This window comes from Rattus rattus, chromosome 16 (assembly GCF_011064425.1).
Source record: "Rattus rattus isolate New Zealand chromosome 16, Rrattus_CSIRO_v1, whole genome shotgun sequence".
NCBI lineage: Eukaryota > Metazoa > Chordata > Mammalia > Rodentia > Muridae > Rattus > Rattus rattus.
Genome location: NC_046169.1, coordinates 32,812,256 through 32,918,082, shown reverse-complemented (window position 1 = coordinate 32,918,082; position 105,827 = coordinate 32,812,256). Strand labels below are relative to the sequence as shown.

The 105,827-nt window shown below is 50.0% G+C and overlaps 2 protein-coding genes across 2 annotated transcripts; both read right to left on the bottom strand.

The window, feature by feature from the left end:
• Positions 1–10,308: 10,308 nt before the first annotated feature.
• Positions 10,309–22,949, bottom strand: LOC116885290 (2'-5'-oligoadenylate synthase 1A-like). The gene is made up of 6 exons (XM_032886539.1): positions 22,712–22,949; positions 20,884–21,172; positions 16,426–16,610; positions 13,156–13,388; positions 12,366–12,519; positions 10,309–10,888 (listed from the first exon to the last, which is right to left on the bottom strand). The coding sequence occupies exons 1-6, from the start codon at positions 22,892–22,894 to the stop codon at positions 10,784–10,786; spliced, it is 1,149 nt and encodes a 382-aa protein (XP_032742430.1). The 5' UTR covers positions 22,895–22,949; the 3' UTR covers positions 10,309–10,783.
• A 6,932-nt stretch (positions 22,950–29,881) lies between these two features.
• On the bottom strand, positions 29,882–104,195 carry Rph3a (rabphilin 3A). The gene is made up of 22 exons (XM_032886897.1): positions 103,873–104,195; positions 103,652–103,761; positions 78,515–78,591; positions 72,353–72,364; positions 63,922–64,068; positions 53,504–53,633; positions 51,935–52,021; positions 49,617–49,782; positions 47,937–47,975; positions 47,701–47,853; positions 44,088–44,174; positions 43,586–43,645; positions 42,605–42,796; positions 40,195–40,274; positions 38,549–38,623; positions 37,084–37,193; positions 36,211–36,337; positions 35,222–35,278; positions 34,558–34,712; positions 33,639–33,720; positions 30,985–31,081; positions 29,882–30,529 (listed from the first exon to the last, which is right to left on the bottom strand). Exons 3-22 carry the CDS (start codon positions 78,571–78,573, stop codon positions 30,399–30,401), a joined length of 2,046 nt encoding a protein of 681 aa, XP_032742788.1. The 5' UTR covers positions 78,574–78,591; positions 103,652–103,761; positions 103,873–104,195; the 3' UTR covers positions 29,882–30,398.
• Between the last annotated feature and the right edge of the window lie 1,632 nt (positions 104,196–105,827).

The following is a 105,827-nucleotide window of genomic DNA, read 5'->3' as shown; positions in this document are numbered from 1 at the left end:
TAAGCGTGGTACAACCAGCGGACTCCACAGTCGTGGGCCGGCTGTCACTCTTCTTTGCCATGAAGTGAATCCTTTGGTTAGAAGCAAAACTGTGTGGGGATCCCATGTCAGTGGAGAAGGCATTCTGTAAGTCCACAGACCTCCTGCCTGGGTACGCATGAGGACATAACTGAAGTGTTTTTTAAACAAAAGGGTGTAACAATCCACATCTGGTCTGTGAGATGTGAGGATCCTCTAGGGACGTGACTTGAGGGGGGAATGGGCTTGTTTTACTATTAAGATATGGGGGGTTGGGGATTTAGCTCAGTGGTAGAGCGCTTGCCTAGCAAGCGCAAGGCCCTGGGTTTGGTCCCCAGCTCTGAAAAAAAAGAAAAGAAAAAAGATATGGGCTGGAGAGATGGTTCCGTGGTTAAGAACACTGACTGCTCTTCCAGAGGTTCTGAGTTCAAATCTCAGCAATCACCTGGTGACTCAAAGCCATCCATAATGAGATCTGATGCCCTCTTCTGGTTTGTCTGAAGTCAGCTACAATGTGCTTATATATAATAAATCTTTAAAAAAAAGAATTAATATGTTTTCAGGAGACAAACTACTCCAGACAATGGTGTTGTCTGTTACAGTTACATGCATGGTTATATGACACAAGCTAAAGTCATCAGAGAAGACAGGAAGCTCACTTTTAAACACGGGGCTGTAGGGCATTTTCTTAATTAGTGATTGATGGGAGAGTGCCCAGCCCACTGTGGGTAGAGCCATCTCTGGGCTGATGGTCCTAGGTTCTATAAGAAAGCAGGTTGAATAAGCCAGGGGGAGCAAGCCAGTAAGCAGCATCCCTCCATGGCCTCTGCATCAGCTCCTGCCTTCAGGTTCCTGCCCTGCTTGAGTTCATGTCCTGACTTCCTTTAATGACGAACAGTGACACGGAAGTGTAAGCCAAATAGAACCTTTCCTCCACAACTTGCTTTGGTCCTGGTGTTTATCACAGCAATAGTAACCCTGACCAAGACTAATATACAGGAGGGGTGGCTGTTAATAATAGCCATGCCCTATCCTGGCTCACGCTTAAAGGTCCTTCAGATGTCAGCCCCAGATTACACTTTGAACAATTAAAACAAAGGCAAAAGACTGCAAACCTGGTCACTTTGGCAGATGGGAGAATCCCACAGCAAAAATATTGCCAGAATAAATTTTATGTATGCCAGTGTTGTTGTTTTAAAATAGTTGTTGTCCCAGGTCTCTTACCCTGCTGGTGGAACCTTGCTTCTCCTGTTAAGAGCACAACGGACGGGGTTGGGGATTTAGCTCAGTGGTAGAGCGCTTGCCTAGTAAGTGCAAGGCCCTGGGTTTGGTTCTCAGCTCCGGAAAAAAAAAAGCACAAGGGACTTAATGCCAGACCAGCGGCTGTGACCCTGCCCCTGAGGCATGATCTGTCCTTAGAGGCATGCTCTCTGATGTGGAGATGGACCTTGTGGCCAGTTGCAAGTCGGGCTTGTCTCCCTTAGTGATGGGAATGGCGCCTAATTGGGGGCCAATCTTCATGAATAAACTTTAGCAGAAATTTTCTTAGTCACCATAAATGGTATAAATTTTCTTTCTCACAATTTCTTTTTTGTTTGTTTGTTTGGGTTTTTTTGTTTTGTTTTGTTTTGTTTTGTTTTGTTTGGAGCTGAGGACCGAACACAGGGCTTGTGCTTAGCTCTACCACTGAGCTAAATCCCCAACCCCTCTTTCTCACAATTTCTAACGAGCCTGGTTATGTGAGGTCCGAATTGGACCTCTACTGGGACCCCTTGAATGAGACTCACGGAAGCAGTGATCATTGCAAAAACAAGAGAAGTTTTATTGTTCCAGCGCGTTAGGGCTGCCCTGCTTCAAGAAAGAGACTGCCCTGAGCAGACTCTAACAGGGAATTATATACATTTGATATTGGCAGAATTCAAACAATAGTAACTGGGCAGGGTGCTAATGGTGGAGTGAAGCGACCTTCAAACTGACTCGTGGTCAGTGGATGGGTCGGGACTTTGCAAGGAGTGTCGGTTGGGAGTCACAGGTGGTTTCGTCTGACAGTTGGCTTGTAGCTGTTCTGGGAACTAAATAAACTACCTCTATCCTTCCTGGAAGGGAGGGCTCTTTGTGCTCGGATATTTGTGGTGGAATTTTCCTACTGGCCTTAGACTGACCCCAACTCTGGATCTTTCAGTTAGTGTGCCACTTATTTCTGCCAAAGTGCAGGTGGGGCTCCCTAGCCAAATTCTGTTTTCTCTAACTTATTTCCTAAGCAAGTTTATCAGCAAAGCCTTTAATAGTATCCAACTTACCACTTCAAGCCTCTCTTCCATCGTTACTGGGAAACTGTGCTCAACCAAAATGGGAACACCCAAGACACCTCCCAGCTCCACTGAGCCCTCGGGGGAGGGGGGCTCACTGCACCCTTTTATATCAGACTAAGGGGATAACATCAGAACAGCAAGGAACTTATTTGGACGTTTTAATATAATGCTGACACGGTTTTACATGAGACAGCTACTGGCTTCCATGGAGGATCTAAAAGTTTCCAGGCCACCTGCCTCCAACCCAGGCGAGCTAACCAGGAGAGCCTCAGAAAGATCCAGGACCATTAACCACCTCTATTTATTGTCATTATCGCCTGTTAATTTTAGCTTTAGTGTGAGCAAAATGAAGCTGAACCAAGTTATCAATTGAGTTTACACGGACGTTTGCTAAGAAGCCAATTTGGTACCGATTACACAATGTAAGAAAACCAAAAATCACAAAATGCCAAGCCATAGTTGCCTAACAGCCCTCACGCACATAATCATACGTAAGATATATTGAATAAACTCAGATTTTTGAGCATTCCTGTTTTCTCAGATTATGTTTTTGATAACCCTCATTGTGAAGGAGGCTCTTAAAAGAAAACGTATTGACAAGTGGGTCGGAAGCAGAAAACTTCTCTCAACAGAGAGTAAACTCATTTGTAAATGCTCTTGTGTCTCATGGTATTCAAGTTTCTTTTTTCTTTTCTCTCTCTTTTTTTTAAAGAATTATTTATTTTAGGTATATAAGTACACCGTGGCTGTCTTCAGACACACCAGAAGAGGGCATCGGATCTCATTACAGATGGTTGTGAGCCACCATGTGGTTGCTGGGAATTGAACTCAGGACCTTTGGAAGAGCAGTCAGCGCTCTTAACCGCTGAGCCATCTCTCCAGCTCAGTATTCAAGTTTCTTAATGCTGAAAGGATGTAGTGATTAAAATGGTCTAGTATAGGAGGGTGTGGTCGTTTGAATATGCTTAGCTAATAAGGAGCAGCACTGTTAGGAGGTGTGGCCTTGTTGAAGGAAGTGTGTCGATATGGGCATGGCCCTGGAGGTCTCCTCCTACACTCAGGTTCCACCCATTGCAGAAGAGTTAGTCTCCTGGTGGATGCAAGATGCAGAACTTGCAGCTTCTTCTCCAGCACCGTGCCTGCTGGGATACTGTCATGCTTCTCACCATGATGACAATGGACTGAACCTCTGCAACTGTAAGTCAGCCCCAGTTAAGTTTTTTTTTTTTCTTTATAATAGTTGCCTTAGTCATGGTGTCTCTTCACAGCAATAAAACCCAAACTAAGACAGAGGATGTCTGTGTGAAGATTAAGGTAGATGGAAGCTTCCAGGATGGAAAAGAAATCTAGAAAGTGTATGGACATGATGAATGTCCGGGTTGGTTATTTAAGGAGATAAAGAAGAAACTTCGAGATCATACAAATGGTATCGGGCTTCTATGGTCCAATATCAACAATCACAAGAACTCAATAAAACACATGCCTAACCAACTTTGTTTAGAATTGCCTGGTTTTTGGGATATTATACAGTAGTTAAAAGTACCACACTGGGGGTTAGGGATTTAGCTCAGTGGTAGAGCGCTTGCCTAGCAAGCGCAAGGCCCTGGGTTTGGTCCTCAGCTCCGAAAAAAAGAAAAAAGAAAAAAAAAGTACCACACTGGTGTAACGGTGTTCTGGGGGGTTGAATTGTTATATTTGCATGCTGTCCTTCTAATGTGGTCAGAGGGACTAAAGAATGATGTCCCCTCCTCACTCTCCAAGGTCAATGGGTCCCAGAGTGCTTGAATCTTCTAGAGGAATGCCCTGCAGTCATGAAAACAGCCTCCTGTTCTTTTTCTCAGGGAGGCTAGCCAGGGAGACCATACCCCATGGATTCCAGCCAGCACCCAGTCTACAAAGAGGAGGTCAGCACACTGGAAGTATTTCCTCAGAGTTCATAGGAGACGCAGTACCCAGGCCAAGCAGGCTTGACTTATCCTCACCGACCGATGACTGGTAGAGGCTCCAGGAGCCTGAGATTCTCACAAGACTAGTGACCCCCTGAGGACTGGATGGCTCCTCAGTCAGGAACCAAACAAGTATTAATGGTGGCTACTCAGATGATCTTAAACACAGAGCAGGAAAGTCTGACCCACATAGAAATGGCCAGCATGTGTCCTTGACGGGTCAAGGCCCCGAAGTCCTCAAATATTGTGATTAACCCTATGAAAGCCATTTGGACAGAATTTCTCACTAATGGTTCTCATGTATGTTTGTGTATGTCTGTGTATGTGTCTGTGGTCTGTGTGTCTGTGCGTCTAACTGTTCTCAGAGGTTTTGGCAGGAGCTCAGGATAGCAATCACAGGACCTACCACAGCTCAAGTTAAAACTCCTCCCCTGATACGTGAAGTCAACCTGACTTATGCTCCCTTTGACAGTAAGCACAGAACCCAGCCACATCCCTGTCGCAGGCTGTTTGATCACCCCATGAGCCCTGAGATTGTGTATTCACTGGAAAAAAAAAAAACAAAAAACAAAAAACAAAAAAACCTTTCCAGTTGTAGTGTGGCTCAGCTCTTAGCAAACATTTTTAATCCCAAGCCATTAATGCACAACTTTAATCTCAAACAATGGAGGTTAGGTTAGTTTGTAGAAGGAAGCACCCATGTTGAAAAGGGAAGTCTAGTTGAGTGGCATTCAGTGACAAATCAGAGAATGGTTTGACAGAATAGGATACGCCCAATTCTGATGAGAAGAGAGAGAGGAAAGGGAAGCTACTTGAGGGGCAGTGCAGAGAGAGAAGAAGAAGGCAGTTTTACCAGGACAGTTGAACAGAGGCAGGTTTCAGAGAGAGAGAGAGAACAAGCTAGACAGAGCCAGAGAATGAGAAGGACCCAGAAGATTAGCGCTGATTGCCAAAGTTAGTATGAGGCCAAGCAGAGCAATTCGGTAAGAAACTAAGAGACACAAATTTGAATCAGTCAGCTTGGAGGGGAGTTTTGAGCTGAGAACAGCTGAGTTGAGTCAGCCAGCCAGAGTTCAGAGAGAACTAGGAAGAGGTGAATTTATTCAGCAGTAAGTCTCAGTGGCTGAAAACATTCTAGGCCTAGAAAAGATTATACAGACATTAGACACTTCCAGGACTAAGCCTAGGTTAGCAGACCGACGCTGTAAGCCTTCTCAGAAATAACAATTACATCATGAGAATAAAAGCTACTTTTACACCCACCCCTCATTATCCCTCTCCTGCAAGAAGTAAGCAATGAGAGAATATGCTGACCTCCTTCACTTCATCTGTTGTTCCGATGGCCTGGAATTCAGGGAACTAATTAATTAATTAGTTAATAACCTGAAGTTTCAGGTGGCCTTGAGACTCCTTGCAGAAAGAGTTAACATATATCAGTGGACAGTTAGGAACAAGAAGGTGCTGGACAAGGGGTCATCATGTGAGGAAGACTCATGGCCAAGACGCTAACATAAAGACCTTCACCAAAATTTACCAGTGGGAGAGCCTACAATAAGTCTGCAGATGAAAATCTTCCCACTCAAAAGTCCCATTTCTGTCCCATAAAAGCCCAATCTCCCTGTGCCTCTGTGCATGGTCTCCACTCCCTAGAGAGACTATTTCCTTCACTGTTCTGATTTAAGGACAATTCTGCTCTTGCAAGAAGCCACTCTCTCATTTCCACATCAACTCAGTTGATCTGGTTAATGTGTGTGTGTGTGTGTGTGTGTGTGTGTGTGTGCGCGCGCGCGCGCACATGCGCGCGCGTGCATTTGCACATACATGCATGTGTGTGATTTTGCCCTTTGGTTGATTTGTTGGAGTTTGTCTTTTAGATTTATTCTTATGTTATGTATTGGAGAGTTTTGTTTGCATGAATGTATGTACGAAGCGTTTGACTTGCCCTCCTGGTACTGGAGTTAGAAGTGGCTGGGAGCTGCCCTGTGGGTGCTGGGAGTTGAACCATTAAACCCTGAGCCATCTCTCCATACCTCCCTTGCTGAGATAGTCTCACTGTGAAACACTGGCTGTTCTGGAAGGCAGTGAATAGACCGGGCCCTACAACCATGAAGATCCACCCATTTCTGCCTCTTGACTGCTGGGATTAAAGGCGTGCACCAGAACACTCCGTGTTAACTCTTATTTTACATGGATGTGTGTTCCTGAGCATTAATCTGTAGGGCCCATCTGTGCAGCGTCCCAGTGCTCTCGGTGCTGAGCCCTCTCTCCAGGCCCCTGACACTGATTTGCTGAGGGACACTTTCTTCATCCTTCATGGATCTAAATTTTTTTTTTTTTTTGGTTTTTTTTTTTTTTTTTGGAGCTGGGGACCGAACCAGGGCCTTGCTCTTGCTAGGCAAGTGCTCTACCACTGAGCTAAATCCCCAACCCCTACGGGTCTAAATTTGTATATGTATAGAAACATACACATGATAAACGTACTGTCTTAATGAATAGTGAGAGTTTTGTTTGGTGAAAGGCTCAGCCCATGTGATAGCATTTTGCCCTAGGTATATGTTAATACATTTGGCAGAGGACATTAATAAGTCAATGAAGCAATAAAAACATGTTCGCTAACAACTCCACCTTGGGCTAAAACAAGTCACGCTGACCTTCGGGCATGTACGGTGCTTGCAAGAACTCTGACTAACTTGAATTGTTCTCCTGCAGCTGCAAGACTTTCTCTTCCCCAATCCAACAGAAATACTATAGAAAGACAACTGTGCCTTACTCTAAAAACACAATTCTTTCATGCTTCCGACAGCTATACCAATGGGCAGTATCCTACTTAAAGATTTTTGCCTTTATAAACTCCCTTCTCACACAGGTCAGGGTTGTCTCTCCAGATTTGTAGTCACAACAGGGTATGCCCGTCTGGGTCTGTGTGGCTCAATAAAAACGTCAGATTCATGAAGAATTGGTCCATGTCTTCTCATGGGTGAGAGCAGGCCAACTACAACCTGTGAGGGCTCACACGGGATCTATCCTGTCCATGAGAAAGAGGCTCTCACTCAACCCTGCAAGCCTTCTGTGGTGTTTTCAATAGGTTTTGGCCCCCATAGACTCGTGTGTTTGATTGCTTGACCCACAGGGAGTGACACTATTAGGAGGTGAGTCCTTGTTAGAATGGGTGTGGCCTTGTGTGTGTCACTGTGCAGGTGGGCTTTGAAGGCTCCTAGTGCTCAAGGTCTTCCCAGTGCACAAGAGACAGTCTCCTGGCTGCCTTCAGAATAAGATATAGAGCTCTCACCTTCTTCTCCAACACCATTTCTGCCTGGATGCTGCCATGCCTCCCGCCATGATGACAATGGACTGAAGCCCTGAAACTGTAAGCCAGCCCCAATTAAATGTCATGGTGTCTCTTCACGGCAATGGAAACCCTTCTATACTGTCTGGTCTTCTGACTGCATTCTTTTGAGTAACTCAACACAGTCCCAAGCCCAGGGTATCAGGGGACGCCCTGTTGACATTTGGGTAAGGTGACTCCTGACCCCAGAATACCCTTGGTTGTCAGTCTGCTGTGTGGGGTGAGTGAGAGCCTGGTGGCTGGCCATTGCTTGTCTGTCTCCCAGCTACCTCCTCATTAACTAGTCCTATCTCCTGGCTACCTTCTAACTAACTAGTCTTGTCTCCCATCTATCGTCTAACTAGTCCTATCTCCCAACTACCTCCTAACTAGTCCTGTCTCCCAGTTACCTCCTCACTAACTAGTCCTGTCTCCCAGCTACCTCCTCATTAACTAGTCCTATCTCCCGGCTACCTTCTAACTAACTAGTCCTGTCTCCCATCTATCTTCTAACTAACTAGTCCTATCTCCCAACTACCTCCTAACTAGTTCTGTCTCCCAGTTACCTCCTCACTAACTAGTCCGAAGTGGAAACTTAAGGGTTCTCTGAAAAGTCGGTTGGATGATGTTTTGCTGGGGCAAACACGTGAAGGAACATTTAGCTGGTGTGGACACAGGTTAAAGACTAAGGCAGACTTGTGAAGGAACGTTTTGCTGAAGCAGACATAGGAGAGAGGATGTTCTGCTCAAGCAAGCGTGCGAAAGGACAGATGGTGAAGGATTCTTTGCTAACAACACACATGTATTGGTCCACCTTGCTTTGCGTAGTTGAGCAGAATTTGTCAGGATTCCATAGAGAGAAACACACCAAAAGGCTCCTGGTGGTGTGCTGCAGTGTCTGGTCACTTCTTCTGACTGGTCTGATTAACAGAGTGATGTCAGCTGAGACAGATGCACTGCTGAGGTAAGACCCGTGGAGGACACGTGATGTGTGGAGAGTATAAAAAGGAATCCGTGGACACTGACAGAGGCTGAGCTGGGCTTGGTTAGAGAGCTAGCTGTTCGAAGCTTGTGGGTCTCAAGTCTTTGCTGAGCCTTGCGTCCCTGAGAGAGGCACAGCTGAGAACTTCTCCTGGTGTCCCTCCTGGTCCCTCCTGCTAACTCCAATCGAGGCTGAGGTCTGGTTGTCTCTGTTAGGTCATGCCACCAATGCTGACTCCTGTTTGCTATCCAGACTTTACCGAAATGGACTGCTGGTGTATCCGTGAAGTGTTTGTGAGTGGATCAATCTGCGTGCTAACCTGTGAACTGAACTGCTGATTCCAGGCAACACAGATGGGAATGGCTCCAAAGAATCTTTCCAAACAGGTCCATTTCCCCATATCCTTTCTTTTCCACTACCTCTCAAGGGTGGTGGGCTACAAGGGAGGTTAAAGTATTCAGTAAAACATCAAAAATCTGTTTTGAAAAAATTAAACTAGTCTTGTCCCCCAGCTACCTCCTAACTAGTCCTATCTCATGCTACCTCCCCACTAACTAGTTCTGTCTCTCAGCTACCTCTCACTATTCCTGACTCCCAGCTACCTCCCCACTAATTTTCTCTCCCAACTAGTCCCACCTGCTAACTAACTAGTCCTTCTCCCAGCTACCTACTGACTAGTTTTTGCTCCCAGCTACCTCCTCATAACTAGTCCTGTCTCCCAGCTAACTAGTCCCACCTCCTTGCTAACTAGTCCTATCTCCAAGCTTACTTGGGGCTTTGCTCAGTCTCTGTCCCTCTCATTGGTTCCACATAACCTGATGTTTAAATCTCTCTTTGAATTTCCTTTGTTCTCTGTTTGCTCTGGTCACTCCCTGCAATCCCTTGATTCCATTTTGCAGGGACTCAGATGTGAGATTATCTGGGTATGAATAATTTCGAAGCCTCATTTTATGCTGTTCAACATTATTATGAAATGGCTCTGGGGCTGGGTTATAGCCCTCCTCTCCCATGCCTGTTTAGTTTCCTCAAATCTCTGTCCTAGGTCAAATGGCCATCTGACTCTAGGCCAGAAAGAGAGAGCAAAACAGAACAGCCCAGAAAAAAACACTATGTGCTTTAAGATGGCCCAAAAGAGGACTATTCCCAGTACTAGAAAGTGCTGTTGCTTGGGAATACAGAAGGAACTAAGAATCCCTGCCTCAGGTTTATATGTAAGAAGAGACCTGGAAGGATCCCGAGCTCCCTGGCATCAAAAGCTCTGTCAGTTTGGTTCTGTTCTATCCACCACTGAGGACTTGGTACCTGAATCTACATGGAGAATATAGTAAGTGCAGCTCTTTGACCATGAACACACACACACACACACACACACACACATACATATACAGATGCACACACATGCACCCTCATACACACACATGAACAGACAGAGACACACACATACATATTTAGACACACAGAGAGATCCTCATATACACATATGCACATACAGAGAGATACACATGTGCACACACACACACACACACACAAACACAGAGAAAGAGAGACAGAGACAGAGAGACAGAGACACACACATAAATATATAGACACACACAGAGATCTACATATACACATATGCACATACAAAGAGATGCACAGAAATGCAGACACATAGAGATACACATGCACATACCTGTACTTGAATGGCCCCGCAACTCAGAGTTCACATACACACACACACACACGCACGGCTTGCTATGGTTTATTGTCGTTGGTCACACATTGGACAGAACTCCCAACAGGTGGACAGGTGGAAGTCAAGCTCGAGTTCCTGCCTCCACTTCTCAATCTCTTGTCTCCCAAGAGAGCACTGTTGGAGGACAAGGCAGATGAAGCAGGCTGTGAGGAGGGCTGTCTGTGATGGGACAGGACGCAGGAGTAGGAAGGCAGGGGTCAGAAGACCGGAGTCTGATCACAGGTTGGACCCTCCCTCACTGGGATTTTGGGGAGATTCCTGCCCTGTCTGGGTCAAGGGCCTGCAGCACAGAAAGCCATGACTCTGACTCTGGAACCTCCTGGGCAGGTCCTGCTGGGCTCACAGGACGACAGATGCACAGTTCTTGTCCACTTGAGGATGGAGGGAATCCAGGGCACATCAGGCCGACTCTGCAGTCATGCCAGCACTGAGGCAGGAGGATGACGATATACACGAGAGCCTGCACTATACACAAGAAACCCTCCAAAATATGAAAAGGAACAAAAACAAAAAAAATAGACAAAAATTACGAAAAAAGTGATCCTCCTGGTATGGCACGTCAACCTCCGTCTGTAAGAGACAACACAAACATGTAAGGAGCCTACGTTCTCACTGGGAAGGGGACACAAATGGGGCCTGAAGGTTGAGTGCTCTGGAAAGCTACCCAGGCCCCTTGGTCAGGCTGCTGAGAAAGTGCACAGTAGGCCGCAGGCCCTTGAGGACACACAGAGCTCTTCCCTGGAAGCCATGCCTCCCACCTGATGCCTCTCAGTCAGTGACAGATCCATCCAATAAGAGAGTGGGCATAGCCAGAGGGACAGTCCTAAAGGCCACTGCAGCCTGACCTGCCTCTCTCCTCTTCAATCACCACCCCCCTATCCCATCAAACTTCCTTCCTGACCCAAGTTATGGCTCCAACATCCTGGCAGCCAGGCTAAACTCCATCTGGAGGGCGCACAAGGCATCACTGGTTCCCTAGCGTCAAGCAGACCCTGCCCCAGGAGGGGACAGGTCCAAATGCAGGTCCTGTTGTGCCTCTGTGGCTGTGACACAGCCCCACTGAGTCCCATTGGCCATGAGACAATGACACAGGGAAGACAGGCTACTATATAGACACGACAGTGGCTTCAGAATCCACGGATCCCCAGCCCCACTACAGTCTATCTGAGTGTCCCTGAACCAGTGGCTCCAAGTCTATGTACGTGTGCATGTGTATGTGTGGGTGATTGTGTGTGTATGTGTCTGTGTGTATGTATGTCTGCGTGTGTGTCTGTGTTGGCAACCTGTGTGTGTATGTGTATGTGTGTATATGTGTCTGTGTGTATGTATGTCTGTATGTGTGTCTCTGTGTTGGCAACCTGTGTGTGTATGTGTATGTGTGTGTTACTGTGTTTCTGTGTGTCTGTGTCTGGGAGGGAGCAACTTGTGTGTGTGGGGAGGGTGACCTGTGTGTCTCTGTGTGTGTGTGTGTGTGTGTCTGTTTGTGTGTATGTATGTCTGTATGTGTGTCTCTGTGTTGGCAACCTCTGTGTGTGTGTGTGTGTGTGTGTGTATGTTACTGTGTTTCTGTGTGTCTGTGTCTGGCGGGGGAGCAACATGTATGTGTGGGGAGGGTGACCTGTGTGTCTCTCTGTGTGTGTATGAGGATGACCTGTTTGTTTCTGTGTGTGGGGGGGCAACCTATGTGTGGGGGTAGTTGGGTGACGAGAGAGAGAGAGAGAGAGAGAGAGAGAGAGAGCACCCATGTACATGTGCCTAACAGCAGAGATGAAGGTCATAGGATAACTTTGGGGATTTGGTTCTCTTCTTCTCCCACAGGTGTTCCTGGGATCAAACCCAGGTCATCTGTGTTGGCAGCAAGTGCCTTTACCCACTGAGCCATCTTGTGAGCCCATGGAATCTATGAATGGCGCTAAAATGGCTGTAAAATGAGGAGAGCCGCTGGCCTGCACAGGAGTGCGGAGACCACGTCTTTGTGAGAATATTCTCCACGTAGATGAAGAGAACGAGGGTGTGTGGAAAGGATAGGATGGTGACATGATCTCACCGGCACATCCCAGGAGCACACTGGGGAACCGTTCTTGTACTTGAAGCATGGATACCGCAGCCAGGCAGCAGCCTCTCCTGCTAGTCGCCTCCAGCCCTGTGGGTTCGAACCAGCAATGTTTCCTGTTGGGTCAGCCGGGTCCAGGATCACAGGCCTGCAGAGCGACATTAAGGGAAGGAACTGAGCAGCTCTCCAGTGACCCAGGTACCACTGCACAGGGGCAGGGGAGGACCCAGCAGAGAACTCCTATTTAAAGGTTGTCCTTTGTCCCTGCCCCATAGCATGCAGCAGACCTGGATGGCCTGGGTTCAAATCCTCTAACTTTAGTAGCTGTGTGTCCTGGGGCAGGACCTTCAACCTCTCTGATCTGTGAGCTGAGAAGTGTTGGACCAGCCAGTCTCGTGGGAAAAATGAACACAACATAACATATGTCACTCCCTAAGGTGACATAGTACTCTATTATTTACAGATAATTGGTCCACTGCTGGTCATTAGTGCCTCATGGCCCTTACGATGCTGTTCCTTTTGGAAAATCTCAGTTCCTATTCCATGTTCTCCCCTTCTTTTGCTGTTTGGACTGGACAATGTCAGAGCCTTGTTCTCATTTGCAGAGAGCAGAACTCTCCCCACCCCGCAGGTCCCAAGGCATTAGGGTCCCATGTCAATCCGGTGACAGCAGGACAGTATATTACAGAGGATCCTTTATTGACACAGAGCTCCCACCTCCCCCTTTCCACACAAGTGCAGCCTGACAGTCCGTGAGGAGCGGATCCACACAGGGACAGACTACCTGATTCTTGTGAGCTGTGTGTGCAGGTAGTTGGAGACCTCTTGGTGCTGAAAGTTATAATAGGTTGTCCAGTAGATTCTAAGCTTCTGGTACTTTATGATCAGTTCCAAGACTGTCCGGAAGCCCTGGGCTGTCTCAAAATCGACAGATCCATTTCCACGCTCCCAGGCATAGACCGTGAGCAGCTCCAGGGCATACTGTGGGGGCAGTGGCTTCCCCAGCTTCTCCTTACACTGAGAAGAGAAAAGCAATGAGAAAAACGGGGATCTCAGCTGTTGTGTGGGGGCCACTTCTCTCAGGCTCAATTCAGCTGCCACCTGATGATGTCCTTACAGGTTTATTGTCACACAGCCTCGCCCAGTCATTTACATTCAGTCTATGGCCCCTCCTGTGCTATAACCAATAGCTGAGTAGTGAAGGTGGACACCTTGTGCCCAACAGACTGAGCACTTACTAACAGGCACAGGTGGAATCATGACATCATGACAGGAGTGAGGGTGGGGGCAGGACATAAGGAGTCCTCACTATGGAAGTTTTCCTCATGGTCTCTGAAGTAATTGGGATGGGGCTAGGGGTCAAGTGCCTCCCTCCCCATGCACGGGTGAGAAGTAGAGGTCAGATCCCCAGCATCTACATGAGTATGAGGCTCTTGAGGAAGCTGACTCCTAATCCCAGTTCCATGGGGTAGAGATGGGGCTCCCCCGGACTGTGTGACTGACTGTCCAGAACTGCTGATCCAGCACACTGAGTGTCATGTGTGAAACCCTGACTGATTATATAAGGTGAGGAGGCATTACTGAGGACCTGCCCTCAAACACTAATGGTCACACATGCACACACATACACAACGTGTGCTTCTATGAATGGGTATAAACACACACACGCGCGCACGCGCGCGCACGCGCGCGCGCAGGAAAACACTCAGACTATAACTAGAAATCACACATTTAAAGACACAGTATGACAAGTCAGGAAAATTAAAGTATAAAAAGTGACATGAAGGGTTGGGGATTTAGCTCAGTGGTAGAGCGCTTGCCTAGCAAGCGCAAGGCCCTGGGTTCGGGTCCCCAGCTCCGAAAAAAAAAAAAAAAAAAAAAAAAAAAAAAAAGTGACATGAAGGGTTTGCCAGGGATGGAAGGACAATCCAAAGACACAAATGAAGCAGCAGCCACGGAAGAGTGAATTAGATGCAGCTGAAGAGAGAGTTAGCTGATTGGAAAGTGGACTAGAAGAAATCACCTAGAACAACCATGGAGAGTCCTCCCTCTTCTCAGATCCTCCTCCCCACTCCTTTTCCCTCCTACAGCATCGCCTCCCCCCCCCATACCCACTCACCCCTGCTTCTCTCTCATCCCCTCTGCTCTGATTCCCTTCCTCCGACCTTTTCATTAACATTGTTTTTTTTTTCCCTCACCTCTTTTGCCAATTTTTATTCTCTTTGTCAACCTGAGACAATCGAATCATCTGGAGAAGGTGGACCCACAAATGAGGAAATGCCTCCATCAGACTGGCCTGGAGTCAAGCCTGTGGAACATTTTCTTGATCAGTGATCGATGTGGGAGGGCCCGGCCCCTTGTGGGCACTGTCTGTCCTGAGCAGGTGGCCCTGAGGTGTTTTTAAAGCACAGACTGATTCCCAAGGGCATCAGGCAGTTAGCAGTGCTCCTCCATGGCCTGCCTCTGCTTCAGTTCCTGCCTCTGCTTCCCTCAGTGATGGAGTGTGGTGCAGGAATGTGAACCAGACAATCCCTTTCCTCCCCAGTTTACCTTCCAGCATCATCTTTACCACAGCAGTGAGCACAGACTAGGACAGAAACTGGTCCTAGGGAGGGGGCACTGCTGTGACTGACCTGCCATGTTGTTGTTGAGAAAGGACCTTGGAACTATGGGTAGAAAAGCTGTGGAGAGCTGAGAGCCTAAGGGGCCGTTTGTGGGAACATGGAAGACAGGAGGGCTGAGAGGCAGGCAGGGGGCAGAGGCTGGAGTGTGAAGTCTCAGAGAAAAGCGAAGAATCATCTGGGCTGTCTGTGTGCTGTGTTTGGATTAAGAAACAGTGGTTTCTCATCAGCTGGGGCTGAGATTTAGCTCTGATTAAGAAAAGACATGCACCATAGGGGCCAAGTCTTTAGGAAAGAGTTTCCTCTTGGTCGGCAAACAGTAGCCATGATCCAGGGGTCCCAAAATTGCTTCTCCAGCTTGCAGGTAACACCTGAAACTATAGAGAGGTCTCCCAGGTGGTAAGGCTTTGGTCTCATGAAACCTGCAGGTCTGGAGCCGTCATGGGGAGCAGCTGAGCCCTGGCACTGAGAGAGGCCAGGAGGAGCCATTGGTGAAAGTGCAGCCTCAATGGCAGTGGAGACCCAGAGACACTGGACTTGCCCTGAGCAGGAGACGACTGTCGGGAACAGCGCAATATGAGAGCAGAGCTGGCCTGAGCCTGAGACCTGCTGTGTGAGCTGTGGATGGCAGAGCCCGAGAAGCTCAGGGAACTGTGAGTCTCAGATATCAGACACGGAGCTTTTCGCTCTGTTGGGGCTTGGTTGTGTTTTAATCTGATTGTGACAGTGACTGGTTTTTCCCTCTTCCAGTGAGAAAATATTTGTGTTTTGAATATCATATGAAGCCACCGTTGAGAGACTAGTCTTTTGTGTTGGAGTTTCTTTAGGTTTGGTTTTTAATTTGGGGACTTTAAAGCTGTATTGTTTGTTTGTTTGTTTTTATGATGTCATACTGACATGGGATCTTAGGGATAAGCAAGAAAGGAAAGGTTATGGTTCAATCGTGGTTTGTTTGTGTGCCGGTTGAAAAGGGGTCAATTGTGCTGGTTAGTTTTTCTCAACTAAGCACCAGCTAGCCTCATCTGGTAGAAGTCGATTTTAATCAAGAAAGTGCCTCCATCTGACTAGCTTTGGGTAGTTTGTGGGGGCATGTTACTGTTTACTGATTGATGTGGGTGGGACCAGACCACTGTGGTGAGTCCATGAACGGAATGTGGCCTTGGGCTGTATGCACTGAGAGAGCCACGGGCAGCCAAGGGTGAGCAGATTCTTCCAAGATTCAGTTATTCCTCTGACTTCCCTCAGTGATTCAGTGTGGCTGGGATGTGTAACCAAGTCAGACCTTTCCTTCCCAAGTAACTTGGGAAAGAACTTAAGTCATGTGATGAAGCTACTCACCTCAACAGATAGAGAACTAGAATATATATTTTTCCCTGGCCTGTGTCTACACTCTGTACAGATGAAGCCCACAGTGGCCAGGCCAGATGCCTTACCAGATGGTACCAGTACTTGACCAGGCGGATGAGACTCTTCAGCTTGGTTGGGCGTCGCTTCAGGAAGTTCCTCTGGAGCTCCGTGAAGCAGGTAGAGAACTCGCCCTCCTTCCCCAGGTACATGCACTTCCTGATGAGATTGGCATAGATTTGGGGGTCAGGCATGCTGTAGATGCTTACATGACCTGTTAAGATTTCATTCAGATGAACACCTCAGCCCCTTTCTGAGGTCCTTCAGTCTCACTGAGGTGACAAGGGCAGTTGGCTAAGGGGTTCAGCTAACAGGGCAGAGTATTTCTGTAGCAGGCATCTGTCCACATATACCCATCTGTCCCACCACTCCTCAGGACAGCACCATGGTGTGCACTACAAAGTCTGTGCCACCAACAGGTCCTAGTGCAGTGCCTTACAGGCCTGCAGACAGTGGTAGCAGAACCCACTATGATGGTCACTCACAAGGGAGCTACACGGTCATCGGATAATGGCCAACCACGCCTGGTTCCAGCATCTTCTGCATGGTGTTTACTGTGGAGCAGTCTGGTGCATTTGTATATCATGTTTCAAGTTTACAGAGTCTCAGCCTGATTTTGTGTATGGATTTGGAGTGTTCCTGAGGAGGCATTTATTCGGAGACAGGAGAGGATCTAGGGTGTCTTCTTTTATAATTTGTCAGCTTGTTTCTTGGTGGCAGGGTTTGTCTGTAAACATGGAGCTTGGCTGGAGTCCAGCAGGTCTTACAGATTCTCCTCCTCTCTCCCATCATAGTGCCAGGGACACAGGCCCATGTGTGGCACTTCCTAAGCTTGGGTGAGTGTTGGGGATTTGAACTCGTGTCCTCACGCTTGTGCAGCAATCACCCTCATCCACTGAGCTGTCTCCCCAGCCACTGTGTGTTTTTGGTGGATGATTTTCTGTAGTGTGCTGTCAGGAGCCATAATAGGACAAGCTAATCATTAGCATTCCTGAGATGGCCTGCTTCGGATTATAATATAATCCGTGACAGGTCTGCTCTTACTTTGCAAGGTCGTGAGAGAATTCATGTTAGGAAAGATTCGTGCTATTAATTCCTGCGTTTCCTGCTATTATTAAACATGTATAACAATCGATAGGTATTAGCCCACCCCTTTTGACCAGATCTCTGCAAATCTTCGAAAAGGTACTGTCTTTGGGGTGATACTACATAGACTAATAGATGACTTCTAAAGTCTTAATGATGATTCTATAAAAATTCCTAAAACTGTATCAGTGCTTATTAAGATCTTTTACAGTGGGGCTGCTATTAGGCCCTTTTCTGATAGTCAAAACTGCAGCGAGAACTCTGCCCGTCTCCCAAGTGTCACCAGTTAATTGCTCTTAAGACACTTTCTACTACTCAGAGCCCATTCCAAGTCATCGTAAAACAATTAACCAAAGGTCATAAAAAGGGAACTCACGATTTATTATAGGTGCTAGGATAGAAGAGAAAAATATGGGTTTATCTATGCAAAACTTCACTAATAACTCAGTTATGGTTTTAAGCCTTCAATGAACCCATGGAGCTGAGACAGGTGATGGATGCTGAGACAGATGATTACTCCTCACGGATATGGAGGCAAACATTCTCGGTTGTAAACTTCTATTTCATTTTATGATTTGATGTGTGTGTGTGTGTGTGTGTGTGTGTGTGTGAACTTGTGATGGACTTTTTAACATGTGATCATGTGTTCTGAAAGATGTTTAAGTGCTGAGGACAAAGAGAAGAGTCAGGACTGAGCTGAGAAGAACTGAGCTGTGAGAGGGAACTGAGCAGAGGAGAAGTTTTTAGACGGAACACTTTTTAGACAGAACTGAGCTCAAGAAGAACTTAGAAGTATGGGCATAGCGTTGGGTGAAAAAGCAGTGAGTAAGAGCATTACTGGGACATCCTAGCAGGAAGAGAGGGCAGGATTAGAAGGAGAATGCAGAGTGGAATAACCTAGAGACCATAGGTAGCATCAAATACTAAGAGAGCAATGTGCAGAATGCAGAGAGCAGAAGGAGCAGGCAGGCTTCTCCTTACCACGGGACAGAACTGGTTCTTTCTTAATAAAAAGGCAGACTTAGGGGTTGGGGATTTGGCTCAGTGGTAGAGCGCTTGCCTAAGAAGCGCAAGGTCCTGGGTTCGATCCCCAGCCCCGAAAAAAAGAAAAAAAAAAAAGGCAGACTTAGTCTTATTAAAAGGGAGAAAGCTTTCTTCTTACAAATCTGGGTTTAATTCATTTAGCATTAAAAGGGTAGAAGCTTTTCCTTTCTCTGTGCAATAAAGATCAGAGCTCATTTTTTCCATCCAGAATGAGTGAGTTCTTCCTGCACTGGTGCTTGGTCTTTTGCTCCATATGCATATGTAATTATGGATGTGTGTGTGTGTGTGTGTGTGTGTGTGTGTGTGTGTGTGTGTGTGTAAGAATGTAATTGTGAGAATGCATGCCCAACTGGTTTAGTGGAATTGCATAAATACGCATGCGTGAATCTATACATGCACTTATGGGAGTTTATGCATATTTGCCCATGTAAAAATAGTCCTTCAGCAAGCACCATTCTTGTCTTGGTTCAATAGAGGTTTACTGCTCCAAAATTCCCCCAGCCGGACAAGCAAGGGGCATCTGGACAAAAGAGAAAAGGCTCTAGCAATTAATCCTGCTGTTTTAGGATGAGGTGCTGAGTGCCAGGGACTGCAGTTTCTGGCTTCAGAGGAACACAGAAGGCAGGTCTGCTACAGTAGCATAGTAACTTAGACTTAGATAAGTAAACTTTTTATTATGCAGCAACCCTAAACATCTCATAAGGAAAAGCCTTATTCTCCACTGTCAACGTCTTAACGCTCCACTGTTGCTCTTCCCACGCCGCTGTCCCAAGAAGAACCTACAGGAGAGAACACGCCCACTGGGCCTGCACCACCCTCCACCCCCGGGAGTGTGTAACTTAATATCATGTGGCTTTGTTTGTCCAGGTTCTGCCAGGAACAAGATGTGGCTGTGTTCGTGTGTGTATGTGTGTGTGTGTGTGTGTGTGTGTGTGTGTGTGTGTAGATGTGTGTGTGTGCATGTGTATGTGTGTGTGTGCATGTGTATGTGTATGTGTGTGTGTATGTGTGTGTGTAGGTGTGTGCATGTGCGTGTGCGTGTGTAGGTGTGTGTGCACATTTGAGTGGGCAGACTGTGCCTTAAGTGTGTGCAGGTGGGTGCCATGCAACAGGCTACACCATCAGGCTTTGATGCTGGCACAGGGCAAAGTCACTCACCGATGAAGCTTGAGCCATACCCAGTCATTCAGTGACCATGGAGGTCTCTCCCCCATGGGCTCATTTCCAGTTTCAGGGTCTACAGTACAATACAGCTCATCGGCTATGTCATCTTGCATAGGGTTGTGGCTATGGCGTCTACACTACCATTCCCAGGGCAGTCGTTCTGGGGTGGAGCCCCTCCCCACTGGAAAGCTGCTGAGGTTGGGGAAGTCCATGACCCAGACAGGCTTCTGTGGGACCCCCTGTCACAGGTCATTTCTGAGTCACTCCCTCTGAGCCCCCTCTACTGAGCAGGGTTCTAAGCCTCCTGCAGCTTCGCACAACATGCTGGCCTGGTCCTATTCAGGCTGGCCCTCTCAGTCCCTGCTGCCCCAGACTCTGGACAGTTTCCATAGCTCTCCTAAGCCAAGGGCTAGTGGTCTGCCTTGTCTCTACGTTAATAGCAGCAGTTCATACAGTGGCCAAGAGGGGGTGCTGTGTCCCCCAAATGTAAAACCTCAAGTATTCTCCAAACCTTCCTAAGCCCACACTGGGCTTTCAGGGTGTTGGTGGTTGTCTTGGGTAGAGCTGGGCAATTTGTAATTTTGGAGAGAAACTGTGTGTCAGGCCTGGTATAAGATTTGTGGTAGGATATTGGATCAAACTGTGAAACTCAGAGGTTGAGTTTTTTACTGGAAAAACCTGGTTTTAGTTGTGTGGCTCAATCTTAGCACACACCTTTAATCAAGGAACTTTCTGCTTGAATATTGTAATCAAGATTAAATAAAGTCAACCATATGTCAAAAGGCAGAGCAAGCAACCAGTTGATCGGAAGTGAACATGGGATTTTTAAGAAAAAAAAAAAAACAAACACCACAGAGAGGAAGAGGAGAGATAGGCAAACCCATAGGAAGTAGAAGGGAGGGACATTCAGTTTGAAAGAGGTTTTTTGAGATGGCATGAGAGAGGGGATACAGTCAGGCTCACCTGTGCATTCTGAACCAGAGAGAGACAAGGTCTCAAAAAAGATGGATGACTCCTGACCTGTGTTAGCCATGGTTCAGGATCAGACCCACACACAAGTAAACACCTATTCAACATACACTCAATTACACACACACACACACACACACACACACACACACAGAGGTGGAACTAGAAGTGAGGAAGGAGGCATGCACAAGGGTGAGCTGAGGCTCTCGGGCAGGCTGGCTTACCTAGGACATCATAGGCTGGAAGCACATCAAACTCCACCTCCTGTTGGAGGTGTGGTGCACTCAGCTTAAAGCTCAGAGCCCGGGGGTTGGGCCACCATGAACTCTGGACCTCGAACGTCACTCCAAAATGTCTTTCACGCTGAACCTCATATAGCTGTTTCTTAATTTCCTTGATGAACTCTCCCCGTCTGTTTAACTGATCCTCAAAGCTGGTGAGATTGTTAAGGAACACCACCAGGTCAGCGTCTGACTTGCCCTTGAGTGTGGTGCCTTTGCCTGAGGAGCCACCCTGAAAGACAAGGATGAGAATGACAAGGGGCAGGGAGAGCCATGCTGGGCAATCCAGATGCTGAACAGAGTAGGAATCCAACACTGAGGGTAATGGATGGATGGATAGAGCAAGCTGGCACATGTGCAGTGGAATACTAGTCAGCCCTGAAGAGTGTCATCAGGATCGATGTAGGAAAATAGAGGGTTCTGGATCTCCTCCTGGTATAGAAGATAAACCAGAGTGTGAAGGGAAAACATCCATGTTTATCTGTGGAATCTGTGTGTGTGTGTGTGTGTGTGTGTGTGTGTGTGTGTGTGTGTGTGTGTGTGTCTGTGAGAGAGGAGGGACTGTGTATGAGAGTGGAGAAAGGTAGGGATTCAAAGGAAACAAGCAAGAAAGAGTATTAGGGGTACACTATAGCACATTTTCTCTGATGTGGATCTATGTTAGCTACACACATGTGACATGTGATCAGAGAGGGTCTCTTGGGGTAAGGGTCTGGTGTGAGGTAAAGGGTAGCAATGGTTGGAAGGAGACTGACTAAATTAATACAGCTATATGAAAATTTAGTCTTGATCCCATTGTTGGCATTGTTAGTTGGGGGGAAATATGTGCAAACGACATCATTTTCCTATAAGAAAATAGCGTTATGGAATAGAGGATAGCCTATAAAATCATAGAGAAACTGAAAGACTAATGAAGGTGTTCCAAAACTGTAAAACGAATATTTTAAAAAAGAGTTTGTACTGAGAAGAGCCTCCCTAAATAAAATGCTGAGAATCATCACTAACACACATGAGCACCAGCCACTGTTGAGAGAGGGCATTACAAATTGTCACATCTGCGGACGGAGAGGTGGATCGGTTTTTAAAGGTGCCTGCTGTTCTTGCAGATGACCTCAGTTTAGTTCCCAGCACCCAAGTAGGCCAGCTGACAGCCAGTTATGTAACTGCAGCTCTTGGGGATCTGACACCCCCTCTTCAGTCCTGAGGGAACCTGCAGTAACTTGTACACAGCCCCCAACCAAAATAAAAATATAAAAGTAAAATGAACTGAAAACAACTTCGTTTCAGAATCCTTCACAGGGCCTGAGAGTTAGGTATTGTTGTCATGAAATAGGATTTGACAGACCCAGAACTGAGCCCAGAGAGGGTCCATCAATCCAGTCACGCATCAGGCAGGGTCCTGTTCTGTCCTCAGTGTCACGTTTCACTTAGTCTATGTGACCCTGCCATCCCGGGGTATAGACTGAGAACTCTGGGCATAAGTTACCCTATGCCACACAGCAGTGCAAAGGTTGTATTCTCCCTGCCCCCAACCCACCAATGCTTTGCCAATCTGGGCCTCAGTTTCCCTGACTCTGAAATGGATGTGATCTGGGAGTGGGGAACATAAACTGTAGCTGAGTCTCCTTCTCCACTACAGATGTGGGGGCTGGGGTAAGAACCCAGGGTCCCGCTGTGATCAGAGTTGAGGAGGAGGAATCAGGGCCTTAGCCTCCCTTCTGAGAGTCCTTTCCCACCCCATCTCAGTCAGCTCAAGTTGAGGAGTGCTCACCTTCACCACCTTGGAGACCCTCACTGGGTGGGCAGCACCTCGGAAGCATCTCTCCTTCAGGAAATCACACACGACATTGATCGCTAATTTGACGTCAGCACCAAAGCTGGTGTTTGGAAGGAGGTAATCCTCTATGAACTTGTCCAGCTCCGAGGCTGAGATACTGCTGAGTCCATGCCCCATGATTGGTCCGGAGCATTTGCTTCTGCAGCCTGCCTAAAGCTGGAACCAGATTTTCAGTTTCGATTTCCCGGGAGGGGCGGGGCTATGCAAATCAGCAGGCCCGGGCAGCCAATGACATCAGAGCTTCTGACCAGGTACCACAAAGCCACAGCTTTCTTAGGATCCCATCCAAGGAAGAATGCATAAGGAAACTGATCTGGCTTTCTCAGAGATTCTCCTGGAAACAGCTGTTACAAAGCATGTTTTAAAAGCAATCTGTACACTCAGGAGAAGAGGGGAACTGAGTCAGGAAACCGCCAGAAGGAGGTTGGTGACTCCTGAGCTCGGCTTCCAGCTCCTGCAAACGTTTTAGACGGACAACATGTTTTTTGCTTGCTTGCTTGCTTTCTTGCTTTCTTTCTTTCTTTCTTTCTTTCTTTTTTTTTCTTTTAAGAACAGCACCTGAACAGGTTTTTGTTTTTCCTTTATCTCTGGACTTGCGGTTCTAGGATAACAGAAAATTCTAACAGAATGCTCAGACTTCCCAGAAGCCTCCTCTCCTACTCACATCCTACCTTTTCCCCTGTGGTGCTGTGAGGCTGGCTGTGGACATGAGGGCAAGCGGAGGGCATTCCCAAGAGCTAAGTAACAGTAAAGGCTGTACTACCGGCCTGCGACAGGACAGGTCAGCATTGGATATTACAGTGAGCTATCTGTCAAGGCCACGGTAAGGTTGACAGTCAGCATTTGGGTGGTGCATGTCCCAGATGCACACTCACGGGTCCACCACCCAAGGCCACATCAAAACAGTTTGTCACCCTCAAACCCTTTGCCTCTGTCTCCTCATCTCTTGTTTAGAGTTTTCACTTCGTCGTTGTCGTGGTCTTAGAGGCTGGACTTGAACTCACGATTCCTCCAGGCTGGTCCCCTCAGTGCTGGTGTTACACAGTGGCCACTGTGCCTAGCTATGCGTCCTTCTTCTAACTGGCTTAAGAGTGTATTCTACAATATGTGTTTACTTATACCTAAGGCAAAATGTCATCACCAGGGCTCAGACAGCTGAGACAGACCGTGCTATGCTAAACTGTCATCATTCAGCAAGACTATAGGTTTATTGTGTATGTGCTTCTGTAAGTATACACATAAAGACCCTTAAGAGGGTGAAGCATTTGTTCCTTAGAAAACCAACACCATGAGGCTGGAGAGTCGTCCCTAAGAGCACTGGAGACACTGCATACATACGGTACACAGATGTATGCTGAGGAACACACACATAGGTTAGCAAAACACTAAAAGCAACACAAGGTTTGCTGGTGCACACCTTTAATCCCAGCACTCAAAGAGGCTGGGGCTGGTGGATCTTTGTGACTGGAGGCCAGCCACAACTTTGAGGCCAGCCAGGACTGCATGGTCAGACGGTGTCTCAAGTGGAGAGGACTGGAAAGATGGCTCAGGGTTTAAGATGTCTGGCTGTGGGGTTGGGGATTTGGCTCAGTGGTAGGCGCTTGCCTAGGGGCAAGGCCCTGGGTTCGGTCCCCAGCTCGAAAAAAAAGAATTAAAAAAAAAAAAAAAAAAAAAAAAGATGTCTGGCTGTGCTTCCAGAGAAACCCTGTTCAATTCCCAAACTGACATGGCAGCTCCCAAACACTCATGCACATGCATATGTGCACATATATCACACACACGTGCACACACATGTACATGCACACACATACACATGTGAGCTGGCCTATGCCCATACACACACGCACACACATGTACACACACACACACACACCAGACACATGCACATACACACATGCATACACATGTACATACACATACACATGAGAGCCGGCCTAAGCACATACACACACACACAAATACACAAACAGGTGTGTACTCATTCACACATGTGCAATGCACACATGTACATTAACCAGGATTTTCTGGGATGTGAAATAAGAGACTGGCCTTTTGCAGGAGCAGAATTGTCCTTTATGCAGATCCATGAGGGAAGCGATTGCTGGTGGAGAAAATTCTCCCGAAATAAGGAGCTGCAGGTTATACAGGGTAGGAATGGGGCCTTTGGGGTCTGCAGACCTATTTCTGCTTTCCCAGGCTGGTGAATTTTGGTGGGGTGCTCACCCCGTTGGTCTCCCTGATTCTAAGTGCACACTGAGATCAGCACCCTGTGTCCTCCTGCAGGGAGTCACTCAGACTGCCTGGGGCTTCTCAGTCATTAACCCTTCACATACAGGAAAACAAGAAAGAACAGGAGCATTGTGGGTGGCCCTGACAGTCCAGCAGGCAGAGGCTGATGCAGGAGGGGAGATAATGGAGGCTGGTCCATCCTGGGCTAGACCACAGCTGGATTCACTCCAGAACGTGAGAAAAGAAACCTACAACAGACGAGGAAATAAATGGAAAAAAAATAACCCTGCCCAAGGCTATGGCTGAGAACACATTCTGGACAGTAAAATGGCTTTGTCCTTAAAGGAACAGGAGCAGGAAGCTCTGCTGACTAAGGTGGTGTTATTCCAGGTCAGAGGTCAGCCCTCCGCACTAAGTGTCAGCTTCTTTAAATTTCTTTTGGTCAGCCAGGTGTGGCACAGGGCTTTGATCTCAGCACTCGGGAGCCAGAGGAAGTTGTACCTCTGTGGAGTTTTTTGGGCTAGCCTGGACTACAAAGTGAGTTCCATGATAGTGAGAGCTCAGTGGTGAGACTCTGCCTTGAAAAATGAACAACCACAAATTGTTGTTGGTTTCTGTGAGTCACCAAATAGTTTCAGGGAACTGAGCCAAGATCCTCTGCCAGAGCATGCGGTGCCTTAACCTCCTCCGTGCCATCTCCCCGCCCACAGGTACAACTTTCTTCCTCACTGGGAGGCCTGGGGGATCCTGAGGGACCTGGGATGCTGAAGGCCCCTCCCACAAGTGCAGGGGATGGAAGGACAAGAGGCCAGCTGAGGGTCCTGCGCAGATCTGGGTGAGGACCATACTAACTCTGCTCTAAGATATTCTAGTCCACTTATTTCATGTGCGTGAGCGTGTGAAGTCAGAGGACGACTCATAGGACTCGGCTGTCTCTCCTGCCACCACGTGGGCACCAGAAACCAAACTCAGGCCATCAGGCTTGGGGACAAACACCTGCACCCTCTGAGCTATTTCAATGACACTCTTTGTCCTTGGTTCGGGAGACAGGCTCAGAGTCTCATAGGCTAGGCTAGCCTTCAATTTACAGCAATCCTCCTGCCTCCGTGCCCTCAGTGCTGGGATTGTAGTGTGTCCCTATGCCACACTCATCTATACTTTTTCATGCCATCCTGCCCGTCTTAACAAATGTCACTGAGTACAGTGAAGTCAATGCCTCTGGCAAACCTGAATGTTTCCGGGAGTGCCCAAATTACAAGGTTTAAGACTGAGTCACCACCCTCTTGGCCACACGGCCAGATGCTGCTGGAGAGACACTGCAGCCCGCAGGAGCCCCGTGGCCCAGCCCCCTCTCAGTCCTGCCTGTCCTGATTGGGCCCAGACTCAGCTCTGCCTGTCCTGATTGGGCCCAGACTCAGCTCTGCCTGTCCTGATTGGGCCCAGACTCAGCTCTGCCTGCCCTGATTGGGCCCAGACTCAGCTCTGCCTGTCCTGATTGGGCCTAGACTCAGCTCTGCCTGCCCTGATTGGGCCCAGACTCAGCTGTGCCTCCTCCTCCTCTTAGGGTAAAGTAAGCATGGCTTGCTGGAGATTGGCAGTTCTTGGACACTAGCTCAAGATTCTCACCCCTTCCTCCTGGGTTGTGCCTGCCTCTCCTGCTTTCTCCCAGCCTTCTGTGAGGGGAGGTACCCTCCCCAGCTCTGGAACTCCATCTTCCATGGGCGCTGTACACCAGAGCCCAAGTATAGGGCAGGCATGTGGGACGACGTTTCTGAAGCCCATGCCATGTGTTGGGCGTCTTCGCAATGCCCTGGTGTGTTCCAAAATGTTAATGTCAGAGGAGGAGGACCTGGCCAAAGTGAGGGAAAGACACAAGTCTGTGTGTGTTGGGGGTGGGGTGGGGACAGCGTTTCCTACCCCATCTCCCCATGCCGTCTCTGTCATAACCAGAACAGGTAGCCTGTTCAGGAGTTCCAGTGTTCTTGAAAATGCTCAGCCTGGTAAGCATGTCCTATGCCGGGATCAGGGGTCAGCCTTTTTCAGGATGGGCCTCCCTTGGCTGTGTGGCAGTAGCTGCGTGGAGCACTGTACACAGAAGGGTTCTGAAGCCTTTGGCAGACTTCTCGGTGGCTGCTGTATTGATTAGTGATGTCTGCTGCAATACCGGGAAGGGGGTGCCTCAGAGGGCTTGCTTTTCCTCACATTTACCCCGTAGTCACCTGATGGCAAGTGGTTTACTTCAGTCAGTAAATGGGTTGACCTGAAGGCAGCTGACCTCTGTCACTGTGGAGGTGGGCCTTGGCCAGCATTGGGGAAATAGTTTCAACTCCCCACAGGCAGGTAGCAAGTCTTTAGGAAGGCGAGGAGAGGACAGGCAATTTGAAAGAAACTCTCAGGGTTCCCAGGTGATTCCAGGAACCAGAGACATTGTCCTGGATAACTTGGCCTTGAGAGGAATTGACCAGCTCGGCAGGAAGGGGCTCGCCTTTCCAACAAATTGCTCATGTCTTCCAGGGACTCGGTTCAGTGGGGTTAGAAATCCTGTAGTGGAGCCAAGCAGGGTCGTGCACATCTGCAACCAATCCTAGCCTCCTAGGGGTGGAGGTGGGGGATCAGGGGATCAGGAGTTCAAAGTTAGTCTAGGCTACATATGCAGTTCAAGGCATCCTGGGTTATATGAGACCTGTGGAGAGGAGCTGAATGGGGGTCGGTTTCTAGATGTATTAATCTGGCTTTCAGGTTGTTGAGAATGTGGGATATGGATCTGTCAGTGGAGGCTCCTTCTGAGCTGGGAGGTTCTGAAACCCAGGTGTGGTGTCGGATGCTCCGTGCGATTCTTTGTTGCCATGACTGTGGTAAGCACTGGACTAGAGTCTAAGGCCCAGCTCCCCCCCATTCCTAGACTCCTTGGGTCTTTATTTCCTCATCTGTTTGATAAATGATCAACTGGTCAGGTCCCCACTCAAGTCTAGGTTTGTGTGTGTGTGTGTGTGTGTGTGTGTGTGTGTGTGTGTGTGTGTGTGTGTGTGCGCGTACATGCTCATAAGTGTGTACATGTGTGTAAATGATGGTCAAAGGTCAACAATGATGTCTTTCTCTATTGCACTCTGCTTGTTTTTTGAGGCAGGTCTCTCAGTGAACCTATAGCCCACAAATGGGGTACAACCCTCTGGTCAGTGAGCACCAGGGCTCCTCCTCCTCCTGCCTCTGCCTCCTGGTACTAGGGTTATAGTCCCATACCTCCACACACAGCTTTATTGTGTGTGTTCATGATATAGGTGGAGCATTGTGCTGTGACTTGCATGTGGAGGTCATGGAACTCTATGCATATTTATGTGTGTGCCAAGGATTGAAATCTCGTCTCTGAGCTTGTGTGGCAAGAGCTGTTACTCACAGCTGTCTTGCTTGCCCACAACTGGGTCTTCAATAGGTTCTGGGGAACTCAGGTCCTCATGTTACCAGGCTCCCTACTGACTGAGATGCCTCCTCAGGTCCCAGGATCTCATATCCCTTGGTCCCACAGTTATTGATATGTCTCCAAAGATGGGGGGGAGGAGGAGATAAACACATGCCTCCTGTTTGTGGGCTCCTACAACATGGCTTCTCAGAAGATGAGGGGTTTACTGGGTTTCTTTAGCACATCTGTCTCTGCTCAGGATGAAATCAGCCAGACAGCGCCTCTGTTCAGTTACTACACTGCTTCCCAATAAATTGCTTGTGTGGTCCCCAAGCCTCTACAAGCCCTGTTTGGAAGGCAAAAGAAACTTCTAGAAACCAGCAAGGAAGAGAAGCCAGCAGCGTTCTTGGATGTTCCTACTTTATTTCTGGCTACATCAGTGCAAAGAAAGGCAGTGGGCATCGTGCATGCACCCGGGACTTGTGTTCTATGTAGAAGGGTGGGTGCGTGTGTGAGGGAGGGCATCCGGCACTGCGAGCAGGCTGCATTCCGAGTCCAGAGCCAAAACCAGCATCAGGCTTGGGTGACTCAGCCAGCATGCTTTCTCCTAAAGGTGACCATGACAGGGAAGTGGGCAGAGCATCGGATCTATGGGGACTAAACAGAGAGCCATGGGCAAGGGGGAAGACGGAAGTGGGAAGGTCAGCCACCTTGGGGCAGGCAGAACCTGATTCTAGAAGAGAGTCATTTCAGGGGAACACAGAGTCCCTCAGGAACAGCACGAGTTCCTGGGAGTGTGTGGTGGGGAATCCCAACTGACATTGGAAGGAACAAGCAAGACTATGCGACTTGGGAATGGAGGTTATATAGTCTGGGTCTTTCTGACTCTATAGGGAATGGTGGGGCTTGGGTTGCTGATGGGGAAAGACTATCAAGATGGGAAAAGCCAGACTTGCCTCTCATGCGAGGAAGATGGCCTGACTCCAGGCTCAGAGGTACAGTCCTCTTGATTTGTGGTGGATCAAGAGAGTTCTGACCCGATTAAAGCTCTAAATATTGTTATTTGATCACCATCAGGAACCAGAGGGAAGAGAGTGGGGAGAGAGAAAGAACAGAGGTGGCTTTGAGTAAGAGTTCGCAGGGGTGTGGGGTAGGGGGAAGGACCCTTGTTCTTTGCGAAGAGTAGAGGAAGGATAGAAGATGGGGTCCGGGAGCTAGCCCTGTGCCACCTGTGCCCATGTGGGGACCATGGATGAGAAAGAGAGATCCTGGACCTCAGAATGTCTATAGTGCTGCCATGCACCCAGGCTCAGAGATAGCCAGCCATGCCAACGGGAGATGCGGCGATGTCAGAGGTGTGGGGCCCAGCTTCATCCAGCTTGTGAGGTTGCTGGCCAGGCTGGCAAGGGGCACAGGGGTGAGGCTCTGCCTTGCATCCCTAATGTGGAGGTGGGAGTAGAAGAGAGGCCGGAGGGGAGGGGTGGGGTAGGAGGGTGGCTGAGGAGGTATTGACAGAAGGTGAGCAAGGAGAAGGGAAGTGCAGAGAGAGAGAGGTTACTTTTACTAGGAAACAGATGGGCAGCTTCCTGGAAAGGGAGGTGCAGGCCCTTAGTGTATTCTGTGTCTAGTTCCTGGTGTGTCTAGAGTGTGTCTGTTTTCTTTTGATTTGCTTTTTCTCGAGTGATTTGGAGGGACAGAGGCAGCCTCAATGTATAACTTCTGCCCCCTGCTGGTCCTCACAGCCTGAGGGTCCACCAATGCCCAAGGAGACACAAATATGTTTAAGGTCAGAGTAAATCTTTGTAAATGTCTCCCCACACCCACCACCCAATCTCTGAGGACCAGAGAGGGCTCCCATCCGGACCCTGAAGCTCAGAGAGTTCGTTTGTTGCAGAACCTGAAGTGGGGTAGACATCGAAGGTTCACGGTTGGCAAGGGAAACTTTGAGAGGGGAGAGCAGCTGGGGCAGAGACAGCGACACCAGGGCGCCAGGTCCTAGTCGCTCGACACATGGTTCTCGTTCTGCAGTTGGTGCCAACGTTCAATCTTCTTGTCTTTGTTCTTCAGACACTCATACCAATGTTTCAAGCGCTCGCCCTTGGCCGAGATCCCCAGTTGGCAGCCTCCTGGGGACAAGCAGAGAAGAGAGGGAGGGGCAGGTCAGTGGAGAGGGACACCATGGCCAGTCATGTCTCTAGACCCAAGAGTAGAACTGAGAGAAAGACTGCCACCAAGCAGTGACACCCACAGCCCTGCCCATTCTCTGATGCTGTGTGACTGTCAATATTATTGTCCCCGTCTGAGCCTCTAGAACAGGCCATGGCTTCCACCTGCAGCACCAAGCCAGGACTTCATGATTTCAAATCCTCACCCGGCTTAAACTCTTCTGTGTTTATCTCCACATCCTGGGCATTCACTGTCCCTTCCCAAAGGGTCCATTTCTTCCTCACCCCTGCCTGGAGTCTCTCTCCCCAGGTTAGACCTGAGCCTGAAAAGCTTCTGGAAGAATGTGGCCTTCCCTGGGGGCCCCACAAGGTATCCCCTCTTCTGGAGAGGCCAGATGAGGAGCTGGTGTACTCACCGATGTAATCATTCGATTTGCCAATGTCGTAGTCCCACACTGAGATATCCAGGGACTTTTTGGCCAGGTCGCTGTGTTTGATGTCATAAAAGAACTCCTGTGAACAGCAGAGGGAGAGGTGAGCCATAGCTTCCTCAGTTCTAGGGCCTAGGGATGCAACCCAAGGAGTCCCTGGAACAGGGCATTCTGGGAGCAAAGACCTTGCCTATGCCAGGCCTGTCTTCCCTTTTCATCAGAGCTCCTTAGGACACAGAACCCTGATGACCCATTGGCAGTGGGCTCTGTTTGATACTGGGGCGGTCGCTGGGTCAGAGACGGTAAACTTAGCCTTCCTGGGAGCTTCCTGAGAGGGTGTCCCTTGGGGTTAGGGTTAGGGATTTACTGTGACCCAGACAAGAGAGTTTTTGTCTGGTTGTGCTTTTGACACAGGGTCTCACTTAGCCCTGGCTGGCCTGGAGCTCAACTGTGTAGCCCAGGCTAGGTTCAAACTCTGGGATGAGCCTCCTGTTTCTGCCTCAGCCACCACTGGGCTTAACAGTCTGATTTTTTTTTTAAATAGTTTTCCAGAGTGCTTGTCAACCTAGGTCATGCTCACTATTCAGAAAAACAAGGGGATGCCATGACACATTATCTATAGCCAGACTGAGAATGGTCATGGTCAGGATTTGCCCATGTGCAATTTATACTAATGTGTGATTTAAAAAAAACTAAATTAATCCTAAATTTATATCTTTGAAGTGTCTCCTTTATACTCTGTAACTTATGGGTGTTTTTTTTTCTTTCTCTTTTTCTTATTTCCCAGAGCTGGGGACCGAACCCAGGGCCTAGCAAGCGCTCTACCAATGCGCTAAATCCCCAACTCCATGGGTTTTTTTTTAAATCAACTCAGCTCATTTTCCAAAACTATTTCTTGTCAATGCAATGTTTCACATCTCTAGTTCCAGTACTTGGGAAGCTGAGGCAGGAGGACCACCACAAGTTCAAGGCTGCTTTCGGTTACAGAGTGAGTTCCAGGCCAACCAGGGCTACAGATGGACAGAAGTATTTTAGTGTCACCATCTTAAAAGGCACACTATTTCTGTGCACTCGCATATGGATCATATATAGGGTTAAGAGGACAACTGGTGGTGAAACCAAGTAGGTCTCAGAGAGCAAACTCAGGCCATCACACTTGGCCACAAGCACCAGGGCTGACTGAACCCTCTCGCCTCGCCTACAGCATCATCGTCACGGTGATGTTTAACGGTTGTTGGGCTCGCAGTGAGGTGTGTAGGCTGCCTCTAACTTTCAGTCTTTGACTGATCCAGCGACGTCTAAAGGGCAAGATCACTCTGTCCACCCTTGATCATTATTAGGACAATTTCCAAGACACGCGTTTCTGACTGTGGTATACACGATGATGTCAGGGGGACTGAGAGCAAGCTGGCCTGCAGGTTTCTAAAACTCAGAAGTGCATACTATTGTCGATTCAGAAAAAAAAATCACTTCTGAGACTGGGGGAGGAGGGGATTTGATTAGATGCTTCTGATTGTAGTTGTTTGGTTTTGAGACAGTGTCTTAGGGTATCCCTAGGTAGCCCGGCATGGCCTTGAACTTCTGAACCTCCTGCCTCTGTCTCCCTGGTCTGCTCTACCATGTCATTTGGATTTCTTATTTGCAATTTGTCTGGATTCTGAGAGAAGGCAGGGCAGTCTACAGTGTGGGTCTCCTGAGTGAGTGCTTGGATGCTGCTGGCTCTCAAAAGCCCTCATAAATGGACCACATCACGTATCCCTCCTCACTTACAAAGTGTATTAGAATCCAGGAATTACCAGCTCTGACCGACTCAGCACTCAGAGGCAAGGCCAGAGGGCGAGCCCAGGGATGGGACTCCAGGCTGTGGGTCCAGCTCAGCCCTGGTGTGTTTGTTTTGGGTTTGAGACGGAGGCTGTCCTGATGGCTTAGCACAAAACTCAGCACCTTCAGACTCCTTCCTTAGTCCCTTGCAGATAGGGCACCTGTACCCCTCCTGCCTGGCTGGCTTATTAACAGTTAATGGAGAAGCAGGCCTTTAGCATGGGATGGGGGAGGAGGGGACAGACACAAAAGATTCTGGAAGCATAGGACAACCTTGCCTGTTAGAAGTCAAAACCCACGTATTTGGAGGCACGAATAGGAGTTTGTCAGGGAGAAAGAGAGGCACAGGTGGGCAAGGCCTCTTAGACAAGGACACATTCAGATTTGAGGTTTCTGTACTTATATGGAGGGAGCAGAAAGTCTACTGCAGTGGTCCACCTGTGATGTCCCAGGGTCTGAGCCACAGTGGGGGGCCTTGAGAGCACAGGGGAGGGAGTATATGTGAGGCCCCACTGCTCAGTGGGACTTGATGGGAGGGTGTGGAGGCAGCTGAGGGTTGAGCCCACAACTCAGCATCAGTGTGCCAGGAAAGATACTGGGGGTGACTTAGCTCAGCCTCTGAAAACAGCTTCCTCAACATCCTGCAACCGCGGGCTTTGTGACAGGGAGCCCGTCCCCTTCCCTCTGATATAACTCAAGCCCACCAATAACGGAAACGCTCTTTTGAGGGGATTAGGAATATTCCGGAAGGAATTCGACCCCTCCCTCTCACACACAGTCAGTCTCCACGGGTATGGCGGAGAACAGGCTAGCCTTACCTCATTAAACTCGGGATTCAGGGTCTTCTTTTTAATCTGAGTCTTGTGCTTGGCTTTCTTCCCCATGTCCGGTTTCAGCCAGCTGGGAGGAGACACCCGTAAATCAGAAAGTGACCCAACACTGGTGCCGCTTTTGAATGGTGGAGGCCCTGCTCTGAGCGTCTTGTGTCTTTCTGATGCTCAAAGCTATCCGTCGGCTTCCTGTGACCTCAGGGGAGAGTTTAGAATGCTCACATGGCCCCAGTGTCCATGCGGTTGGGTCCCGGCTCCAACCTAGCTCTCCCATCATGCTCTTCTCCACCTTCCCCTCCACCCCAGGGCCTTTGGACACACCACAGTTTCCCCTAAACACCAAGCTCTTTCTCAGAGTGCCTGGCACACAGTGGGTGCTCAATCAGTATCTTCTGAGTGGAACAGGTTTTGGTGCATACATAGTAATGATCAGAACGGCCCAGGAACATTCCGCTTATGTTCTTATATTTTCTAGACAAGTGGGCAAAGAGTTAGACCCTCTCGGGGCAGGCACACGTGACTCCAGTTGTCACCAGCAGAGCAGCTTTGAGATTGCTGGAATCACCCCGAGTTTGGGGTCTTGAGCATTTCTATAATGATTTTGGATGAAGCCCAATTGCTTCTTGGACAGTGGAGATCTGAGCTACTGGGGATGGGTGTGGCTGACACCTGGGCTGTAAGTGGGGTCACCGTGCCAACCACTCTAGGAGGGGCGGTTCCAGGGGCTCCCGAGGAGCAGGGATTGGCTGGCTTTCTGACACTCCAGCCTCACTATACTCTGTTCTGGGCATAGTTTAGCTGTGTGATCTTGGCCGGATCCCTTCCCTCTCTAGGTCTCAATGAATAATGATTGGGGGGGGTGTCTGGTCCTCATTGCCCCCCCCCACCTCCCAGGACACGAACTCACAGCTTGACGAAGGGGTCTGAGTAGCCGTTGGCGTCCATGGCAGCCAGGTGCACACAGCGGATAATTCCCACGATGAGGCCGCCCTGCTGCGTGCTGTACATGAGGGACACCAGGATCTTGCCCCGTTCCTCTATGTCTCCGATCCGCTCCACCTGCTGCATGTGGCAAAGGGGAGTGTGGGGCTCAGAGAGGCGGGGGATGTGGGTGGACACTATGGGAGATGGCTGTGAAGGGCAGGAGAGTTAGGGCCAGCAAGGGGGCGGGGGCTGCACCATGGACGGCAGGTGCCTCTGCTTAGCTGGCAAGGTAGAACCTCCTGGGTTAGGCTCAGACATGTTGGGCCCAAACTCAGCTTGAGTCAAGCAGGAGGACTCCATCCTGGTCCCTGACCTGACTGGCCTCAGATCCCCATAAAGAGATGCACATGCCATTACTCTCTTCTGTATAGCCAGCAACAGAAGCCATGTGTAGAGGGTCCAGGAGCATGGGTGTGTAACAGTAGGACAGGCTCCTCATCCTATGGTCTAACCCTGGGGATGAAGGATACCCTCCACCCCCATGAACCAGCAGGTCACTGACTGGGATAATGAGGAGGACTCGGGAGGAAGAGAAGAGAAGTGGCCTCTGGTAGTCTCAGCAGGCTTCCCCCCCACAGCCAGCTCACCTCCTCCTCATAGAGAGCCATGCCACGTGCTGACCCAGTGGTCCCTGCGCGCTTCATCTGTGGGAGGGGACAGGATGGGAAGGTAACCTTGGGTACTCACCCCCCTGCCCATGGAGGGCCAGGAGCCTAGAAGGCAGGCTCTCAGAGCCAGGTACCTCACATTTCCCTTTCACTAAATACAGCATTAACTGTCAAGACAGGGGTAGCAGCCGCTGGTGTGAGCTCTCCTGCCTTTCCCAATGTACAGAAGAAGCCACCAAGGGTCAGAGAGGACCAGCAGACTGTCCAAGTGTCAGAGAATCCACACATAAACCACAAGTATATCCATTTGCTCAGGATGAGTGGATCAGGGTTCTTAGGGTCTAATCTACCAGGTGTTTCTCTTGTGTGGCTCTGAGGTCCTTCTGATGAATCCCAGAGCTCCAGAAAGCATAGCTGTAGGTTAAGCTCAACCCTCACCATTTACAGGTGAGGAAGGGGCGGCCTGAGCACTCCACATTGAGGTTTGAAGGAGGAGCTCCCCAGACACCTGCCTACCTGGCCTCCTCGGCATCTTGGGACAGCTATGCCCATTTTATCAAGACAGACCTACCCAGGTGATGATAGTGGTGTTGAAAACATGAACTTAGTCACTGTCCTGACCAGCTGAACTCACCGAGTGAAAAGCCAGCCACCGCCAGACAGGGACACCTTGTGCTCAGGGCAGACTTTCGTGACTTACTCTGTGTGACCCACACTCCCAGTTGGCTGCAGAAGTGTAGCCCAGTGCCTCACAGTGCACCTCTTCCTGGCCGTCTGACACAAAGAGGCTGCAGTTGCACCAGGCTGGAGGCTTCCCTGTGGGGAGCTGGCTCCCTGCTTCTTGGGGGATGACCCTGGCCATTTGCTCCCCCTAAGTCACCCCACCTCCACCTGGTGCTCTACACTGCCTCGGCCCCCTGCCTGATGCCCACACAACTCGGCAGAAAGGTGGTGACCCCCTGGCTCACCGGGATCACCCGCTCCAGGCAGATGTTGAAGTTTTTCCTCTGGTTCGCCTTCAGTTTCTTGAGCGAGAACCTGGTCTCACCAATGAACTCATTGTGGCCAAACTTGTCCTCGTCACATACGGAGATCCTGCCATGGGCCAGAGAGAGAGAGAAGAGAGAGAGAGAGAGAGAGAGAGAGAGAGAGAGAGAGAGAGAGAGCGAGAGAGAGCAACAGACACTGAGCCCCACTATGTGCCTGGGTGAGGGGCACTGGGTGTGGCCAGGGATGAGGCCTCAGCCTCCATTTACCTCCAGTCAGGTGAGTGACTCAGTTCACAATCTGAGGGGTCTGAACTTAGAGGCCCTCAGGGTCCTTCCCTAAACCCTCTCCTTACCTTAAGAGACTCACTCTTGCCTACAAGGGGCCACGTGCCTGCACTTAATCCTGTGTATACAAGATCACACAGTGCACACCACCTTTTCTTCAGACAAGACTTGCAATGTAGCCCAGGCTAGATTAAAACTCACTATGTAGTCCAGGCTGGCCCAGGATGCCTGATCCTCCTGCCTCAGCCTTCCGAGTACTGGGATGACAAGCACAAACAACTGCACCAGGCGCATGAGTCTTAGCTGTGCCTCTGTTAACTATGGGTTCTATAATCCAAACACATTCAGCCAACTAGGGGCAAAAAACCCTCAGAGTCTGTACTGAGCATGTGCGGATGTCTGTCGTGGCTGCCTGGACAACACAGACTGGCAGCCAAGTGCACCTAGATATGGAAGGCCCCCTGCATTTACAGTTTCTTCTGGAGCCCATGCTGTTTGTAAGGGCCGGCCCCGCCCTCCATGGCCCCGCCCTCCATGGCCCCGCCCTCCATGGCCGCCTGCAGTCACCTGAGTGTCTTCCTCTGCATGTCCTCCTCTGTAATGCCATGATACTGCAGCGTCTCGTTCCACACAGGGTTCCGGGTGTTGCGCAGGGTCTTCGTACGAAGCTTGTTGGACTAGAGCCCCAGGAGAGAGACAGACAGACAGGCACCTGTCAGCAGAGCCGACCTGGAGTCCCTCCTTTAACGCCCCCTTAAGTGAGAAAGCTTGGGTGCATCTCTTGGAGACCGACATGACTTATAGCAGAAACGATGCTGTGCACTGAGGCAGGGGGATGGGGATATTTCCTGACACCTCAGGCAGTGTCCTCTACACCTGAAAGTCCTGCGGGGGGGGGGCAGCCTCCCTTCCTCCCTCCCACAGCAGTGAGGATGGGACCCAGAGCCCTGCACATAGTAGGGAGGTGCTCCAGCATCCCCACACTAAACATATAACAAATCTCTGGATGGAGCTCACTAAGATGCTCGGGCAAGCCTCGAGCTTGTGATCCTCCTGCCTCACTCAGCCTGCCCAGCGCCTGGGGTTATAAGTCTGGGCCATCAGGCTTAGCCTTTTCAAAAACAGTACAAAACTTTTCATTCCACTCCTGGAGAAAAGACTAGAAATAAACCTACAACACAAGAGGAGGCTGGATGGCCCTGATTCACGCTAATGTGTAAATGAATGATCGGAATTAAATGGATCTTGATAGGCAGCAAAAGTCATCAGTGAATTGGGGCAGGAGAAGGGACCATAGTCAGTCACAGACAGGAGTGGGCACATCCTTGACTCAAAGACAATGATGAGACAAAGTATGTATGTACTTTGTGTGTGTATGTGTGTGTGTGCTCGTGTGTGCACATGCATGAATGTATGTATATGTACATATGCACATATACATGTGTGTGGTTTAACATGTATATGTGCATGTATGTGCCCCTCTTACCTTATTAGATATTTGAAACTCGCAGCACTGTGTAACAGGCATTGTCTCGGGAACACAAAACCTTGTGCTTCCCCTGCCCCTGAGACACTCACTCTACCTCGGACACAAAAAATGCAAAACAGGAAGGCCTACCTCCAGTTCCCACTTCCCGAGTGGGGCCACTGAAGAGGGAAATTAATCCCAGAGCTAAGAAAGGCGAGCAGGCCAGCAGGGAAGCTCGGGGCCCACAGCCCTTTAGCAGCACGGCAGTGTCCAAGGACTTAGCTCTAAACCCTGAAAAAGCTTTCGCTGCTGCTGCTGCCTCATGTGTGCTTGTGTGTGTGTATACACGTGTGTGCATGCATATGCATATATGTGTACACACGTGTGCTGGATGTGACTAGCATGATTGCTCCCTTTTGGCCTTCAGCAGCTGCTGGGCTCCAAAGTTGTGTCCTGAGGGCGCTGCCACGCCCCAAACTGTAAGGGCTTTGCTCATCGTGGGATGGGGCGGGGCCTCGGGCTCTGAGCTGAGAGGCCGGTGCAGAACCCAGGGCCTCTGAGTACCTTGCTGGCTCCAGGCAGCAGATGCAGCTTCACATAGGGATCCGCTAAGCCGTTGGAGTCCATGGGCTTCAGTCCCTGCAAGAAGAGGAAGGGGCGTGAGCCTATCAGCCACAGCAGGCGATGGTATCTGACTGACCCGAGGGTGGGGGGGGGGGAGATACGACATGCCACTCCCTAGCTGTGTGGCCTTGGGCCACTCTCCATGCCTCTCTGAACCTGGTTCCATGCTGCTGTGTGGAGGAATGCGAGTCCCTTAGGGAATGGAGAGGACATCGCAGCATAGCTAGCAGAGAGGAGAGGCTGGGGGCGGAGCTACTCCATAAGCCAGGGCCTTTGCATTCATTTGAGGCCTCGGTTTCCCCACTTGGACAGTGCGCCTCCCCAGTCTCTGTCTCTCCTCTGGGCCTGGAGAAGGTGTTTGTATTTTATCATCATCTTCTGAGATGAGCTAAGCTGGCCTCATTCACCCGAGCGACCCTCGAGGTTTCACAACTCAGATGCACGGCCAGGAGTCCTGCCTGTGACCTCGACTTCCTCATCTGATTGATGGGGCCACGGTGTTCACAGGTCTGTGGGATTCAGGGAGTAATGAATGAGATCTTGGCCTTTGCAGATGAACCTCATCTCTCCAGGGATGTGACCCCTGGCATTAGCTTTCTGGCCTCAGTTTCTCCACCTGACTAATGGGGCTAATAAAAATGCCTCCCTTGTCTGATCACAGAAAGAGAAGGGAAGAGAGAATATACACCTGAGAACTTAACACAGAGCCCGGTACACAGTAGGGGCTCAGTAAGTGTGTGCCAAAGAAATGGCTTTGATGGAAAGTAGGCTGATGTAGGGCTTGCTTTAAGCATGTAGTCTCTTGTTTATCCTCCCAATGTCCCAAACTGGGACATTTGAGGAGTCAAATGAAGGCCTTATCATTTCTACCACAGGCTAGTAGGTACAGAGATAGCCACAGATGGACCATCATTTTGCATTTAGTTAACCAGTTAACATGGGGGTACCAGTGAGCCAGAGAAGGTTAGCCACTCCCACCTGTCCCCAGTAGTACAGCCGCAAAGTGGTTTAGGCCAGTATCTGCTCTGGGGGAGTCTGGTCCAGATCTTGCTGGTTTTTCCTGGGGTCTCAGACTTAAGTCCATCTCAGGGTCGTGGGGGCATCTCCCACGGTCTGGAATCATTTAGCTCACATTCCCTGCAGCCTTCTCCGGTGCCTCCTCCTCCCACCCCTCATACCCCAACCCCCTTACTACCCACAGTCACCGTCTCCACCTCACTGCTGCCCCTGGTGGACAAAGACATCAGAAAAACCTAGAGTCACCAAGCCAGGCTGTCCTTATGTCTTGGTGGGACCTGCAGAGTCCCCTCTGGTATGCTGTGGGCAGCCTGGGGCACCTTCACAGCAGAGCTGCCTCCATTCTCAGGAAGCAGCCACAGGACCATCCCTAGAGGAAGTGCCATCCCCAGCCCCCAAGGAAGTCTGACGACAGCCATTCTCATCTCTGTCATTGCGACAGGACAATGATGGTGAGAGCCGGGTCTGGGATTCATTCCCACCTGAGTCTCTTTGGAAAATCAGAGTCTCCCCTGGGGTTCCCCCACACCTTCAGGAAAACCAGAGCCCCACCAGGGGTCCCCACACACCTTCGCCCTGATGATGGTGCACTGCAGGTTGCTGTTGTCTTGGTCATAGAGAAGGCTGAATTCCAGGGCACCCAGTGTGGCTGCAGGCAACAGAGACAGGAGCCAAGAAAGGCATTTGCTTAGTCAATCCACAAGCATTTCCTGAGTGCTTACCAATATGTCCAGCCTCAGCTAGGCACTGGAACCCCAGGGGGGAGAGAGAGAGAGAGAGAGAGAGAGAGAGAGAGAGAGAGAGAGAGAGAGAGAGAGACAGAGAGACAGAGAGAGAGAGACAGAGAGACAGAGAGAGAGACAGAGAGAGAGACAGAGAGAGACAGACAGAGACAGACAGAGAGACAGAGACAGAGAGACAGAGAGAGGGAGAGAGAGGACAGGCCCTGGTCTCCATCCTGGCAACCCTCTCTATTGGGGGGTCTTCTGCAATCATTAGTAAATGTGTTTACTTAATGACTTCATCCCCTGACAGATTGAGGGTGCCCTGAAGACAAGGGCTGAGATGGCTGATTGGCTACTGTGTCCCTACTGTGTGCAGGGCACATAGTAGGTATTCCTGTGTGTGCTGAAGGAATGAATGAGAGTCAGCGTTTGCTGTTCCCCTTCCTAGGAATGCTCTCCCACTTCGTGCTCTCATGAGAGGCTCACACCCTCTCTCAAGCCCTACAGCTTGGCTCAAAAGTCACTTCCTAGAGAGGCCCTCCCTTAAGCAGCCACTGGAGAGATCACCCAGCCTGCTATGAGCTTATTCACTGTTTGACTCTTCCTCCCCTGTGACCTTTTGCCCTAATGTCCTGGTGCCTGGAGCGGTTTGAGGCACCTGGTGTGAGGTCAACCTTGTCAGTGACAAGGATGAGCTGTTTGGGCAACAGAGAGAAGACAAGCTTGCTGTAACCAACAACTGAGTTTGTGCCAGGGCAGCATGGAAGCTTGGAGAGGTCACACTTGGGAGACGGATGACCGAAGGATCATGGAAGATCGGCTGGAATGAGGATCACGGAGGGCAGATACTGCTGTTGAGGCTGACAAGGTAGGTGGACTCCATTCCCTGAGACCACAGATCCCTGACTCTGGAGGACACTGGAACAACAGGGACAGCTGCTATACCACACGGTGTGGTCCTCAAAGGACTGGAGCCTCTCTTCACTCGCTGGTTATGCTCATTGGTTTATGTCACCTTGACACAGGCTAGAGCCATTTGGGAGAAGGGAACCTCGATTGAGAAAATGTCCTAACGGACTGGCCTGTGGAACATTTTCTTGATGGGAGAGGATTCAGATCACTGGGGGTGGTGCCACCCCCAGGCTGGTGGTCCTGGGTTCTATAAGGAAGCAGGTTGGATGAGCTAAAAGGAGCAAGGCAGTAAGCATCATCCCTCCGTGGCCTCTGCAGCAGCTCCTGCCTCCAGGTTCCTGCCGTGACTTCCATTCATGATGGATTACAGCCAGATGATAAAATAAACCATTTCTTTCTCAAACTGTGTTTAGTCACAGTGTTTATCATGGCAATAGAAACCCTAACTAAGACACTGGCCACTTCTGAGTCATAGGGAGCCTTTCCCAAGACTATATGCAGAATGAGAAGAGAGAAGGTCCCATCTCCACTCTCTAGGGACAGGAAGTAGGAAATGTGGTGGCCCTGGCGGGAGAGCAGTCCCACCCAGAGTTCAGCTCCACCAGCATCCAGTCTCCCGGTATCCACCATTTGAATAACACAGCTGCCATTTCTCACGTGCGCTTGGCCCAGCGCAGTGATGTCCAGTTTACCAAGCACTTTACCCGCAGTGCCTTGGTTTACCCATCCATCAGCCTACACAGGAAGCAATACAGATTGGCAGTCCCAACCAGGTCACCCCACCTTCTAGTAGTACCCATCCTGGCTGCTCCAGGCATAGCAGAAGAAAAAATCCTATGTGTGTTGGAGGAGTCATACACGCGTGTATGTGTGTGTGCGTGCATGTGTGTCCCTGGCCCTCTGGGTCTGAGTCCAAGAGGGACACAATCCACGTCATGAGGGGGAAGAATGATTGCAGATAAAGACACCTATTAGACACGGTGACTCATGCTTTGTGGGGTTCTGGTCCACCAGATAATTCTGTTTGGCAGCCGACCGCCCCCGCCGAACCTCAAAAAACACCATTACAGGCTTTAAATGACTCAATGAGCTTCAACCCATGAAATGTGTAGTTCTGACAGTGACCACACGGTGGCGCTCATTGGCCATCTCAATGGTAGAGAGCCCTTTCCCTGCACACACTCAAGGCCCTGGCTTCGATCTCCAGAACCACAGGATTTTTAGGGTACACATGTTAGCAGTTAGGGGGCATCTACTGACCCTCGAGTCCCATTTCTGCCCCACTGGGTTCAGTTTCTGGGCGAGTTTTGCCAACATGCACCCCCTGCCCCCAGCCACTTACTTGCTTCATCTGAGTCATAGCTGTTGGCTTCTTCCTCCTCTTCCTCAGCAGGCGGTGGCTGGCGGGCAGGGGCCGCCTGGGAATAGGGACCTGCAGTGTGGGGCGCTGCCTGGAAGCCCCCAGTGGGTCCTGTCCTCTCCTCCCGGGCTGGGGCAACAGCCCCTGGATAGCCAGGGTCACTTGGAGGAGCCTCTGTGGAGAGAAAAGAAAGTGTTGGGTCTGTCATAGCAATGTGGCTAGAGGAAGTTTCCAGAGGGCAAGTTCCCAGGCTGCACTCGGAATGAGGAGCAGACCCTGGAATCGGGAAGACCAGGGCTGATTCAGGCACGACCAGGACAAGACGAACCTTATGGCACTGTCCGTGGTTTGGACTCAGCCAGACAGCATAAACCTCTCAGCCTCAGCTGTGTGTCCCAGGGCCAGTTACTTAACCTCTCTGAGCCTTAGTTTCCTCATTTTAGAATGAGAGTTACCGAATCCACACTTGTTTCTAGGGCAGTCAATATTAGTTGCATTAAACCAGGGTCTATGAAAAACTATAGCTACCACGTAACCATGACAACCAGGCATCTGAGGTCTGCCTATATGTGGGTCAGAGTAATTACTGTTCATTTATCCCGGGCCAAACACACTCCAGGCACCACAAAAAGTGTTTTGTTTTGTTAAGCTAATTTTTAAAAAAGTGTTTTAGTTCGTTTAATATTCACAAGACTATGAGGGAAATCTTAGCCTGACTCCCATTTTATAGAAAAACAAAACAAAACAAAACTGAAGCTCAGAGAGGTTTAGTCACTTGCCGAGAGCCACACAGCAGGAAGGGAAGGACCAGAGATGGCACCCAGCAGTCTATGCTCTGAGCCACAGAAACTGGCTTGTCAGTCTGGATGGTTCAGGGGTTCAGAAAGGAGTTGCTTAGGCCATGGTCTAGGTTACACCATGAGTAAATGTGTCCCTGAAGAGGCTGGGACAATTTATACTCGCCTGTGCTCTGCTCTGGAAAGCGTCCCGGCCCAGGAGTGGCCCTGCTGCCCCCAGGGGGCCCTGCAGGGGGAAGGGAAAGGGGGTGGTAATGAAGACACACTTCCGGGTATCTGTCCTTCCTTCTCTTCACACACAGGCTAAACAGGAAGCAGACCATGGTGTGGAGAGGTTTCTGGGATGTTAGGAACTTGTCCCTCTGTGTGGGATGGGAGGTGCTGGCATCTGAGAAGCCCAGATTGAACCTCAGCTTGGAGACCCCCAACCCCACCCCGGAGTCCCGCTTTCACTTCCTCCTCTGAGATGTGGAGAAGTTACCACAGGGAACCCTGTCACTTCACAGTGGACAGGATGCTCTCCCCAACCCTCCCTCTGCCACGGTCCTGCTCTAAGCAGGGCCTCCTCCAACCTCTCCAAGGAGAGAGATCAGGGTTCAGCACTGCAGAGTGATGGGGCTGGGGTCACTGCGGAGGGACACAGGACACAATGGCTGAGTGGCTGGTACCTGGCTGCACCGGCTGAGGAGGTGCCGGGCTTGGCATGGAGGCTGGGGCTGGGCGGGAGGCCTGGACTGAGTTAGCTCGCCTCAAACCTGCAAAGACAGCATAATTCACATGCGTGCATGCACGTGTGCACGTACACACAAACACACACAAACACACACACTACACCCCACACACATATACACCACACCACACACACACACACACACACATACACCACAACCCACACACACATACACCACACCACACACATACACACACCACACCACATACACCACACCATACACACACACATACACCACACACACACATACACAACCCACATACACACATATACCCCACACACACCCACACACACACACCACACACCACATACACACACACATACCACACACACACACACACACACACCACACAAACACACTAGTGTGCGCTCCCTTGAGGTTCCACTGGTGCTGTCTCCTTCTGCTCCCAGCTCTCCTCTGGTCACTTCTGTCTACTCCTTAGTGCCCAGATCCTCTGGGCAAATCGCAGCTGAGTTCTTGAAAAGCAAAGGTAAGCTGGGTTCAGGGATGCAGGCCTGTCAGTTCAGCCACTCGGGTGGCCGAGGCCAGAACCCATCTCAAAATAAAACAATAAAATGGGCGCGTGAGTTCGGACCAGTGCCGTGTGCTTGCCTGGAACCGGCCCCCCCTGAGTTGCCCATGGGATTAAGGGGGATACTACATGCAGAGGGTTTAACTGTATGATCAGTGCAGAGTAAGTGCTTATACCACAAGTTAGCATCACTGATGAGTCCTGACACCATCCACAAAGAGAACTGGCGAGCCACAGTAAGGGGCGGATCTCTGAGAGTTTGAGGGCAGCATAGTCTACATAGCGAGTTCTAGGCCAGCTGGGGCTACCTGGTGAGACCCTATCTCAAAAATAAAAAGCAAGCAAAAACCAAAACCGACAGCTTGGCTTTCTGGCTCATGCCTGTGACCATAGCTCAAAAGAGGGTGAAGCGGGAGAATTAGTGTACACCAGACCAGCCTGGCTACACCGGGAAGCCATTTCCAAAAATGACTAAAGAAACCAGACAGTCACAATTGTTGACAAAGGTATATAGAAACTGGGCATACTATTAACAAAAATGTAAAAGTAGCCCATCTGCACCGCATAGGAAACAAGATGATGGTTTCTTTTTAAAAAGTTAAATATAGAACTGCCCAACTTTGGGGACGTTCTCACTTGTCTGTCTCTACTCCAAAGGCTTAAATAGGTATCTGTCTGAGATTTTTTTTTATAACAGTACAGTTCACAACAGCTAAAGGTAGAGAGGTTGTAACATCCTAAATGTCCTTGGTCTGAATGAATAAATAAAATGTGGTCTAGCTATTCAGTGGAATATTACACGACCTTAAAAAAGGGAAGGACAGCCTGAGAAATGCTTGAGCATGGGTGAACCTTGAAGGTGTGGGGCTCTCAGTGAAGTAAGATAGATAGTTTTGGTTTTCTTTTTAAAAAAGTAAATGCTGTGTGATTCCACTTAAGTGTGTCAAATCTACATGTAGAAAAAGAAGAGGATTGAAGGTTCTGGGGTAAGGAAGAGGGCAAAGAGAAGATAGGGTTAGATGGCTTCAAAAACCTCAGCTTGAGAGGAGGGAACATTCTGAAGGCAGATGGTGGTGAGGGTTGCATGACACTGTAAGTGTGCCTGGTGCCACCAAACCATATGTGAAGAATAGCTAGAATGGTGAATTATATACAATAAATACTGTATGTTTTACAAAATCAAAAGGCATGGTCAGTATAAGCTTCACCTCTGGAGGAAAAAAGAGATTGGGAGTTCAGGGTTGAATAGATGCAGGGTTTTTTTTGTTGTTGTTGTTGTTGTTTTTTAAAGATTTATTTATATGTAGTGTTCTGCCTGCATATATGCCTGTACGCCAGAAGAGGGCGCCAAGATCCCACTACAGATGGTTGTGAGCCATCGTGTGGTTGCTGGAAATTGGAACTCAGGACCTATGAAAGCACAGTCAGTGCATTTAACCCCTGAGCCATCTCTCCAGCCCTTAAAAAAAAAAAAGATTTATTTATTCATTATATATAAGCACGCTGTAGCTGTCTTCAGACACACCAGAAGAGGGCATCAGATCCCATTACAGATGGTCGTGAGCCACCATGTGGTTGCTGGGATTTGAACTCAGGACCTCTGGAAGAGAAGTCAGTGCTCTTAACCACTGAGCTATCTCTCCAGCCCCTAGATGCAGGTTTGATTCTGATTTTCACTCAGTGTCAGCTGTGTAGCAAGAGTCAGAAGAACCATCATCTTTCTGAGTCTAATTTTTATACCTGGAGAGTTGGGATGATGAAAGTCACTCAGACTTGCATGTCAGAGCTGTGGCAAGGAGTCATTAAGAAGTTCTGGGAGAAAAGCTCTGGGAAGCTCCTAGTATACAGTAGGTGCTCCATAAATGTACTCTGGTGGTTAGATTCTGTTCTCCGTCCATCTGAGCCCTGGGTTCAATAGCAGGTATGGGTGGCAGATGTTAGGAGCCCAACTCTGATGTCAGGAAGAAGGAACTGATGTGCTAGCTAAGCCATTAAGCTGAAATGTCCCCAACAGGCACGTGTGTTAAGCACCTGGCCTCTAGTTGGTGGCACTATTCTGGGAGGTGGGGGTCTCACTGACCACTTCCTGTCAGCTGCTGTGTGAGCTACTCAACTCCACCCTCTTTTCTGTAACAGGCTGAGACCTCTGATGCCGTGAGCTAAATTCATCTTCCCTCCTTTGTGGTTCTGTCCTTTATCCTGTCATAGCGATGAGGGAAATAAAAACACACAATTTCAGATGTGAGTACTGAGCCAGGAGTGAGGGTGCACACTTGTAATCCCAGTGCTTGGGGACTGGGGCCAAGGCAGGAGGATCACGAGTTCAAAGCCATCTTGGACAGATAGTGAGATAAGTTTCTTCTCTCTCTCTCTCTCTCTCTCTCTCTCTCTCTCTCTCTCTCACACACACACACACACACACACACACACACACACACACACACTTCTCTGTGTGTGTGTGTGCATGTGCTGGTGAGTGAATATCAGACATCAATGTGGGTCCTGAACCCTCAGCCTCCCTCCACACTGAGACCCAGCCCTTGCTATGAAGACAGGGACACTCTCCTGAGGCCAGACACAGGCTCACAAGAAATACATGCCCAGGTTATCAGTCTTTACCTCCAAAGTCAAGCAGCCAAGATTCTCCTCATCAGACATTTCAGAGTATAATCTACTGGGTCCCAATGGTGGCACCTGTCAGCCAGTTACGTCCTGGCCACATTATCCTACCCATTGACACGGACAGCAGAGGCCACAGGGAAAGGTAGTTAGATGGATACTCACTTTGCTCAAAGCCAAGTGGCCTTTCCTCTCATTTTGGGAGTCAAGCAAAGCAAAAACTCATAGGGTCTTCATATGCCATTTTGGGGCAAGAAGAGGTATGATCACAGTTATGATGTCTGCAGCTAGATTTGTGTGACTCCTTGAGTATAGACCAGAATAAATGATGCTAACATGGGGACAAAATACGGTATTCAGTAGGTGTTCAATAAAGGCACCAATGCCCACCTTGCTCACCTCCTGGGCTCCGGCTGGTGTCTCCAGCACCCCCACCATGAGCATGGTCCCAGCCCTCAGAATCACGGGTGGTTGTACTCATCCGTGCCTCAGAGGCCCTGCGTGTGGGAGGCCCATGGCTTCCTCGTCCAGGAGCAGAGGTGAGGTCAGGGCCTGCAGGGAAAAGCATGGCTTGCACAGAGAGAGGGAGGTGGTAGAATGGGGTCCCAGAGTAGGAGACAGTTGACAGAACCCACCTGGCTTCTGTCCTGGGGCCCTCCTGTCCTCCATGTCACCTGGAGAGAGAGAAGGAGGGAAGGGGAGGGGGAGAGAGAGAGAGAGAGAGAGAGAGAGAGAGAGAGAGAGAGAGAGAGAGAGAGAGAATATATGAGAATGTGGAGTACTGGTTTTCTGGAGTCCATGGAGTTCTTATTCCAGGGCTCCACAGTGAGCATACCCTCTCTTCCCAAGAACCATTTTTGAAACATTAAGTGTGTTTCCCTCCAGCCTCTCCCCTGAGCTGGCTTGTTCCTGGTGTCTCATTCCCTTATCACCATGAAGGCACAAGCACAGACTGACAAGACAAAAATGTTCTTTTCTACCTATACTGGCAGGCATGCCCAACCTTTGACCTCGTAGCACAGCACTGTTCCTTGTGAATTCACGATCAGGCACCAGGCTAAAAATTCTTATGTTCTATATAAATCTACAATTTTGTTTTGGGCTGCACCCATAGCTACCCTAGGATGCATATGGCCCATGAGCTGGGGCTTATACACTCCTAAAAGAGGGAGGGAAGGTTGACTAAGAGGAAGGATGGTGGGTGGGACTAAACACTCCTCAGAGACACATTGTTGACAAGTTGGTGATTCTATAAGAAGTGGAAAGGCTTGTGTTACCCATGAAGAAAACCTTTTGGCAGCAGGGTCCATGCAAGGCACACTAAGAAGCCATCCTATGATAGGGGCTTTGATTTGAACTCTGCATCTCTAGTTCTCTTCTGAGAAATGATGGCCCAGTGATGCTGCTTCAGTCGGATCTTAGTATCCAGTGTTAATCAAGATTATTACAAGGGCTTTATCTGGCCAGTCCAAGTGGTGCTGTCCAATACAAATGTGACTTTATGGAGTCATTTTTCTTCCTGCTTGCTCTCTCTCGCTCTTAATGATCATTTTAATTATTAATAACCATACTTGGATAACAGCCTTGATATTAATAGGGCTGATAATTAATTTCTTTTGCTAGTTTAATTCCTATTCATCTTTCATGTTTAATTAGTCCAGTTTCAGGATTGTTTATGGTCAACAGAAGAAACAGAAGTGAAAATCCAGGCATGGTGTAGCACACTTGTAACCCCGGGATATTGGGAGGCAGAGACAGGGGGTCAAGGTTCAAGGTCATCAAGTCCTCAGATATGAAGTGAGTTCCAGAGAAGTCCGGAATACATAAAACTCTACCCAAGGAAAAAAAAAAAGGGAGGAGAAGGGAAAGAAAGAAGAAAGAGAGGAGGAAGGGAAAGGTGGAATGGGGGAGAAAGAATAAAAGAAGGAAGAGAAAAAGGAGGCAGAGATAAGGGAGGAGGAAGAAAAAATACAAGAAAACTAGGAAATCTTTTTTAGTGGGCCCAAGTCCCCCAGGTTCCAGGATATATTCAGGTAAGTGGCAGTCTCTCCCAATTTCTAATTTTAATTTCTTCCTCTTTTGTACTTTAGAATTTCCCACTAAGGAAGATGGCAAAGCCACTTGGCAAGCTAGCTTTTTTCTAGAAAGTTTCCTGAACTGCCCTCCCAAATAAGGTTCATGATGAATTTTGAAGGGGCTAAGGAATCCTACATTAGGGGCCCGAAACTGGCAACCTGAACTTGGCTAGGATGCCTTCAGGTAGACCAGTAGGCAGGACCTGTCCAAGGTGCTGAAAATGATTAGCTTTGTTCTACCTCGAGCTGGAGCTCTGGCTGGATGCCTGGACTCGGGTGTAGGCTGCTCCTGGGTGGCCGGCTCACCAGCAGGCTGCTGGGGCTTGGTCTTCTTTATAGGCATGGGCTGTGGAAGGACTTGTTTTGGAAAACCCTTGAAGAACCATGCTCCTGAGCGCTTCCAGACCTGGGAAGGAAGGGAGACACATTTGGGAGATATGTCAGCCAACTGATTGTTTTCATCTTTGCTCCCACAACTCATGGGCATGATTTTTTTTTCTGGGCACAAGTATCTGTGCCCACATCAGCTTCACAAATCTGACGGCCATTTTATTGATGGAGAAAGTCATCCTTGACCATGTCAAGGATCAACCCAATAGGTAAACATGCAGAGAGAGGAGGCGCGAGGACTCGATGCGGATTCTCTCGTCTTATAGCTGTGGCATCACAGTTGATGTAAAGAAGGTTGGATGCACCTACAAGCCCCAATCCTTGGAACATGGAGGCAGGAGCATCAGGAATTCAAGTTTGAGGTCAGCCTGGGCTACACAAGACCTTGCCTCAGAAAAGACAGAACAGGTGATCTGCTTCCTGACATCTTTTTCAAGACCTCAGGCCTCTATCATGACTTCAAGTTAGACAGGATGATGTGGGGACATCTGGAAGATCCCCACTCCATCTTGTTATATTCCCTACAGGGTTACCCAGTATGGCACATAATAATTGAGCTTCCATGACTTTGGTCCTGTGGTTTGTATGGTCCAGAACACCAGAGGAATTTGCAGATGCAGAGATGGAAAAGTCACTGTGTCTACCCCCTTGGCTGTCTCCCCACTGTCGGATGGTGATGACCCCTGTTCCCTCCACCTATCTTCCTGATGACTGTGTCTTTTCTATTCAGACCAGGGAGTGCAATCATAGCCCTAGGATTGCTTATCTTGGGGTTGCAGGAGATTCCCCTGACTCTGCTGGTGTCTCCAACTCTGCCCCGAGTAGTACTTTCATCAAACCGTCCCCAAGTGCTCTGCTATCCTGAGGTTGAGGAAAGAGAATGTGGCCATCAAGACCATGTCTCCAAGGCAAGCATCTGCAGCAGGGGGTGAGTGGTAAAGGAACTGGGATGATTTGAGGTAAAATCAACAACACAAAGCCAGGTCTGGGCAAGAGGGGGAGGGAGAGGGAAGAGGTAGAGGGAGAGAGGGAGAAGGAGAGAAGGAGAGGGAGGGAGTGCAGGAGGGAGGGAGGGACTGCAAGAGGGAGGGACTGCAAGAGGGAGGGAGTGCAGGAGGGAGGGAGGGAGAGAGCAAGAGAGCGAGAGAGCAAGAGAGCGAGAGAGAGAGGAGAGAGAGAGAGAGAGAGAGAGAGAGAGAGAGAGAGAGAGAAGAACAGAGCAGAAAATAGGCAAAGAAAGGAGCCTGGGGGAAGCAGAGGATGAGGTAGAAAAAAAGAGAAGGAAACAAGAGTGAAGAAATAAAATATGGGGAAAGGGAGAGGGTGAGGAGTGGAAAACAGGGGGAAGGCAGCGGGAAGTGGAGGATATGCAGGAAGTATATGAGTCACTCTGTAGGTGAAGTCCAAGCCTGAGGACAAAACCTCCAATCTCCAGCACCCACAGCAAACCTGGGCAGTATGTGCCTGTCATTCCAGTCCTGGAGATAGGAGGAGGAGGATCTTGGAGGCTCGCTGGCCAGATAGCCTAGCTAAAAGCATGAGCTCCACACTCAATGAGAGACCCTGACTCAAAAAGCACGGCAGAGACATTGAAGACAGATGCCTGATGGTGCCTCTGATTTCCACAGGTTCATACCTGGGCAAGCATACCAGCACACACATATGTGCACACCTATGTGGGGTAGGGAGAGGGAAGGAAGGAGAGAGGGAGGGAGAGAAGGAGGGAGGGACAGAGAGAGAGTGGTTTAGAAAAGGAAGACTCATAAAGTGAGGGACAGGCGTAGGGAGAGAAGAAATTGGAAAGTCATGATAAAGAGGGCAAAGGGAAGAGAGGAGAAAGCACAGGAAAGAAGATGCAAACGCAAACTCTAGCTGACCCACCAGCCAAACTCACTCCTTTTATGTTTCTAGACGGGGTCTCCTGGACCCAGGCTGGCCTCAGATCCATTATATGCGTGAGGATGACCTTGAACTCCTAATCCTCCTGTCTCCACCACTCCAATGCTAAGATTGCAGGTGAGCACCACCATGCCCAGTTAGAGACGGAATCCAGGGTCTTGAATGTATTAAGCAAAGAAGCTACCCACTAAGCCACATCCCAGACCTAGCTCCCAGGCTCTGAGTGCCACCCTATCCCACTGCCTACAGGCACAGGCCTGGCCACTCACCTCTCTCTGCTCAAGGCAGATCTTACAGAGCCATACCGGATGCGGACGGTTGTTGGAGGTCTCCACCCCACATTTGGTGCAGACATTCTGTGGGTAAGACACATCCAGAAGCAAACCTAGGTGAGGTGTGCTTTGAGCTGTTGTGGGACTAGGGATGGGCAGAAGAAGGGTTCAAGATCTTTTAGGGGAAGCAGAGGACTGAATCCTTTCTCACTTCCTCGAGCAAGACTCATTAGAATAAAGTTTCGCTTTGGGTCTTGATGCCGATGGCAAGAGCTGGATTCTTTCCCAGGTGCTGGAGGAAAAGTCTCTAAAAGAATCCATCCTGTGGGGCTGGATTCTCAGCCACCACACAAAGGAAGCCATTGGCATGAGCTTTAAGAAGAAAATCCAGTATGTGTGTTTTTTTTATCAGCTTCTTTCTTTTCCCAGAAGACCTGAGACAACTTTAGGGGTGACCACAAGTCCACCCACTGCAGTAGGTGAGCAATGTCTGAATGTCTGAACCTGAGAGGACGAAGGGGCGATGTACTCTGAGGTGAGCTTCCTAGCAGCTGAGGACAAATAGGAAAAACCTAGGAGTGTACGAAATCGTCTCTCAAAACAGCTGTGGCAATGCAATGTCTTTCAGATTAACTTCCCCCAATACTGTACCCCGCATGGTTCACAGGGCAGGAGACGCCCAGTGGCATGATGGGTATCTCTAGCTTGTTGGGTCTCCAAAGACCAAAGACAGTCTGATCTTTGTTCTGGAAGGATTGTCTGCAGGCAGTTCCGGAGAGCAGGGTAAGAGCTCAGGGAGGGTTTCTCTGCTTGAAAGAATGTCGTTGAAGTTCAAGAAGTCCAAACTGGCGGGAGAGACACTTTCTGAGTTTCTCTTTTTAAAAAGTAAACTCTATTTGTTATTATTGTGTGTTTTGGAGAGCACACACACCCATGTGTGTGCGTGTGTGTGCATGCATGTGTACTCTATGGAGTTTTCTTCCTCCATTTGGCCAGGGTTATGGGATTGAACTCGGGTCATTAGGCATGCACGGCAGGTGCTGTTACCTGCTGAGCCATCTTTCCTGCCCTTGCTATCTAAGTCTCTTGTACCTTGATACATGTTAAGGGAACACACATACATGTGTAAGCTCATGTTGTTAAGGGAACACACATACATGTGTAAGCTCATGTGTTGGAGTGTGTATATGTGTGTGCTCACACACACACACACACACACACACACACACACACACACACACACACAGAGCATGCCCTTTAGACTACACACTTATCTTGCTAACTAACCCATAGCCAGGATCCTCATGCTGCAGACTCCTGAGTTCATCTTGCATAGAGCTCAGCTCTACAGGAACACAAAGACCTTCCAGGGGAGGAACCAGGTCCAAGGTGACCTTGGGAAACTGAGCATCCTGCAGAATTCACATCCTGCAACTGCCCTTCAGGAGTCAGACTCCACCCTCCAGACCCCAGGCCCCCAGAGCCACAGTCTAATCTCCCCGCCCCCCAATCCCTCTTTCCTAGGGAGGTACCCGGCAGGAAGGGAAGGGAACCGGGCGGCCGTACCTTCTTGCAGTCTTCACACATGACACACGCAGAGCCCAGCATGCCCAGCTGTTCCCCGCACAGGATGCAACGGTTCACACCATCTCCAGCTACGTTCTTCCTCATGGTCTCCAGACGGTCCACCAGGCGCCTGGAGCGGAGACAAGGCGGTAAGCACCCCACCCCCAAACCCACCAGGATAAGAGAACTCCAGTGTGTCCCAAGCAGAGAGAGGCTCTCCACCTCTGAGTCTCTGTTCTTGAGAACCTGACAGCGGCCGTGGAAGCTCTCCTGGAGGAGGCTCCAGGTGCCAGCAATTTCAGAATGTCTGAGCCCACTCCAAGTCCAGGCCCCTCAGCAGCCATCTGTGCTAACAGCTTCGGGCTCAGACCTTTCCTAACTCACACAACCTCTTCCACAGAACGGCTTCCTCCAGGACGCTGCCTTCAGAGCTTGGGGTCTAGCCAACTGTGGTATGCGTGTGCTCGGCCATCACGGTGGGCATCTGGAACAAATGCTCTCAACGTAAGCTCACTGCAGGCACCGGCCAAAGTGCAGGTTCCGGCATATGGATCTGAGGTGGAACTTTCTAGAAAGCTCTGGATCGTGCTGCTTAATGCTGCTGGCCCAGGCTCCAGCCAGACAATGAAGCTGTCGGTGTAAACGTCGCACATGTGGGCATCCTATATGGTCTTTGCCATTTGGGTTTTCAGACGTTATCATCTCCCAATCTCAAGTTCTCTCCACGCCCTTTTCTTCAAACAAAGATCGACTGGTCCAACTAGGTGAGGTGCCTCAAATCTGCGATCCCAGCCCGTGGGAAGTGGAAACAGGGGAGTTGCTGTGAGTCCCAGGTGAGGCAGGATTTCAGGGTTATAAAGTGAGAGTCTGTCTCAAACTAAACAAACCCAAAAGGCTTATTGTCTTATTATAGACACAGATGGGGAACGTGGCACTGGGGCTGGGTGGCCATTCCTTTGTGGTTTGTAACTCAGTGAACAGTGGGTGACAGAGTCCTTGGGATATCCTGGGAACCACGGCCTCCAGAGGGTTGCCTGGAAGCCCTGTCCACCACCATCAAATATGGACTCCTTGCAAGCTTGAGAACCTGAATTTCATTTCCCAGAATCCAGTTTTTAACAAAAAAAAAAAAAAAAAAAAGCAGCTGGGTTGGGTGTGGGGATGCCGGCTGGTAATCACAGCACTGAAGAGGCAAAGGCAGGAGACCCCTGGGACCCCTGCACTGCCTGAATGGTTGGCTATTCCTGAATCAATTTTTTTCTGGTCCTGGGAATGGAACCCAGGATCTAGGTTGTTGTTCCACTCCCGAGCCATGCCCAGATCTCGCCAGCTCCACCCTCTGAAAGATAGGAAGAGGTGAAGGGGGGAACTTTGAGTGAACCCTCGCCACCAAACGCTAAGTGGGGAAAGAGCCCCAGGCTGGGGTGCAGAATCCGTCAAGTGTGGATATGAGGCCGAGGTGTTAGGTTGTTGTGCGCAACAGAGAGAAGAGAAAAATCAAAACGCTGGTGGCCACCACGGTCCCTGTCCCCTCGGGAAACATCGATTTTCCTTCCGATTTTATCTCCTCATGGGGAACCCACGTCACCTTTCATTAGATGAGAAAAGGACATTCCCCCCAAGCTGTGTCGAGGGAAGGCTAAAAGGTGTGACCGTGAAGCCTTCCTCGGCTGTGCTGGTCTTTTCTTAATTGTGGCTGGTTATTCAGCTGTAGCCGAGAGGGAATCCCAGATTCACGAAACAGCCCCATGGAGTCTTCAAGGGGCTTGCAAACAGCTCCTGTGAAACCTTCCGAGCAAGGCCCTACTGTCTTTCTCTTTCAGCCCCATTATGGCCAAGTTCCTGCAAAGGCTTGTTAAGCTCTGAGCACTGGTGGCTTTGCCAAAGCCCTTCCCCGACCTTCCCCAAGACAACATGGTCAGGTTTGTCATGGCAGTAGCCCCCTCTCTGGTACCAATTTCTGCCCGAGCTAGCTTCCTGTTGCAGTGATAAAGACCGTGGCCAAAAGCAACTTGGGGGAGGAAAGGGTTTATTTGGTTTAAGGCTTAGGGTCCCCATCACTGAGGGAAGTCAAAGCAGGAATCTGGAGGCAGGAACTGAAGCAGAGACCACAGAACACTGCCCTCTAGGCTCACATTCAGCCACCTTTCTTATGCTTCCCAGGACCACTTGCCTAGGGAATGACACCACCTAGGGTGGGCTGGGTCCTCCCACACCAATCATCCATCAGGAAAACGAACCCCCACACACACCCATAGACTTACCTAAAAGCCAATCTGATGGAGGCATTTTCTGAGATCCCCTCTTGCCAGATGACTCTAGCTTGAGTCAAGCTGACAAAAACACTAACCAGTCCAGTGACCTTGAATGACCTTGGCTCCTCCGGTACCCTCTGCCTAGCTGCTGTTCTAAGGGAGGTCCCATAAGCCACCCTTCACACATCCCAATGTGGGAAGCATAATGGAGACCTTAGGTCCTAGAGACCAAATACCCAGATGTCCCTTCTGGTCGTTGGTGCTGAGACAGTCCCTGGGGCAGCCTGATTTTATGGTTGTCTCCTTTCCACTCATCCTCTGCTCAAACACCCAATTAGCTGGCCACTGTCAGTAGCTGTCACTAGTTAGCTAGGGCTTTACATGCCCAATTAGCTTTACGACGCCTGACAAGCTGACTTCTGTGCTTTCTGTGCTCTCTCTCGGGTTCTCCCATGTGTCCCAGTGACCAGGGTGCTGCTCTGTGCTTGGGAAACCCATCCTTCTATTTTGGGAGAGGCTGTGGTGACTACAGGGCTCAAGGCCTGCTCTAAACAGACATTTGTAAGACAGCGGCTCTCAACCTTCCCAATGCTGCAACTCTTTAATACAGTTCCTCATGCTGGGGTGACCCCAACCATAAAATTAATTCATTGCTACTTCCTAACTGTAACTTTGCTACTGCTGTGAATCGTAACATAAACATTTTTGGGGAGACAGAGGTTCACCAAAGGGGTTGAGACCACAGGTCTATAGGACTACCTGTGCCCTGGCATATGTAGTCCACACTCGGAAGAACAGAATCTACATGCAAAACCACACCTTTACACACATGACCATGGCTCTGGGCTCTGGGAAGAACCCATCCCCAACCTGCCCTGCCGAGACCAGTAGCTGTGTGTTTGTGAGTCTCAAATACGTGGAAGCCCAGGAAAGCCCAAGATGGCCTCTGGGACACCCCTGCCACTCTCCAGGCTGACAGTAACGCTGTGGACCCCGAGATGTACAGGTGACAGATGGCTTTCTGCTGTGGGAGGGAACAGCCTGACAGAAGCCTCCCTGCCTACCCGGGGGCTGTTGGTTCTGTGCACTGGATCCCTAAGCCAGCACGGAAAATGCCTCCACTATGGGGCAACAAGCAGGCAGGGCCAGGGAAGCTCACAATGATTCCCAGCACAGATGGTGGGTGCTGTGCTATCTGTCTGTCCATCTCTGTCTCCCACCTCCTCATCAATTCCTGAATCCCTCCACTCACCCTTTGCCTCCCCCTGATTGCCAAACCGGGGGGGGGGAGTATTAGCACGGAGTTCATTAAGCTTTGGGGCTGTAATTTCTTCAGAAATGGAGCTCACTCATCTGCCACGATCGGGAAAGGACGGCTTTGGTAGAAGCCAGACCCAGGTTCTCAGGCACCCAGGCAGAAGCCCTCAGAACCAGTCCTTAAATAACCAAGCTGCCCCCCCAACCCCGCCCCATACACAGCAGGCGTTCGGGGCCTGTGCCTGACAGCTTGCCAATTCTTCCATCTCACCTTGGGGTATTTAGTGTGCCAGGTGCTGCACTAAGTACTCCTGCCACATTTGAGGGGTGTTTAGTATGTCAGGTGCTGTGCTAAGTACTCCTGCCACATTTGAGGGGTGTTTAGTATGTCAGGTGCTGTGCTAAGTACTCCTGCCACATTTGAGGGGTGTTTAGTATGTCAGGTGCTGTGCTAAGTACTCCTGCCACATTTGAGGGGTGTTTAGTATGTCAGGTGCTGCACTAAGTACTCCTGCCACATTTGAGGGTATGTCAGGTGCTGTGCTAAGTACTGCCCGCCATCTTTTCTTTGAGCAGTGAGCACCGGTAAGATTGGTTCTGTTATTCACCAGATGGGGACACTGAGGCACGCAGAGGGCCATCACTCGAAAGTGGCACTGGTGGCTGGTCTAATTGCCTGGATGTTGGATGAGGGAAATTTTATGTCATTCAGCGCTTAGAACTGTGGCTAAGTCTGTGGCCCTCCACCGTTTCAATCATGATAAACGGAGCCAAGAGAGAGTGGCAAAGCAATCAGTCAGACAGACAGCCGAGACACCTGTGAATGCCTGTCTCTCTGAGCCTTCCACCATCTGTCAACTGCCCCCGCCACTTGCCGTCCCCAGAGGCAGCAGAATGTGAAAGATGCTTAAATCTGAAGTCTCGTGTGGCCACAGGAAGGCTGTGCACACCCGGGCAAGGGGCTTCAGGTTCCTCAGCTGTTAGGCAGCAAGGAGCCTTTCCCTCCCTGAGGACACGGTTACGAGGAAGTGCACAGCATCCGAGAGTTCATGGCACGGGGTGCAAGAAATACTTCTCCGTGGGACCATAGGAAAGGGCTACAGCTGTAGGCTAGCCTGGGCTCTTGTTCTGAGTTCCATCACTTGTTAACTGTGTGGCTCTGGGCAGGTTGCTTAACCTCTCTGAGCTTCAGTTCTCTCATCTAGAAAACGGTAGTGGCAATAATGTGTTCTGTAGCACAGGGCCACTGCCGAGGCTTCGAGTGCCCTGCTTGGAGCTCTGAGCATGGGGCAGACATTAGGTGATTTAGCCTAGTGTTTCCGATCATTCCCCTAAAAACCGACTATGATTTCAGCAGACTCCTCCACCCATGTCTTCTGTACATGAACCACCAGCAAAGAGACACAGGAACTGGTTTCAGCCAGGGATGACTCTGTCCCCAGGGACACATTTGGATATCACAGCTGCTGGGGGTTACCTACAGGCATCCTGTAGATAGTGACCAGAGATGTTGTTTAAACATTGTATGGTGCACAGCATAGCCCTCAATATAAAGAATTTCCCAGGCCCACATGCAGGTGGTTATTGAGGTTGAAAAGCAGGGGATGGGAGGGGCTTGGGAGTCACCTGACTGGACAGATGAGGTATGGGACGCCTCAAGGTTAAAGAGACTCAAGGAGAGAGTTAGCCAATGAGTTTACAGCCCACCCACAGGTACCATGCATGCAGTGTGTTGATTTATACTCCCGTGATGGCAGACACAGGGCAGGTAGGGAATTCAGGAAACTGTCATCTGCTTTGGTACCAACAACAGATTCCACAGAGTGTGTGCGCGTGTGCATGTGCGTGTGCATGTGTACATGCAGGCATGTGTAGGGGTCAAAAGTCAATGTTTCCCTTTGTCTCTCTCCACCTTCACTTTTGAGATGGAGTCTCTCACTGAACCTGGCTGGTCTCATTGATTCTCCTAGGCCAGCTGTCCCATGAGCTCTTGGGATCAGGCTATCTCCAGTCACTGTCCCCAGCTTCCCAGAGCCTACTGGCTTTTGTATGAGAGCTGTGGATCCCGGTTCAGGCTGGCACACTTACAAGGCAGGTACTTTCCGAGCCAGCCCTCGAGCTTTGGGGTTTATTTTCCTTTCTTTTCCTTTTCCTTTTTCTTTCTTTCTTTCTCTCTTTCTCTCTCTCTTTCTTTCTTCCTTCCTTCCTTCCTTTCTTTCTTTTTTTTTAAAGACAGACCTCACTCTAAGCGCAGGCTGACCTTGAACTTGAGATCTTCCTGCCTCGGCCTCCTGAGTGTTGAGGTTATAGGCGTGTTCCACTAAACACAACTAAAGCTGAATGAATACTGGAAAACACTTGTCTAATACTTGGGGAAACTGAGGCACAACTCAACAGCTTTTAACATCGAGAGGTTACGGAGAGTTATACCGAACCTGATGAAACCTATAGATATCTGCCTCTTCTGAAATAATAATAATAAAAAAAACAACAAAACATGTGTATGGCTATGTCGGGAAGACTGGGTGTCTCTGACCCTGAGTCATACCCTCGGAAGGTCAGGGCTCTGGACTGAGGGAGGAAAGGCTGGCGTAGAAGGGGCAAGGCAGAGTTGTCTGCCTGTGTCCTTGTCCAGCCACGCCAATGACACCTGCCAAGGAGATACATTATGGAAAAATCCTGGGCCAGACAGTTGAGGGGGTAGTGAACCCCAGCAGGAAGGCGGCAGGGACACAATGGATCCCACGGTAGCAGGACCTTCCTCCATCTCTCTGGCTTCTCCCTCCATCACAGAGTTGGGATGCCAAGGTTAATGACAAGCCCTAATTACTTTTCTGGAGTCCGTCTGTTTCAGGAAGCTGACCTCGAACAGAGCCACCCGGCTGCCGCCTCTTTGCAGGCAGGAGACGTGCGAATGCCTTGGAGGGGATCCAGACGGGAGGAAGTACAACAGGAACGCAGAAGGACAACCTAATGGACAGACTGCCACGTACAGGGAGGGGGGTGTGGGTGATTTTTTTTGGTTTTTTTATTATTATTATTAACTTGAGTATTTCTTATATACATTTGAGTGTTATTCCCTTTCGGTTTCGGGCAAACATCCCCTCCCCCTCCCCTTCCTTATGGGTGTTCCCTCCCAACCCTCCCCCATGGGTGATTTTTTTTAGGCAAGTGTTCCACTCTAGACTTAGCGAGCCTTTCCCAGTCAGAGGAAGCCCCCAGCAGCCGTGTTTCGGTGGAGATGTGGTATGGCTGTGTTTGCTAGCACACCACACGGGGTGAGAGACTCTTTCCTGAGGCTGCTGTATTCCTGACCTCAGAGCCCGTGGGACAGCCCTACGACTTTCTATTGGGTTCTTGTGTGTGTGTACAACTCCCCTGAGTTATTTCCAAAGATGGCGGGCAGTCTCCTCTCCCCCTGCACATACCAGCCATTCTTCTCTGGAGATGGGACCTTTCCCTCCCACATCACACCATGGCCTCAGTCCCAGACTTGGCTGCAACTCCACTTTTGCACTCCTTGCTGTAAAGGAGCCGTAGGCTGGGCTACTGAACAAGGAAGGATTTGAGGGGACCCTCCGGTGTAGTGCAATCCTACTGGCAGCTGAACTCAGCCAGTGATCACCCTAGCCAGTACCCTGTGGAGCAGAAAAACCACCCAGCACAGTCATGCCTGAATTCTTAACCCTTTGAGTCATGGACAGTGAAAAACTATCTCTTTGTGGCTCTAAGCCACTTTCTTTTCCTTGGCGTCTTGGGGCACAGCAGTGAATATCTGGAGAACCTGGGCAAAATGAGTAGTTTCCCATCTCATCCAAGTCTGCTTCGCCTAATGGTGGTGAAGAACCCCCACTCCATGCCGTGAGAGGGAATGTGCCTCTCAAACAGGCAGTTGGATGAGGCTCTTTCCCGGCCATTACCTTTCTATCCTCACATCCTGAACAGAGCAGAGCTGGGGCACATGGGTAGAGGGCACATGAGCACTTAGACTCTGGGATGGGACGGAGTTGCGGGAAGGCAGTTTGAGATTCTGCACAGCCTAGGGCTCTCCTGGGCACTCAGTTCCAGCAAAACTGTCCCAGGGAGGAAGCAAGCCCCACCACCCTGGAGAGGCCCAATACTTCTCTTCCTGAGAACTCAGAGTCAGACACAGATGGCCGCATCCACACAGGGGGCAGATTAACAAGGCAGGAAGGAGTCTGCTGGAGAGGCCACCTGCTAAGCTTAAACTCTTAAATGGAAGTTTAGGTTGGGGGCTTGCAAACTGGCTCAGCAGGAAGAGGGGCTTGCTGCCAAGACTGATGACTGGAGTTCGATCCCCGGAGCCGCACAGCGGAAGGAGAAAATCGACCCTCAAGAATTGTCCTCTGATCTTTGTATATATGCCGTGACATGTATATATCGTGCAAAGAACTTTGCTTATTTATGACCCTCTCTCCAAGCCTTAGTTTCCTCCTCTGTATAGTAGCGCCCACTCTGTAGGGCTGAGAGGAGCAGGGCTGTGTTAAATCAAATGAAGTTTTATACTAGGGGGCTCAGGGCTGGGTCTACGATGTGTGAGGCCTTGGGTTTCATTCCCAGCACTGCATGAACTTGGTGTGGCGAAACATGCTTGTAACCCCAGAACTCAGGAAGCGGAGGTCAAAGGATCAAAGTTCAAGGTCATCCTCAGCTACATAGTGAACTTCAGGCTAGCCTGGGCTACATGAGATGCTGTCAAATAGATAGATGATAGATAGATGATAGATGGTAGATAGATAGATGATAGGCAGGCAGACAGAGAGAAACAAAATGCAGAACTTGGTACATAGTGGGTGCACAGAAAATGGTGCCCCTCATGGGGATTATTTCCCATGTTATTCAAAGTGACCTCATACTGTCCCGGATGGCTTCACTTGGGTAACAGAAAAGAAAGCCCACAGGGGCGGGAGCACCTGAAATTCTAACCCAACAAGGCAGGGTGAGGTCCTCAACAGACCCACCCAATCACTACAGCAGCCGAGAGAGCAGGACGGCTCCTGAGGGTCTCTGGGGAAACTGAGGCAGAGTCCTTGCTCACTGAGAGCTTTGGCTTCCACAGTGGAAATTCCAGGTAGCAGAACCCCTTCTAGAGTCTCCCTGGCCCCAACACCCTGTGCCCTACTTGGCTTCTCTTCTGGGGAGGAGGAGGAGGAAGAAGAAGAAATGGAATGAAGGCAGGTTGTGGTGTGGAGCTTAGAAGACACGCATAGCATCGGCTTGCCTCTGGAGATGCCGCCGTGAGGGGATGGAGGAGACACAGCCTGCCTAGACCTCCGGGGCAGCCCTCCCCGCTCCAGGAAGCCAGGGAGAAGATCTGCCAGCTCAGCAAAGGCATATTCCGCCAGCCCAAATTTGGCCCAGGATTCCTGGAAGCCTCGCAACTCTCCTTCCGGGGAAGCCAGGGGCTGCTGGGACTCTAGAGCTTTGCCAAACGGGAGCATCCCAGCCGCACAGGTGCAGACCAAAAGCTTCAGTAAGTACCAAAAAAAAAAAAAAAAAAAACAAAAACAAAAACAAAAAACAAAAACAAAAAAACAAAAAACAAAAACGAAAACAAAACAAAAAACAAAAAAACCTCTTGCTTCAAAACCTAAACCATCCATCGGATGGCTACCATTTGCTGAGTGTGCTCTCACGTGGATATTTATTCGCCAAAAAATATCATCTCTATTCTGCACATGAGGAATCTGAAGCAGACCAGGCTCAGGGAGGTACATTCTTGAGCTCTAGTTCCACCAATGAACTCCAGCCTCTCCAAGCCCAGAGCGTGGGTCCCTACACTGGGTTCACCTCAGCTGCCACCCCATGAGACCTGTCTGCCCTGTGCCTGTTGCCGTTGTGACTCTGTAGTAACAGTTCTCAACCTGTGAGCTGTGTGTCCTCTTTAGGAGTCAAATAACACTTTCCCAGGGGTTGTCCAAGACCATCAGAATCACGGGTTATTTGCATTATGATTCCTAACAGTAGCAAAATTACAGTTATGAAGAAGTGTGAAAATAAATTTACGGTTGGGGGTCACCACAACATGAGGAGCTGTGTTAAAGGGTCGAAGCGTCAGGGAGGTCGAGAATGATTGCTTAATAGCTTGCCCTGGGGCGTATTCTTGTATATTTTGTTTGACATATTTATAGGAGGCGTGGCGTTACTTGGATCCATAGATATAACCTGTAACACATGATCAGGTAGGTGTCCTTGGTGTGCCTATCTCCTCACTGGGAACACTCAGCTCTTTTCAGTCAGCTGTTCTAAAGCACTCAGTGTGCATGGTCACTGTGCCACACTGTAGGGTACCAAGTGTCACCCCTCTTGTTCCCTTGTTCTCAGCCATTAACCCTTTCTCCACCACAGCCCCTCCCTTGATCCTTTGCCTGCAATGCCAAATTCGGTCTCTTCTGTTCACCACCTCCGCTAACTCAATACTTCTAGAACTCTCCACGTAGCTCTCATCAGCTAAGATGGCCAGTGTTCATGCCACAGCATAGTCTCCATGGTCAACCTCTCCCCAGACCCTTCAATGTCCCCCCTTCCATGCACACCCAACATGGATATGCCTGACCTGGCCCGTTCTGCCCTCTCTCCATCCTCCTCGTCTTCTGGATCAGGTTGCCACCTCATGCAACAAGAATTCTGAGTCCCAAGCGACTAAGCGTTCCCACCCCAGCACCATCAAGCGTCTCCAGGGGGAGGTAAAGGCCCCTACCCAATGCGCTCCTGCTCCATGGCAAAGGCCCCTACCCGATGCGCTCCTGCTCCATGGCAAAGGCCCCTACCCGATGCGCTCCTGCTCCATGGCAACCCATGGCAAAGGCCTCTACCCGATGCGCTCCTGCTCCATGGCAAAGGCCCCTACCCGATGCGCTCCTGCTCCATAGCAAAGGCCCCTACCCGATGCGCTCCTGCTCCATGGCTTCCATCTTCTCTGCCCGAGCTATCACCCGGTTGATTATCTCCTTCTCCTCGTCTGTCAGTTCTTCCTGCTTTCTCTGCCTGTCCGTCTGTGCTCCAGGATGGACGGACCATCCTGCCTGCATCCTGCAAGGCAAAGGAGAAGGCATAAGGCAGGTCAGAAATCCCAGCAGTTGGTCGGGATCTGCAAAACCAGGGCTGAACCTCTGCAGGGAGCCTCACTGGTCCAGAGACCCTGGGCAAAATGGCGTCTGTGAGCCCCAGCTGCTCTATCTGAACAATGCAACGGGCACCGTTCCTTTATTCCTCTCCCGTGCATTCCAGTAAGTGCCCTGGAACACACACGTGAGAACAAGTTAGAAACCAAAATACCTCCAGAAAGGCCCTAAACTGTTGGCCTTCTTACCAGTGACTTCCCACTGAGATCTCTAGGGGAGAGAACTCGAGGTGGGGGGATCTCCTCTGCTGCTCTGTCTCTGCTGTCTCAGACGCTGCTGCTTCAGTTGCTCCAAGACATCAGCTAGACTGAGACAGCAGGAGGCTGGCTAGCCAGCGAGGGGTACAAGGGAGCTTCTGGTGGCAGTTTCGGGAGAGCAGACCTCTTCCCCAAGTGGCAGTGTCACAGCTCTTATGACAGAAGCTCTCAGACGATGGAGTAGTTCTCACACACATTTAATCCTTCTGGATAGGATTCTTATATACAGTTTTGGGGTGGGTCAGGGTCTGACAGTAGGTGCTTCCTATTGGCTTGGTCTAAGACCTTGGGACTACCTCATGCAGAAGGGTGTGGTCGTTCTTATTGTTTGTTTGTTTGTTTTTTTCCTTTTTAGATTTTTTTTTTTTAGGCTGGTTGTCAATCCCACAGCAGTTTGGTTTTTTTTTTTTCCTTTTAGATATTTTTTTAGGCTGGTGTGGTCGTTCTTCTACATGACTTCTACATGGCCACAAGCTTCTCTACAGGGGCCTGGGGTGGGGGGCTGTAGTTATGTGAGAGGGGCCTGGCCTCCTGGGAGTTTAGGGAAATGCCTACCATCCCTTAGGGTCACCACCATCCCTTTCAGATCTTATCTCCACCAGGAACCAGGATACCTTTTACAGCCTGCTGCCCCATACTAAACCATTTCCACCCACTCACACACATACACACATAGCAACAGGGGACAGAGTCAGGCCAGGTGGATCCCAAGGAGGGGTCACAAAGACATTTTGTTTGGGATCTATGGGATGCATGAGCTTGTGTAGCTCAAACTGGCCTCGAGTTCCCTATGTAGCTGAGGAGGACCGTGAACCACTGATTCTCCTCGCTTTGTGTTCTAAGCACAGGGGTGACAGCTAGGCGCTGCCGTTATGGGGGCTGGGGGGAGAAAGTTCTTTGTAAATTTAAATCAGTTGTTAAATAGGGGTGTAGGCACATCTTTGTAAGGATACATTACTAGGTTTCCAGCCATTAAAGGTTGGGGAAACACTTGGGCTCCTACTCTATGCACTTCCCGTTCCCACCCCTTCTGAGACAGTGCCTCATATAGGCAGACTGGCCTTGAACCAGCTCTGCAGCTGAGGCTGACTGTGAACTCCTGGCTCTCCTTGTCTCCAGCTCTCAAGTGCTGGGAGGCACCACCAGTTTGCATGGTCATGGGATCAAGCCCTGGGTTTTACGCATGTTGGGCAAGCACTCCCTCCACTGAGCTATGCCCCCACCCAGCCTCCTTCATCCTCCTTTAAAAAACAAACACAGAGAGAACAGACCTGTCCAACCCCCAACTTCAGTCCCCACAGCATCCCTGCCCTTGTCCCCCTTTCCTGGTAGGAGGCTGAGGTGGTGTGGAGGGAGGACCTAGTGCTGTGTTCCTGGAAGGCACTGCCTGCCCTCTTACTCTGTGCTATCTGTGACACAGGGCTGAGATACACCGCCCTCCCCCCACTCCACCTCTGCCCTCCTCCTCCCCCACCCCCGCTCCCCTCCTCCCACCCTCCTGCTCCCACCCCAGCCTGGCAGCTCTCAAACTTTTCTTGTTATCTCAAAAATTCAGATCTGAGAAAACGCTGGGGTCCAGGACACGTGAGCCACCAGCTTGGGGTCACTTGAGCTCTGATGGCATGGGAGCCGCACAATTACTTTTTGACTTGGCAATTGGAAATTAAAACCCAGTCTCCATCTTCCTCTTCCTCTTCCTCCTCTTCTTCCTCCTCCTCCCTTTCCTCCTTCCCTCTTTCTCCTCTTCCTCTCCCCTCCTTCCTTTTTTAATCTTAGCAGGGTCACTTCTCAAGGTCAGAGGAGGAGTTGGAGGAAAAGGAAGCGGATGTCCCGGGCAGTCTTGTGCGGGAGGGAAGGAAATAGGGTTTGGAGACACGGGTGTATCCTGGAGCAGGTGTCTCAGGTGATCCAATACCAGCACGGCTGGGACACTGCAGTGGCACCAAATTAACAGTGAAGCTCAGGACCAGACAAGTGACAGTCACACTTTGTGAGCACACGGATGTTGCGGAATCAACTCTTTTTTTTTTTTTTTTTTTATTAGCAGGTATTTCTTATATACATTTGGTGTTATTCCCTTTCCGGTTTCTGGGCAAACATCCCTTCCCCCCTTCCTTATGGGTGTTCCCCTCCCCACCCTCCCCCATTGCCCGCCCTCCCCGGACAGTCTAGTTCACTGGGGGTTCAGTCTTAGCAGGACCCAGGGCTTCCCCTTCCACTGGTGCTCTTACTAGGATATTCATTGCTACCTACGAGGTCAGAGTCCAGGGTCAGTCCATATATAGTCTTTAGGTAGTGGCTTAGTCCCTGGAAGCTCTGGTTGCGGAATCAACTCTTTAAGATGCTTACTGTTAATGTCTGTGAGTTTTACCTTGGTAATAAAAAGCCCAATGTGCTTTCCTAGTTTGTTTGGTCCCTCCCAGGCCCATGGTTGACAGCCCCTGTTCCCCAACCACTGAGTCCAAGCCACTCTGACCTCTTTGCTCAACTTGATCACCCATTGCCCTGCCTCTCCCACCAGGCCCCGCCCACCTGGCCCCTCCCACCATGCCAGGACCCCGCCTCCAAGTGCTGACACAAGGGCCATACTATTTCTTGCTGCCCAGGCTCAAATTCCCCATCCCATGCATCCCCAGCTGAAGCCATCCTTAAATAACACTCTTGGTATCTGCCCATTCCCATCCCCCAGAGAGCTGCAGGGACCTAATCACCATTGTGCCCTGGCACTCAGATCAATATCTGAGAACATAGGCACACAGAGACCTTGACCAGAACACAGTCCCTCATGGATAAGAGGGATGTTAGAGTCTTCTTTTAGTAGGAATTGAAGCAAGGCATGCCCCACCCCCAAGTCTAAGCAACACAGGGAGCTGCTCCGGAAGGTGAAAGGCTACAGGATCCTGGGGACACCGGGAGTTCAAAGTCTGTGTTCACTTAGTCTCATCTCAGACTCCGGGGTATCCTGATATTGGCCAATTTCTTAGGAATTTTTGTAAAAGTCGGAGGAAGGACTCCTAGATTTAGGAACCCCTCCAGGCTGTGCCAAGACCTCAGAGGTGAGCTGAGTGGGGGAAAGGAGGAAAAGAGAGAGACTGGGTGCCGGAAGAAAGGCAGCCTGAGGTTTCTTCCCCCCATTTGAGAGGGATACAGAGGCTCCTGACTCTTCCCACGGTGCCCAGCCATCTCCCAGGCCCGTGGTTTTCTGTGGGGATGGCCATATCCACACCTGCCCAATCCTTCCTTTTTCCGACTATCTCTCTTCTTTGATTGCTCCTAGGGTCCTGGTTTTAGGTGGCTTTTCTTTTTTTTTTTTTTTTTTTTTTTTCGGAGCTGGGGACCGAACCTAGGGCCTTGCGCTTGCTAGGCAAGCGCTCTACCACTGAGCTAAATCCCCAACCCTTTTAGTGGCTTTTCTAATCAGTATGATAACTGACAAGAAGCAGCTTGAGACGGGGCTCATTTAGGAATAGCGAGGAAGGGGGTCACGTGACATCCTTGGTCACGTGGCATCCTCAGGAAGTAGAGAAAGATGAGCACTAACCACTAGCCCTCCTTTGCCGCGATCCTTTTGATGTGGGTTGGTGCTGCCCACATTTGGTACAGGTTTCCCCGGGCCCATTGGCCAAATCTCACATTTCTGCACAGGGATGTTCAGAAGGTCTTCAGGATGACTCTAGATCTAAGCTGTCAAGCTGAGCATCATATAAGAATCAAGACTGACACTCTCTCTCTCTCTCTCTCTCTCTCTCTCTCTCTCTCTCTCTCTCTCTCTCTCTCTCTCTCTCTCTCCATGTCTTTCCTGCCTTTACAAAGAAATTCCATTTTGAACTCAGGAAGCATTCTTGACCTGAGGCCCAGTGCAGACCCTTCCCCACACATACAAGGACATGCTCTACAGTTCAGCCTGGCCCCAGGCACCTTCAGTCAGTGCCTCCCTCCCACCCACCACCACACAGCCTGCTGCACACCAGGACCTCAAGCTGCTGCACAAACGTGACTTCCAAGACAAGAATGAGCAGTGTCCCTCGGGACCCAAACAGTAAGATGGCCCCCCTCTGTAGACTGCAGGGAAGGGAAGGTGGCTGGAAGCTGCCCCTCCCTCTGGATCTTCCTTCTATAGCCTCTCTAGAATGTATAGTTGACACAGGGCTCAGCTGGTGTTTGGAAATGTCCTTCTGGGTCTCAGTGGGAGCCCACAGGCCTCCTGGGGGTTACATATTTTCGTTCTGAAAGCAAGCACTGGGTTATGAGCCAGGGTTTTCAACCAAACTCCTTTACTCCCTGGGAACAGAAGGGCCCCCTGGGCTGTGAAGCCTAGTGGACAGGGCGGGCTTTGGGACAACACAGTGGGGCCTCTCCAACAGGATTCCAATTAAGTGTCCTCTTGACCAGGATCCAGTGCTATGATCTCAGTTGGAGGGTTTTGGGTTTTTTGTTCCTTGTGTCCTTGACAGGATTTCAGGCATCCTAGGCTGGTCTTGAACTTTCTACGTAGTTGAGAATGGCCTTGAATTCCTGGTCCTCCTGCCTCCACCCCCTGAGCGTGGAGTTACAGTGAGGCCCATCATACCCAGTGTATGAGGTGCTGGGAAATCAAACCCAGGACCTCGTGCGTGCCAGGCAAGCACCCTATTAACGATCTTCCTAAAAGCCAATGCTGGAGACAGAAGCACTGTCATCCGTGGGACAAATCACACACAGGATCATGCCCCATCCGGGAAGTGCCCCCCAATGGCCCATCCCATGCTTGCCAGCTGCATCCCGGGAGAAAGTAGGTTTCCAGGTAACCCAGCCTGAGATTAAGTGGCAAGAACTTGAAGATATAATTTCAGTGGGTTATTTACAACTTAGAGGTAATGGGAATATCTATAAATAGGGACCACTGAGTGAGATGCTGTAAGATGCTTCGTCACACGGCAGAAGCTAGCTGATACACACACCAGGAAAGGAAGAAAGGGTCAAGGAACCCACGGGACTCCCTCCCTCGCTTTACAGATTCGCATTAAGTCGCAGCTGTATAAAGTTCACCATGGATACTCTCGGCCAGGGAAGGTCTCTGCCTAGCCATCTTCCCAGTGCTCTCAAATATTTAGCTCTTGGATAAAGTATTATTCAGAGAAAGTTGCCCTGCTAATGGAAACAGAAAGGCCATCTTTGTTGCGGGCTCAGTTCCTGGATGTAGGACGCTTGGGGGAAGGGACTGAGGATGTAAGCTAGAGAAGGCATGGTCGGGAATTCACAGAAACAGCCCCTGACTGCTGCATCTGTCCTTACACCTAAGAAAGTGGAAGGTCGCTGCCACCAAAGCCCGCAGCACGGGGATCCAGACAATAGGAGCTGGGTGACCCTACCGAAAGTGCCACCCGTGTCTGTGCCACCCGTGTCTGTCCCTGAAACACACAGAGGACACCTCACCTCCGTCCAACCCACCTGCATTCATGTCATGTCCACAACCGTCACATGGCTGCCAGATGTCTCTATTAATATTCAGTGACTCCCCCGAGGGGTATGGGATGATGGAAGTGCTGTCGGGGTGCTGGGGTCCCTCCCTCCTTCCCTTCCCTGGGATGCCCGCATGCAGATGTCTGGAGGACATTTTTGCAGATCAGTGGGGAGATTTTTAACGAAGGTACCAGGAAGGCTGCACTGAGGGACATTTTCACCCATGATCTGCAGGGACCCTCTGCATGGACTTCCCTCTGGTGACACCAAAGCAGATGCAGAGGGATGCTGTGGTCACCATAGCCCTCAAAAGCAAGCCATTCCCCCACCGCCACCAACCAGCACCTCTGAAATTCTCTGCTCCTTCACATGCAGATTCTGCCTGAAGTCACTTCCCATCTGCATCAGTCTCTTTCACAGGATGCCCAGCCCCTTACCTGCCCCCCTTAAACCCCTCTTCCTGTGGAAAGCTCCCCCATCATGGCCCCCAAGTCTGGCCTACCTAATATTCTTCAGATCCCACAGCTGTATGTTCCTTATATGGGAGAGCGAATTCATTGAATACGGGCTGTTTGCAGCCATCACTCATACTTGGGCTATGCATGTGCCTCTGGTGCTTAACGTGGCAGACGGTATACAGTAGGTACTCGGTAAGTTTCTTTCTCTTGAGACAGGGTCTCACTATGTAGCCCTGGCCGCCCTAGAACTCACTCCGTAGAACAGGCTGGATTCGAACTCACGGAGATCCACCTGCATCTGCCGCCTGAAGTGCTAGGATTAAAGGCGGGTGCCACCACCACAGCCTGACAACATTCTTGAATAAAGCAAGGAATGGAGGAGAAGGGAAAAGGAAAAGAAAAGGAGGGAGAGAGAGAGGGAGGAAGAGAGGGACAGGAAGAATGGGATGGCAGGGAGAGAGAACAAACTCTCTCCCTTCCAACCTTCATTACCAGGAGGCTTCTATGAGCTTTGAGACCCTGTAGAGTCATGACCTTGTGATGTCCTGTCTGTCCCTTGTTCTGTTTTGTTTGTCTGTTTTTAAATTTGTTTAGGGGGCTGGTGAGATGACTCAGCCCTGGCTGCTCTTGCAGAAACCAAGGTTCAGTTCCCAGCACCCAAACGGCTGCTCACCGCCATCTGTACCTCTAGTTTTGGGCGATCTAGCACCCTCTCCTCTGACCTCCACAGACCTATATACACACGGTGCACAGTCATGCAATAAATAGATACTAAATTGTTAAGTTAGCACACAAAGCAGCGGGTTTTGCTGTGGTGTTTCCATGTGATTACAACTTCATTGTCTTGACTCTCTTCCCGGCTGCCCGTCTTTCCTCCTACGGACACCCTTCCTTTTCCCAAATAGCCCTCCCTTCCGCCATCATGACACATGTCCTCCATCAGCTTCCCTTCCTCCCCTGCTCATTCCTGAACATTCTTTCCCCTCTCACAGTTCCCTTCCACTTCGTGGCACTCGTGCACATACACTTGAGTCTGGCTTCCATGTGTGAGGTGACACGCACCATTGGGTCCCCCTCAGCCGGGAAATCTCACCCATCATTAACTTGACAGCCCGTCAGCCCCACTCCCTGACACGTCTGCACGACAATTCCACGGTTTTATAAGAAACAAAGCTCGCATGACCAGGGTCCCACCAGCCAAGTACAGGGACCACTGAGAGCCCACATGCTCCCATTGGGCATGTGGGGAAACTGAGGCTCAGAGCAGAGAGAGAAGGCTGGGGTCCCTTGGGTAGGTGTTTTCCATGCCCAGCAACGCTTCAGAGGATCCTGAGGGTAAGATTATTTGAGAGGGAAAAGGCTGGCAGGATGCTCAAGCCTGTTTCCTCTGCCACAACAGGAAGTCCGGTTGATTGACACCTCCATCTAACTGCTGGGGCTTTACAGTTTACATTTGAAGGCCCCCCCATCCCCCACCACCCCTGCTGACAGGGAAGGACAGGGAGAGGATACATAAGGTCACAATGATGGTGAGTCTCAGCATCCCACCATTTAAAGGTGACAATGACCTTCTAGAGTATCTGCATGTGTCTGTCACCGAGGACGGAGCTGCCTGACAGCCCAACACCCAACCGGCCATACATCCTTAGCACATGAATCTAATTCAATGAATAAAGCCCGGCACTGGGAGCTGAGGGCACAGAAAGAGTCAGCTGGGAGGTGTGGCCCAGACCACCCAACAGTGCTGCTCCAATCGCTCCAGCTTTGGCCAGAATTGCACTGGCTGGAGGTACAGTTCTAGCAACTGTGGGGATGGACACAGGGCTGTCGCCCAAGCTCTACACTACCTAGAATCGACTGTGGGTTTGCCTCAGGAACACATCCCATCTTCTATCAAGATGGGATTTCCTCCCTGGAAAAACACATTGTTTTGCATATACATGTAAAATTGGCTCATCCCCTTCTTTAACAGCTTGAACAGGAAAAGCATCACAACTCAACTTGTAGGAACATGGAAATGGTGTGAAATACTTACTGTTCCTTGTCACTGGGGCACGCCAAGCCAGGGGAGAGAGAGAGAAAATGAGACAGGTTAGCTAAGCATTCTCAGGGCCCTGAGGCGGCAGTTAAGAGTGTGTACTTTAAAGGGGACCAGAGTTCAGTTCCCAACATCCCTGTCAGCCTGCTCCCAGCAGCCTAGAGCTCCAGCTCCAGGAGAAGTGCTGCCCTCTTCTGGCCACAGTGGGTACTCCACTCACACATGCACACACACACATACACACACACACACACACACACAGAGAGAGAGAGAGAGAGAGACAGAGACAGAGTCAGAGAGAAACAGAGACAGAGAGTGACAGAGAGAGAGGCATACACACATAATTAAAAATAAATCTTTTTTTCTAAAAAAATCCTTCAGTCAGTCACACACACACACACACACACATATACACACACACTTCAGATACAATGTCATAGTTTGAATTCTATGGCCTACTTTCAGTTTTCTTCTCCTCCTCTCCTTCCTCCTCCTCTTCTCCTTCCTCCTCCTCTTTCTCCTCCTCCTCCTTCCCTCCTCCCTCCTCCCTCCTCCCTCCTCCCTCCTCCTCCCCCTCCCTCCCTCCTCCCTCTCCCTCTCCCTCCCCCTCTCCCTCTCCCTCTCTCTCCCCTCTGTGTTCATTACATTTCATTCATTTGCTTTGAGGCAAGGTCTCAAATGTACCTCAGAGGGCCTTAACTTCACAGCAATCCCCCTGCCTCAGCTTCCCAGGTGCTGGGATTACAGAGGTGTTCCTCTATACATTGGACTGATCTAATGTCACATCTAAACCACGGCCACCTCCGGGTAGAGCTACAAAATGGCATCTGTAAGTTGAGAGCAAGCAGGGCAATTCAGTAACAAACCCACACTGAGCAGCCCTCCTCCCCACCCCCCCTTCCCTGTTTCCTAGCTTGAGATAAAGGTTCGTGTGAATACACACACACAGTCAAGGACACCTTGAACCCCTAATCTTTCTGCCTCTACCTACTCAATGCTAGGGCCACAGGTGTGCACCCACCATGTTTATTCAGCTCTGAGAATTGAACCCAGGGCTTGGAGTACGCTGGGCAAGCACTCTAACAACTGAGCCTGACCCATTTATATATTTAAATAATGTTTTTATGTAACACTAAGGGAAGTCATTCAATGGAAGTCTGATTTTCCTCAACTTGGGCTGTGTGCACACAGAAGTATATATTTCAAACAGTGGGGGGAGTAATCCTGTTCACAATTCCTGAACAGCAGACTATGTCCTGCCCTGTGTAGAGGTGAAAGTGTGTCTATTTGAGAAAGGAGACTCACATTTTGCAACCACGGGCAGGTGGCAACCTGTCTTGTGTACCCCACTTTCCACTTTGCATCCCCGGCACTGTCTGCTGGCACCAGCATCTCGACTGTGCTCCAGCTCAGGCAGGAACAGGTGCATGCATTCTTTCCCACAATACACTGGGGCCTGCAGACAGGATTAGTAGGCCCCAGGATACTGAACCAGAAGGGTTTCTGAACATTGCAAAAAGCAGGCATTCTCGTTGACTAGGCAACAGGTGATGGAGATTCAATTCTTCCTCCCCCAGAGGAAGGCATGAGCATGGCTGGTGCTCCTCCTGTGTCCAGCCGTGATGCCAGGCTCAACAGTGTATGCAATGGCTACGATTCCGTCATTATTTAATAATGGCGGCGGGGGCGGGGGGCGGAATAGAACAGTTGGGTGTGTTCAGAGCACCAAGATGCATCATGGGAGTCCAGGGGTGGTTAACAAAGCCACATCCAGACCGCTAGAATAATTCTGCTCTAACTGCCAGGCAAATTGTTTGGCTGCCTATCGACAGAAGTAAATTCTGATGGAAGGGATTTTAATTAACTGGTGCTCGTTAAATAAAATAAATATTTTACCCTGTCGCCCCCTAGGCAACTATTTATCTCACAGAGACACACTTTTTGGTGAGTGGAATATTATCTATAAAGTAAGCTATTCCAAGATGACATTGGGGGCAGTGCTTGAGAAGGTATCCAGCTGAGAGGATCACCCAGAGTTCTGCGGTGAGCATGAGAGACTACAACTCAGGGGACAGGGGAACAGGTAGAGGACCTTACATTACTTTGTTATTATTTTAATTTTATATGTATAGGTGTTTTGTCTGCATGTATGTAGGTGCACCATATGCATGCCTGGGCATGGGGTGGCCAGAAGAGGCCACTTTGGCTCGCCTGGAAGTAGAGTGACAGATGGGTGACAGTTGCCACGTAGGTGCTGAGAGCATAACTGAGGTCCCAGATGGAGGAATTTCGTTGTGGAGCATATGGGCAAGTCAAAAACTCTTCCCAGTATTTAACCAACTCCTAAACAAATCAATTAAAGCCATTTAAAAAAAATATGAGGTCTCATGTCGTCTACCTGGCTCCAGACTCCACCGGTAGCTGAGGATGAGCTGAATTTATCATCCTCCTGCTTCCACCTCCCAAGGGCTGGGATTATAGCCTTTTGGGCAACTGCACAAGGGCCTCACGCGTGGTGGGCTGCATCTGAGCCATGCCTTCCACTGCAGCTCAGGGATTGTTAGAAAGAACGGAATTTTTCTTCGACTAATTCATCTCAAAACCAACAAAACAGATTTCAACACAACATAAAATGTTTTCCCTCCTGAAGAGTTTGTTATGAAAAAGAAAACCTAAATCGCAGGCTGGGGGAAATTATAAAATTCTGTAACAAAGGAATGTAACCTGAATAGAAAGTTTAATGGAAAGAAGTGGCCTGCTATTAAACACACACACACACACACACACACACACACACACACACACACACACACACAAAGGTGGGGGGTGGAGAGATCTGTGGTTGGAGCACCAGGAGAGCAGGGGACCAGGGTTCAGTTCCCAGAACTAACATGGAGACTCATAAACATCTAACTCCAGATCCAGGGTGCTTTTTTTTTCTTTTTTTCAGAGCTGGGGACCGAACCCAGGGCCCTGCGCTTGCTAGGCAAGCGCTCTACCACTGAGCCAAATTCCCAACCCCCAGGGTGCTTTTCCGGCCTCTTCTGGCCTCTATCGGTACTGCATCCATGTGTATGTAGCCACCACACACCCACACAGACACACACAGTTCAACCAGGGCTACAGAGTGAGACCTTGTCTAAGAATAATATTAATTACAAATATTTATGTTTATTGTTATTATGAGTGATGCCACCGCAGAGGACACAGTGAACAGCAGACGTGAATGGTCAAGGCCTTCAGACAGCCGTGAGTAACAAATGCTTAGCAATACTGTCAGTCACTGTACCTAACTAGAATGCCGAAATGAACCACACTCAGAGCTGGGGAAATGCTGAGACATTCCTCTATAAAGTGTTCACAGTGCCCAGGGATAAGTCAATGGCAACGAGTAGCAACCTGTCATAATGCCATTTAAATATGATTGATTTTTTAAGTACTCATCATCATATGTGTAATAAAGTGCGATTGTAAATTCACATCAATTAATTTTTGGCTATGGTCATGGTCAATGACGGGCTTGCAAAGGCCCTGAAATTGTACGTAGGTTATAAAGTGCCAAGGGAGATCAGCAAACCCCCAAGTCAGAAGTGATGACTTGTGAGTAAAATGAGGTCAGAGACACGAAACAGAGAGTCAACGCTCATCAAAGACCTAGGCCACATTTATAACACACCTATAACATCAGCACTTAAGGAGCTGAGGCAGGAGGATTGGGAGTTTAAGGCCAGCCTGAGCTAGGTATGGAGATCCTGTCTCAAAACCAAAACAGGTAGACAAAAAGAGCCGGAGACTTAAAGGACCAGGAAAATGCTAAAAATAATGGAAGGAAATAATCAGAAGCGAAATAACTTAAAATCCTAAAAATATAACAGAGTAGTTTAAAGAAAAAGTAGTGTGCCTTAAAATATCTCAAGCTGGGGACCTTAGGGAGGGTGAGACAGACAGCTAGGCATACTTAGACTGTTTCATCTAATTATCTGGTTTTGCTAGACTCCCCTTCAGTTTGCAACATTGTTTCTTTTAATTGTCTGGTTTTGCAACAATCTAGAGTAGGTAATCCTGGCAGTGTTTTAGTTCTCTATTTTTCCTGCAGCCCATACCCAGGTGTAACAGTTTCTTTTGAAAATGGTCTCTCTCAACAGCCCACTTCTGCTACACTATAAGGGAGATGAGAACGGCATTGTTTCAAAAAGAATAAAACGTGATTTATTCTTCTAATTACCTTTTGCTTTCCTGGAAAATGTAATATCTCCTACATCCTCTAGTAAAAGACAATTTCTTCTTTAATAGAAGTGGGTAAGTTATTAGTAAATCAAGTCCTTTTAAAAAAAAAATACAGCAATGGGGCACAACGGGGAAAATTTGATGGTGTGATCATCTGACCAAGAACAGTCTTCTGCTCAATGAGAAGTGACCTTATTAAAAATCTTTTCTGACTTATTTTTTAGAACTCTTTTCCTGGGGAATGGGGTTGTAGATATTTTTGAGATTGTATTTTAATTACATTTTGCCCTTACCTTTCCCCCCTCCAAACTCCCCCACTTTCCTTTAAATTCATGACCTCTTTTCTCATCAATTTTTATTGCTTGCACACACACATGTATACACACATATGCATGCACACACATACATGCATGCACACACATGCACACACATGCACACACACACACACACAGAGCATGAACATAACCTGTTCAGTCCATATAACATTATATGTATATTCCCAGTGATGATCTTTAATGCTGGAAAGCAAACTGGTGCGCTCTTCCCCAGAGAGGACCACCTCTCCCACTCCTGAGTATCCTCAGTTGCCTGCAGTTCTTTGTGTAGACTTGAGGCCTCATGGGCTTTTCCATGTCTAGCTTAGCATGTTCAGAAAATTACAACCTATGAAAATGAGACATTATGGAGCCCAGTGCCCATGGATACAACTACAAAACACTCCCACACCTCAGACTCAGGGAACATGGCAGAAGAGAGAACAGAAAGGCTGTAAGAGCCAAAGGAGAAGGCAGTTTTCTGTGAGACAGTGTCTCCTTGTCATGTCAACAAGCTACACCCATAAGGTCTCGCCAACATGGCGTAAACAGGAGCTGAACACAGGTGACATAAATGAACATGCCAAGCTGGATGGAGGGAAAAACCCACTCGATGAGAGGGAAACCATGCCTGGTACTGGAAACCTAATTACTCAGTGCTAGTGAAATTACCATTATTGAGGAGAATCTACAACCACTAATTTGCTTAGCCTGCAGACTCCCTAGCACCAATCTATAAACATTAGTCCTTCTGCCCACAGGTAAATGTAGTCTTCACCTCTCATGAAGGAAATTTCTCTTTGTGGTAGATGGAGATCATTATAAAAAACAAAACAAAACCCTTCTGCATTCTTTGGGCCAGCAGTGGCCATCAGCAAACAGCTCCCTGCCCTCCACCCCTGTGACACATACTTCTGTGTCATTGAAATAATCATGTCCCCAACCAGGAACTTCAACCTTATGGTGTCTTTAAAATTCTGTCCAACAGAGCCACCACACTGAGGCATAGAGGAGAGGCTGTTTCTAACCAGTGCCCATGGGGCTGGGTGGGTAACATAGACAGTCATGTTAGGTTCCCTATTAGAGACAAACTAGGGAATGTTGGGGAGTATGGAAAATTGTGACGCTCATACCATAAAACCCACCATGGGGCTGGGAAGCCGGGGAGCTGGCCCTGCAGATTAACCACCTCCCACACAAGTGTGAGGCCTACAGTTCAGACCCAGAAAGCCAGGCCTAGGAGATACCTGGAATCTCAGCACTTGGGAGCCACAGATGGGCTACCCAAACAAGCTACCTAGACAAACTAGCAAGAACTAGTGAGCATTGAGTTCAGCAAAAGACCCTGCCTCAGTCAGAGTTGGGAATGATCAAGGAAGATACCCAATGTCAATATCCAATGTCAACTTGGAGCCTCACGTACATGCATATATATATGTGTAGCCACATATGTATGCATACCCATGCATGCAACACACACACACACACACACACACACACACACACACACACACACCTAGCCCAAGGAAGGGAACCCACCCATGGCTCTTCTTTCAAGGGTAGACACTCAGAATTGGCCAGCTCAAAAGAGCCACTCCTAGGGCCACTCCGGACTTACTTTGACTGCAGTGGGCCATCACCAGGGTACATCCATCGGTTCACCACAGTGTCAGTCATGGTGGAAGGCTGGCACACCTGGAAAACAGCACCATGAGATGTTACCCAATCATCTGCCTGCTCTTATCTCATGAACGTACACTCTAGGCCATACATGTGGAAACACAGAAGAGGAAGGGAGCTTGACCCAGCATCTCCACTGTCCATGTGGGGAACCTTGCATGCCTAAGGGGATCACAGTCACCTAGTGGCGAGAGATGGAGCAGTGTGCTTCCTGTTCATTGCTGATACGTGGATACGTGTCCCCATAGCAGTACTGTCGGAGGGAGTATTGTGGACTTTAAGGAGATGGTGTGGTCGTTGAGGACTCGTCCTTGAAGGCAAATGAGGGACCTTGGTTCTGTGATCTCTGTTTCCTGGCTGTGGTTTGCTCTGGCATTAGGATGTGACAGCCATGCCAAAAGGCACAGGGATGGGGATACCCAGTCTTTTACATGTGTCTCCAGACTCATGAACACAAATTGACCTTTCTTCATGCATAGCCAGTGATGTGGCCTTTTGTTGCGTGACTCAAGCCTCTCTGTAGCAGCTCTGCCTGGGATCGATTTACCCTCCGCACATCATCGGGATGTTGGAAAACACACAGCACAGCTTGCCGAAGATCTCCACAATCAAAAGCAGGGATGTCACAGGGCATCTCCAGGGAACAGTGAAAACTCCCTTCATTCACAGGAATCTGATATTCATAGCAACAGAGAGTGGAAGTGACCCCAAGTTCACCACCCCACGGGCAGCCACCTGCCCTCTGTAATGGCCTGATATGCTTACTCATCCTGGGTGGCCCTTGAGGGCACTGTGCTAAAAGGAAGCCACCCTTCAACTCTCTGTCTCTGCCAGTCTCTGCCCGAACGCCACCTCTTCCAAGAGGACAGCTCCACTGGCCACACGAAGCCCCTCCCCTAGACCCCATTCTCCAGTTTAGCATGGCTCATGGTTTGTGTGATTTGTCTTCTTGCTGCCTGCATCTGTACCTAGTCAGTAAGAGCCGTGAGTTGCAGGCTCCAGGATGGATTAGTTCAAATGCAGCTCCTCGGCACCCAAGGGGCCAGCTTTATGGACCTGTGAGGTAAGCATCTGACTGAACTGTGCATGGAAGGATCCCATGCACCCACACACACACACACGAACATCTGCAGGTGACACAAACCCCCATACACTCAGACCTCTGCGCTCACTTTCTTGGAATTGTTCATAAGCTTTGAATGTGGGGATCCAGAAATTCTGACTTTGCAATCGGCCTTGCATATGGTATACAGTTGGTGCCCAATAAGTGTTCATATAAGTCACAGAGGTTGGTGAGTACGCACATGGGTGAAACATTAGAGCCAGCCTACTGTCGTAGCCGTAGGGACTATTGCTACTCTACATAGTCTGGCTGCCGCTGTCCAAATCCCTGACCATCCCACTGTGGGACCCCACCCCTTTGTGTCCCTACATCTCCCAGTCAGCATCCACTGCGAGGGACCAGTGAGGTCCCACATCCTACTATCTTCTTGGTCTTCTGTTGCTTGAAGATAAGTAGAAAAAAATAGTTCAAAGCTCCTTTAAGTTAAGAGCCACAGAGCAGTGTCCGAAGTGACTCAGTGGAGCTGACCTAGGTGGGCAGGGGCATCCCATGGTACTTTAGAGAGCTTTGGGCATCTGTGTCACCTACAGCTATTCAAGTGGAGTTCAAAATTATAGCCAACTTCTGTGCCCCACCGCCCTGCATTAAATCAGAGAGTCCATGGGGATCCTGCACCTGACATCGTGGATGGAATCCAGACCCATCCAGAATCCATCTCAGTCCTTGTTGACCTTCCTTTCCTGACCCCTTCCAGGTTATTCCTGCCCGTTCAGGCTCCTGCACAGACCTGCTCAGACTCCTGGCCGGTAGAGGACGGGACCTAACTAGGGACTCAAACCGAAGAGGAAAAAAGCACATGAATAAGAGACATCCAAGCATACGCTGCTTGGTCCGTATTTTTTTTTTTTTTAAGTAAAATTAAGTCAGAAGTGAGGAGGCATTCAGACTGGGAATAGCTCACAACAGCCTGGAAGAAGGAGAAAAGAAATACCACAGACAAACGAGCCAATGCATGTAGAGCTGGAGATGGCTCAGGCAGCAATGTGCTTGCCTCAGAAGCACAAGGGTCTATGTCTGACCCACAGGACCCATGTCACAAAGCTGCTGGGAGCCCAGACCCCAGCTCTGAGGAGACCGAGATGGGGGGGGGTGCAGTCCTTGAACTCACTGGCCAAGTGGTCTAGCTGACTTGGAGATCCCAGTGAGAGACCCTGTCTCTAAAACAAGGTGTGTGGCTCCCAGGGTTGTTCTCTGGCCTATACACATTCCTCTCCCCCCTCCCCCTCCCCCATCTCCCCCTCTAATTCTCCTCCTCACAGAGCATCCACCATCACTAAGACTCCCTCTTCTTCCCCTTCCCCCTCCCCCTCCCCTTCCTCCCGCTCCTCCTCAAAACAGAGCAACCGCCCACCATCACTAAGAGTCTAACACTGGTCTAGATGCAGCATTAAAACACGAACGTGGGACAGAAATTTGGGTCCACCCAGAGCCTGGCTTCAGGTGGGGAAGGCCAAAACCATGCAGGCCAAGAGCGAAGTGTGCCAGGTGCTGATACCCTTGTAAGGGTGGAGGGCTGGGGTGGGGGGAATAAGGTTGGATATTTGGTTTTACATAGGTGTCAGGAGGATCTCGCTAAGCTATAACGTTTGACCTGGACATATGGCAAAGGAACTGCAAAGGCCCTGGGGCAGGCAAGCACCTGGTGAGTTAGAGAAACAGGAGGGACGCTAGAGAGGAGTGAGTCCATGGGGATCAGAGAAGCAGAGTCCATGCACAGATGAGTCTGGCCTCTTCCCCTCTGAGTCTGATTGGCTATGACATTTCCTGTGCCCTGTAGGATGTAGCATGCCTGGCCAATCAGGTGCTTGAAGATGCAAAGGCTCTAGAGCTGGCTTCTTGCTGTATATAAGGAGCCCAGGCTAGCCCACTGGAAACATCACCCAGCCAAGTGAACCCAGTCTGGCCTAGATAAGAACTGCCCAGCTGAACACAGCCTGATAGCTGACCTAGAGACTCAAAAGACAACCACGGATCGTCTGAGCCTGCTGCTGGGGGCAGTGGGAGAAGGGGGCAGGGGTGGGGGTGTTACACATCTCAGATCCAACTCTCACAGCCAAACCCTGGATCCTAGTCTCTGAGCGATTCTGACAAGCTATGCCACTCTGAAATGAGTGCATGGAACTCCCACTCTGGGGCACTCACCTTACAGACTGCTAAGGGACTGTCTGTAAAGTGCTGGTTAGGGTCCTCAGCCAGGGAACGTGTGCATGGGAGAGGTGAGAAAATGTAAAGTGCCGTGGGTCTCCATGAAGGTGCAATAGATACCTGGTGTGTGTGTGTGTGTGTGTGTGTGTGTGTGTGTCTGTGTCTGTGTGTGTGTGTCTGTCTGTGTGTGTCTGTGTGTGTGTGTGTGTGTGTGTGTAGGCTTGCGAGCGCACTTGCATGTGCATGTTTGGTGTGTGTCTGCCTCTGAGTGTCTATGTGTGTGAATGTGTCTATGTGTGTGTCTGTGTGTGTGTTTATGTGTGCACTCATAAGTGTATGCATGTGTTTATATAAAGCAGAGGTAAACCTTAGGTATCGTTTCTCAGGAGCTACCTACTGGTCTTTCTTTAGCACGGAACTTGCCAATTCAGCTAGGCTGGCTGGTTAGGATCTTCCCGCCACCCTCTCTCCGCTGCTCTGGGTAAGGCCTATCTCTTTACTTGAGCTCCAGAGATTAAACTCGGGCCCTAATGCTTGTATGGCAAACACTTTTCCTAACGGAACCTTCTTTTCAGCCAGTATACATCTCTTATTTAGTATTTTGTGGGGGAAGAGCACCCCAGTTTTCCTTCCAGACGGCTCCTTTCTCAGTATCCGCCAGAAAGGCCCAGATGGGGTTCATCTAGTTCTGTCCTTAGAGGCGGGCCTACAGCCCACTTCTGTTCAGTCAGCAGTTGGTTCCAGTCCCTGGTCTTCTGTGATTGGCTCTGGATCAGCACGTGACCTGAGCTGGGCCAATGGAAGCTCTGCTGGAATTCTATAGGTGGTGATTTTCTTTCTGTCTCAGATACTGAGCTGGTAGGACAGCTTCAACCTCACATGGAAAGCCTGCTGCGCGGGGTTGGAGGAACAGTCCAAGGGGACGGTGAACAGGTAAGGTAGGAGGTGCTGGATCTAACCATGCCTGAACCAGTATTTGCCATTTTGGTGTATCATAAGCCAATGACGTCAAATTCAAACTGAACGTTTGCTACTGCCACACTGCCACACACTAGTCCTCACCCAGATCATATTAAGTCCTCTGCCTGCCCACTACTCTCTGCCATCAGATTCATCCTCCCGAAAGCCTTCAGGGACCCTGCACTGGCAATTAAAATTCAGCGACAATAAACAACACTAATTAAAAGCAGAACTAAGCACTTAATAAGACAAATGAGGTGGTGGTATTAAAAGTTGGGATGAACAAGCTGGCATTAATTAAAACCAAAGGCAAATGTCTTCCCCCTTTTAAAACCTCTGTGTGTGTGTGTGTGTGTGTGTATGTGTGTGTGTGTGTGTGTGTTTCTAGAAAAGCTTTGAATCGTGCTGACATTCTAAATAATGTGAGCAGAGCAGTCATGCTAGGAAATGAGGGTAAGTGGGGGGGGAGGGTCTCCCCATGAAAATGATCACTTGATCTTGAAGTAGGAAAATGGGACATGCACCGCATAAAGGAGGAAGGGAAGGGATAATGGGGGGACTAAGGCTTGGGGTCGTAGCGGGTTGGGATGTAGGGCAATGGGAGGTTTGGTGAATATGGATCCTGGGGTGGGAAGAAGACAGGGTTGAAGGCTGTTCTGTCATTTCAGAGTGAGGTCCCCTTGTGCACACTCCTTATCTCCTGTACCTCTGTTTCCTCACGTGAAGGCTAGGAACAAAAGTAGGAGCCATCTTGACATGGAACCAAGAAAGTTAAGGAAGATGATATACACCAGATCAAGACTGGATGGGCTGGGGAGCTGAACTGCTGGCACAGAGGTTAAGAGCACTGACAGCTCTTCCAGAGGTCCTGAGTTCAACTCCCAGCAACCACATGGTGGCTCACAACCATCCGTAATGGGATCCGACACCCTCTTCTGGTGTGTCTAAAGAGAGCAAGTGTACTCATATACATAAAATAAATAAATAAATCTAAAAAAACATTAAAAAAAGAAATGTATGTATATATCAGGCATCCAACTGAGCCAGAGGATGACCCTGTTGTATCTCATGAACGCCGTCCATCTTATTTTTTTTTCCTGCATGTGTATGTGGTGTGCAGCTGTATTTATGTGTGTTTGCATGGGGTGGAGGGCACGTATGTGTGAGTGGGTGTGCACTCGTGCCTATGGAGGCCCAAAGTTGACGTCAGATATCTTGCCTTGATCACCTGCCACTTTAATTGTTGGGGCGTGGTCTCTTATCGAACCCAGAGCTCGCTGATTCTGGACAGTCTTATTAGCCGGCTTGCTCTTGGGGACACAGGCAGCCACATGTGTGCCCACTGGGGACGTGATAGCTGGTCCTCACACTTGCACAGTGAGCTTTTCACTTACTGAGTCCTCTCCCTGGCCCTGCTTTATATTTTTTAAGACAATATGTCTCACTGGCCTTGAGCTCTGCAAGTAGGTAAGATGCTGTGCATGCCAAGGATCTGCTTGGTTCCTCCTCCCTGGTGTTAAGGACCAGCATGTGCCACCTTCCCCTGCTTTCACATTCATTTAGTAGATTGGGAAACCGAAGCCCAGACTGGCAAAGTCACTTGTCCCAAGACACACAGCCAGCCCCAAACAAACAGGCTGGGTATCCAAAACAAGACCACACTCCCATGTGCATGGCTCACTGACGGCAAAGCAGAGGTTCCTAGGCAGAAACAAAGACAGTCTTCTCTGTCCCCTCCTAGACCATGCTGTCCCTCGGGGCCCCGAGTCCACACGCCTGAAAACAGCAGGTACGAGAAACACCACCAAACCTTCAGCTGCCCTGACAGTTCAGCCGACTTCCAAGTTACTTAGTCAGGCAGGATTTACCCTCCCCCTGTGGCAAACATTGGGCTTGGTTGCTGCATTATCTCATGTTTCACCAATGTCCACCCAAACAGAAAAACGTGATTAGATTGGGTCTGTGTATCAGAACAAGTCATTTAGCTTAATGGCCTCTGTCCTTCTCTAAAAGGAACGGGCCAGGGCTGGCTAACCTGAAGCCCTGGCAACAGTGCATTACCAGAGACCACAAGCCCTCTGTCCTTCTCTGCCTGGGCATGGGATGCTGAGTGGAGAGAGGCGTCCATTGCCTCATACCGACCAGCAGTCCTGGTCTCCTCCCAGAAGGAGAATTTTGGTCAGCATCAGATCTCGTCCTCTATCAATGAGCTATGTCACCCTAAAGCATTATTTTCTATCGGAGAAAACAAGAAACATATTCGGTTCAGCTATTAATTTGCTGTCTTTAGAATGCAGAAGTAGTGCACAGCAGCAGCATGGGGATTGGACCTTTCAGAAGTGCAGCTTGTCGGGCACGCTATCTTTTGTCTACCAGACTGTCTTCACCCACACTGCTGGGGGCTCAGAGGCCGCCGTGGTGGCTGCACCCACTGTACCCTTGACTTCGGTCTCTGGTTGAGTTCCAACAGGAGACACTGGCAGAGACCAGGAAGAGGAAGAACCAGAGGAGAGAATGCAGGAGGGAGAGGCTGGGGTGTCCCTGGGTCTCCCTGCTGGCCACCATGGCTTGGCACCATAAAGGAAGGATATGGACAGCCAGGTTCTAAACCCAAACGACACCATCCATTACAACAAGCTTTGGCACAATGATGGCGGACAGTAAGGGAGTGATGGAGACAGTAGGGGCTTGGAGAAGGGATGAGCTCCCAGTCACGGGGGGCAATCAAGCACAAGATGCAAAGCCTGTTGTTGGGTGGTGATCAGGGTGAAGTGCTTTTTTTTTTTTTTTCTTTTTTTCGGAGCTGGGGACCGAGCCCAGGGCCTTGCGCTTGCTAGGCAAACGCTCTACCACTGAGCTAAATCCCCAACCCCTGGTGAAGTGCTTTTTTGAGACATCCTCTCAGGCGTGTGGAAAAGAATGGCTGGGGTTTGCAGGTGTCTGTATGCTGTGCATGGACTTGTTCTGATTCTCCTATCCCTTGGCAGAGTCAGTTCCTAAATGAAAGACAGAAGAGGAAACCCCAGCCTAAGAAATTCTTAAGATTCCCTCATCCCCACAAAGAGGCCATCAGCTCCCAGGGTTCTTCTTCTCCTGCACATTTGACCATGACAAACACCTGGGGGTGGGACACGGCCAAGTCCCAGAGTCACACCTATATCATCACCATGGCCACACCTGTCCACACTCCAGGCACACATCCTGGTAAACACACCCCATGCCGGTCACACATCCACTAATGTCCCACAGACATATTCTAGTCCTCTCTGGATCCCCTGTAGCATCTAACTCAGAAGTCCTGGCCCCGGGAGGCCCAATTCCCACCTCACATGATCTCGGTCAGGGCCACTGGGTATGTATGGATTCTAATAGGTCCAAGCTATTCAGAGCTTTTCTGTGCCCCACAAGTAACAGATCACAAAGACCTGTCCCATCACCCAGGCCCTCCTGGTGCCTAGGGTAGGTGAGTGGGTGGGTGGGTAGTTGGGTGAGTGGGTAGTTGGGTGGGTGGGTAGTTGGGTGGGTGGGTAGTTGGGTGGGTGGGTGCAGGTAACAGACAAATGAAAACTCCTAAGTTGTAGATAAACAGCTCATGAGCAATGGGCTCTCCCTCTCTTCTCTTGACCCCAGTGGTTGCCATGGAAACATCTGCTGTTAGGGCTGGAGAAATGGCTCAGCAGTTAGGAACCCAGGCTGCTCTTACTATGGACCTGAGTTTGGTTCCAAGCACCCACAATGGGTAGCCCACAACTGTCTGTAACTCTTGCTCAGGGTATCTGACACCCTCTTCTGGCCTTTGCAGGCATCTGCATGTACATGTGCACAGACCCATCCAGATACACACACACACACACACACACACACACACACACACACACATGCACACACGCACACACTCACACTCTCAAACTTACTCAGACACTCACACATACACTGTCTCACACCCATCTACAGGCATGTACACACACACACACACACACTCTCACAAGATCTCAGAGAGACACTCTCACACACACGTGCTCATACACCTCGATCACACCTGCTCACACACCTTACTCGTGCACACAAATCTTTAGAAGTGAATCAGCTTTTTCCCAAGATTGAATCAGAGCCTAAGCAATAGGGCTGGGCTGAGCCTATGTGACCCCAATTCCCCTGAGCAGTCTCTTCCTTCAGTACCTTCTCTTTCAATGAACCCAAGAAATAGAGGACACCTGCCCACCAAAACAAAATGGAAGGGAGAGAGTGGAGGAAAGGAGGAAGGGAAGGGAAGGGAAGGAAGGAAGGGAAGGAAGGGAAGGAAGGAGGGGAGGGAGGGGGGGAGGAAGGAAGGGAAGGAAGGGAAGGGAAGGGGAAGAGTTTTATGCACAGGAGACCTGACAACAGCACTCCCTAATTTAACCCCACACCTCTGGATATTTTTTTCTTAAACCCATTTGCACGTTACTTCCTTTGCAAAACTCACCTCAAATAACACAATGGGAATTATCTCTTTTCTGCTGGGAGTGACTCCGGGACCAGAGTCAATAGTATATATACTTTCCATGAGAATAGTCCTGCGTGGTGCTACAGGCCTTTGGTTCTAGCACTCCGTCAGTTCAAGGCCAGCCTGATCTACATACCAAGTACTAATCAAAGAAGGCTACACCTAGACAAAACAAACAACAAACTAAGCAGCCCCCAGTGCCTGTTAGGAACGGGCTTGAGGCCTGGGATTGGATTCAGCACCGCGGACAGCTGCAAGGAGACGGGGGGGGTTTAGAGATAAAGGATTTGGTGAGTGAGGAGTTTAAGGCAGGGGGATGGGAGAGAGGGGGTGGGAAAGGAGAAGGGAGGATGGGAAGAGGAAGGGAGAGACAGATAGAGATAGAGATAGAGAGAGATTGAGATTGATTCATCCAATGCACACATTCCTATCTGGCCTCACATGACTCTGCATCCCACTTTCTTGTCCCCACCCTCAATCTGCAGAAAAGTGTCAGGTTCAAGGTCTGACTAATACCGCGCGGTTCTTTCATTTCTGTGCTTTATACTGGTGGTCCTGCTGTTTGCAAATTGGCTCCTTATGAAAAGGGACGCCCAGAAAATAAGGTGTTAGATAAACCTTGTCCAGGCCCAAGGTCAGCGCCATAGGCCATGAGTTCAAATTAATAATGCATATCAAGTGAGATACATGAAGCAAGATTGTGAGGGGCCAGAGAGATGGCTCAGCAGTTAAAAGCACTGGCTGCACTTGCAAAAGATCTGACTGCAGATCCCAGCACCCGCGTGGTGACACCCAACAGTGTGTACGTCCAGTTCTAGGTCTAACCCTCTTCCGGCCCTCCTCAGGCACTGTGTCCACGTGGTACCCATACATGCACGCGGGCGAACACTCACGTACATGAAATAAAAATAAACACATCGTTAAAAAAAATACATGTCTAAAATATATAATGCATTCTATACACAATAAAATGCCTATGATCTATTTATAAACCTTGATGTGCCCATAAACGGTACTTAATGGCATGAAATTTAAACACGTGTGAACTATACTTAGACCACGGTCTGATGTGAACATTGTTGTCACTTGATAACATTTGTTTTTTAATCACGTCCTAAAACGTGTCGGGGAGGTGTGTGAAAGGGCGTGGCACTCAGAGAACAGCCTGTGGGAGTGGCTCTCTCCTTCCACCATGGTGGGGGTCCCTCTGATCAAACCGGGATTTATATGTGCAGACTCTCATCTCACAGGCTGATCTGCAACATATTAACTACAACAAGAAGGATCAGAGAGTGCTCTTCAGTCTCAGAGAGGGACAGACACCGATGGAGTCGGCCTTTTTTAGGTCTAATTTTCTGGGTGTGACAGAGACGATGTGGTCATAATTGTTGAAGTGAGGCTCTTTAAGAGTTGACGTGCTGGGGGCTGGAGAGGTGGCTCAGTGGTTAGAGCCCCGACTGCTCTTCCAGAGGTCCTGAGTTCAATTCCCAGCAACCACATGGCGGCTCACAACCATCTGTAAAGAGATCTGATGCCCTCTTCTGGTGTGTCTGAAGACAGCTACGGTGTACTTATAATATGTATTATAATAAATGAACAAAAATTAAAAAAAAAAAAAGAGTTGACGTGCTGGGGAATTAAGGGGAAGCCCTGGCCTGGGCTCTATTTCCTGGCCACCATTCCTATAGCAACGGTTCTCAACCTTCCTAACGCTGCGACCCTTTAACACAGCTCCTCATGTTGTGGTGAACCCTGACCATAAAATTATTTCTCTGATTTTTTTGGTTGGTTGGTTGGTTTGTTGGTTGGTTGGTTAGTTGGTTGGTTGGGGTTTTTTTTGAGACAGGGTTTCTCTGTGCAGCCCTGGCTACCTTGAACTCACTCTGTAGAGTGGGATGGCCTCGAGCTCAGAGATCCACCTCCCGGGATGAAAGGTGTGCGCTACCACTGCCTGGCTCACAAGATCATTTCATTGCTATTTCATAGCTGAGGTTTTCCTACTGTTATGAATCCTAATGTAAATACCTGGTACGTAGGATGTCTGATACGCAACCCCCTAAGGGTACGAAACCCACTGGTTGAGAGCCACTGTCTTACAGGAACCTGAAGGTGCAGGTTCACTTCATCTACATGGAGGTCAGAGGAGGGGCACTTGCTGAAGTGAACCTGTGGACTTGGAGATCCACCGGGGACACAAGAGTCATCTAGCACACAGCCTCCCTGGGGCCTGATCAGATAACGGCTGGGCTGGGCTGTGGGTGGGTCCCTAAATACATCTCCAGTTCCTGGTGTCTGCAGACAACGCTCAGAAGTGAAAAGGCTTGGAGAAAGCTGAGGGTCCATCAAAAGAAGCTTCGAGAGGTTCACCCCAAGCCAAGTTGCTGGCTCAGTTTCTAAGACAAACATGTCCTCGGGTGGGAAGGCATGGGGGGGGTGGTCCCCATCTTTCAGCACTGAGGACTGTGAAAACTGAATCTCTTTGGTGCTAACTCGATCTCTTCCTTAATAAAGCAGACCTCGGGAACCACTTGAGCCTGCGAGGCTATTTTGTGAGCTCTGCTCTGGTCTCCTGTGGCTGCACTGCCACAAGGAACAAGACGGGAAAATACAAGTGGCCCCAGTGAGTCTTAGTTCTTACTCATCTTGGGGGACACACCAAACTGTGGGATGTGGAATGGGAGGAAGCAGGAGGAGGCATGGCACCTCAAAACATGGGGAGGCCAAGGTAGGGGAGCAAGGACGGATGTTTCTCCTGGGTCACCTTTCCTATGCCTCTTGGAACATCCACAGTAGTTTCTCCTTTTGCAGGAACCCAAAGGGTGCAAACCAGGGGTTGGGGATTTAGCTCAGTGGTAGAGCGCTTGCCTAGCAAGCGCAAGGCCCTGGGTTCGGTCCCCAGCTCCGGGAAAAAGAAAGGGGTGCAAACCAGGTACTTATCTGACATAAAGTATTTACCACAAGATACTGCACTGGGGCCAGTCTCTTGCTCTCCCAGGACTTTGCGCAGGCCCTTGAGCCCCTCCATGCCTCATTTTTGTCTGAAAAGAAGGGAGGTTATATCTGAACTGCTTCACCAGGCTGAAGCTAGAATGGGTTGGAGAGGGCCTAGCAAATGGTGTGCCAGCCCACGAGAACCACTCGCTCCCTGCCAGCTCTCCTAAGAATAGCAATCGCTCTAGCATGGAGTCTCAGTGCCGAGCCCAGCCTAGCAGGATCTCCTTCTCCTGGTGTCACCATTTCATGGTGGCCTTTCCCCTCCTGGGATGGTCATCAGCACACTTGGGTACCCAGAAGGTTCTTCTGAGAACACCTTTGTGGTTCTAGACCCGCAAAAGGATCTGAATAGGCACCTTTGGCGGGTATCACGAAATAACCAGGAATACCCCAAAGCTACTGTCCACCCCAAGAGAGCTTCATTCACTTCCTATTTGCTACCTGGACACCCCAGACAGAGCCCACAATGGCATTTGTCATAATGTTCCTAATTGCCTGATTCGGGGTTCATTTTATGGATCCCCAAGGTGAGGAGACCCCCTAAAGTCACATATGTGGTAAAGATAGTTTCATATTCTAGCTGCATGCTAAGATCACCTGGTGAACTTTAAACGATTTATTTATTATATATAAATACACTGTAGCTATTCAGACACACCAGAAGAGGGCATCAGATCCCATGACAGATGGTTGTGAGCCACCATGTGGTTGCTGGGATTTGAACTCAGGACCTCTGGGAGAGCAGTCAGTGCTCTAACCGCTGAGCCATCTCTCCAGCCCGACCTGATGAACTTTAAACTGTCATGGCCACTCCCCTGTAACATACAAACCTATCTATCACTGAGAGTGCAGCTGGGTTGGCATAGGGCACGCCTAGCATGCAAGCATCCCTGGGCTCCACCCGTGGTACTGCATAGATGGTCCACGCCTTCAATGCCAGCATTCGGGAGGTGAAAGCAGGCCTCAAGGTCATCCTGGGTTACCCAGCAAGTTCCAGGCCAGCCTGAGCTACTGGCATCCCCACCCCTACCACAAAAAAAAATCCCCAATTAGAGAAGGAATCTAGAGACGCTTAGCGTGTGCAGCCCAGGCTGAGAAACAGATTCTAGAAAGCCAGGAGGTGCTAAGGGCTTTTTGATTTCCCTTCTTTTGCTTCTCTCCTTTTAAAAATAATCCACCACTTCCAGGACAATCTGTGAGCCTTGGCTGCATGCTCTCACACAGAGACCCAGTCCCTCAGCCTGCAATGCAGGTCTCTTTAAATACAGATGAGGTCTGCTATCCCATCCACTGCTGCAGAGGGTGGAGCGGGTGTGGATAATGAAAAAGGCTTGGTGTGGTTTAATAGCTTATAACAACCTGGCCAAGGAGCCAGTCTCACAAAACACCTTGATTTCTACTCCCCACCTCCCCTGCCCCGCCCCCACCTCCCCTGACCAGCCTCTAGGCCAGCAGAGTCCCAGCTGGGATTTTTATTTCTCCTCTTTGCTTCTGCTCTGCGTAATGACCTGTCAAGTGAGTCTGGACAGCCTGGCGAGGGGGAAAGTTTTCCAATTAGAGCCAGAAGTATTACAATGAACACTGTCAGCCTCCATTTTCCAACAAATTTGGGGCGCCTACTGCAGGCTGAGCACAGCCCATGAGGGACAGAGAGGGGGAAACCACAGTTAAAAGTGTCCCATTCTGGTATGGCGGATGGTCCAGTGGGTAGAAATAGACTGTAACCAAACATATGGTTGAGAAGCGTGCACACAGTGCCAGGTTCTATGGAAGGCGAGTAGAGATGGCGAAGGAAGAATCCTGGAGAAGAGGAGGAAATCTTCAATAAGAAAGTCAGAAAGGGCTCGCAGGGAAGGTGGTGGGAATGGTCAGAGGTGGGAAGGTTAACAGCTCCCTTCTGGAACCAGACCACAGGTTGTACCAACCTCATTAACAGAGCAGTAACTGAGGTTTACTGAGCCAAGTCCCACTGCAAGGTGAGACTGTATATTAGTGGCTGGATTCCCCAGCAAATCAGTGTGGTCTGTTTTCTCACCCCATTTTCTGGAAGAGGAAAGAGGGGTGAGCAGAGAGGTTTAGTAACTGAGAAGGCAAGCACAAGGACCTGAGTTGGATTCCCTGGAACCCATTAGGATCCATGATTACTCACACTTGTAGCCCAGTGCTGGGGAGCAGAGACGGGCCCATCCCTGGGGCTGATTAGCTGCCAGTCTAGCCCAATCCGTGAGTTCCAAGCCAATGAGAGATCCTGACTCAAAGAAGGTGGGTGGTGTTTCTGAGGTTGACACCTCCGACCTCTGACCTACACATACATGTGCATTATGTACGTAGATGTAAGTGCAGTACACACACACACACACACACACACACACACACACACACACACACACACACACACATACAAAGACCAACCCAGCTCATGGGGATTGGCCAATTATGCACAAGGCAGCTCTGTGGGCACTGGCTCCCCCTCTCTGGAGCCATTTGAGCCTATTTCTGCTGGGAGAGATAAGAGGCACGCTGACAGGAAGTACAGCTCCACTCCCAGAATGCTCCACAGACCAACTACACCCAGATCACTCAGGAAACTAAAGTGCGGCTTCCCAACACCTCTAGAAAGCTGAGATCAGAATTTCCCTGGAAGAGCCTGGAGGACCTGCCTGGAATGGGGAGAGACTCTTTCACACGGTACTCATAAAGCCATGAGGTCAGTCACTGGGTAAGCTTAGCTCCTGGATCCTGGATCCCTCAGAGTACATCTCCCACCTCGCCCCACCCCCACCATTCCTGTGGCTGGTTTTCCTTTCAAAGAACACTTAAAGATAGCTTTGTATGAGACATCACGATCAACTATGACCAGGGCTTCATTTTAACTCTGTTTTAAGACTGAAGAGGAAGAAATGAAGAGGAAAACACCTTTGGGGGCAATGGAGTCGGCAGCATCTGTAAAGGCTTCATTTGTCTCACTTCACTGAGACCGGCAAGAAAATCGCAGGCTGATTCAGGCTTGGAAACCATCAGTGGGAAAGAACTTGCAGCCGGTTCTTGAATTACAGGGATACAAAGACCTAAGAGTCTGGTGGCTGTTAAGAAATATCGGTGATGGTGATGATGGTGATGGCAGTGCAGTGGGTGGTGGTGTCGATGATGCTGGTACGATGGTGATGTTGTAATGAAGGTGGTTGATAGTCGTGGCGAGGCGGTGTCTTGAAAGCCCATCTCATGGGGAATCTGTTTGTTTTCTCTAGGAACTTCCAAGGTCCACTCTTTCTGAACAGGACCCTCATTCTACAGTGGGAGAAACTGAGGCACAGGGAGCTTGGGTTACTGTTCAGGTGGTTTGGGTTGGTTGGTTTGGGTTTTGCGAGACAGGGTTTCTCTCCGCAGCCCTGGCTATCCTGGAACTCGCTTTATAGACCAGGCTAACCTGGGCTCAGAGATTTGCCTGTTTCTGCCTCCTGAGCGCTGGGATTAAAGGTGTCCGCCGCTATGGCGGGGCTGAGTGATGCTTCTGGGCCTCACCTACAGGAGTCAAGGCGCGATGGCAAGGTTGCGTTTCGGGGCTCTCTAAAGAGGAGCCGCCGGGAGGCCTTGTGTGTGGTGGTATGGAGCAGCTCTGGAGTTCGCTGCACCCCACTGGGAGTCCTCAGTGCACCTGGGGCCCACTAGGGAAGATCCGGAAGCCACCAAGTACCCGCCCACTTTTTACCAGTATGCCACGTGTGCCCGTGGTGTACCGGCCATGCTTTGACACTTTCAAGTTTGGACGTTGCCATTTTTTAAGACTGAGCCCTCCCTAGACCTTCCCCAAACTGTGAGCTCAGGCAATCGACTTCCCTGTGTGACATTTCTCTTCTGTTAAAAGGGAGCGCTAACTCCAGCTCTGCCCTCCGATCTCAAAGCAGTACTTTTAAAACTAGAAAAACCTCCACAGTCAGCAAACCTGTAGAGTGTGTTACAGGCCGAGCCCCGTTCCAAGACCCTATGGTGCCCTTGGGAAGTTACCATAATGGTTCCCATAACACAGACGAATACACTGAGGCTACAAAGCCAGGTCTCTGGTCCACCACGGCACAGGTTGAGCCATGTACCCCTGGCGCCTTCACTGCACCATCAGAAGATAGTGCTTCCGGCCACTGGTCTGGCTGCCCCCTACTGGTCAGATTGTCTAATTGCAATGGCGTTCATGCTTGGCCTCTTCCCAGTTCTGTTAAGAGATACTAAGAATGGATGTTGCAAAAACACTTCAGCAGTTCCTTTATCCACAGAACTGGAGAACAGCCCCTGGCAGAAAGCAGAGGAGAGAGTATGGGTGTCCATTTCTTTGCTATGAGAATTCAGTATTTAAGTTTGGTGTCAGCAAGGGTTAGATAGAGGTGACGTCTAGATCTGTGACTCAGGGGTCCTCCTAGGACTAAGAGAGCAACTAAGGAGAAGGAGCCCAGCTAAGGAGAGACCGCATGACACCGTGGACTCCTGGGTAATCTTCTGTTGGTTCTGAAGCTGCACCTATGGGAGGATATCACCTCCCAGGACCTGTGAGTGGTTGAACCCAGGAAGACTGACTCCCTGCTTCCTGCTCTGTCTAGCAAGGGCGTAATGAGATGCTCTGAAGGACCCATGAGGTGAGGTGTCAGTGACCTCCCTGCCCCTGAAGCCCCAGCCTGTCCTTGTGGTCAGGTTTAAGAACGATCTCTCCCTCTCTGTGCGTGTGTGTGTGTGTCTGTGTGTGCGTGTGCGTGTGCGTGTGTGTGTATGTCTTTGCTTCCCAATCGCCATGAGATCATCAGCTTGCTCAACTGTGTGCCCTGATCAAATTGAGCCCAAAAACTAGGGGCTCAACTGACCAGGGGCTGCGTGCTACCAGAAACCTTTCTTCTCTTTAAGTTTATTGTCTTGGGTATTTTATTTCAGTACTGGGAAAATGGCTAACATAGACCACCAACATCTGTTTGTCTAAAGCAAAGAGCGCCCTGACCATCTTACTTCACCCTCGACACAGCCACTGGGTAACAGAAGTGGGATTCAAAACCAGCTCCAGATGCCAGACAATCTCCTGCCTCTTCTACATGCCCGGGGCTTGGCATCATAAGTTGGCACCCAGTGTTTGCTAAGCAAAACAACTGAAATCAAACCTCCGTGTCCTGGAGGAGTTACAGTCAGTGAGCACAGGTAAATCTCAGGAATATGGTGGGCTGGCAGGAAACGGGAGCTGTGGCAGAACTACACATGGAGCAGGGTACAAGGAACACACACACACACACACACACACACACACACACATAAACACACACACTTAAACACACTAGAAACTGGGAGGATTTTCACACCCTGGAGCCCAGCAATGGAGTAGAAGCAGAGGCTGATACAGGAAAGTGAGAAGCCACTGTGTGGGGCTGTCCAGCTCAACACCGGTTACGTAAGTTTAAAGGCGTGTTCAAAACATCTGCCTTCCATCAGAGGGAGACCATTAACAGTGACAGCACAGAACAGCATTGCCCACAAAGGGAGGAGAGTGGAGTCAGGGGATAAAACAGAATAATGGGTGAAGCACCACCGGGAAGAAAGTTCTCTTGGGTTGAAGGCGTGCCTCAGCGAATGAGGGTGAGGAGTGACTGAGCTCTTGCCAAAACAAAAAGCCCTCAGGCCTCAGCTGGCAGACATGGCAACTGTAAGACTGGCATGAGATGCAGAGGCTGGAGGTTCAGGAGTTCGAGGTCATCCTCAGCTACGTAGTGAGTGTAAGGCTAGCCTGGGCTACACAAGATCCTGTCTCAAGAAAATAGAAATACACCAACAAAACCCTGCTAGTTTGCAAAGAACCATCATCTTCTAAGGGCAATTGAGAGGGGAAGACAAGGCCACTCCTCTGGCACCGCCACCAGAAATGAATCCCCAACCCCACTGCCACCCTATCCCTGGCTACTAGTTATTTTTCCTGGACCCCTCTACAGATATTAGTCAAGGATGGAGACAAAGCCGAGGCATCCTGGACAGACGGACACTATTACTGGTTGTCAATGTGACTGCATCTGGAATTTACTGAAACCCAAATGGCTAGGTATACCTGTGAGGAGTTTTCCTTCTTAAATAAATCATTTTGAAGTGGGAAGATTCTCCTTCAATCTGGGCCACACCCTCTGCTGGCAGCCAATATAAAGACACAGTTTGCTCTCTTTGCCTGTTCGCCCTCACAGACAAGCACTCCTTCACACTGGCAATAGAGCCTACTTCTTTGGGATTTAGGAATCTGGAGTTCACTGAAGACCAGCTGAGACATTCAGCCTCCTGGACTGAATTGATACAGGATTCTTGGACTTCTAGTTGGTAGACAGCCATTGTTGAATTAGCTGAACCACAGCTTGTAAGCCATTCTAATAAATGACCCCCACCCCGTGTATGTGTGTGTTCATTCTGTCAATCAGTTCTGTTTCTCTAGAAAACCCTAATACATGCACACACACACACACACACACACACACACACACACACACACACACACACACACACACACACATACACACCATACAGTTGGGTGGAAGGAGACGGCAATGGTCCCCTCAGACAGGCAAGTCTGATGCAGGACCTGCTGGTCTGTCTCTGTGCCCCTGGTCTTACTTTTGGCCTTAGTCGCTAGTGCCCTTGAGAATTGGTCTAGCCTACTCTGTGGGCCACAGGCAGACCCAGAGTGAGGTGAGGGGTCCCGTGTCTGTACCCTGCATCCTCACCATCAGATTTCGGAGTTGACTTAATGAGACACGCCAGGCCTCACAGAGCATCACCACCTCCAGGAGCATCGCCACCTCCACCAAGCTGCCCTGCCCTTTGTCTGGTGACCGATGAACACGGTGGCCGTAGTGAGGGGACCATGCCTTTACCACATGCAATGGGCACCTGAAACCCTCAGTCAGACAGACAGTCTCACTTGGCGCTTTCTGCTGGTCTTGCTACACCCCACTGGCCCCTACACACAGAGACACTCTTCTCCCCCAGAGTCAAAATCCCCAAGATCATAGCCACTACCAAGCCATCTACCAAGGACAGCCATCTCTGGAATGAACTCCGATCCCCTCCACACAGCTGCAAGATACACGCACATCTGACCCCTCCCCCAATTCCCCTCCCTCCATCTGACCCAGCCCCAGCATGGCTCCACTCACGGTCCCCCAGCTTCCACATCACTCCTCACTGTCCATCTCTACCGAGTGACCAGAACAGCAATCATTGCTAGTGTCATGAGTGGGGGGGGGGTCATGCTTAAAGTCCTGTTGTCATTGTCCCCTCCTCCAGCAAAGTAGACATTTCTGGTGGGGCTATGTATGTTTGGAAGCAGCCCTCTCTGAAGGCTCCCACGGCCACCACCATGTTCCCCATCCACTTCCTCCCCAGCACTGAGCTGGATCTCTCTGGACACATCATAAGCATCTCTTTGGCCTTTGTCTTCACCCCTTCTTAGAACCGCTGCTGGGGTACTGGTGGGGGAGGGTGCCATGCTTCACCTGCCGCTATGGTCCCTAGTGCCGAGAATGGCTTTAGCCCAGAGGACACACCACCCATACTTGGTGGTGTGGGGACAGAGCCAACTCTGCAAACAGTGACCACCTAACTGTGGGTCCTGGATCAGCTGCCTCAGTACCATGTGGAGCATGTAAAACACACAGGACTCTGAGGCCCATCCCAGCATCGTGGACCCCCAAACTGTCTGAAAGTCCTACAGGGAAATCTGACATAGAGTACCTCCTATGGAATCTCCAATGGTACCCTGTTCCCCCTGGCGACCGGTGGTGGAATGACGTAGTGGCCAGATGTTGGAGGGAGTCAGCTCACACCCCTGGATGGGCTACAATGCTCTGCCCACCTAAGTAGCAGGATGCCAAGGTTAGGAACAGCTTTGGAAGCCAGTGTTCGGCCCTTGGTAGGAGGGCAGCTCACTGAGAGCACAGAGCCTCCGACCTCAGGAAAGCCTCACTGAGGTTCAGGCATATATGGCTTGGAGGTACGATGACCGGCTTGTCAAAGCTGGTCTGTGTGCTGATCTGAGCACAGAAAGCCCCAGGCACACCAGGTTGGTTGAGCCCCAGGACCTTCACCATCATGGCTGTGTCTCTACAGCAGGAGACTGGAATCTGGTACTAGGTTGGGGAGGGGGTTGGAGGAAAGGGATAAGAGAGGGGAGAAAGATGCAGTGGTGGGGAGAGGGAGACAACGTGGGAGAAATGAGCCTGTGAAGGAAAGGAAGGAGAGTTTGAAAGGGAGGGAAAGAAAATGGGGTGAATGGCCGGCAGACAGACAGACAGACAGACAGACAGAGGCAGACACTCCAAACCATACCACAGTGGTACAGGAAGGACAGACAGCTGGGAAGAGGGAGCAGGGATGCTGGCCATGGCCAGACCTAGCCACACAGGTACTTCCTGTGGCTGCCCTGAATTGCCTTCTAACTAACTTCAGGCCATCTCTGCTCCAAGCAGCCCCTAAACGACCGCCACCTGCCATCAGCGGCTGGCACAAAAAAGCCACTTATGTAAGGTGCATGCTGCTGAAAGCAGCTTCATTCACAAGTCTCTCTGCCTGTCACTGTGGAGACGCAGTGAAGGGGAGAAAAGCAAAGAACCGGGCAGCTAGAAGCACCAGGCGGGAGCTGAGGCGGAAGAGAGTTCCTCCTTCCGTTGACTGTCGCTCGCTCCTCACAAACCAGACATGGCTCGATGCCAGGAGAGGAGCCCTGTTGGTGGTTAATTGTGGGGGGCAGGCACACCCCAGCTTCCTGAAGCCCCATCTCTTCCTCTCTGGCTGGTTCACTGAGGCACACTCAGCCACGGCTCCAGTGCAAATGAGATTTCAGCCTGCATTAGATAATTAAAGCCCATGACGGCAGGGCAATGGCTTTAAGGAAACCGTGGTGACATTGCAGATGGTGGTCTGGTGCTGCGTTAGAACCCAGAGTCCCCCAAGGTTAGCAGGGATGGGGACAAGAATCAGAAAGCAAGTGGTGTATGTCGGGTGGGGGGGCAGGGGACTACTCCAGCTTGGAGTCCCGCCCAGCCTCTTGGGTACAGAGGCCAGGTCTCAGGGAGAAGATCAAGTCTCATTACACACCAGAGGTGTCAGAAGTTTCATCTACCCAAGTACTCTGTACTCTTAAAGATGCCTTCATTGACAACCCCGTGGTGTGGGAAAGCATAGGTGCCCGCATTCAAGAGTTTGGGGATCAAGAAACACCTGATAACACTTTACAAGGGAGCTTTATGAATCACAGAGTGAACCAACCATTCATCCAAGCCCCCCAGCCTCGGGAGTACCCACCACCCTTCCCACCCTCACACGCCACCGAGCAGGACATCTGCCCCTTAGTCAGTGCTTGGGGAACAAAGGGCTAAACTTCAGGTATCCGCATGCGCTTGGTGCTTCAAGGGGTCAGGGCAGAGACCCCGTTCTGTGCCCTCACCCATCCCAAACTGTACCTTTCTCAAGACCCTAAAGGAAATGGGACTTTGTCCCAGTACTCAGAGGCCTGGTGCTGGGTATACCTTAGGAGCACCATAAAGGAATCAGCAGCAGTGAGTTTCCGGCAAGAGAAGAAGGATCCTCGTGCAACAGATCTGAGATGAGAACAAAATCCCTCCAACCCCATCAACGACATCACACTCCACAGACATGAATGGAGCGCCTGCTGCACACTATATACCTCTAACTAGAATGCCACTCTCAGACTCGCCCATCCATTAGTCAATCAATTAACATTTCCCCAGTCAGCTGATTCATTCAATTCAGTTGGTGATAAGCACCTGCTGTGTTCACCCTAACATCTTAAACAGCCTAGGCCTTAAGGGTCTCTCCATGTAGCATCTTAGGCCCCCAAGGAAGGAATACCAGGCCACATCAAAGGACTCCTAGCAGGAAGAAAATCAAAAGCTCGGCCCTGAGCTTGTAGGATGAGATGACTCAGCAAAATCTCTGGGGTACCCGGAGCCAAGAGAGCCTTAGACCTTGTAGGTAGCAGATATTCTTTAACCCTCCCAGGGCCACCCTGAAAGATGACCTGGGACTTGCTTGAAATATCTAAAGCCTGGAGGAAGAAGATCATTGTGTCCACTTTACAGAGGGGGAAACTGAGGCCTCAGAATCCCCTGCCCCTAGCAAGCCTGTCTGCTACCTCCTGGGTCTCATAGCTGTGTCTCGGACTGAGGAGTCCTTCCAGGCTCCCCCTCACCCAGCTCTGCCTCAGCGTGAACAGAGTTGCTATTACTGATGCTAATGTCACAACCCCTCAGCCCCCAGACAGGGACATTTCCTGCTGGGAGCTAAGTAGCTGTCATGCATTAAGTTTTAACCGTCCTAATACTGTCACCACCACCACCACCATGAGGGATGTGACAGATGAGGTAAGTGAAGTCCAGGGCTGTGCGACCACACACATAGAAAGCGCTAGAACCAAGATCTAAGCTGGCCTAGGGCCCATGGTCTAGCCTGTGGTCTTAACTACAATACTGTTTCACCGTGATACACCTTACAGGTGAGGCTCAGAGAGACACCGAGGCTCAGAGAGCTTAAGAACCTGCCTGAAACCACACACCTCCAGTGACCACACTGCAGTTCCTAGACTCGAAGGAAGGGCGGGGGACAGGAAGGAAGGACTGTATCTGCAGTGTAGTCTCCTCTTCCTCCTCCTCTTCCTCCTCCTCCTTCTCCTCCCCTGAACACATGAGCCTCTCCATCCTGGGAGGCAGCTGAATAATTCAGATGCGTCGACTCCAGCCCACCACTACTGGGTCCCGGGGTTTATTTTTATCCAAGTTCAGCCACAGCTCTTAGCAGAAATAAACCCTACTACCTCAACTCCAGCTTGTCTGCCTGTAGGACCACCCTGCCCCCGGTCCCCTGCAGGAAAAGACAGGACCATATGTTGGCTGCGTGTAGGGGAGGGGGGGTGGGATTGATGGAAAGCCATGGTCTGTGAGTGATACAGGAAAGCGAAGGTGTTAATAAAGACTCCCATGTCCTATATAAGCCATGTCCTACAAGCCACCTCCCCCAGCAGCCACCCACCCCAAAACACACATCAGACACAGTGGCTGAGGGAACAGGGCACCAGGAGCTGCTGGGAACCCCCTTCCTCCACGCTGATGGGATAGTAGCAGCCCCAAATACAAGGATTAACTTTATCTGTCTCCAGGGCTCAGCTTCCCAACTCAGAACAGGTTTGGAGGGCATCCATCCTTTCTATGCCGCAGGCCAGGGACCAGAAATAGGGGCTACCAGGATGTAAGGGTAAGAGAATGCCTTGATATCCATGACGGTGGATTCCAAGACCTGCTGTGTGGTTTTAGACAAGTTGCTTTCCCTCTCTGGGTCTCCCCCAGCAGTGGGATCAGAGGGAAACAATAGTAAGTCTCCCTAAAAGTATGGCCGCTCCTTGCCATAGCAGCGGCTGTAACGAAGATCTGAGGTTCTGGAAGAAGCCTGAGTCACCCAGGGCAGCTGACTCATTGCATAGATGGAGAAACTGAGGCCCAGAAAGAGAAGAGAGGCCCCGAGACTCAAGGGCCCTGATCCAAGGCCAAGAATCATTCCGGAAGGTTCTCTCACTGGTGCACCCCAATGCACCACTTCAGATGTGACAGGGAGGAGGCAGGCTCCTGGCTCCTGGCCACACCAAGGGAGATGGATGGCCAGGAAGCCTTCGTGTCTGGACAGCCCAGGCCTGGGCTGGTCCAAGGAGCTGTATTGTGCTGCAGGGTTGGAAACTAGAAGTTGACTAGGGAAATGTCCCACAGTATCTGTGACACTGCCTGGGGCTCCTGGGGCTCTGTTGATCATCTCCAGGCCCCCTGCATCCTCCCCACAGCCCAGCAAGTGAAGGATTCACTCTCATTGCAACAGTGAACCTCAATGCCCGTCTCCTCCCCATTCCAATGTCCAGCCACATTCCATTCCAACCAAAGAACATGAAAGTCCAGTATTTGAAGTATCGTCTGTGGACAAGCCTGCAGTGTCTCACTCAAGCAAGCCAAGCTTCTTCACTTTCCATTCATGTGTATGGTTTCCCAGGGAGGCAGATTCCTCAAGGTCACCCAGATTGGCAGCCAGGTTTCAGAGGACCCTCTCCTTGGCACTAACCGCCAGGCTACACTCTCCTCCTGTGTCCTGCCCACATAGGCTTGTACCCTGCACTCCCTAGCCCATCATGGCCCTGGGGCTGGGTGAGACCCTCTCGGCATTTCCAGATTGCCAGTCCCTGGGGCTAACCTTGTCTTCTTCTTGCCTCCCAAGTTCAACTTCCTAAAGAAATTCCAGCGGACAGAGACGGCCGAAGTGGATTGCGGGGCTAAAAATAAAGACTTTCATTTCCCCAAAAAGGTAGAAAGTAATTAAAGCAGAAAGCAGAGCAGAATCCTCTCCCATAGATCACAGATTACCGGCAAAAGCATTTTAAAAATTAAAGACTCGAAGAGCTTTGGGACTGCGTGGTGAGGGACCTCTGCTTCCCACTGGCTAACAGGTTGGTATGGAGTTACCCCCCACTGAGATGTCAGAGAGGGAAAAAAAAAACTGGGATAGAGGTTATAGTTTGTCCTGGAACTGGGGACCAGGGACTGGAATGTTATGCTCCCCTTCTTCTCAGTGGGGAGACGGGCTCAGTGACAGAGTCCCTGTGCCACAGCCACATACATACCCCCCTTCCAATCTCTTACAGGTGACACCACCTGTAAAAAAAAAAAAAAAAAATAGAGCATCCACAGCTCGGCTCGGCAAGCAGCTGACTGCTTGACCATTCATGCCAAGCGAGAAGGTGGCGCTTTCATGGATCCTCGCTTTCCCATCTCAGGACAGCTGAGTTTGCAGAACCCACCACAATTCAATTACTCAGCCAGCCCTGGCGGAGAGCCCAGTCTGAGCCCCATCCTAAGCAAAGGCTGGTCCAGGATGCTCAGGCAAGGGTTAACCTTCTAGGCTTAGGTGACTCTCCCAACCAGGGCTAAGGTGCCCACCCACCAAATCCAAACACTTAGAGGCCCCCTGTGCCGTTCTGGCCATGAAGGGTTAAACTCATTCAAGAGCTGCCAATCACTTTCCTCAGCTTCTGCTGCAGAGGACAAACTGAGCAGAAGCCACTCTCTTGCTCACATCGCCTGAACAGGCGCACTCTTGCCTCCTCCCTGGGCACTGAACTAAAATCCTATTTGTCTCCAGAGTGTTGCTGATAAAAGCCTACAGAATGCAGGCAAAGAACCGTGTTCAGTTATCGCCAGCCCTCCCCTCCCTGCTCCCCTCTCCCTAGCTCATACATGAACATTGCATATCTCAGTTAGGGTCCTGAGATCCCCTTGTCCATTTGCAGGACCACCACGAAGAATGTCACTCACCAGGACAGCGGAGGATTGCAGCAGAAGGCGTGAGCCAAATTCTTGCCAACTCCCTGCCGGGGGGAGATGTTAAGTGCCAGCGACTTGGCTTGAAAGACCAGCAGATATGCCTGAAAGAAAATTGTGCATTTGACTCTCCCTGTCTTCCCAAAATAAAATCAAGTCACCAGCATGAATGCATGCCCCTAAATCATGCCAAAAGAAAAGAAAGAAAGAAATACCCCCGTCAGAGGAGAAAACTAAGTACAGTTGGAGTCTACAACGGTGGGCAGTGATTCACTCAGACTACTCCACATGGAAGGAAGGTTTTGTAAGTCTCTCTTTCTCTCCCCTCTTCTCTTTCCTCTCTCCCTCTCTGGGCAGCGTAGGCAACTCTGGGATGCGGGCAGTAGACGAATCAATTGCTTCCCTGGTGCCCGATCCTGCTGTCACCTACTGCAAAAACCCTGTGTGATCCAGAGGGAGGGGCAGCCGCTTCCCGGCGCAGGGGAGCCCAGCTTGCCTCCCACCGCGATGCATTGTGCCGCGTTGCCTGCGGGAGGAGAGGTGGGAGGCCAGGAGGGGAGGCTGGGCGCCCCAGAACGATCCGGATTGGCAGTCAGTACCACGGACAGCACCAGGACGCAAGCGGAGGGGAAGGGCAGCCACTAACCCCAGACAGAACAGGGGAAGTTATTGGATGGCTGCAGCAGAGAAAGGAGGAGGCCAGAGTAGAGGAACCGGGACGATTCTGTCAGACTGCATACAGGCTACCTCACTGCACACTTAGGCTAATATTGTCAAATGGGCTATAACAACCCCTGATCTTCGCCGGTACCTGTGCGTCTCCCTGTGGCTTTCAGGATCATCCACATTGCTGCTGAAGTCTGCAACTCGGGCTCAGAAGGTAGCAGGAGAAAACAAGGCTAAGAAAACTAGGAGCGGCTGAAGGGGAGGGTGATTTGTTTAAACAACCACATCTGACAGATTTCAGGGAGTCTGGGCCAGCCCCATGCAACCTTAGGAATAGCGTTTAATGTTACCATGTCCCTGCCGACTGCAAACTGAAGACATGACCACCACATCTTCCTCACGGCAAAAAGAATGAGTCTAAGGTAGCAATAAGAATGCCCACACTAGGGGCTGCTCTGATTCCATGATCTATAACCCACCCTCTGATTCAAATGTTTTGACAGAGATAAAGGACTCGACAGCCAATGAGTCTGGTGCATGCCAATCTGCAGCATGTGGTTGGAGTGGGATGGGGCTGGGAATTTTAGGAGTTCCAGAACAGACACGGCCCTCTGCCAAAGACCCATCCCCCCAGACCAGACTGGCTTTCTGAGGTAAAGTCACAACACGCAGGAAATAAATCACTGGAGAGGGGGGCGATACACAATGGGACTTATGTTCCCATGGCACCAGCATCCCGGCTCCCTGGTGTGATGCTCCTGCCAACTACGAGAAAGTGCTCAGGGTGGAGAAAGAACGGCAAAGCCCAAAGAAGCCAAGAGCCATTTAGAACCTCCCAGCAAAGTGAGGGGAGTCCCTTTCTCCATGTAAAGCTTCCCATCCAGGGCCCAGGGTGAGTCTCTCTTTGAGAGCTAGGATTCAAACTGTCAGGATATGAGAGACCTTTCGTAGCATGGCTCTATAGATGATCACTGTGGTGGTGTTGATGATGGTTGTGGTCATCTGGGTGATGATTATAGCATAAGGATGGTGGTGGTGGCAATGATTATAGTGGGGGTGGTGATGGTGGCCATGGTGATAGTTGTTGGTGGTGGTGGTGGTGATGGTGGTGGTGATGGTGATGGTGGTGGTTATGTTGATAGTTGTTGTTGTTGTTGGTGGTGGTGGTGGTGGTGGTGGTGGTGATGGTGGTGATAGTTGGTGATGGTGGTGTCAGTGATAGGTGGTGGTGGTGGTGGATCCTAGGGAATTCATACCCCCAGTATGGCTTCTGGGTCACGAGGACCATGTATTCTGCAAAGACCTGGCTCAAATTCAACTCCCTTCCGGAAGAAACAGAACCGCCAAATGCCAAATGCCAAGACACCTACTGTGTGTCCCATCCAACCACAGCTACTGTCTTATGTCTTCAAAATAGCATGGGATGGGTTAAGCTGTCCATCTTCAGAGGAGAAACCCAGAGGAAAAAAGGGAAGCCCCCCAAAAGTCACACAGCCAGGCAGCA

Coding starts and splice junctions, on each gene's coding strand:
- LOC116885290 (XM_032886539.1), bottom strand. CDS start 22,894: ATGGGGCATGGACTCAGCAGTATCTCAGCCTCGGAGCTGGACAAGTTC. Junction 13,389..16,425: donor TCAAGTACTGGTACCATCTG/GTAAGGCATCTG, acceptor TTCTCTTCTCAG/TGTAAGGAGAAGCTGGGGAA. Junction 12,520..13,155: donor ACACAGCTCACAAGAATCAG/GTAGTCTGTCCC, acceptor GTCGCTCTGCAG/GCCTGTGATCCTGGACCCGG.
- Rph3a (XM_032886897.1), bottom strand. CDS start 78,573: ATGACTGACACTGTGGTGAACCGATGGATGTACCCTGGTGATGGCCCA. Junction 38,624..40,194: donor GCACCATCATCAGGGCGAAG/GTGTGTGGGGAC, acceptor CTCTTCTTGCAG/GGACTGAAGCCCATGGACTC. Junction 31,082..33,638: donor TGAATCCCGAGTTTAATGAG/GTAAGGCTAGCC, acceptor TGCTGTTCACAG/GAGTTCTTTTATGACATCAA.